General features: G+C 42.2%; 1 protein-coding gene across 3 annotated transcripts; it reads right to left on the reverse strand.

Moving 5' to 3' along the window:
• Positions 1 to 20,428: 20,428 nt before the first annotated feature.
• On the reverse strand, positions 20,429 to 110,004 carry hsd17b3 (hydroxysteroid (17-beta) dehydrogenase 3). 3 transcript variants are annotated; one of them, XM_072591786.1, is made up of 11 exons: positions 109,837 to 110,004; positions 90,439 to 90,485; positions 87,875 to 87,950; positions 81,935 to 82,042; positions 69,483 to 69,550; positions 65,238 to 65,282; positions 63,183 to 63,217; positions 42,872 to 42,953; positions 29,614 to 29,679; positions 21,174 to 21,320; positions 20,429 to 21,057 (listed from the first exon to the last, which is right to left on the reverse strand). In XM_072591786.1, the coding sequence occupies exons 1-11, from the start codon at positions 109,988 to 109,990 to the stop codon at positions 20,944 to 20,946; spliced, it is 942 nt and encodes a 313-aa protein (XP_072447887.1). In that variant the 5' UTR covers positions 109,991 to 110,004; the 3' UTR covers positions 20,429 to 20,943. The 3 variants fall into 3 exon arrangements, with proteins under 3 accessions (XP_072447887.1, XP_072447897.1, XP_072447892.1); XM_072591796.1 differs by lacking the exon at positions 21,174 to 21,320; XM_072591791.1 differs by lacking the exons at positions 87,875 to 87,950; positions 90,439 to 90,485.
• Positions 110,005 to 144,179: the final 34,175 nt, after the last annotated feature.

Below are 144,179 nucleotides of genomic sequence, written 5' to 3' on the forward strand. Positions count from 1 at the left end.
GTGAAGAAAATTGGATAGCTTCATTCAGGCCACATCCTATACAAAGGGATTCCAGATGAATCCACAGCTAAATCCCAAAGCAAAATCAAGCCTCGTTTAAATGATTAAAAATGTTTTTCAAGATCGGGGCCAACAACAAAAGAGTCCCACTAGACCTAAATTGACTAAGGCAACTCATAGGCTGATATCTGGGTGCACTGGAAGTCCCCTGACATCTGGTTTGGAAGAGTTAAATTACTTAGTAACATCTAAATCAGAAACAATCAAAATAAATGTCTGGTTAAATGGTCAGCCAGTTCTAATGGAGGTCGATATCACTGTAGCCATTTCAGAGCCAGTCTTTAACAAAATTCACTCCTGACTCCAACCCTTAAGTTTACACAAGACTTTGGTTCAACTGAGAACCTATACAGGGGAACTGTCACAGAATGAGACTACATCCTTAATTCCAGTCCACTGAACGGTGTGAAAGGCTCGGGCCCAAGCTTGATGGAGTCAAATTGGTTAAGAAAGATTCACTGAGATTGGCTCAACATTTTTTGATTAGAAAATGGCTGCCTGAGAGAAATGCTAATTAAATACCTGGATGTTTTTCAGGAAGAGAAAGTGAGGACTGCAGATGCTAGAGATCAGAGTTGAGAGTGTGGTGCTGGAAAAGCGCAGCAGGTCAGGCAGCATCTGAGGAGCAGTAGAACTGATGTTTCAGGCAAACGCCCTTCATCAGGAATGAGCTCTCCCCGGCTTATGCCCGAAATGTCGATTCTCCTGCTCCTCAGATGCTGCCTGACCTGCTGTGCTTTTCCAGCACCACACTCTCGACGATGTTTTTCAGGAAGGTCTAGGGGCAATCACAGGACCCAAGGCCACCTTCATGTTGACCAGGAAGCAATTCCACAATTCTGCAAGGCCTGACAAGTGCCATTTGCCTAATAATCAAAAGTTGAGGCAGTAATCAGAAGGCTGAAGAGAGAATGAATCATCAAATCAGTCCAGTTTACAGAATGGCCAGCACCATTCACACCAATTGCGAAGCCCAATGGGTTAGTTTGCCCTTGTGGGAATCTTAAGTAAACAGTGAACAATTACTTACAGCTGGATAAAAACCCAATCCCCCACACAGAGGATTTATATACAAATCTGGCAGGGGTGTATCCTTCAGAAAACTGGACATGAGCTATGCACACTTGCAATTGCATTTGCGATTAGATGAAGATTCTCAGAAGTATGTTACAATTAATATCCATAAGGGCTATACAAATATATGAGACTGCCATTTGGAGTATCATCAACCTGTGTGATTTTCCAGTGGATGATAGGCAACATTTTACAAGGTCTACCCCAGGTCACCATTTATCGATGATGTGCTAATAACAGGGAAATCCGTTAAAGAGCACTTAGAGAACTCGGATGTAGTCCTTAGATGTTTCTCTCAGGCGGCATAAACCTTAGAAGGAAATAATTAGAGTCAGAGAGAGTACAGCACAGAAACAGATAATTCGGTCCAGATACCCTAACTCAGTCCAGTCTCACCTGCCAGCACCTGCCCCATATCCCTCCAAACTATTCCTTTTCACATATCCATCCAGATGCCTTTTAAACATTGCAATTGTACCAGCCCCCACCACTTCCTCTGGCAGCTCATTCCATACATGTACCACCCTCTGCATGAAAAAGTTGCCCTTTAGGTGTCTTTTATATCTTTCCCCTCTCACCCTAAACCTATGCCGTCTAGTTCTGGACTCCCCCCACCCCAGGGAAAATATTTTGTCTATTTATCCTATCCATTCGTCTCATGATTTTGTAAATCTTTATAAGGTCACCGGTTCCAGGCTCCCCAAGTGACCTACTTGGGCGACAGAGTCAATGCTACTGAGTTAAACTCATTGAAAAATAGTGGGGATGATCAGAGGTGCCTCAGGCGCCATGTCAGTACTGAAGCTCAGGTCTTTCCTGATCTTGTATTGACATGTGACGCCTCCCCATACAACATCGGGATGCAATTAGCTCATAGGTGGCCCAATGGAGAGGGATTCCAATAGCATATGCATCCAGGACTTTGGCTAATGCAGCATATAAATATGCCCAAAAAAAGGTCTGGCAATCCTGTTTGGCATCAGGACGTTCCACCAATACCTTTATGGATAAAATTTGTAATAATAATGGACCATTAATCCCTGCTAGGTCAACTTTAAGTGGACAAGGTCGATAGTTTCAGGTCAAATTTGGCAGTGAGCTCTATACAAAGTGCATGTAGGAAAACTGTCTGGGAGGCCCAGCAGCAAATGTGGGTGCAACCTCCTTCGATAGATACAACAGTGGTATTGCCACTGGAAGAGTCAATAATGGTTTTATATTTTCTGGACACATTTCCATTCGCTGCTGACAATATCAGACTTTGGATCTTTCTGGACAATATCAGACTTTGGATGCAGAAAAATCCAGTTCCGGCAAAACTGAAACAGCTGGTGGTGATGAGGGAAACCCATGGGCCATCAAACCAGATTTGAAACCTTTCTGGACCCAGAGAAACCAGACCCCAGTAGAGGACCGCATAGTATTATGGGGAGCACAAGTGATTTTCCCCAGCAAAGGTTGCCACCAGATACTGGCTGAACACCACCAGGGTTGGCCAGGGGTTTCAGAAATGAAGATGTTGGTGAGAAGATGTGCCTGGTGGCCAGGATTGGATGTAGACATGGTCTCATTGGTAGGGCAGTGCCCAGAGTGGAATCCAGGAGCAAAATAACTGCCAGCAGCTCCCGCATATTTATGGAAATGGTTGGGTAAATGAGGGCTCGGTTATATGTCGACTCTGCAGGTCGTTTCATGGGCTCAATGTTCTTAGTCATTGTGGATGCCCACTCAAAATGGCTGCACATGCATAGAGTTCATTCATCAACCATACAGATGATGATAGAAAAACTGTGCACATCTTTTGCAATGCATGGACTCCCAGAAGTGTTGGCTACAGATATTGAGCCATTGTTTACCATCAGGGAATTTGAGTATTTTATAAAATCAAATGGTATTCATACTATAAGGGCAGTTCCATGCCATTCATCATCCAATGGTCTGGCAGAAAGAGCAGTCCAAATTTTGAAGGCAGGCTTAAAGTTACAGCATACAGCTTCACTGGATACCAAATTGCTGTGGTTCCTATTTGATTATGGGATCACTCCTCATGCAACTATAGGAATGTACCCAGCAGAGTTGCTAATGGGGAGAAGACTCAGGTTAAATCTGACCTTCCCGGATCTGGGAAGAAGTGTAAAACAACATCAGGAACACTATTGCCAGGCACAAGAGACAGTTTACTTCAGTGAACAAAGTTTGGTGTAGGAACCACAGGAATTGCCTTGTATGGGCAAGAGGCACGATTGACAAGAGGGCAGGTCCAGTGGCATATAAAGTTCAGGTGTGATGGTCCTGAACAAGCATGTGGACCATATAAAAGCTGCAAACTCGCAAATGGTAGGGGAGCAAAACATGCCCAACTCCTGGACTGCCTTTCTAACTGTTTCAGAACCCATGGGTTCTCCCTCTCCATCATGTGTTGAAGATATGGAGACATAGAGATGTACAGCACAGAAACAGACCTTTTGGTCCAACCCATCCATGCTGAGCAGAATCCTAAATTAATCTAGTCCCATTTGCGAGCACTTGGCCCAGATCCTTCTAAACCCTTCCTATTCATGTGCCCATCTAGATGCCTTTTAATATTGTAATTGTACTAGCCTCCACCACTTCCTCTGGCAGCTAATTCCATACATGCACCACCCACTTAGGTCCCTTTTAAATCTTTCCCCTCTTAGCTTAAACTTTTGCCCTGTAGTTCTGGACTCCGCTACCCCAGGGAAAAGACTTTAGCTAGTCACCCTATCCATTCTCCTCATGATTTAACAAACTTCTATAAGATCATTCCCCCAGCCTCCGACACTCCAGGGATAATAACCCCAGCCTACTCAGCCTCTCTTTATTGCACAAACCCTTCAACACATTTATAAATCTTTTCAGAACCCTTTCAAGTTTTACAACATCCTTCCTGTAGCAGGGAGACCAGAACTGAATGCAGTATTTGAAAAGTGCCCTAACCAATGTCCTGTATAGCCACACATGACTTCCCAACTCCTATACTTAAGGCACTGGTCAAGAAAGGCGAGCACACCTTCTTCACTATCCTGTCTACCTGGGACTCCACTTTCAAGGAAGATGCACACCCAAGATTTCTTTGTTATCTCAGAAACTGAGATAGCCACAGTGGAAATTGACACCTCGATGCCTTTACCACCTGAAGAGGGGAATGAATGTCTCCTGAGACGCTTTGTGCACAAGGGGTGAGCTACTGTGCATTACTCACTGTCCATATCATACACAGAGCTGTAGGAACCTGACCCAGTGCTAAAATACCGCAGGAGGATCTACACAAAAAAACTAACATATGTCCTGACACTCAGAGCACGCGGGGTGCAGTGATTGTAATGAGGTCAGCCAGCTGGACCTCATAGAATATGAATTCCCTGATTGGGGCTATTAATCTCATCCAATCAGGGAGCCTTGGCTGACAGACATTAATAGGAGGACCAGAGGTTATGTTCACTCTGAGAGCTGGATCAGTGTCTAGGACTCTCCATGGGTAAATAAAGGGTGACTTTGTGTTGGGATACCAACCTCTCTGGAGTTATTTCACAAGGATTTTATGCAAAATTTAAACTTGACACAAGACCAGCAGTTTCAATAGTGGCAAACACTTTTGGTGATTTATGCACATTTGCAACCAGGTCTTTCTGTTCTTGCACAACATTTAGAGTAACATCTTTTATTTTATCATGTATTTCCATGTTCTTTCTTCCAAAATGCATCACTTCACAAATTTCTACATTGAACTTCATCTGCCATATATCTGGTTTACAGAATTGTTATTACACAGAAAGAGGCATTTTGGCCCATTGTGAATGGATCTCCAATAAGCATTATAAATTAGTGCTGTTTCCCTGCTTGTTTTTCATATCCTTGCATGCAATCTCTATTGAAATAATCATCCAAGACCCTCTTGAATGTCTGTCTGAATTTACTCAGTTCTTAACACACCTTCCGTTAATGTATTGCAAACCAAACCACTCATTATTGAAAACATTTTTCTTAAAATTGCATTTGATACATCTGCAAATCACTCTGTGCTCTGTCATTCTCTATCCTTTTTATAAGTGGAAACAATTTTTCCCTATCGACTCTATCCAGCCTGCTCCTCTGTGATGTTAGCCTTCTTTGAGTCATAGAGTCATCTAGCATGGAAACGGACCATTTGGCCAAACAGTTCACACTGAACATAATTCCAAACTAAACTAATCCCAACTGCCTGCTCCTGACCCACATCACTCCAAACCTTTTCTACTCATGTACTCACCTAAATGTCTTTTAAACATTGCAACTGTGTCCACATCCACCATTTCCTCAGGAAGTTGATTCCAAACATGAACCACATTCTGTGTAAAAATGTTGCTACCTCATGCCGTTTTTAAATCACTCTCCTTTCACCTTTAAAATATGTCCCCTAGTCTTAAAATCCCCCATCCTAGGGAAATGACACCTTCATTAACCCTATCTATACCCTTCATGATTTTATAAATCTCTATAACCTCAGCTCTCAACCTCCTATGTCCAGTGAAAAAGTCCCAGACCCTCCAGCCTTTCTTTATAGCTCAAACCTTCCATACCCAGCAACATCCTGGTAAATATCTTCAGACCCTTGCTCTCCTTCCTATAAAAGGGTGACCAGAACTGGACACAGTACTCCAGAACAGGTCTCACCAATGACCTGTACAACCTCAACTCCTGTATTCATAAGACTGTGCAATGAAAGCAAGCATACTAAATGCCTTTTTAACCACCTTGTCTATTTGTGAGGGAAACTTCAAAGAATTATGTACCCTGAACTCTTAGGTCCCTCTGTTCTACGACCCTACCTAAGGCCCACCATTAATTGTATAAGCCCTACCCCTGTTTGTTGCACCAAAATGCAATACCTCACATTTATCTAAATTGAACTCCAGCTGCCATTCTTCAGCCCATTGATCCATTTGCTTAAGGTTCCTTTATAATCTTAGAAAACCTTCTTCACTGTGTGCTATGCCACCAATTTTGGCGTTGTCTGCAAACTTACTAACTATCCTTCTCTATTCTCATCAGAATCTTTTGTATAAATGACGTACAAACGAGGACCCAGAATGGAGCCCTTTGGAGCGCTCCTGGTCACAAGCCTCCAGTCTGAAAGCAATCCTCTACCATCATTGTGTGTCTCCTGCCATTAAGTCAATTATGTATTCAATTGGCAAGCTCACCCTGAATCCCATGTGACCTAGCTTTACAAATTAGTCTATTATGCAGAGCCCTGTCTAAGGCTTTACTAAAATCCAAGTAAATAATGTCCTCGGCTCTGCTTTCATCAATCTTTTTGGCAACTTCTTCAAAAAACTCAATCAAATTTCTGAGGCACGATCTTCCTCACACAAAACCATGCTGAATATCTCCAATCAATTTTTGCATCTCTAAATGTTTAAACATCCTATCGTTTAGAATCATCTCCAACAACTTCCCCACAACCAAAGTCAGATGCACACGTCTATAGTTCCCTGATTTCTCCTCACAATCCTCCTTAAATAAAGTCACAGCATTAGCCACCCTCCAGTCATCAGATACCTCTCCCATATTTATAGATGATGCAAATATTTCTGCAAGAAGCCCCAAAATTTGCTCCCTTACTTCCCACAACTTTCTGGGATACATTAGATCACTTCCTGAAGATTTATTCATCTTTATATTCTCTAATAACTTCAGAAATTCTTCTTCTGTAACATTAATTGTTTTTATTTCCCTGAGTTCTCTAGACTCTATTTCTTTCTCTACAATGAAAACTGACATAAAATATTAATCTAATATCCCTCCCATCTCCTCTCCAAGGTGAACAGTCCCAATGTTTTTAATCTATCTACTAACCTAAAAATCTTCCAATCGTTTTGTAAAACTTGTCAAAAGCATCACTCCCATCACACATTTCCATATCGATCTACATCTGGCATCTATCTGCCCCCTCTACAAACCTGTCAATGAGCTTTTAGATTTTTACGCCGTCCTCATCATAATTAACAATCAATGGTAAGCTGGGAAATTGCCACCTCCATACCAATATCTAGATCATTAACATACATCAGAAAAAGCAAGGATCCCTCCTTCCCTATCTTTGCTGAACCCTTTGTATAATCCTATCGTCCTTGAGCCAAGTCTGTGTTTTGCCACAACATTGTATTTCCACTTTGCCATTTCTGCCCGCAGCACTCCAACTTTACTTACTGTAGTTCGTGCATTTACACACAAGCACAGTAAACCTGATTTAGAATATGGCCATGCTAAATTGCTCGTAGTGTTAGGTGAAGGGATAAATGTAGGGGAATGGGTCTGGGCAGGTTGCGCTTCGGCGGGTCAGTGTAGACTTGTTGGGCCGAAGGGCCTGTTTCCACACTGTAAGTAATCTAAGTAACCTAATCTAATCTAAAAGACCCAGTACAACCCATGGACAAATCTAAGTAAGAATACATTACTTTCTCACTTACTCTGAATTCACCCATTGACTCTCTATTCTCCAGATTAAATGTCTAAAATCTATATACGTCTTTATAAATCGGATACATTTTATAGCCTTCTTATACAATGAGGATTTGTTGGTATAGCTGCTTAGACCAGCAATTATTACCCATCCCTAATTGCTAAGAAGATTGTTAAGAGTCAATCACATTACTGTGGGTCTGGAGTCACATTTCGGCCATGACAGATATCCTTCCCTAAAGGAAATTGGTGAACCAGATGAGTTTTTATGACAATTGACAGCGGTTCCATGGCAACCATTAGACAAGGCATTTTTTTAACCCAGATTTTTATTGAATTCAAATTTCACCAACTGCCATGGTGGGATTTGAACTCATATCCCCAAACATTAGACTGGGTTTCTGGATTACTATCCAGTGGCATTACTGTTGCACCACCTTGCCCCAGCCAAATTGCACAGCTATCATATTTTCTATAGCCAGCCTCTCCTGCACCCTCAGGCACACAATCATCTCCCTTATCCTGCCATTTCTGTATTCACTTATATGTGGCACTGGGGCAATCTGGAGATTACTATATTTGAGGAGCTGCTTGCTAATTTTTATCTAGCCCCCCTAAATTTTGACTGCAGGGCCACATCTTGATGGATTCCTTTACAGATTTCCTATATCAGGAAAAACAAGTATCCAAATGCTGACTCTTAGAGAACACAACTACAGACCTGCCTCTAGCCTGTAAAATATCCATTGACCATTCACCTATCCCTCAGAGACTATACTGCAACTATGCCCGAACCATCTCCTTTTTCTAGGTTGTCCATTTGTAGTTTTTCACACCAACCTTTGTTTCCAGTCGCTGTGGTTCAGCCCAGCTCTGTTCCTGCTCCATTGAACCAGCACTCCACCAATTAATTGCTCTTACTCAGGATTATTTATTGTTATTTTCTACCATCATTCTAAATCTTACAATACAATGATCGTTGTCTCCCAGATGTTCTCCCACTGACATGTGATATGCATGGCCTAATTTGTTCCCAAGATCCAGGCCTAACAGTGCCTCTTTTCTTGTTGGACTAAACATGTACCACTGTAGAAAGTTCCCATGGATACTGTCTAGGAATACTTGTCCCTCACTCCTCTTTATTGTATACTATTACTTTCCCAGTCTATGTTCAGGTAATTAAAGCCCTCTGTTATAACTATGATGTTTTATCATCTCTGTATTTACCTTGTAGATTTGTTTCTCTGTGCCCTTCCCGCTAGAAAGGGTTCTATAGATTATGCCAAACAATTTAATTGCACCTTTTTGATTCCTTGGTTCCAGCTAAATCAACCCTGTCCTTGAACCCTCTGGCCATCCTTGTTCTGCAGCATTAAATTGTTCTCTTCAACAACTATAGTTACTTCCTGCTTTTTCTCTTTTCCATCTTTTCTAAACACTTTGTAGCCAGGAATATTTAATACCCAGTCCTGTCCTCCTGTGAACTATGGTTCTGTTATAGCTGCACTATGATAATACACAAGACAATCTCCACCTGAAACTCACTTCTCTTATTAGTTATATTCTGTCCATTCTCATACATGCAATGATTTGCACTAAATTTCTTTCCCCCTTTCTGCAATTCATGACTCTCTAATGTTGTCTGACTCTCCCAGTGTTCTTCACAAACCCCCCAAGTTAGGTTAAAGCCTCCTTAACAGCACAAGCAAAACTGCCAGCATAAGCCTCAGACCCAGTTGTGTTTAGATGTAACCCATCTGCCTTGTACAAGTGGTACATCATCTAGGACCAGTCCAATGTCACAGGAACCTAAAGTCTCCCATCTTTCCCATGACTCATTTACCTCTCTTATTCTTAGAGTCTGTATCTGCATGCATTTTGAACTGAGAGTTAATTTGGAGATTACTACTTTTGAGTTTCTGCTTGCTAAATTTCTCCAACCTCCCTATGATCCCCTTGTATGGATTTATGCAGTTTTTGAGCAAAATAAAATGTAATCTGCAAATACAAATTCACCCCATAAACATATATGTGTATGCGTGCAGGAGAGACAGAGTGAGTGTGTGCATGTGGGTGCCCTGAGGCAAGGATGCCCTGAGGCATGGTACATTAGCGAGACCAAGCAGACGCTACAACAATGGATGAATGGACACCGCACAACTATCACCACACATGAGTGTTCCCTCCCAGTTGAGGAACACTTTAGCAGTCTGGGACATTTGGCTTCAGACCTTCGAGTGACCATCTCCAAAGTGGACTTCGGGGCAGGCAACAACACAAACAGGCTGAACAGAGGCTGATAGCCAAGTTTGGTACCCATGGGGATGGCCTCAACTCATGTCACACAACAGGTGACCCTACTGCACTACACACACACACACACGCACACACACACACTCCTACACACTCACACATTCATGCAGATCCTCTCTCATACACAAGCTGTCTCATACACACACACATACACCTCCTGCACTCACACCCACGCACGCACCTTCTCACAGGCTTATACCCCATCACACTCATATACGTACTTGAGCAAGCTTACACACAGACATACACATACTCTTTCACATGCACTCACACATTCACATGCACACACTCATTCTGTATCTCCTGCATGCACACACATATAAGTTTATGGGGTGAATTTGTATTTGCAGAATTACATTTTATTTTGCTCAATTCTGTAAGTCCCACTTTAGAAATAGAACCAGTCTGACTCAACACTGGGACACAGACAGACTTTAACCTCACACCTTTAATGCATTGTCTGAGCTGGGGTGGCACCTATTGTTAGGAAAGCTGAAGCTATCTTGAGAATGTAACTTAAAAGGGGTTCTGCGATTTACATATTAAAGAACCGAAACAAGCATATCCCATTCTAAAAGATGAAAGACTTGTTTAATATATCATTACAGCTCCATGACACTGTAACCCTTTTGCTATAAATTCTGTGTCTTATGGTCCTGTTCCACAACCACCTGATGAAGACACAGTGCCTCAAAAGCTATGCTTCCAAATAAACTTGTTGGACTATAACCTTGTGTTGTGTGATTTTTAACTATGTCCACCCAAGTCCAATACCGGCACCTCCAAATCTTGAGATAGTTCACAAGAGAAAAATCTGCTTGGGAATTCTATAATTATCCATGTAGTAGACTTAGCCTATCATCTATGTTGAATTTCTGGGACAGTGATGTCTGTGCTTGTAAGTCTACCTTAATGAAGGAGCTTATTGTTTGTGGTTTTGACCTGCTATCGAATTTTAATGATGGCTCTCAGCTGTCTTCAGTGGAAGTATTTCAAAGTTTGGATGTGGCAGCTTTAGTAGACCCAGAATCGTTTATCTTGTAGCTGGATAGTAAAGTCAGTGACTTGGTAAGGTTTGATTTTCACCTTCAGTTTGATACCATGCTGCTTCCATGTCTGACCACAAAATCAACTATTGTGGTTTCTGGATGTGTGCATGGATAGCTTTATCAATAATAATATCCTTAGACAGTGCTGTCAAGTTATCAGAACTTTTGTACAGCCTTGAGAGGAGAGACCAAAAAGAGACCCATAATAGTTGTGTTAAGGAGCTTCTTAAAGGCAGTGAGATCTGGAGAATCAATAAGAGGAAATTCCAGAGCTTTAGGCTTACCTGAAACCAACGTGCCAATAATGAGGTGATAAAAGTTGGAAATGCATTGGAGACCAGTGTAGCAGCAACACAGGGATATGGAAAGGTTATGAGATCTGAGGATGATATAGAGACAGCAAATGGTGGAGGTGGTGTGGCTATGGAGCAGTTTTCTTATCAATTTCTGACTTTCATAGTCTGCCATAATCACTTAATTATTTGGTACTTTCAGAGTTAAACAAAAAAACACATTTTTGGATTGGGTGGTACCATGTGTTAAATATTAACCTTCCATCTTCAAGAATTAAGTGCAAATTCAAATTGAAAGCTTTCTTGCTGTCTGCTGTAGGCTCTATGCAGAATAAAACTGCTCTTAATCTGCCACTAATTAGTAATGGTATTAATTTACTTTGAAATGGAAAAATATCACATTAATAGAATTGTATCCAAGAAAGATTATCATACCAGAAAAGTAAGAGATTTACTCTGCATATTCCTGTTCAGTGCCTGATTTAGGTGCCTGAAATAGTGTGCTCAATTTATTTTGAGTTTAAAATTACACAAAGTAACAAATCAAGAATCCCATACATTGTAAGGGGATCTCCGACTGTTACTGACTGCTTTCGCCATCTCTAAAGAGAAGGTGCAGGGAAGCTGTAAGATCTATAGAGCGGATGGACTACAGAATTCTGGAGGAGATAGCTGAGGAGATTGTGGAAGCATTGGTGGTGATCTTTCAAGGTCATTGGAATCAGGGAGGTACCAGAGGACTGGAAAATGGTTAATGGAACATCTCTGTTTAAGAAGGGTGGGAGGCAGAAGATGTGATATTATACGCTGATTAGCCAGACCAAAATGATTAGATTAGATTCCCTACAGTGTGGGAACAGGCCCTTCAACCCAACACTGACCCTCTGAAGAGTGACCCACGTCCCTCTGATTAGTGCACCTAACCTATGGGCAATTTAGCATGGCCAATTCACCAGACGTGCATATTTTTGGACTGTGGGAAGAAACCAGAGCACCCGGAGGAAACCCGCACAGACACAGGAAGAATGTGCAAACTCCACTCAGACAGTTCCCTGAAGCTGGAATCGAACCTGGGACTCGGGTGCTGTGAGACAGCAATGCTAACCACTGAGCCACCATGCCACCCTTGGTAAGATTGTGGTAAGATTGTGTTGAGAATGCAGAGTACTTGGAAGTGCATAGTTCAACAGGGCTGTGCCAACACGACTTCATCAATAGCAGGTATGCCTGACAAATCTGTTACAATTCTTTGAGGAGGTAATGAACAAGTTAGACAAAGGAGAGCCACTGGACATGACCTGTTTGGATTTCTAGAAGATCTTTGACAAGGTGCTGCACAGGAAGTTGCAAAATAAGATGAGTGTCCATGTGTTTGAGGCAAGGGGCTGGCATGGCTGGAGGATTGGCTGATTGGCAGAAGGCAGAGAGTGGGGTTGGAGGGGCTTTTTTCAGGATGGTAGCCAGTGACTAGTGCACTGGCAATGTTGGGACCACACATACTCACATTATACATTAATGATCTCAATAAAGGAACTTAGGGCATTATTGCTAAGCTTGCAAATGACACAAAGTTGGAGGAGAGACAGGCAGTGTTGAGAAGATGGAGAGGCTGCAGAAGACTTGGACAGGCGAGAAGAGTGGGCAAAGAAGTTGTAGATGGAATAGAAATGTGGAAAAATGTGAGGTTATGCACTTTTGGATGAAGCATAGAGGTGTGGACTATTTTCTAAATGAGGAAAGGCTTCATAAATCAGAAACACAAAGGGACTTAGGAGTCATAGCTCAGGATTCAGACACGTAGGTTCATTCAGGTATGGTTAGAGTGGAAATGGAGAAGATGCTTCCACAACCAGGAAAGACCTGGACCTGAGGGCACAGCCTCAGAATGAAGGCGTGACCCTTTAAAACTGAGATGAGGAGGAGTTTCTTTAGCTAGAGGATGGTGAATATCTGTAATTTATTGTCACGGAATGCTGTGGGGGACAAATTACTGAGTATCTTTAAGACAGAGATAGATAGGCTCTGGATTAGTAAGAGGATTAAAGGTTATGGAGAGAATGGTGTTGAGAAACATATCAGCCATGATCAAGTAGCAGAGCAGACTTGATGGGCCGAATGGTGTGATCCTGCTCCTATTGTTTATGTTCATTTGTCTGTATGGCAACTAGTAATTCCTCATTGATCCAGCAGCCTCCTGTGCTATTTTCCCGCCCTCTGTCAAATGAGAGTATTGCTTTTCACAGTGATAAGAGTTGTTGCTGAGAATCTTGCAGTCATCACAGCATCCTCATATGATGACCTGAAATCATCTGGAAGGTAATGAAATAGAACCTTTGACATTCATGTTTGCCTCAACAATACTTTTAGGAATTCAGTGGGTGACAAAAGATCCTTCACCCTTGTGATTCTGGTCATCTGGATTACGCCCTCTTAGAGGTTCACATTAATAGAATTGTATCCAAGAAAGATTATCATACCAGAAAAGTAAGAGATTTACTCTGCATATTCAGAACAACAGAAGTCTGACTGAGCTATGTGAATGAGCTATCTGCACAAAATCAAGAGCGGTGATATAAATTATCATTTTAATTCATTGTGCTTGCTCTCTTTCTCTCTCTCTCTTTTCTCTGGATTCTTTATCTTCCCTTAACCTTTCCCACTATATAAATGCTGCAAAATAAGACCATAACATAAGAACTAGGAGCAGAAATAGATAATTCAGCCCCTTGAGCCTGCTTCGCCATTCAATAGGATCATGGCTGATCTCATCTCGGTCTCAACTCTACTCTCCTGCCTGCTCCCCATAACCCTCCAACCCACTACTGATTAAAAATCTGTCTATCTCCTTCTTAAAATTATTCAGTGTCCCACCATTCACTGCACTCAAAGACAGTAAATTCCACAAATTCATGACCCTTTGAGAGAAATAATTCCTCCTCGTCTCTGTTTCAAACCTGTTACCCCTTCATTCTCCACGTCTTCAATCAGCCTAACCCCCTGCCAGACTGTTGTAAACCTTCTTATCAAAGTCATAAATGAAAACCTGAGAAATGAAAATGAAAGCAGTTGACCACACAATCCATCTTCAGTGCCTCTCTGCATTCAACCAGCTGAGATTTTTTTAAAATTTTCATTCACAGGATGGGGGTGTCAATGGCTAGGCCAGCTTTTACTGCTTATCCCTAATTATCCAGAGGTCAGTATGAGTCAATGACATTGCTATGGCTCTGGGGTCACATGTAGGCCAGAGCAGATGAAGATGGCAGTTTCCTTCCTGAAAGGAAATTAATTAATCCAGATGGGCTTTTCCCAAAAATCAACAATGGATTCATTGTCATAATTCAACCCTTAATTCAAGACTTTGTATTGAATTCAAATTCCCCATCTGCCAATGAGGGATTCAAACCCAGGTCCACAGAAGATTAGTTGAGTTACTGGATTAATAATCTAGCCATAATACTACTAGGTCATTGCCTTACCTCATTTGACTGTACACACCTGGTTCTATATTAACCTGTTCAGTAGTAACCAGCGAATCATCTGCAATGGCTTCTGTTCCATGCTCACCTCATTGCCTCTGGTGTTCCAAATAGATCTATCCTTGACACGTTCATATTTCTCACCTTCTTCCTGCCCTTCAGAAACAGCAGCAGTTTTTATAAATTCTACGATGATACCCAGCTCGAACTCACCTCCATCTCTCATAACACGTCCACCCTCTCGAAATTGTCAGACTACATGTCAGACCCGGATGAGCAGATCCTTGCTTTGATGAAATATTGGAAAAATTAAAACCAGTGCTTTCAATTCCCACTACAAACCAAGCTCTTTTCCCGAGGAACCGTCCCAGATGATCCAGGTCGTTCACATAGTTTGGATACTGGGTACCCTTAAAATTGTTTTTGTTTTGCAATTGCTGTGTATGGTGAGATTTAATTTAGCAGCTGTTACAACAGGAATTAATTTTGCAAAATTCATGGGAAAATAGAAGGGATGAATTACGGGAAACACAGAGGCCATAATGTGCATTGATCGAGTATCAACAGCTTATCTGGTGCCAAACACACCTTATTATCAGCCATGATTTGGAGATGCCGGTGTTGGACTGGGGTGTACAAAGTTAAAAATCACACAACACCAGGTTATAGTCCAACAGGTTTAATTGGAAGCACACTCACTTTCGGAGCGACGCTCCTTCATCAAAGACAATCACCTGATGAAGGAGCATCGCTCCGAAAGCTAGTGTACTTCCAATCAAACCTGTTGGACTATAACCTGGTGTTGTGTGATTTTTAACTTATTATCAGCATGTTGTTCCTGAAATTTAAAAGTATGTGTTCTTAGAAAGAGTGCTAAATGAACCTTCAGATGTAGGTGGGCAAGGGGATAGTGGTCATCCAACATCATGAGTAGCTATCCCACGGCCATTGATCAAAGAGTTCTGACAGAAATAGAAAAATTGAAAAAGCTCAGCAGGTCCAGCAGCATTTGTGGAGAGAAATCAGAGTTAACATTTCAGGTCAAGTGTTGCTTCCTTAGAACTGATGGTAACTGGAAAAATGTTGGTTTATATGCAATATAGGGTGGGGGAAGGGCTAAGGAGTAAACAATAGGTAGAGACAGAGGCCAAAGTGAGAAAAGAGCAGCTGGACAGACAAAGGAGTGGATAATGTTCTGGCTAAGAGGGTAACCAGCTAATAATGGGAACTGTTAGTGGCTGGCAATGGGCTATGCGTGATAGACTATGTGATGACAAAACCTGGTATGTGTGGGTTGGGGTAAGGACATGGGAGAGCTCAAGCCCTAAACTTATTAAACTCGATATTGATTCTGGAAGACTGCAGGGTCCCCAAGCGAAACTGAGGCATTATTCTTCCAGCTTACACTGAGCTTCGCTGGAGCACTGCAGCAAGCCTCAGACAGAGATATTGGCCAGGGAGCAGGTGGTGGGTTGAAATGGCATGCAACTGAAGGTTGAGGGTCTTTACTGTGGGCAGAATGCAAGTGTTCTGCAAAACAGTCACCCAATATACACTTTATTTCCCCAATGTAGAGGAGACCACATTGTGAGCAGCGAATGCATGAGACTAAATTGTGTGAAGTGCAGGTAAAGTGCTGCTTCACCTGGGTGGTGTGTTTGGGCCCTTGGATACTGAGGAGGGAGGAAGTAAACAGACAGGTGTTAGACCTTCTGCGGTAGCAAGGGGAAGTTGCTGGGGGGGGGGAGGGGGGGTGTTGTTAGGAGTGAAGGAACAGTGAACCATGGAGGGAACAGTCCTTGTGGAAGGCAGACAAGGGTCTCCCTCTTCAGTACGGATCCCAAACATACCTTCCAGGTGTGATTAGGAATAGTCAGCATGGCTTCGTGTGTGGGAGATCATGCCTCACATACTTGATAGAGTTCTTTGATGATGTGACCAGGAAGGTTGACAAAGGCAGAGTGGTAGACGTAGTCCATATGGATATCAGTAAGGCCTTTGATGAAGTTCTACATCATAGGCTGCTCTGGAAGGTTAGATCGCATGGAATCCAGGGCAAATTGACAAATTGGATACACAATTGGCTTGATGGTAGGAAACAGAGGGTAATAATGGAAAGATGATTGTGGGACTGAAGTCCTGTGACTAGTAGAGTGCATCAGGAGTCGGTGCTGAGACCAGTGCTGCTTGTTATCTATATCATTGATTTGGATGAGAATGTACAAAGCATGATAAATAAGTTTGAAAATGGCACTAGAATAGGCAGTAGTGTGGACAGTGAGGAATGTTATCGGAAATTGCAGCAGAACCTTGATCAGCTGAGGAAGTTGGCTGAGAAATGGCAAAAGGAGGTGAATATAGACAAGTGTGAGATCTTGCATTTTGGAAAGTCAAATCAAGGCAGGAGTTTCATGTTGAATGGTAGGGCCTTAAGGAGTGTAGGGGAACAGAGGGACCTTGGAGTTCAGGTGCATGGTTCTCTGAAAGTGGAGTCGAGGTAAACAGGGCAGTGAAGAAAGCTTTTGGCACACTGCCCTTTACCAGTCAGGGCATTGAGTATAGAAGTTGGGAAGTTATGTTGCAGTTGTATAGGACATTGGTGGGGCTGCACTTGGTATATTGCGCTCAGTTTTGGTCACCTTGCTGGAGGAAGGATATTATTAAACTTGAAAGACTGCAGAAGAAATTTACAAGGACATTGCCAATGGTCTGAGTTTAGGGAGAGGTTGGACAAACTAGGACTTTTCTTCAGAGCGTAGGAGACTGGGGGTGGGATCTTAGAGACATGTATAATATCATTAGAGGTATGGATAGGATGAATGCACTCAATCTTGTTCCTAGCATTGAGGAATCAAAGACTAGAGGTCATCACATTAAGGTTAGAGGGAAAAAAAAGAAGGGAACCTGAGGGGCAACTTTTTTACACAGAAGGTGATACGCAATTGGAATGAACTGCCAGTGGAAGTGGTTGAGGCGGGTACATTAACAACATTTAAAAGACATTTGGGCAAACACATAGATAGGAGAAAGTGAGGACTGCAGATGCTGGAGATCAGAGCTTAAAGATGTGTTGCTGGAAAAGTGCAGCAGGTCAGGCAGCATCAAAGGAGCAGGAGAATCACTATTTTGGGCATAAGCTCTTCTTCAGGAATGAGGAAAGTGTGTCCAGCAGGCTAAGATAAAAGGTAGGGAGGAGGGACTTGGGGGAGGGGCGTTGGGAATACGATAGGTGGAGGGAGGTCAAGGTGAGGGTGATAGGCCGGAGTGGGGATGGGGGCGGAGAGGTTGGGAAGAAGATTGCAGGTCAAGAACGCCCCTCCCCCAAGTTCCTACTCCCTACCTTTTATCTTAGCCTGCTTGGCACACCGTCCTCATTCCTGAAGAAGGGCTTATGCCCGAAACGTCAATTCCCCTGCTCCTTGGATGCTGCCTGACCTGCTGTGCTTTTCCAGCAACACATTTTTAAACACATAGATAGGAAATGTTTTGAAGGTAATGGGCCATGTGGATGGATATTTTGGTTGGCATGGACCAGTTTGGGTCAAAGGGTCTGACTCCATGCTGTGCGACTCTATGACTCTATTACTCAATTGATTGATACAGGAAACTCCCAAAGGAAATTAACCTTGGGGTAGGGCCTTGACCTGTTTTCAGCGTGATGCTTTTAAAACTAATGCAAGAGTCTGTGAAGTCTTGCAACATGCTGAACAGGATGCACTTAAAGTTCAGTGATCCTATGTGATGGCTATGCCAATATTGAGGGACTAATACTCGAAAAAGCGAAATCAAGCAGAAACTTCGGGCCAATGTCAATTAATCACTTGTGTAAATAAGTATTCCTTGAGGTCAACTTGAACTTGCCTTTAATGCAATTTTAATCTAAAGCTCCTTATCCAGCAATGACTTGCTATCATGTGCTCTGCTTAAAATGTTCTGTTCTGCCTTGTATCATTTGAAACATTGAAAGGTCATTTCTCATTCATCCACTTTTCAAGGCTGAGGAGCACACACAATTCAGTTTTCTGAGCTAACTTCAGCCTGAGCTTCCAGCAGCATGCTGACAAGATCAATTTGTTTATCCATGATACTTTCCATTAAAATTAACAGAAGGGAGACTTAGAAAGGGGGTAAAGTTGAGCAATCAATCCAATCCTAAGTGAGGCACTGCAGCTGCTGCCTCTATATCAGTAGCAGCCTTTATGTGGACAGTAAACAAATCCTGTGTAATCGCAACCTTAACATTCCCATGAGTATACAGTAACACGTGGATTCTAGTTTTTATCACTTTGTCCACAGGCCTCAGTCCAGTCAAGAAGGGCAGCCTTCATTTGGGGGATTATAAAACCCTTTTCGGAAGTCAATCTGCCATTCTTACTTGGTCTGGCCTACATGTGATGCCAAACCCACAGAAATATAGTAGATTCTAACTGTGCTCTGAACTGCACTTACAAGGCACACAGCAATTAGGAATGGCAACAGATGCTGACATTGCCAGTTATGTCATTTGCACAAAAGAATATAAAAAGAAGTTGTGACTTTTATGACTGCAGGTGTTTATCACAGCAATTTAGACCTTTTGGGAACATGATGAGGTGTTTTTAATTTGATACATTTCAGGTTTATATGGCAAGCCCTGTTTTCCTATGATTCTGGAAAGTGACCAGTGAAACTGAGCTACAGCGCATGTGGTATTAAACATCACCACCCTCAGTTATTTTGCCACGGGTTATTCCCAGTGCATAATCAACGGTCTTGCAATCTCTTGCACATAAACAGTAATGGAGGTCATGACAATAAATCAAGGACACTCAGACTCATGTCCAGCTGCACTGCCATAGCACGAAGGTGACAATCATAACACCTCCACTGCAACCCACTGTTTTACAAATCACAAGGGATATTCCCCCATCAATGCACAGCCGACTGTGCAACCAAATGAAGAGGTTCATGCAGATGTGTACTAGATTCCCCACGAGTGGTCATGATGAATTCACACTGAGACAGGGTAACACTGCAGATTTTGTCATTCCAGGAAAGTAACCATAAGGGCTAAGACAGAAGGAAAAGTGATATTTCCTCCAAATTCATGACACCATTTATAAAAATCCATTTGAGAGCCACATGACCAGCAGACAACACTAATTAAACCATCTGAATGTTGAAAATGATTCAGGTCTTTGGAAAGATCTGAAGCCGTCCTTCAGTATTCCCTCATGGGGGTGCTAAAATACCAAGGTGTGCATCCTGCATGTCAATGCACAGCTAGAAAAATACATGGGGAGGAAGATGAAGATATTCTGTTCATTCAGGACTGCTCTGAAGAAGGGTCACTAGGCCCAAAATGTTAATTCTGATTTCTCTCAACAGATGCTGCCAGACTTGCTGAGTTTTTCCAGAAATTTCTGTTATTGCATTGCTGTCTGAGATACTCTAATTGACATAACATCAATTATTTGCAGACTCACAAGAAATCATAAATCCTCCATCCTGCTGCAAACCATTACCAATTATTGAATACTTATTGACCGCACCCACTGCCAATCCCAGCAAATGGTCCTGCAACTACACACTCACCCTTAAAGTATCTGATCAAAGGGTTCCATCACTTATTAATAAACTTTATTAAAAAATGAAACAAGGCTTGGTAGGAGTAAATAAACAAATTTTATTTAATGTGATTAAGACGGCACTTCTGTCAAACTTTCATGTGCATACTCTTAGTGAATTATAATAGTGTGAAGAGCAGTAAATTTTCCAATGTCTGCTAAATTCCTCGAAGATGAGAAACCAGTCCATTATCAGGAGCCATATTTCAAAAGCCAACCATCATTATGTAGTTGAAAGCACACTGAAAATTATAATAAGTTTGTTCATATTTATTTTAATCAGGTGAAAAGACATTCACTAGGAGAAAGTGAGGACAACAGATGCTGGGGATCAGAGTCAAAAAAGCGCAGCGCTGGAAAACCACAGCCTGCCAGGCAGCATTCAAGGTGCAGGAAAGTCAAGGTTTAGAGCATAACCCCCTGACGAAGAGCTTACGCTCAAAACGTTGACCCTCCTGCTCCTCGGATGCTGCCTGACCGGCTGTGCTTTTCCAGCGCCACATATTTTGAAAAGACAATGTTCAGTAAAGCTATAATTTGAATACAATAGCAACAATATTATGGATTATGGGACACAATGAACTAAATGAAGATACTGTTCCTCCTAGTGTTGAGAATAGTTGTAACGTCTGGCGTGATTCTGCAGGTAGCCCTTTATTTTATCCAGGAACACATCATTGTAAGTAATCCAGTGTGGTATTTTGCCATTAACATAGGCCTAAAATGCAGAAATCCAAATTAATAGTGATCTGAACCATGAAATGTAATTTACTGATATGTTCTTGAAATGTTTACGGAAAACATTCCATCAACAACCTGAGAGCAAATAATTACCATTATCTCATGTGGCACACAGCCGTGGCTTTGGTCTCCAAGAAATGTGCAATCCAATGAGTTTCTTACATATTCTTTTGCTGATTTTGCAAGAATTCCAGGGTTAACTTGTGACATGGCAGAAGCAACAGCATAGGGCATTAAACACTGTAAATAAGTTTTCGAAAATCAGTTCAATGCTGAATACGATAGGAAAATAATTTTTAAAAATTGTGCCCAAAATCATGTAAATTTGCACAGAATCCAAAAACAGTGAGGGATAGATGTTGATTCTCTTCACGAAACAAGAATGTAAGGAATAATCTCTGCACTTGAATGGCTAGGCCCAAGGCATACTTAATACTTGGCCCCAGATACCGAAATGACTTCTTGACTGAAAAGTGCCTCTGAAAAGCAGGCCATTATATTGTAACCAGCAGATCTTGATCCTTTAGAATGTAGAACATAGAACATTACAGCACAATACAGACCCTTTGGCCCTCAATGCTGCGCTGACCTGTGGAACTAATGTGAATCCAATCGAACCTACACTATTCCATTTTCATCCATATGTTTATCCAATGACCATTTAAATGCCCGTAAAGTTGGCGAGTCTACAACTGTTGCCGGCAGTGCATTCCACATCCCTACTACTCTCTGAGTAAAGAAACTACTTCTGACATCTGTCCTATATCTATCACCCCTCAATTTAAAGCTATGACCCCTCATGCTAGCCATCATCAGAGGAAAAAAACTCTCACTGTCTAACACTCTGATTATCTTAAATGTCTCAATTAAGTCACCTCTCAACCTTCTTCTCACTAACAAAAACAGCCTCAAGTCCATTAGCCTTTCCTGATAGATTAGATTAGGTTACTTACAGTGTGGAAACAGGCCCTTCGGCCCAACAAGTCCACACCGCCCCGCCGAAGCGTAACCCACCCATACCCGTACATCTACATCTAGATCTACCCCTAACCTAACACTACGGGCAATTTAGCATGGCCAATTCACCTGACCTTCCCTCCATACCAGGTAACATTCTAGTAAATTGTTCTGAACTGATGTGGCCAGACCAGAGTTTTAAACAGCTGCAGCATGATCTTGTAGCTTCGAAAATCAATCCCTCTATCAATAAATGCTAACACACTGTATGCCTTCTTAACAACCCTATCAACCTGGGTGGCAACTTTTAGGGATCTTTGTACATGGACACCGAGATCTCTCTGCTCATCTACACTACCAAGAATCTTACCATTAGTCTAGTACTCTGCATTCCTGTTGCCCCTTGCAAAGCGAATCACCTCACACCTTTCTGCATTAAACTCCATTTGCCACTTTTCAGCCCAGCTCTGCAGTTTATCTATGTCCCTCTGTAACCTACGACATCCTTTAGCACTATCCACAACTCTACGGACCTTAGTATCATCTGCAAATTTACTGACCCATCCTTCTACACCCTCATCTAAGTCATTTATGAAAATGATGAACACCAGTTTCCCCAAAACAGATCCTTGAAGTACACCACAAGTAATGGAACTCCAGGATGAACATTTCCTATCAACCACCACCCTCTTCTTTCAGCTAGCCAATTTCTGCTCCAAATTGCTAAATCACCCTCAATCCTTTGCCTCCATATTTTGTGCAATAGCCTAACATGGGCATTTTATCAAATGCCTTACTGAAATCCATGTACACCACATGAACCACTTTACCCTCATCCACCTGTTTGGTCACCTTCTCAAAGAACTCAATAAGATTTGTGAGGCATGACCTATCCTTCACAAAACTCTGTTGACTATCCCTAATCAACTTATTCCTCTTCAGATGATTATAAATCCTATCTCTTTTAACCTTTTCCAACACTTTACCCACAACTGAAGAAAGGCTCACTTGTCTATAATTTCCAGGGTTGTCTCTATTCCCCTTCTTGAACAAGGGAACAACATTTGCTATTCTCCAGTCTTTTGGCACTGTTTCTGGAGACAATCATGACATAAAGATCAAAGCCAAAGGCCCTGGCTTCCCAGAGAATCCTAGGATAAATCCTATCTGGCCCAGGGGACTTATCTATTTTCAGACTTACCAGAATTGCTAGAACCTCCTTCTTGTGAACCTTAATCCTGTCTAGACCAGTAGCCTGTATCTCAGTATTCTCCTCGACAACATTGTCTCTTTCCAGTGTTAATACGGATGAAAAATGTTCATTTAGCGCTTCCCCATCTCCTTGGACTCCACGCACAACTTCCCACTATTGTCCTTGATTGGCCCTAATCTTTCTCTCATCATTCTTTTATTCCTGATATGCCTATAGAAAGCCTAAGAGTTTTCTTTGATCCTATCTGCCAACGACTTCTCATGTCTCCTCCTGGCTCTTCTTAGTTCTCTCTTTAGGTCTTTTTCAGGCTAACTTCTAATTCCCAAGCGCCCTAACTGAGCCTTCATGTCTCATCCTACATAAGTCTACTTCTTCCTCTTGACAAGAGATTCAACTTCTTTAGTAAACCACGGCTCCCTCATCCAACCATTTCCTTCCTGTCTGACAGGTACATACTTATCAAGGACATGTTCCTTGAATAAGCTCCACTTTTCAATTGTGCGCACCCCCTGCAGTTTCTTTTCCCATTCTATGCATCCTAAATCTTGCCTAATTGCATCATAAATGCCTTTCCCACAGCAATAACTCTTGCCCTGCATTATATACCTTTCCCTTAAAATCACTAAAGCAAACATAACCGAATTGTGGTCACTATCACCAAAGTGCTCACTAACTCCAAATTTAACACCTGGCCAGGGTCATTACCCAATATTAAATCCAATGTGGCCTGGCCCCTTGTTGGCTTGTCTACATACTGTGTCAGGAAACCCTCCTGCACACATTGGACAAAAACTGATCCATCTAAAGTACTTCAAGTCAATATTTGGAAAGTTAAAACCTCTATACAATATCCTATACTCTTGCTGCTATCCAGAGTTATCTTTGCTATCCTTTCCTGTACATCTCTGGAATTATTTGGAGGCCTCTAGAAAACTCCCAAAAGGGTGACCTCTCCTTTCCTGTTTCTAACCTCAGTCCATATTACCTCAGTAGATGAGTCCTCAAACATCCTTTCTGCCACTGTAATACTGTCCTTGACTAACAATGCCACATCTCCCCTTTTTTTACCACCTTCTCTGTTTTTACTGAAACATCTAAATCCCTGAACCTGCAACAACCACTACTGTCCCTGCTCTATGCCTGTCTCTGAAATGGCCACAACATTGAAGACCTTTGTGAAGGAATCAGAAGGAAACCAGGAGACAAGGGAAAATCAGGCATGTGAGGGTACTGGTGGCATTAGGGAAAGCAGCAGTGGGGCATCAGCATGCAAAAATATAGAATCAACACAGCAGCTAATGGGGCGGGGTACTTAAGGAAGTGGCACTAGAAACAGTAGGTGTACCAATGGTCATCTTCCAAAATTCTCTATACTGTGGAACAGTTCCTACAGATTGGAGTGTAGCTAATGCAACTCCACTATTTAAAAAGGGAGGCAGGAAGAAAACAACAAATTGTAGACTCATTAGCTTGATATCAAGAGCGACAAAAATACTACATTCCATTATAAAAGGTGTCACAGTAAACAACTTGGAAGAGTGACAAAATCAGGTAGAGACAGCGTGGACTCATGAAGAGGAAGTCATGCTTGACAAATGTGCTGAAATTGTTTCAGCATGTAACAAATAGAATGGTTAGTGGATGTCATTTACATGGACTTTTGGAAGGCTTTCAATAATTTCCTACGTAAGAGACTAACTTGCAAAATTAAAGTGCATGGGACTAGAGATCATGTACTGAAATGGATCGAGAACTAGTTGGCAGGCAGGAAAGAAAGAGTTAGAATAAATGGGTCTTTTTCCGAGCAGCAGGCAGTGACGAGAGGGGTACCTCAGAGGTTAGTGCTTGGACCCCAGCTATTCAAAATATCTAATACTGACGTAGATGAGGAAACTATGTGTCATATTTCTAAGTTTGCAGATGACATAAAGCTGAGTGTGAAGGCATGCAGTGAAGAGGATGCAGGAAGCTTCAATGCAATTTGGAGAAGTTAAGCAAATGGAGAAATACATGGCAGATGCAGTATAATGTGAATAAATATGAGGTTATCCACTCCAGGAGCAAAAACACAAAGGCAGATCATTATCTGAATGGCGATAGACTGGGAATCAGGGAGATGCAACAAGACCTCAGTGTCCTTGTACACCCTTTGCTGAAAATAAGCATGCAAATGCAGCAGTACATATGATATATGTTGGCCTTCATTTCAAAAGTATTTAAGCACAAACGTACAGTGCATTTTTGAAACCATACCAGGAGTATTGTATGTAGTTTTGATCTCCTTATTTGAGGAAGGGTGTTCTGATTACAGAAGCAGTTCAAAGACGTTTACCCAGTCTGACTCCTGGGATGGCAGCACTGACATCAGAGAGAGACTTAATCAGCTGGGATATATTTACTTGAGCTTTGAAGAGTGAGGGGTAATGTCATAGAAACCTATAAAACTCTAACAGCATTTGAGAGAGCAGATGCAGGAAAATTGTTCTTATTGATTGAGGAGTCCGGAAGCAGGGGTCCCAGTATAACAATAACAGGTAAACCTTTTAGGACAGAGATGAAGAGGAATTTCTTTACCCAAAGAGTTATGAGCCTGTGGAATTCTTTGCAACAGGAAACTGTTGAGGTCAAAATATTGAGACACAGACAATGCTGCACATTACTAAGGAGTGTCCTAAGTGACAAACTAATCACCTTAGACTCAGCAAATAAGGCAATTGCTTGGTTGTAATGTCTTCCAGCTGCAAAGCCTTACAGATTATTTGTTTTCCTTTAATTGTGGCCATCTCAAAGGAAAACTGCTCTGTGATCAACACTATACATTCAGGTGGTAAGGCCTAAACCCCAGAATGTCTCTCTTAGTCGATCTTTTCTTATTTAAGATGCTCATTAAAGCCTACCTCATGAACCAAGCTTTAGGTCAAATGTCCGCATATCTCTTCATATGGCTTTGTGTTAAATTTTATTTGATAATGCTCCTATGAAGGAGCATTTTATTATGTTTATTGTGCAAATATAATTTGTTGCTGCACTTCTGGTCCGAAATAAATAATTTCACGATGAAACTATGAAGTATGAAGTAGAGATACTTCAGCAAACATTTTTAGTACTATTGGCATACAAGACAATTGAAAGCAATAAGACAAGGTTTGCATACAATCAGTAGCATTTAAATCACATAGTAGAATAATTGACAAAATTCACAAAGAACAGACTTCTTTTTTAGTTTCTTTATCTTTGTTTCTGAATGAAATTGCTGCACAGAATTTTAAACACAAACAACTGAAATCTTAGACAAAATATGACGTTAAATGATAAAGAAAATTGTTTCATTCTTGACCTTTTTACCAGTATTATCTTTCTTCAGCTCTAAAACCACCAAAACAATAAATAATTTTAGACTATATCCTTGAAGATTTGAGAATTCCAGTCCAATAAGTCTGCTCTTAGAGTACATTGAAAAAGACATAATGGAGAGTGTAGCCAGTTGTACAGGATAACAGTGGCACGGTGGCACAGTGGTTAGCTGCCTCACAGCGCTAGAGACCTGGGTTCAATTCCTGCCTTTGGCGACTGACTGTGTGGAGTTTGCACGTTCTCCCCGTGTCTGCATGGGTTTCCTCTGGGTGCTCCGGTTTCCTCCCACAGTCCAAAGATGTGCAGCTCAGGTGAATTGGCTATGCTAAATTGCCCGTAGAGTTAGGTAAGGGGTAAATGTAGGGGTATGGGTGGGTTGCGCTTCAGCAAGTCGGTGTGGACTTGTTGGGCCGAACGGCCTGTTTCCACACTGTAATGTAATCTAATCTAAATTGCTCGTAGTGTTAGGTTAGGAGTATGGGTGGGTTGCGCTTCGGTGGGTCGGTATGGACTTGTTGGGCCGAAGGGCTTGTTTCCACACTGTAATGTAATCTAATCTAATCTGTAAACAGCCATGCCATAACTTTATACATTTGATTATTCAGCAGGACGTCAGCTAGGGAGGTTTTCAAAGTTTGCAGGATGTCTGCATGGGTTTGTTCTACATTGTACCACTTTGTATACTCTGCTCTATATGATGGTTAGAATATTCTTACTGCAACAGAGCCACATTGATTTACATGAATCAGTAGGGCTTGTCATTAGCAATAATTAGAAATAATATACCTCAGATGTACTTTATCAAAAACAAATAAAATGGACAGCAAATTTGTCTTTCAAAAAAACACAACTGAACAACTTAGGTCCCAAGTATCTACTGTTTCCAGAAACGGTATAACACTCAATACAGATAGAGTCATAAAGTCATAGAGATGTACAGCACAGAAATAGACCCTTTGGTCCAACCCGTCCATGCCGACCAGATATCCCAAACCAATCTAGTCCCACCTGCCAGCACCCGGTCCATATCCCTCCAAACCCTTCCTATACACATCCAGACACCTTTTAAATGTTGTAGTTGTGTGAGACTCCACCACTTTCTCTGGCAGCTCATTCCATACACGTACCACCATCTGCATGAAAAAGTTGTCCCTTAGGTCTCTATTATATCTTTTCCCTCTCACCTATGCCCTCTAGCTCTTGACTCCCCCACCTCAGGGAAAAGACTTTGTCTATTTATCCTATTCATGCCCCACATAATTTTATAAACATCTATAACCTGACCCCTCAGCCTCCGACACTCCAGGGAAAATAGCCCCAGCCTATTCAACCTCTCCCCATAGCTCAAATCCTCCAACCCTGGCAACATACTTGTAAATTTTTGCTGAACCCGTTCAAGTTTCACAACATCTTTCTGATAGGAAGGAGACCAGAATTGCACACAAAATTCCAACAGTGGCCTAACCAATGTACTGCACAGCCGCAACATGACCTCCCAACCCCTGTACTCAATACTCCGACTGATAAAAGAAAGCATACCAAACGCCTTCTTCACTGTCCTATCTACCTGCGACTCCACTTTCAAGGAGCTATGAACTGGCACTCCAAGGTCTCTTTGTTCAGCAAACAGTTATGTGGCAGTTTAATATGACTGGAGCAGAAATACTGTTCAGAAACATAAAGGAAGACTTTCCTTGAGGGTTACCCAATTAATTACTTTAAATTCAGCAGAAGAACCACAGGAAACCCTCAAAAAGCATGTTGTCAAGAATCCAATGGTGAGAAATGTTCCAAAAATAATCGTTTCGTAAGCAAATACACTTTGATGAGGTCTCCTTAAAACTTTCAAAAAGGAATTGATAAAGGTGACCCAGGCAAATAATTCTTTGCTGTAAATAGTTCAAATATGAAGAGATTAAACTTTAAAATTAGCAAGCTAGGAAAACGAAGTGAGAAAGTACATTTTCTCCCAAAGACAAGTGGGTCAAAGTTATCAGAAAAACTATGAAAAATCCAGTGCAAATGATTTAAGAGAAAGTTAGATGCATTTCTAAAGAGCAGGGTTGAAAGAATGCAGACGGGAAGAGTTTCACCATGAAAAAGAGACAAGCTTATTAGGTTGTAGTACCTTTTTTTTCTTAAAAGCTCTTGTGCTCTGAATCAGCATGTGGAGAATGTTTATACCAATAAACCATGTTTATTCATCCATCCATATCGATCATTCATCTTGAAGGGCGGCACGGTGGTTAGCACTGCTGCCTCACAGTGCTAGAGACCTGGGTTCAATTCCCGCCTCAAGCAACTGTCTGTGTGGAGTTTGCACATTCTCCCCGTGTTTGCATGGGTTTCCTCCAGGTGCTCCGGTTTCCTCCCACAGTCCAAAGATGTGCAGGTTAGGTGAATTGGCCATGATAAATTGCCCATAGTGTTAGGTGATGGGGTAAATGTAAGGGAATGGGTCTGGGTGGGTTGCTCTTCAGAGGGTCGGTGTGGACTTGCTGGGCCGAAGGGCCTGTTTCCACACTGTAAGTAATCGAATCTAATAGTACACAGTAATTCAGATAATTAGCCTTAATTTACATAATGCTGGAGAGAAAGAGATGCAGTTATACATCCAGAGGGCAGCACTCTGCATCAAGCAGAGGGCAAAGGGGGCAGCCTCCCCAGACAACTACAGCTGATGCAGTTAGTGAACCTGATCACAGGTAACATTGTGGCCAAAACACCCTCTATCTAGCCAACAGAGTAACTGACCCCACATATCATGAAACATGAACTGAATTTTAAGCCTAGCTATATATTTTACTGGAATGCACAGCTCTTTGCATTATTTATAAGTTTTACCATTCTGCTTTCAAATGTTTACCATAAAATTTATTTAAATAATGCTTTGCAAAACTAAAATGCCAAATATTACTTTTACAGTAGGAATGCAGCAGAAATATATTGCTAATGTTCCATGTTCTTCCATTTCCCATAAACATGCTCACAAAGATTATCCACCTTTACCTGTATGATGATTCCCTTTGAGCCGTATTCTGCTTGACATCCTCTGGAGAATCTTTCCATAAAGATCTAGCAAATAATTTAATAAGAATAGAGTTGATACACCTTTGAACAATGCAGAATAGAGCAAATTACCAATTGAGGGCCCTTTCCTGCTTCCACTGGTTAAGGTGGGAATGGGCCTCTCACATGTGGAAGACAACCAGGTCCAATGGCCTTCTGGTGGGTAACAGGGAAGGCCACCTTGTCTGACACTGTTGGTTCACAGGGATCTCCCAATAACTAACTGTCCCTTGTATCCTGAAGACCTCATTTATCTGATTGAGAGAGAAAATCTAACCATTGCCCCTTATGTTCAATGGCATTATCATTGCTGAATCTCCCACTATCAATATCCTGAACATAAACTGACTGGACCAGCCGTATAACCACCATAGCTATCAGAGCAGGGCAGAAACCAGGAACCCTGCAGTGAGTAACTCATCTGCCTCCCTAGTATTCACAAGGTACAAGTCAGGAGTGTGATGGAAAACTTTCCTGTTGCCTGGATGAGTGTAACTCCAACAACTCTCAAGTAGCTTGACACCATTCAGAAATCAGTCTGGTAATTTGGCATGCCAACCATTACCTTTAATATTCACCAGCTTCATCACCAAAGTGCAGTAGCAGCAGTGTCTACCACTTACAAGATGCACTGTAGAAACTTACCAAACCCTCTCCAACAGCACTTTCTATACCCATGACCTCTACCTCCTCAAAGAATAAGGGCAGCAGAACACCATCACCTGCAGGTTCCCCTCCGAGCCACACACTATCCAACTCTGAATGATATTGCCATTCCTTCTGTGTCATTGGGTCAAAATCCTGGAACTCCCTGCCTAACAATGTTATGGATCTATCTACACCCTAAAGACTACAGCAGGTCAAGAAGATGGCTCATCACTACCTTCTCTAGGATAATTAGGGAGGGCAATAGATTCTTGGCCAGGCAATGAGATACATGTGCCACAGATGAATAAGAACAAAACTAGTCTATCAATATGCCCTTCTCCTCTGGTGCAGACCCACCAGTCCCAGTGGTACTATTGAGCTGCCAGTATATGTTTGGCAGATTAGAACATAGAACTACAATGTAGCCATTACAGAAACTTGGCTGAGTGAAGGAAAGGACTGGCAATTCAATGTTCCAGTGTTGAGCTGTTTTAGGCATGTTAGAGAGGAATGCAAAAAAGGGATGGGGGAATTGTATTACTGATTAAGGAGAATGTCAAAGCTGTATAAAAAGAGGACATCTTGGAGAGCTCATTCAGCGAGGCATAATGGGTAGAACTCAGGAATAATTTGGGGGTTTTATTATAGGACTCCCAACTGCCAGTGGGAGATATGTAAGCAGATCATGGAAAAAACTTAAAACCAACAGGGTTGTCATGGGTGATTTTAACTTTCCCAACATTGACTGAGGATCCCTAAGTGCCAAGGGGTTAGATGGGACTGAATTTGTTAGGTGCATCCAAAGGGTTTCTTGAAACAATATGTAGATAGCCCAACTAGGGAAGGGCTGTACTAAACCTTCATTGGGGGATCAGCCTGGTCTGGTGATCGAAGTTTCAGTAGGGGAGCATTTTGGAACAGTAAAAATAATTCCCTAAGCTTTAAAGTATGGATAAAGATAAGACTGGTCCTTGGGTGAAAGTTCTAAACTGGGAGAAGGCTAATTACAATGGTATTACACAAGAACTAGAGAAATTAGATTTGGGACAAGTAAATCCATAGTTGACAAATGGGAGTCTTTGCAAGGTCAGTTGATCAGAGTTCAAGACCATAATGTTCCTGTGAGGATGAAAGATAAGGATACTAAGATTCAGGAATTCTGGATGACAAGTGATATTGTAAGATTAGTCAAAAAGAAAACTGAAGCACATTGAAGGTTTAGGAAACTGAAATCAGACATGACCCTTGGAAGAAAATAAATGAATTAGGAAAGTGCTTAGACAAGGAATTATAATGGGTAAAAGGAGCCATGAAATGTCCTCTGCAAGTAGGCCTAAGGCATTTTACTTATATATTAGAAGCAAAAAGGCGGCAAGGAAGAAATAGGTCCACTCATGGACAAAGGAGAGAATTTATACAGAGCCCCAGAGAAAGTGGGTGAGGTACTTAATGAGTACTTCACATTGGTATTGATCAAGGAAAAGGGCATGGATGATAGCAAGATTAGGGAGGGGTATGTTGATATTCTAGAGCATGTCAGCATTAAGAAGGAGGTGGTGTTGAAAAGCATAAGTTTGTGGACATCGATGGGATCTATCCAAGGATACTGAGGGAGGCAACAGAGGAGATTGATTGGACATTGACAGAAATCTTTTTAACCACTAGTGAGATCCCAGAAGACTGGCAAATAGCCAATGCTGTTCCTTAATTGAAAAAGGGCAACACGGATAATCCAGGAAATTATAGGCCAGTGAACCTTATGTCAGTGCCAGGGTAATTATTGGAGAAGATTCTTGGGAACAGGATTTACTCACATTTGAAAAAGAATAGATTTATTCAGGATAGTCAATATGGCTTTATGCAGGGGAGGTCTTATCTCACAAATTAGATTAAGTTTTTTGAAGAAGTGACAGAGATGATTGATGAGACAGGGGGATGGTTGTCTACATAGACTTTACTAAAGCATTTGACAAGGTCCTTCATGGTAGCCTGTTCCGCAAAATTAAGTCAAATGGGTTCCACAGCTAACTGATAAGTCGGATACAAAATTCACTTGGTCGTGGAAGACAGAGGGTAGTTATACAGGGTGTGTTCTGCATGGATCAGTGCTGGGCTTCTGTTGTTTGTAATTTATATAAATGATTTGGATGAAAATGTGGATTGTCTGATTATTAAGATTGCAGACGACATGAAAACTGGCAGAGTTGTGGATAGTGAAGAAGGTTGTCAAAGGATACAGCAAAATGTAGATCAGTTAGAAAGTTTTAGATTAGATTAGATTACTTACAGTGTGGAAACAAGCCCTTCAGCCCAACAAGTCCACACCGACCCGCCGAAGCGCAACCCACCCATACCCCTACATTGACCCCTTACCTAACACTACGGACAATTTAGCATGGCCAATTCACCTGACCTGCACATCTTTGGACTGTGGGAGGAAACTGGAGCACCCGGAGGAAACCCACGCAGACACGGGGAGAAATGGCAGATGGAGTTTAATCCAGACAAGAGTGAGATGATGCATTTTGTGAGGTTAAATGCAAGAGAAAAGTATACATTAAATAGTAAGACCTAATGAGTGTTGATATACAGAAAGATTTTGGAGTGCAAGTCTATACCTCCCTGAAATTGGCAACACAAGTGGATATGTGGCATGCTTTCATTGGACAGGACCTCAAGTATAAATGTTGACTAGTTATTTTGCAACTGTATAAAAAATACTTTGGGACATATTTAGAGTATTATGTGCAATTTTAGCAAGCACACTATAGAAAGGATATAGAGGCTTTGGACAGTGTACAAAAGAGGTTTACCAGGATGTTGCCTGGATTAGAGTGTATTAGTTATAAGGAGAGGTTGGACAAATTTAGATTGTTTTCTCTAGAGCAATGGAAACTGGAGGATGACTTAATCAAGGCATACAAATTATGAGAGCATGAATAGGGTGGATAGTTGGAGTCTTTGTCCTGGGGTGGAAATGTCAACTACTAGGGGGTGTAGGTTTAAAGTGAGAGGGGGGAAGTTTAAAGGAGATGTGCAAGGCAATGAATGTGCTGCAAGGGGAGACGGTAGAAACAGATATAATAAAAATGTTTAAGAGGCATTTAGACAGATGCATGAACAGTCAGGAAGTAGAGGGTTGTGGACATTGTGCAGGCTGATGGGATTAGTTTAGAATGGCATATTGGTCAGCCCAGACATGGTGGGCCAATGGGCTTTTTCTTGTGCTGTACTGTTCTATGTTAACACTGGGCAACATGGTGCAGGGTGGTTGCAGTGGCTATCCTTAATATACTTACAAATTACATAAAATTGATTGCTTGCCACTAACATGACATGACCTAGTCTGGACAAGTGGCCAATGCTTAAGCAACTGGGCCCAACATAAAATTGGTAAACAGTTCCTGCAAGCTAGGTCTGATAGAATTCAAAGAGGCCAAGGTTACCACAAGTCAAAAGCTAATGAGATCAGTCCAGATTTGTATTACATATTGAACAACTGTAAAATTGTTATGACCCAAAACCAATTAAGATATACTCAGCCAGATCCATAGGGACAGACTTAGTTTGTGTATTCCCCAGTTTCAGACAGACACCTTAGCACCATGGAATAACCATATCTTGAAAAGGGGATGAGTACACCTAGGACAACACGGCCTAACCTCACAGGGTAATGTGACCCTACCCTGTGACCCCATTGGCTGAAATCAGAGGGGTTCAGAAAAAGGTTAAGGAAGGGCACCTGGTGGCCATTCATTCAGTGAAGACTTGACTAGAGAAGTCTCCATGGGAGACACACTTTTGTATTAAGAAGATTCTGAGCGCCCCGTCAACAGAGCTCACTGAGTTGAAACCAGCAGCTCAATCAAGTTCACCACAGTGAGTACTATGTGCATTTTTCAAGCAGTCAGCATAGTTTGGGAAAAGTTAACTTAATTTGAGTGAGAGTTGTTTTCTTTAACTTGCGAGTGTTTTAATAAAACTAAGTTGGAATCAGTCTTTTGTTTGCCTCATACAATAAGAGGACCTGGGTAAACACTTTTATGAATAACGAACTGGCCAAAGTCTAGGATATTTCACAGGCAACACCAGGGTCCCACTGACTGTCAGAGTTGATTCAATCCCCAGCTTTTGGACCCAGTGGTGTGACAACTGCTGCCAGTACTAAATCCAGTCCATTATTTCATCCCACGTTGGGCCTCTCACCAAATATGGTCTGCTCCATTTTAAGGACCCTTATTACCAATTCAAATTTTACACTTGATGACGCATTAAGAGTGTGCTCAAATATTTCTCATCAATATATGTTCCCTTCTTCAATCTTCTGAACAGTACTATCATCTTTGACTTTACATTGTACAGTAATTAAATGAACTTGATTAGACAAAAAAAGACAATAAAGTATTTGAAGTGTAATTTTGTTAAGAAAACTACTTTCTTGCAGTGTGCTCAATTTTTGCTCAATTTGCCTTATGTGAGGTGGACATGACACTATTAGCTCTGGCTCAGTTGGCAGCACTGCTTTCTCTAAGCCACAAAGTCATTGGTTCAAAGCCCAGTAAATTAGAATTAAAGCTGGTGCTCCACAGCAGTATTGAGAAAGCAATGCATTGTAGGGAGTACCATCTTTATGGTGAGATATTAAATCAAGCCTCCATCAACTTGTGCAGATGAATGTTAAAGATACCATAGCACAATTTTGATGAATAACCCTGGAGTCCTGGCTAATATCTATCCCTCTGTTAACATCACAAAGCATCCGTTGTCTTTCAGATAAGATATTATTCTGCATCATTTAAAAGGAAAAATGCTGCAGATGCTGGAAATCTGAAACAAACACAGAATGCTAGAGAAACTCAGCAAGTCTGGCAGCATCTGTGGAGAGAGAAACAGAGTTAACGTTTCAAATTTGGTATAACTTCTTCAGAACTAAAGAATGTTGAACAAAACACAAACAAAACAAAGCTGTGGGAGGATGGGATAAGAGAATGTAAGAAAAATGGAAAACAGGCATCAGGTGATTGATTTCTGAAGTTATTGAATTCAATGTTGAGACCTTGCAGCTGTAAAATGTGGTATTAAGGCTTGCATTTCGCTTCAGTGGAAGATGACGGCAGGCCCAGGACAGAAATGTCAACATGAGAGCAAGGTGGCTCTTCGAAATGAGAGGTCAGTGTCATTCGTATGGACAGAGCGGAGGTGTTCTGCAAAGTCATCACCCAGTCTGTGTTTAGTCTCACCATTGTAAAGGAGACCTGATAGTGAGCAGGGAATGCAGAATAGAAGCACTTAAGTACTAAGAGCAGGAGTGGGCAATTCAACCCCTCAAACCTGTTCCACCATGGCTGATCTCATCTCAGCCTCAAATCTACTTACTTATCCATTCTGTACAACCTTTCAACCCATTACTACTTAAAAATCTGCATCTTCCTTAGATTTACTTAACATTCCAGCATCTACCACACTCCGGGGTAGTGAATTCCACAGATCTATGAACATTTAGAAAAGTAATTTCTCCACATCTCTGTTTTAAATATGCTTTCCCTTATCCTAAAACTATGACTTGTTATTCTAAACTGCCCCATATGAGGAAACATCCTCTCTATGTCTACTTTGTCAATCCCCTTTAGTATCTTAAATACCTCAATTAAATCTCCTTTCATTCTTCTAAACTACAGAGAGTATAGACCTAAACTGCTCAATCTCCCTTCATAAGACATACGTGTCATATCTGGAATCAATCTAGTGAACCTCCTCTGAACTGCCTCCCATACAATTACATCTCTCTGCAGTAAAGGGACCAAAATTGTACACAATACTCCAGGTGTGATCTCACAAATGCCTTGGAGAGTTGCTGCAACACTTCTCTGCTTTAATATTCTATTTATTTAACAATGATTGCCAAAAATCTTATTACTTGCTGTCCCTGCATACCAATTTACTGTAATTCATGCACAGGGCACCCAGATCCCTCTGCATCATAGCAGACTGCAGTTTCTCTCCATTGAGATAATATGCTGCCTTTGTATTCCTCTGACCAAAGTGGATGACCTCACACTTATGCCCTTTGAACTACATCTACCAAATTTTGACCCATTCACCTAACCTATTCATTGTAAATTTTTGATTTCTTCATTGCAATTTACTTTTCCAACTATTATAGTGTCATCTGCAAATTTGGCTGTATTACTTTCTATCTCACATCCAAGTCATAAGTATTGATTGTAAATAGTTAGTGCCCAAGCACCGAACCTTGTAGCACTCCATTCATTACATCTAGCAAACCAGAAAAAGGCCCATTTTGCCTTCTGGAAGTCCAGATATACTACATCTCCAGGATCCCCATTTTTCATACTGCTTGCTACATTTTCAAAGAACTCTAGCAAATCTGATAAACATTTTCTCCTTCATAAAACCAATCAGACTCTGATGGATTGTAATTTGACTTTCCAAATGTCCTGTTATTACTTCCTCAAAAATGAATTCTAACAATTTCCCAGTGACATACCTTAAACTAACTAGGCTGTCATTTCCTACTTTTTGCCTCCCTCCCTTTTTGAATAATGATATTATATTTTATTTTTCCAATCCACTTGAATGGGTCCCACATCCAAGGATATTTGGAATATTATAACCAATGGATCCACTATCTCTGCATCATCTAATGATGATGACTGTTCTAAATTTCTTCCTTTCTAGCGCATTACCTGTTACTGGGATAGTAATAATGTCTTCTACCATGAAATATAAAGCAAAATATTAAATTAGATTACTTACAGTGTAGAAACAGGCCCGTTGGCCCAAGTCCACACCGACCCACCAAAGCACACCCACCCAGACCCATTCCCCTACGTTTACACCTGCACCTAACACTACGGGCAATTTAGCATGGCCAATTCACCTAACCTGCACATTTTTAGGCTGTGGGAGGAAACCCACACAGACACAGGGAGAATGTGCAAACTCCACACAGTCAGTCGCCTGAGGCGGGAATTGAACCCAGGTCTCTGGTGCTGTGAGGCAGCAATGCCACTGTGCCACCCACCATTTCTTTGTTCCCCACTATTAACCTCACAGTCTTTACTCCAATGGATCAACATTCACTTTCGTTGCTCTCTTACCTTTTATAGAGAGAGAGAGTTTATGTTATCTATTTTTATATTTCACGCCAGTTTTCTTTCATAGTTCATCTTTACACTTTTTATGACTTTTTAGTAACCCTTCTGTAATTCAAAAATTACCCAATCTTCCAGCCTACCACTTGCATTTGCAATATGACATGCCTTAGTTTTTGTTTTGAATACTATCTTGAACTTGGTTAAAAATCACACAACACCCAGTTATAGTCCAACAGGTTTAACTGGAAGCACACTATTCAAATCATGACTATCTTGAACTTGATGAACCATAGATGTTTCTCCTCCTTCTTACAACATTTCATCCTTTCTGAATTATATTTTAGTTGTAAGCAATTGAGTGTCTCCTTAAATATCTGCCACTACTCATTAACTGTCCTTTGCTTTAGTCTTCTTGCCCAGTTCATTAAGGTCAGATCTGTCCTCATGCCTAAATAATTACCTTTGCTTAATATGAAAATGATAGCGTGGGACTCCACTTTTTCACCTTCCAATTGAATTTGAAATTCAAGCATGTTATGAATATGCTTCCTTTTACTTTGGGATCATTAACTAATCCCACTTCATTACACAATATCAAATCTGAAATTGCCTGCTGCCTGATTGTCTGTTGAAGCAATATGTTGGGGAACCAATCTCTAACATTCAATAAATTCTCCTTCAAGGAAAGCCTTGCCAATGTGATTGATCCCGTCTATAAGCAGATTAAAGCCATTCATGATTATTGCTATACCTTCCTTACAAGAGTCCTGGTATTTCTTGGTTTATCGTGTGGCCCACTGCATGACTATCCTTTGGGAACCTATATACTTCTCCCACCAGGATCTTCTCTCCCTTGTTATTTCTTATCTTTACTCTGACTGATTCTATGACTTGATCTACAACTCTCACCCTCCCTTTTTCTCTGACACACACACACACACATGCACAGTAAAAAGGGCAGACGTGAATAGTGAAGTGTTACATGTTTATCAATTGCATAACAAAGTGCCAAGGTGGAAGGTGAGGAATGTTAGAGGTGATGGTGAAGTGGACCAGGATGTTACAGTGTGACAGTGCAGGGAGGGAGGATGTGTTTCATTCTCGCATCCTGCTGAACATGTTAGAAGTGGTGGAGCATGATAATTTGAATGCAGAGACTAGTGGGGTGGTATCGTTGTTCTGAAAAGAAATGGAAGGGGTGAAGGCAGAGGAGAGCCTTCACAGATGGGTCGGTCATGGCTAAGGGCTCTGTCAACTATAGTGGGGAATATCTTCAGTTGAGATAAACAAAGGACATGTCAGATGTACCCCGATGGAAATGGGCATCATCACAACAGATGGAATGAAGACGGAGAAACTGGGAGAATGGAATTGTTGCATGAAGCAGGCTGTGAGGAAATATACTCGAGGTATGTGTGGGAGTCAGTTTGTTAGTTATTTGTGGACAGCCTATCATTGGAAATTATGTCAAGGAAGGGAAAAAAAAGTCAGAAATGGACCAGGATAAAGTGAGAAAAGAATGGAAATTGGAAGCAAAACTTTCAATTCTGTATGAGACAGGAAATAGCACCAAAGATGTGATGGACATATTGGCAAAAATGTTGTGGTTGGGGACCTGAGGAGAACTGTAACAAGGGGTACTCCACATATGCTGCAAAGAGACAGATAGTTTCAGATTGAAAGTACCTGCCAAGGTATGCATAAAAACTCCTTGGATGTCCAGCTGTAAGTGCCTGGGAAGTTTAAACTTCTGATGGGCAGTTACTCGTAATCTGGAGCCTTCTGGAAAAGTCTCCAACTCAAATTAGTGTCTGAGACTTTGGAGAATTCCAACTTAAGTAGAAAACAGGAGTAGGCCATTCAGCCTTTAAGCATACGCCACCATTCAATATGATCATGATTGATCATCCAAAACAGTACCCTGTTCCCACTTTCTCCCTATACCTTGATCCCTTTAAGAACAATATCTACCAGCTTCTTGAAAACATTCAATGCTCTGGCCTCAACTGCATTTTGTGGCAGAGAATTCTATAGGCTCATCACTCTCGAGGTGAACAAATTTCTCCTCATCACATGATGAATTTCTTACTAGGTAGTGATGGGTTACCCATTATGGTGGATTACAGTGTTAAATGTCTTACAAATGGCCAACTATCCTCATCAATATTCTATTTCATATCTTAATGAATGTGCCAAATAAGAGAACTCATCATGAAAATCATAGCGGGTATCCAGTGATGTCAGCATGCTCTAAAAGGACTCCATATTATGTAGGAGCAAGAGCATCTCAGGGCATGACAACAGGTACCAGCTGCAGTCACCGTCATCTATAGACATTGAAATCCAGCATTTGCCAATTCCTTGTAACCATCCTAGCACTTTTCTGATCCACTTGCAGCCTGCAGGAAGGACAACTTACATGCACAGACAAGGATCCAACTCACAGATTGGGCCAGGTAGCATCTCAGGGATGGTCGTTTGCTCTCTTAGTACTCACTCACTTAGCACTTACCTTCATATCCACAGCATTCATGCCTAAACTTGTATTGCCATGCCTGTTAGCACATAGGTGCTTCATCTTGAGTCAAAGCTCATTATTGCAGGCACATAGACGAAAGTGGGGAGGGCACCTTACTGCACAGCACATTAAGATGTCAGTTTAACATCCACAGAGTATGCTAGCTGTCTGCAGAGCAAATAAACTGCATGCTTTTTCAACCAAATGTCCATTTCGGAAACTGGTGGAGGCTGATCCACAGTCCAGTCAAGGGGGGAGACTCTTGTCTGTCAGAGGCCCTGGCACAGTCAGAGACAGACACAGCCACTACACAATGCAGGGACTTGGCCATCATCTAATTAGGGTGCTCATGTTTAGACGATCTGTCTGACCACGTTCTGGGAAATAGGAAACGGTGATCACTCCACCCAAAGAGCTAACTCCTGCTTTCTCTCCAAAGAGGCTGTCAGACCACCTGAGCTTTTCCAGAACTTCCTGTTTTTGATTCTGATTTCCAGCATCTGCAGTTCTTTTGTGTTCTTTTTATTTACAATATTTCTTAAGATTATACTTATGGGCTAGGTGTAGCAACAAATGTGTGTGTGCAGAAATGCAGCATCTGAGTTTGGAACCTTTCTGAAATTGGGCAGAAGTACCTGAAATTAATTAACCGAAACCATTTTTTTGCAGCAAATCTCCGACCATTGCACTTTATGTATAATGAAGCGGTTTTGAGATTTTGCAAACACAACCATAAGGTTAATCTGATAACAGAATAATTGTAAATTTATGTTATTGAAGATTATGCAAGAAAGACTGGGATGGGAAAAAATTGTATATTTTTAATTAATTCCTGGTACTGACATGGCTATCTGCATCCAGATAAATTTTCAAATCTTTGAAGGACAGGGCAGATACCCACATAGCAATAGTTTTGTTGTCAGAGCTTCTGCACCCATGTCACTGGATCACAGGGGCTATTTTTAATGATAACATTCTCACTTGGGAACACACACTTTGGTTTCTTAAATGGTGGGTGATAGGGAAGCTTTTGGTGTTTAAAGTGACCTGGGTATCCTTGTTCATGAATGACTGGAAGCTGACATGCAGATTTAACATTCAATTAGGAAAGCAAATTGTATGTTGAGTATAAAATTAAAGATGTCTGAAAGCTTTGTAAGATCATTCCTGATATACTTTGGGGTAGTGAAGTTTTCCTTATCTAAGAAAGGATATACTTGCCATAGAGGGACTGCAATGGAAGTTTACCAGAACAATCTGTGGAACGGCAGGATTATTTTATGAAGAAGGATTGACAAAATTGGGCCTGCATTCTTTCGAGTTTGAGAAGAATGAATGATTATATAATTGATACTTTAAAAATTCTTAAATGGAGCAACAGCCTTAAAGAATTGCAACGAGAAGCAATTTCTTGACTCCAAAGGGTAGGGGAGCTTTGGAATTCTCTATCCAAGAGGCCTGCGGAAGCTCAAACATTGAGCATATTCAAGACAGAATTGATATATTTCTGGAAAATATTGACGTCAGGGAATATGGAGATAATGTTGCCGGTGTCATTGAGCTTGATGTAAGCCATGATTTAATAGAATGGTCAAGCAGGTTTGATGGGCTAAATGGCTTATTCCTATGTACTTAATTAAGAGCTTATGAGATACATTGCTGACTGGTCTGGTGAGTGCTGAGTCGACTGCATACCTTCAAGAGAGATTCAAGTGTCTTAATTACATCAGAATTTGTATGATTAATAGGGAAATGAGCCTGTAATCTCCTTTAATTATTTCAACTACCCAAGAGGGTCAGAGAATAGTTATATGGAACGTTTATTCCGGATGGACCTGGATTTGTTTTGGCTTTCACAGGAAATGTGCTGAGTTGAGTCTGAGGAAGGATTGGAAAGTTGTTCTGTCCAATAGTGTTTATTTAATTTCCATAAATAAGACATCCAAAACATTGGAATTCAAAAAGGTAATACTTTTGAGAAAGAACAGATTTTCCAATTAAAACAAGTAAACAATGACTTTGATTTTGGTAATGCTTTCTGTATAATTTTCCAAACAAAAAAACCAGAAATCATAGGTTTGTGTTACAAATTTCTGCAGACCCACTTCTATTCTGCTATTGTAACTTCATAGGAAGTGCAGAAGCAATCTCTTTTAAATGCATAACTGAGATTTCAATGCAATGAAATTATAGTGATTATTCTATTTTGTCAATTGCAATCGACAATACAACATAAAAATATTCTGAAGAGAAATTATGCTCCTGGGTATTTACAGCCATAGAGATGTACAGCACGGAAACAGACCCTTCGGTCCAACCTGTCCATGCCGACCAGGTATCCCAATCCAATCTAGTCCCACCTGCCAGCACCTGGCCCATATCCCTCCAAACCCTTCCTATTCATATACCCATCCAAATGCCTCTTAAATGTTGCAATTGTACCAGCCTCCACCACTTCTTCTGGTAGCTCATTCCACACCCATACCACCCTGTGTGAAAACATTGCCCGTTAGGTCTCTTTTGTATCTTTCCCCTCTCACCCTAAACCTATGCCCTCCAGTTCTGGACTCCCTGACCCCAGGGAAAAGACTTTGTCTATTTATCCTATCCATGCCCTTCATAATTTTGTAAACCTTCTATAAGGTCACCCCTCAGCCTCCGACACTCCAGGGAAAACAGCCCCAGCCTGTTCAGCCTCTCCCTATTGCTCAAATCCTCCAAACCTTGCAACATCCTTGTTAATCTTTTCTGAATCCTTTCAAGTTTCAAAACATCTTTCCAATAGGAAGGAGACCAGAATCGCATGCAATATTCCAACAGTGGCCTAACCAATGTCCTGTACAGCTGCAACATGACCTCCCACCTCCTTTTATTTTATTTTAGAATAATAGCTTACTTATCGGAAATAACGCACCTTCGTAGAAGAGTACAAACCATACAGTGGACATGGAGCATTAGCCACACCAGATGAAATGTTCAGGATCAGGCCCTTCTGTCTGAAAGGGCAACATTGTTAATGGTTAAAACACACTCTGCAATACCTTTCAAGTACTTTCCAAACAAGAATAAAAAATCTAGATTAGATGCAGAATATTTAATTGCTTACTTTATACATTTTTCTCTTCAAGCACCTTACCTCATCCTGCCTATACCAATCCTGGCACTCCTGTTCTTTCTCCAAAATACTGAATTATGTTAAAAAAGCAGAATTAAAAACATTTTATCTGAATGCATACAGTATTTGAAACAAGGTAGGTGAATTGATAGTGTTAGTTAGAAGTAAATGGATATGTTTTAATTGTGATTACAGAGATGTGGCTGCAGGGTTACCAAGGTGGGGAACTCAATATTAAAGGTTATTCAACATTTAGAAAGGACAGGCAAAAAGTAAAAGGGGGTGAAGTAATGCTGATAATATGGGACATAATCAGAGCATCACTGAGAAGAGCTCTAACTGGAAGATGGAGAGAATCTGTTTGGGTGGAACTATGAAACAGCAAAGAGCAACAAGTATTGGTCAAATTGCTTTATAGACTATCAAACAGTCTTGGTAATGTAGGGCAATGTATAAGTCAGAAAATCTGAGCTAAGTGCCCCTAGGGGCATGCAATAATTATGGTTGTCTTCAGTTGTACAAACAGACTGGGTAAACCAAATAAATCAATGCTCTCAAGATGGTTTGCTACAGCAGTATGCTGAGGAACCAAATAAGCAATAGATTATCTTAGTTCTAGTATTATCTCATATTATGTTCTAGTATTATCTCATATTATGCACAGAAAAGGGACTAATTACAAATCTTGAAAATAACATTGAGGGAAAGCTAAATAAGTATGATAAATTTTTTATTAAGTTTGAAAAAGAAATTTTCTTGAGAGAGACAGACAGACATACAGAGAGAGACAGAGAAAGGGATAATGATAATTCAGCTTCTGATATAGCCATTTTAATCTCTCAATGGATACAGCAAAATACACTGCAAATGTTTTTTAAAAATAGAATCCCTACAGTGTGGAAACAGGCTGTTCAGCCCAACAAGTCCACACTGACCCTCCAAAGAGCATCCCACACAGACGCAGACCCATCCCCCTACCCTATAACCTTACAATTCCCATGGCTAATGCACCTAACCTACACATCCCTGAACACTATGGGTAATTTAGCATGGCAATCCACCTAATTTGCACATCTTTGGATTGTGGGAGGAACCGGAGCACTGATCAGAAACCCACGCAGACATGGGGAGAATGTGCAAACTCCACACTGTAAAATGAGGCTGCAATCAAACCCAGGCCCCTGGTGCTGCAAGACTGAGCCACTATGTCACCCCCATGTCCTTGTCCACTTGAACTCTGGGAAATCCATTTTCAGGCCATGGATTTGAAATCACAGAAGAGTCTCCAGTTTGTTATGATCCCCAACAGCATTTATAAAGATATTTGAATTTCCAGTTATTCCAGTAATTGACTGACAGGATTGTGTGACAAGATGAAATAATTCCAAGGAGGTAGATACCTAAATCACCAAGTCCATTTTTATTTACAAATGCACAGTATTATGGACTCTGATTAGCTTGCTCAGAATGAAGACAATCTCTGAGAATCCTGTTTTTTTCTATGAGAGAACCCTGTTTCTTTTTTTTCTTTTGTCCAGCTCCCACAGTGCCAGCTCTCAGAGTGAACAGGATGTCAGACACTCCTGTTCATTTTTTTAACTTACCCCCACACTACCGCCTAACTGCGGTACAGTGAGAGACACAAGGTGCACGAATCTTTATTCAAATTTCCACCACCAGGAAGCAAAGAAACACCTGAGTGGCCAGTGACAAGCACTGCCCTTCACATCAAAGGGCAATGCTGTGTGATCAAACAGTGAAGGGGAGGGTAGGGATTAAATCAAAATAGAGTTGGAGGGGGAAATAATGCACTCCACTCCCTGTAGCGCCCACCTCTCCCTGAACAACTCCAGGGTGTTGGTGGAGACCGCGTGCTCCTTCTCCAAGGACACCCAGGCTCTAACGTAACCCCGGAAGAGGGGCAGGCAGTCGGCCCTAACGACCCCCTCCACGGCCCGCTGCCTGGACCTGTTGATGGCCAGTTTGGCCAGGCCCAGGAGCAGACCCACGAGGAGGTCTTCAGACCTGCCCTCCCTCCTCCGTACCGGGTGCACGAAGATCAGGAGCGTGGGACTGAAGTGCAACCAAAAGCAGAGGAGAAGGTTTTTAAGAAAATTAAAAAGGGAGTGCAAACGCCCACACCCAATATACACGTGGTCCACGGACTCCACAGCGCCACAGAACAAGCCTCCCCCCCAGAATCCTGTTTCTTTTTCTTTTCTTTTTTTCTTCTTTTTCTTTTTTTTTTGTGCAGGTGTGAGACACAGTGAGAGACACAAGGTGCACGAATCTTTATTCAATTTCCACCACCAGGAAGATAGGAAAACACCCGAGTGGCCAGTGACAAGCACTGCCCTTCACATCAAAGGGCAATGCTGTGATCAAACAGTGAAGAGGAGGGTAGGGACTAAATCAAAATAGAGTTGGAGGGGGAAATAATGCACTCCACTCCCTGCGGAGCCCACCTCTCCCTGAACAACTCCAGGGTGTTGGTGTACACCACGTGCTCCTTCTCCAAGGACACCCAGGCCCTAACGTAACCCCGGAAGAGGGGCAGGCAGTCGGCCATAACGACCCCCTCCACGGCCCGCTGCCTGGACCTGTTTATGGCCAGTTTGGCCAGGCCCAGGAGCAGACCCACGAGGAGGTCTTCAGACCTGCCCTCCCTCCTCCGTACCGGGTGCCCGAAGATTAGGAGTGTGGGACTGAAGCGCAATCAAAAGCAGAGGAGGAGGTTTTTAAGAAAATCAAAAAGGGAGTGCAAACATCCACACCCAATATACACGTGGTCCACGGACTCCACAGTGCCACAGAACAAGCCTCCACCCCCCCCCCCCCCCCCCCAGAATCCTGTTTCTATCTGTAAGCCAGGCACCCTTGATTAGTCAAGGTTAACACCACAATTAGGAATCTTGTACTCAACATAGTCCACCTGTTCCAATCATTTCATCCATCCCCTTTCAAAATCCTGTTCTTTTTCTTCTAGCTTCTCCAGTGATATTTTCGTTCTAGATCTGGCGCCCTCTGACTCCAACTTGGATACGGACAACATGTATCAGACCATAGCCTATCTCTTGCATCTAGGGCGTCTCGGAAGAAATTCCTCTTCGACTTCAGGTAGTAATGGTATTGAGTTTGCAATGTCAGCTGCATCCATCTCAGACCCTGAGGTTTCTTTGATGCCATGTGGAAGGGGAGAACCCCCGGTTTCTGACAGCCATTCTGACTGTTCTGAGAGACAGGGTGTGTTCTGCTCCTGCCCCATTTGTGAAGTAGCAGCTTTCATGTTATCCACATGTTTGTTCAGGAACACCTTAACTACCGAACTTTGTATGTCATGGAACCTGACAACACATTCACCTCACCTCCTACCCTCGCAGGGCCATTTCCATGGTTTTAACAACCGACTTCATCCCTGAAGTAAACTGTCTCTGTTACTTAGAGGATGTATGTGACTGGCATTGTCATTCCTGCTGCCATTTCAGCCTGCCCCCACAGGTCTGGGAATATCAGCTTTAACCTGGTGCAGAGTCTTCTCCCCATCAGCAACTCTGCTCGGGCTATCGCCGTAGTTGTGTGAGGGCTGGTCCTATAATCAAACAGGAACCAGGACAGTTCTTTCCACCAGACCATTGAACAATAGATGGTATGGCGCTGGCTGAACATGCCAAATACCATTTGACTTTGGCTGACCCTTTTTCAATAACAGGTCTAAGGAGGCCTAGATGGAGGCCGATTTACAGATGAATTTTCTGTAATAATTCACTAATCCAAGGAAAGACCTAAGCTCCAGTACAAACGTGGGAGCCAGGGCTCGTTTGAACCCCGCCACTTTACCTTCCAATGGGTACAACACAGTTTTGTCCACTCTGTAACCCAAGTAGGTCACTGGGGTGCCTGGAACACACATATTTCCCTTTTAAGGCATATGCCCACCTGGGAGAAACGTTTAAGCACAATGTCCAAGTTCTCCAAGTGTTCTTTATTGGTCTCCCCTGTTATTAGTACATCATCCAAATCAATGGCAATCTGGGGTAGCCCTTGTGAAATGTTCTCCATGGTCTATTGGAAAAGGGCGCAGGCTGATGATCCCCCAAATGGCAGCCTTGTATTTTGATAAAAACCGTTAATGGTATTAATGGCATACTTAGAATCATAGAGGTTTATAGCACAGAAACAGACCATTCGGTCCAACTCGCCCATGCTGACCAGAAAACCGAGTAAATCTAGTCCCATTTGCCAATATTTGGGCCATATCCCTCTAAACCCCTCCTAGTCTTGTACCTATCCAGAGGCCTTTTAAATGTTATAATTGTACCAGCCTCCACCACTTTCTCGGGCAGCTCATTCCATACACACAGCTGTGAATTTCACTATTTGGAGATGCTGGTGTTGGACTGGGGTGTACAAAGTTAAAAATCACACAACACCAGGTTATAGTCCAACAGGTTTAATTGGAAGCACTAGCTTTCGGAGCGACGCTCCTTCATCAGGTGATTGTGGAGGGCTCGATCGTAACACAGAATTTATAGCAAAAATTTGCAGTGTGATGTAACTGAAATTATACATTGAAAAACTGATTGTCTTAAGCCTTTCATCTGTTAGAATACAGTGATAATTTCACTTCTTTCATGTGTAAGTCACAAAACCCTTTTTTTAAAAGTTGCATTCTCGGGTTAGCTGTTAATAATGGTGATAGCTAGACAATATGTTGAAGGTGTTAACCCCCTGTGTTCTCTGTCTATGATCTGATGTTTAGATTGTTATCTCACTTTTTAGATTAGAATCAGAGTTTTACATAAATTCATGCAGTTTTTGAGCTCAGAGTTCTACATGGATGTATGCAGTTTTTGAGCAAAGTGCAATGTAACTCTGCAAGTACAAATTCACCACACAAAATATATGTGTGCGTGTGGGTCTTTGTCTGTCTGTGTGCATGTGTCTGTCTGGGGTGGGGGTTGAGAGTGTGAGAAAGTGTGTATGTGTGTGTGTGTAGTGAGTGCAGAGTATCTTAAGTCTGTGAGGGGGTGCATGTGTGAGTGTGGGAGTGTGTGTGGGTGTCTGTGTGTACCTGTGTCCATGTGTATGTGAGAGTGTGTGTGTGTGTGTGTGTGTGTGTCTGTGTAATGCAATGGTGATCACCTGTAATGTGACATGAACCCAAGGTCCCAGTTAGCTAAGTTCGGTACCCATAGGGAGGGCCTCAACCAGGACCTTGGGTTCATGTCACATTACAGGTGATCACCATTGCACTACACACACACACACACACACACACATATACAGATATTCCTACAAACACACACACACACTCTCACATACACACGGACACAGGTACACACAGACGCGCACACAGACACCCACACACACCCTTATAGACACACACACTCCCACACTCTCACATGCACGTCCTCACAGACTTAAGACACTCTGCACTCACTACACACACACACATACACCCTTTCTCACACTCTCAAACCCCACCCCAGACAGACAGACACACACAGACAAAGACCCACACGCACACATATATTTTGTGTGGTGAATTTGTACTTTCAGAGTTACATTGCACTTTGCTCAAAAACTGCATACATTCATGTAGAACTCTGAGCTCAAAAACTGCATGAATTTATGTAAAACTCTGTTATCGCACATTTTAGATTAGAATCAATCTAAACATCATGGCATAGACAGAGAACACAGGGGGCTAACACCTTCAACATATTGTCTAGCTATCACCATTGTTAACAGCTAACCCGAGAATGCAACTTTAAAAAAAAAGGGTTTTGTGATTTACACATGAAAGAAGTGAAACTATCACTGTATTCTAACAGATGCAAGGCTTAACAGACAATCAATCTTTCAATGTATAATTTCAGTTACATCACACTGCAAATTTTTGCTATAAATTCTGTGTTACGATCGAGCCCTCCATAATCACCTGATGAAGGAGTGACGCTCCGAAAGCTAGTGTGCTTCCAATTAAACCTGTTGGACTATAACCTGGTGTGTGATTTTTAACTTTGTGAATTTCACTGTTTGTGTTCTGAGACTCCTCATCCATTGCAATTGCAGGTAGGTGTGGCTCATGTCGAGTTTTGTAAAGGACATCTCCCCACCCCCACCCCCCAGCCCCTGCACCACACCAACTTTGCGTACAAGTCCTCAATGCGAGTGATTGTGTATTTGTCTATCTATGAGAACAGTTTTACCATTTGCTTAAATTCCCCACGAAGGCAAACTCAGTCATCAGGCTTCACAATTGGTCCAATCTGTGCTGCTCATTCTGCATTGGTTTGATGATCCCTTTGTTTTCCAGCCTCCTAATTTTCACCTCAACTAGTGCCTGCAACACAAATGGCACTGGGCAAGCATTGTAAAATCTCAGAATTGCTTCCTGATCAACTTGTAAAGTGGCTTTGGCCCCTTTGATAGTCCCAAGCCCTTTCTGAAATATTCCAAGGTGTTTCACCAGGACTTCAATGAGGCAGCCATTTTCCAATGGAAGAATGTTAAACCAATCGCGGTAAATCTTTCTCAACCAATTCTGCCCCAATCAGCTTGGGCCCAAGCCTTTTACCAGCATCAGTGGTAACTGCATCAGCTGCCTCTCACAGGAGACTGGAACCGAAGTTGTATACTTAATATGCAACAGTTCACCAGTGTGAGCTCTCAGACTGACTGAGATCTTGTGCAAACCTAAGGCTTGGAATCTAATGTGAATCTTGTTAAAGACAGATTCTGCAACCACAGATACAGCTGCACCGGTATCGACTTCCATAGGATTTGAGTGACTATTTAACAAAACATTAACTTTAATCAAATCCAATTTGGATGTCACTGAGCATTTTAATTGCTTGAACTCACATGTAGGGGGACTTTCCAGGGTGTGCACTCTCCTGGGCACCGGCCTACCAGTTTTCTTCTTCACTCAGATCTTGTAGGACTCCTTTGCTGCCTCGAGTCTGCACACTGGCAGCAACTACAATGGCTTGCTGGCTCAGATCCTGAGGAACATTTTAGCCACATGCCTGAGGCCTTGCTTTGTTGTGGGGTTCTGCTGTGGGCTGGCCTAGGATCCTTCTGCTCAAAGTCACAAGTGTGGTGCTGGGTAAGCACAGCCGGTCAGGCAGCATCCAAGGAGCTGGAGAGTCGATGTTTTGAGCATAAGCTCTTCATCAGGAAGGTCTTCAACATTCCTGATGAAGAACTTATGCTCAAATCATCGACTCTCCTGCTCTTTGGATGCTGTCTGACCGGCTGTGCTTTTCCAGCTTTTCCACTTTTTGACTCTGATTTCCAGCATTTGCAGTCCTCCCTCTATCCGTCTGCTCAGAACATGCTCTGCGTGAGGCTCTGCAATTGCCTACACGTGAACTGTGGGACAGCTGTGCACGCAGCTTCATAGAAACCTGGCTCAACCCATCCATCCCAACTATGCACTTCAGGCTGATGATTTTTCTATCTATCGTATGGACTGCACAGCATCCTCAGGTAAGGCAAAGGGTGGAGGGGTTTGCTTCTTAACCAACAACTTGTGGTGCATGGACATTGCAGCCCTGGGCAGGCATTGCTTCTTAAACCTTGAACTCCTCACCATCAAATGCTGCCCCTTCTATCTACAATGGGAATTTACCGTTGCTACACTAACTGCTGTGTACATACCGTCTCAACGCCTTCTATGCTCGCTTTGAGCAGAATTTCGGCTGAGAGGTAACACCTATTCCAACAAGTCCTGACAAACCTATCCCAACAGTCACTGCATCAGAGGCCAGATCAGTTTTTCTTCATGTGAATCCAAGGAGAGTGATGGACCCAGACGGAGTACCAGGCCGTACACTCAGAGCATGCACAGATCAACTGGCAGAGGTCTTCTCGGACATCTTCAAACTCTTCCTGCAGCAGGCCACCGTCCCTGCCTGTTTCAAGAGCGCCAACATCATCCCTGTGCCTAAGAAGGTTCATGCAGCATGTCTCAATGACTACCGCCCAGTGGCCCTAACTTCGGTGGTCATGAAGTGCTTTTAAAGGCTGGTCATGGCGTTAGCCAACCCCAGCCTCCCCATACTCTTGACCCACTCCAATTTGCCTTTTGGACCAACAGATCCGCATCAGATGTGATATCACTTGCCCTTCACTCCTCCCTAGAACATCTTGACACCAAGAACGGCTACCTAAGAATCCTACTCACTGACTACAGTCCAACTTTCAACACTATTATTCTCTCGAGACTCATTAGTAAACTTATTGATCTCTGACTCAGCCCAACTCTCTGCAACTAGATCCTCAGTTTCCTGACCCACAGGCCACAATCAGTGAAGATTGGGGACAATATTTCATCGTCACTAACACTCAATACTGGAGCCCCCCAGGGGTGTGTACTCAGCCCCCTACTTTACTCACTGTATAACCATGACAGCATCACCAAGTACCAGACTAATGCCAAGTTCGCTGATGACCCCACCATAGTCAGTCAAATCTCAGATGGTGATGAAACAGACTACAGACGGGAGGAGGAAGACCTGGTAAAATGGTGCACTGCGAACAACCTAGCTCTCAATGCCAGAAAAACCAAGGAACTCATTATTGATGGTGGGATGTTATTCATGCCGCCCTACACATTAACAGCATAGAGGTGGAATGAGTGGAGATTGTCAAGCTCCTGGGAGTGGTCATCCACAACAAGCTTTCTTGGACTCTTCATGTGGACGCACTGGTTATAAAGGCCCAGCAATGTCTCTTCTTCCTCAGGCAGCTAAGGAAATTTGGCATGATGGTGAATACCCTTTGCCAATTTTTATAGGTGTGCCATCGAGAGCATTCTGTCTGGATGTATCACTACCTGGTAAGGCAACTATACCATTCAAGATCGGAGACGGTTAAAAGAGAGTGGTGAACTCAGCCTGGACAATCATAAAGGCTAACCTCCCACCTATAGAATCCATCTACCACGCCCTTTGTCAAGGAAAGGCCACCGCATTCTTAAAGATCCATCCCACCTTGGCAATGGTTTTCTACAACTTCTACCAACAGGGAGTAGGTACAGAAGCCTGAACACATGCACCAGCCAGTTTTGAAACAGTTTCTACCTACTGTTGTTCGAATACTGAATGGACTCACAAACTCTTAACATTCGCCTGTACCTGTGTTTTTGTTTTTGCCGCTAGATTAGATTACAGATTAGATTACATTACAGTATGGAAACAGGCCCTTCGGACCAACAAGTCCACACCGACCCGCCGAAGCGCAACCCACCCATACCCCTACATTTACCCCTTACCTAACACTACGGGCAATTTAGCATGGCCAATTCACCTAACCTGCACATCTTTGGACTATGGGAGGAAACCAGAGCACCTGGAGGAAACCCACCCAGACACGGGGAGAACGTGCAAACTCCACACACTCAGTCGCGTGAGGCGGGAATTGAACCCGGGTCTCTGGCGCTGTGAGGCAGCAGTGCTAACCACTGTGCCACCGTGCCACCCACAATGCCGCTGTTTACCTACTATTTACTTATCTATGCCACTTAACTCTGTGATCTGCCTGCATTGCTCGCAAGACAAAGTTTTTCACTGTGCCTCAGTACACGTGACAATAAGTTAAATTCAATTCACTTCAAGTGGTGTTCCCAAGCTCAGTCAAACAAGTGAGAGAATCCATTGAGATGCACTGTGGTTCCCATGCTCCAATTACAATGCCAGCTGTTGTGCAGTTAGGCTTCAGCTAGTAGGCACTTTTGCATGGTTACATCATTAATCCCACATACCAAACAGTCTCTCAGCATCTCACTCAAAATCACATGCCTCTGCTAGTCATCTTAAACTTATCATAAATCTTAATACAGATACCTTCAGTTCTCTAACAGCTGAACAAAATCAATAGCATTTCAGAATTAGAGAAGGTTTGGGTTTGTAATATTTCTTAACCAGTTCCATGAACTCTTGGAGGGTTTAGTGTCTGGTGCCTCTGGGAAAGTTAAGCCCCTTATAACTGAAAATGCTGCATGTCCACAAGCAATCAGAATATTACATGTTGCTTTTAATCTGCCCCAATGTCATTTGCCTGGAAAACGTTATCTCAACCCCATGTGATTTTACCTTGCAGACATTGAGTAGGTGTAATATGTTCACACATGCAGACAATGGCCAGCTTGCCTATGATAACTGTGAACAAATGGCCTCCAAGTATCACAGGGAGGAATTAGAAGTGCCATATTTTATGTGAACAGTTACATTTTAGACTGTCGATTTAATTCCATGGTAGAATTGATTCGGGGGAATTGAGATGACAGCTAATTAGCATTTCCACCTCGATAAAGGGCACATATCATTCACATTGTCATGGCATTGGAATTAAGGCCATACGGCCAGAGGAAATTATTGTGAAAATTGTACATTTCCTAAGATATCCCTGAATTTCACAGACAAGGCAGTCTGCAAGAGTCTGAGAAAACACAGACAAAGCAGCAGCCAGTCCTATACCTCAAGTATAGGAAAATATCACAAAGTGAAAGGTGGGTGAGAGCTAATAGTCAGGTTGAAGAGACCAAGCTCACGAGGACTTAAATGAGCGAGGAAGATCTGCCTCTCTTTGTCTAGCCACCATGCAAATCAGTCCTGGGATTTGAAGTCACCTGGTTGGGAAAGTGAAAAGGATTCAGGCCATTAGAAGTGAAAAATAACAATGGACTAGTTCAGGGCAATAAATTACACACTGAAGGAATAGAATGAAATATAAACATGGCAAATGATTTTTAAGGTTACATGTGGGAAATGTTTCAGTAGTATGGAGTATATTTGACCACAAAAAATAGTATTTATTCAACACTGTTCTTAGTTTGCTTGAGTAATGGTAAATTGTTTCTTGCAACTGGATAGATACCCAATTCCTCTCATAGAGAATTCGTGCATAATACTGGCAGGGTCTACCCTTCACAAAGCTGGGCATGAGCCTTGCCCACCTGCAATTGTGTCTAGATTTGGAGTCTCAGAAGCAAGCCACATATAATACCCATAACGGGGTATCTGAGACTACCATTTGGGTTATCATCAGGCCGCGTTCTTTCTCAGTGGACAATTGAGAACATTTTACAAAGTCTGCAAGGGTTTACAAGGATGGCATGGTGTCTCAGTGGTCAGCACTGCTGCCTCACAGTTACAGGGACCCAGGTTTGATTCCAGCCTGGTTAACTGTCTATGTGAAGTTTGCACATTCTCCCTGTTTCTGCATGGGATTCCCCTGGATAGTCCAGTTTCCTCCCACGGTCCAAGGATAGAGTCATAGAGATGCACAGCATTACAGCATTGAACGAGACCCTTTGGTCCAACCCATCCATGCCGACCAGATATCCCAACCCAATCTAGTCCCACCTGCCAGCACCCGGCCCATATCCCTCCAAATCCTTCCTATTCATATACCCATCCAAATGCCTCTTAAATGTTGCAAGTGTACCAGCCTCCATCACATCCTCTGGCAGCTCATTCCATAAAAGTACCATTCTCTGTGTGAAAAAGTTACCTCTTAGGCCTCTTTTATATCTTTCCTCTCTCACCCTAAACCTATGCCCTCTAGTTCTGGACTCCCCGACTCCAAGGAAAAGACTTTGCCTATTTACCTTATCCATGCTCCTCATAATTTTGTAAACCTCTATAAGGTCACCCCTCAGCCTCTGATCCTCCAGGGAAAACAGCCCCAGCCTGTTCAGCCTCTCCTCATTGCTCAAATCCTCCAACGCTGGCAACATCCTTGTAAATCTTTTCTGAACGCTTTCAAGTTTCACAACATCTTTCCAATAGGAAGGTGACCAGAATTGCATGCAATATTCCAACAGTGGCCTAACCAATGTCCTGTACAGCCACAACATGACCTCCCAAATCCTGTACTCAATACTCTGACCAAAAAAGGAAAGCATACCAAACGCCGCCTTCACTATCCTATCTACCTGTGACTCCACTTTCAAGGAGCTATGAACCTGCACTCCAAGGTCTATTTGTTCAGCAACACTCCCTAGGACTTTACCATTAAGTGTACATGTCCTGCTAAGATTTGCTTTCCCAAAATGTAGCACCTCGTATTTATCTGAATTAAACTCCATCTGCCACTTCTCAGCCCATTGGCCCATTTGGTGAAGATCCTGTTGTAATCTGAGGTAACCCTCTTCGCTGTCCACTACACCTCCAATTTTGGAGTCATCTGCAAACTTGCTAACTGTACCGCTTATGCTCGCATCTAAATAATTTATTTAAATGACAAAAAGTAGAGGGCCCAGACCGATCCTTGTGGCACTCCACTGGTCACAGGCCTCCAGTCTGAAAAACAACCCTCCACCACCACCCTCTGTCTTCTATCTTGGAGCCAATTCTGTATCCAAATGGCTAGTTCTCCCTGTATTCCATAAGGTCTAACCTTGCTAATCAGTCTTCCATGGGGAACCTTGTCAAATGCCTTGCTGAAGTCCATATAGATCACATCTACCGCTCTGCCCTCATCAATTCTCTTTGTTACTTCCTCAAAAAACTCAATCAAGTTTGTGAGACATGATTTCCCACACACAAAGCCATGTTGACTATCCCTAATTAGTCATTGCCTTTCCAAATACATGTACATCCTGTCCCACAGGATTCCCTCCAACAACTTGCCCGCCACCGACATCAGGCTCACTGGTCTATAGTTCCCTGGCTTGTCCTTACCACCCTTTTTAAACAGTGACACCACGTTAGTCAATCTCCAGTCTTCCAGCACCTCACTTGTGACTATCAATGATACAAATATCTCAGTAAGAGGCCCAGCAATCACTTCTCTAGCTTCCCACAGAGTTCTAGGGTACACCTGATCAGATCCTGGAGATTTATCCACCTTTACAAGTTTTAAGATATCCAGCACTTCCTCCTCTGTAATATGGACATTTTGCAAGATGTCGCCATCTATTTCCTTACAGTCTATATCTTCCATATCCTTTTCCACAGTAAATACTGATGCAAAATACTGATTTAGTATCTCCCCCATTTTCTGCGGTTCCACACAAAGGCCGCCTTGCTGATCTTTGAGGGGCCCTATTCTCTCCCTAATTACCCTTTTGTCCTTAATGTATTTGTAAAAAACCATGTGGACTCTCCTTAATTCTATTTGCCAAAGCTATCTCATGTTGCCTTTTTGCCCTCCTGATTTCCCTCTTAAGTATATTCCTACTACCTTTATACTCTCCTAAGGATTCACTCAATCTGTCCTGTCTATACCTGACATATGCTTCCTTCTTTTTCTTAACCAAACCCTCAATTTCTTTAGTCATCCAGCATTCCCTACACCTACCTGCCTTTCCTTTCACCCTAATAGGAATATACTTTCTCTGGATTCTCGTTATCTCATTTCTGAAGGCTTCCCATTTTCCATCTGTCCCTTTACCTGCGAATAGTTGCCCCCAATCAGCTTTCGAAAGTTCTTGCCTAATACCATAAAAATTGGCCTTTCTCCAATTTAGAGCTTCAACTTTTAGATCTGGTCTATCCTTTTCCATCACTATATTAAATTAATAGAATTATGGTCACTGGCGCCAAAGTGCTCCCCCAATGACACCTCAGTCACCTGCCCCGCCTTATTTCCCAAGAGTAGATCACTTTTTGCACCTTCTCTAGTAGGTACATCCACATACTGAATCAGAAAATTGTCTTGTACACACTTTACAAATTCCTCTCCATCTAAACCCTTAATGTGTCTTCAAGGCACCCCAAGTGACCTACTTGGGCTGCAGAGTCATAAGATCAAAGGTCCCCCGGCTCCCTCATCTGTACCAGAGCTTAGGTCGTTTCTTGGATGGTGAATTATTATGGGAGATTCATCCATAAACTGACCTCCATCTTGGCACCCTTACACCTGCCATTGGTAAAGAGTTTACGTTGGAAATGGTAATGTATCTAAACAGTAGCCTTTAGGGAAGCAAAACACAGCCATCATCGCCTAAACTGTTACCAAACAATGATCCCAAGTGAGATATGGTGCTGTCATGCAATGCTTCCCTGTACGGTGTCAGGTAGCATTGTCTCACCAGTGGCCCGAAGGAGAGGAACGCTCAATAGTGTATGCTTCCTAGATTTTGGCTGATACTAGACACAAATAGACTTAGATAGGGAAGAAAGATTTGGTAGTCATCTTTGGTGTGAGAAAGTTTCACTAATACCTTTATGGACATAAATTTGTAATAGTAACAGACCACAACCCCTGCTAATGCTACATAAATAAGACAAGGCCTTGCCACCCATTGTTTCTGGTAGAATTCTGTGGTTGGCTCTTATTCCGAGAACAGGTCGTTTCTGCTAAAACGCAATAGTTGTGTTCATCTGAAGTCTCGCGCTATAGAAAATCACACTGTGGAAAACTTTTATAGCAATAGCACTGTAGAATACTGCTAATAGAAAATCACTATATCCGTTCAGTAGAAAGTTTGCGTTATCCAAACAATGTCCACAATTCATCAATCGTGTTATGGCGAAGTTGCACTGATGAAACACACATTACAGCAGAACAAACTATACGTACAGTTACGAGTTGGAACTCCTTCTGCGATGCCAAATGACAAGTGTGAATGCCTTAAGCCACCTCCCACTGGTAGATACACCCCCAGTGGTGCCTCCACTAGAAGAGTTCATTCTAGTTTTAGACGTGTCACTTGATACCAAACTGTCCCGGTTCTTGTTTGATTATGGGACCATCCCGCACGCAACAGCAGGGACATCTCCAACAGAGTCGCTGATGGAGAGAAGACTCTGCACCAGGTTAAACCTGATTATTTCTAGACCTCGGGGGAGGGGGTGCAATGGTGGCAGGAATGCCAATGTGCCTCCTTGAAGCAAAAAAGACAATTTAATTCAGGGGACAAAATTTGATGCCGGAACCATGGGAATGGCCCTGTATGGTAACAAGGCGAGGTTGATGAGAGGTCAGGTCCTGTGACTTATAAAATTTGGCTTGGTGGTACAGTCCTGAACAAACACATGGATCACTTGAAAGCTGTTGGCTTGCAAACAAAGCAGAAGCAAAACATAACTGGCCAATCCTGTCAGAAACTGTAGGTTCTCCCCCTCTGTCTAGTGTTGAGGCAGATGCAGCCTCGATACTGTTACCACCGGAAGAAGAGGAGGAAACTCTCCCAAGACTCTTTAGACACAACAGATGGGCTACAGTGCAGTACACGCTGACTGTGTCAGCATCTGAGTCAGAGGAACTGAACCTAGGGTGAAACATCACAAGAGAAAGACCAGGCCTATATCCCTGTACTTGGTAGGGGGGAAAGGGATGTAGGGATCGGAACTAGCTGAATATTGGGGATATCATTGATTGAGGGCTTTAACTGGGCCAATCAGTAAAGCCCTAGCTAACCAATTAGAATCTCCTCAGTTGAGAGCTGCCTCCGAGCTTTCTGGCCGAGCTGCCTTCTTAACAACCCTATCTACTTGGATGGCAAGTTTGAGGGATCTATGGATATGGATGCCAAGATCCCTCTGTTCCTCCACACTGCCAAGAATTCTGCCTTTAATCCTGTAATCTGCATTCAAATTCAACCTTCCAAAGTAAATGACTTCATACTTTTCCAGGTTGTACTCCATCTGCCACTTATCAGCTCAGCTTTGCATCCTGTCAATGTCCCTTTGCAACCCACAACAGCCCTCCACACTATCCACTACTCCACCAATTTCCATGTCATTGACAAACTTACTAACCCACCCTTCCACTTCCTCATCCAAGTCATTTATAAAAATCACAAAGAGCAGAGTTCCCAGAACTGATCCCTGTGGAACATCACTGGTCATTGAGCTCCAGGCTGAATACCTTTCATCCACCACCACCCTCTGTGTTCTCTTGGCCAGCCATTTCTGTATCCAGACAGCCAAACGTCCCTGTATCCCATGCCTCTTTAATTTCTGAATGAGCCTACTATGGGGGAAACCTTATCAAATGCCTTGCACACCACATCCACTGCTCTACCTTCATCAATGTGTTTCATCACATCCTCAAAGAATTTAATAAGGTTTGTGAGGCATGATCTGCCCCTCACAAAGCCATATTGACTAGCTGTAATCAAACTATGATTTTCCAAATAATCATAAATTCTGTCTCTCAGAATCCTCTCCAATACTTTGCCTACCACAGACATAAGATTGACTGGTCTGTCATTGCCAAGGTTAACCCTATTCCCTTTCTTGAACAAGGGATACAGCTGCACATATAGGAGATTCACGTGACCAGGAAGCCACACTTATTAGTTACAGCAATTCTTTTACAATGCAAGGTCAATATGAATGGTTTTACTGCTGAAAAATGCATGCACCTCCTGAAAATCTCATTGCTCCTTTAAGTTATTAACAGTTAATATTTGCAATTTGTTGAGCTACTTAAAGTGCTGCCAAGCAAAGATGTTTCACAGCTAGTCGAGAATTGGATTAACATTAAACTGGCTACAGCTGGTGTAGTTTTGTAGTAAACTAAAACAAAACTAGGAGATTTAGAATCGCCTCAGTTAAGGGGACTGACTCTGAGCTGGCTGGCCACAGCTAGTGAACTGTGCATAAGCAAACAAAGGGTGACTTGGTGATGGGATACCAGCCTCTGTGCAGTTATTTCAGCCAGCATCCAAATTCAGTGTGTAATAGGAAGGCAGATGTTAGCCTTTATTTCAAAGGGAATGTAATATAAAATTAGGAAGATTTTGCTATAAGTCAGACCATGGCAGGAATACTGTGAATGGTTTTGAGTCCCTTACATAGGAGCATTTATATTCCTGCATTGGAGGCAGTGCAGAGAATGTTGACTAGGCTGATAGCAGGTATAGAGGGGTTGTCTTCTGAGAGGTTCAGTAGATTGGACCTGTACTCTTTGGAATTCAGAAGAATGAGTGGCGATTTTGGAAAACTATTTAAGATTCTTAGGGAGGATGCAAAAATGTTGCTTCCCCTTGTCGGAGAGTTAGGGTCAGAGGGTATAATCTCAGAGTAAGGGGTCATAGATACAGGGGACAGAGGTGAGGGGAATGTTCTCCCAACTCCGTAGAAGAACCTGCTACCTTTTACGGACAACTTAAAGGACAGCCTGTGGGGAGCCACTGAACTTTGTCTGTGTAAGTTATCTTTGTGAATTGGAAAGGGCGGGAGGAAAAAGTGGAGATGTTCAAAGAAATAATGATGAAGGAGGGGAGTGATGAGGATTCAAGAACATGAATCGACAGATCAAAGTGAGGATTGTTGGGTGAAAAGATGGAAGGAGTTAAGGATTATGGAGGCTGTGTCAAAGTTTTCCAATGGCCTTGTAGATGGATAATCACTTCTCCCATTCAGCGCCTGTTTTTCCTGCCTGCTGATGTTTAGAACATAGGACACAGAACAGTACAGCACCATACAGGTCCTTTGACCTTCCATGTTGGACCGACCTCTTATCCTACACTGAGATCAACCATCCTCCTTCCCCTTCATTTTACTATCATCCATGTGCCTATCCAAGAGTAATTTAAGTTTCCCAATGTATCTGACTCTACTACCATTCTATACACCCACCACTCTCTATGTAAAGAGCCTATCTCTGACATCTCCCCTAAACCTTTCTCCAATCAACTTAAAATTATGCCCCCTCATGATTTCTGTCCTGGGAGAAAGTCTCTGGCTATCCACTCTCTCTATGCCTCTCATCATCTTGTACACCTCTATCAAAGCACGTCTCATTCTTCTTTGCTCCAATGAGAAAGGCCCTAGCTCCCTCAATCTTTCTTCATAAGACATGCCCTCCAGTCCAGACAGCACTATGGTAAATCTCCCCTGTACCCTTTCTAAAGCTTCCACATCCTTCCAATAATGAGGCAACCAGAATTGAACACAATATTCCAAGTGTGGTCTAACCAGGGCTTTATAGAGCTACAGCATAACCTCGTGGCTCTACACGGAATCTCCCGTTTGCTGAGGTCAAATCCCTACCTGGAATTGAGTCAGTTGACTGCCCTGCCATGTAAGTGCATGTTGTTTCCTGACAAGTGAACAGGCCATAATCCCAGCCCTGCTGTGTTTTTCTTATTAAACTCCTCCCTGTTTGTGTGAGCCAGGTGTAAAGAATGAAAATGAAAGACTGCTTATCATCCAGGCACACTGAAGAGATTGGTTTTGACTGGAGCCAATCATGTCATGTTATTGAATTTAGAGTTGGGTTTCATTGTCACATATACTCAAGTACAAGGATACAGGAGTTCAGTGAAAAATTTGCAATGTCGCCATTCATGGCACCATCTTAGGTACAAGGTGTGATGTTAAGAGATCAAATTGGACTATCTCCCTGGACATTATTGTAATATAAAAGGGTTAAACTGCACTGTCTTCCTCGAACATTTGGAAAGTGGATGGAGACAACATTCATGCAGGAATGTGGATGACACCCACTCCATTTAGACAGTCATTTACTATTACTCTCCTGCTATAATCAAATTAAACTCTCATTCAGTCCCTTCCATTTAGAAATACTTTCATAGCCAGCCCCCAGCCAATTAGGTTCGCTTGCATGATCATCCCCAATACTGAAGCGCATCACACCTACATTGTCCAGGGAAGTAGCAGAGCCAGAACTCGTTTGCAGAGCCACCACAAAGCTAGGACATAGCACTACACCTACATTGTCTTGGGGAATCACATAATCAGGAAATCATTTGCATAACGATTCCCCAGGATTAGGGCATTTACATTTACATTATCTCCAAGAATGATCTCATCCTACCATTGTGCCTGGGGCAACATAACTGTCCTGTATAAAGGGGGATGTGTTTTCTTTGTTTGGGGCCTCATTTTGACTTGATTTCACCTTACCAGAGAAGGGTGCCAGAGGGCTCACCTAACTTGTGCAAGCTTGAATAAACTTTAACTGTTTGCACAAGTTGGTGTGTGCGAATCGCATCTTGTGTGTGAAACCTTGAAAAAGAACTTAACAAAGGTACTTAGGTACAAAATCTTTGGTAAAATGTCGAAAAATAAAGAAATAGGTTAATGCTTCAACATTGCAGTTCTTCATAGCATAAAAGTAGTAAATAAGAAATAAAGTTAAAAGTTCAAACATGGGCCTGCAGTAACTCCACACTGACCTTTCCCAGGAGGGGCTTGATCTCTTTCCCACACTGGACTCGATCTGTCCCCTGTGCTGAGCTCAATCTCTCAATCCCTGTGACTCCATGCTGCCGTATCACTACCGACCACTATCCAGGCTCACCAGCCGCCTCACCACAGGCCACTGGAGTCCTGCTCTTATGCCGCTTCAGGCCGCCAAACACTTCCACAATGCCACCAAACACTGCCCGGAAACACCTACCACCTCATGGCCAACCACCAAAGTCCTTGGCTGGGCCTCCAGTCGCCATCATTGTCACTGCTGCCTCCCCAAGCTAGCTCACTCCAGAAGGTAAGTACAGAAAAAAACTAAAACAAACTCTTAAAAAAAAAGAAATTCACAACAAAAGAAGAAAGAAAGCGGCCAGAACGGATGTGCTCCAGGCTCAGGAGCCCTACTTGGTCGCCATTTTGGAATATTGAGTTGTCAGATGAAGGGATCTCTGGACAGTGATGTCACCAGAACAGTCCTGAGTTGAGTTAAAGAGGGGTCAAAGAAGGGCAGCTAATTGATATCTATAGATTTTGAATAAAGCAAAGTGATTGTTAAATAATCTTCATGAATCAGATAGTGACAGGTGAGTAAACCGTACTGGAGAAGCATGCACATTTGAGAGACACTGAGACTAATGACGGCAATTCATTGTTAGTTCAATGTTTAGATTTGTTGATTGTGGTTTCACTGTTACGAAATAAGTTTTAAAAGTGAACTCTTGCTTATTGTCTTTCTCCATCAGGGTTATTTTGGAAATTTGGTTTAATCAAGTACTTGGTCTCCAGGAGATTATTATTAACATATGCAAAAATACTACTCATTGCAAATAAAATTTAGTCCATTTAGTGATGCCAGCTGTAATTGCCTTCTGTTGAGGTTATTTAAAGTATATGGATGGTTATTATAGTACATTGATAATAAAAACTAAATGATTTCTATTGATGATCAATTAGATATCTCAGATTGTAAAGAAGAAGCTCAGTCATACCTCTCTTTCATCTTTGGCAGGACAAGCTGGGTCATCTGCAAATGACCAAGATATACTTCATTATACATCTTCTCATAAACAAGTATCTTTTGACTGCATTCAGCAATATGTATTGAAATTCACTAAAATCAGACTACACAATTATGTTTTCCTGACATTGAATTGTCAACTTTGTTTTAATACTAGATTAGATTAGATTACTTACAGTGTGGAAACAGGCCCTTCGGCCCAACAAGTCCACACCGACTCACCGAAGCGCAACGCACCCAGACCCATTCCCCTACATTTACCCCTTCACCTAACACTATGGGCAATTTAGCATGGCCAATTCACCTAACCTGCACATTTTTGGACTGTGGGAGGAAACCGGAGCACCTGGAGGAAACCCCCGCAGACACGGGGAGAATGTGCAAATTCCACACAGTCAGTCACCTGAGATGGGAATTGAACCTGGTTCTCTGATGCTGTGAGGCAGCAGTGCTAACCACTGTGCCATCATGCCGCCCATAAAATGTTCTGCAGTACAATGTTCCCACCCAGGATGTAATATATAGGATTAGAAATATAGGATGAGAAGTATTTTACTTTATGGGAGGAAAAAACTCTACTTCACAATTTGCTTAACATTTGCTTATGAGATCTGCATGTCACGTGTAAAGTCAGCATCTATTCCTCATCCTTAATTACCCTTCGATTGATTGGATCGCTTGGCCATTTCAGAGGGCAGTTAAGAGTGAACCACATTGCTGTGGGTCTGCAGTCACATGCAGGCCAGAGCAGATGAGAGCTGTAAGGGTAAGATTTCCTTCCCTAAATGACATCAGTGAACCAGACAGGTTTTTATGACAATCAGCAATTGTTGCACAGTCATCATTAGACCAGGTTTTAATTCCAGATCTTTACTGAATTCACATTTCATCGTCTACAGTCGTAGGATTAGAATTTACTGTCCAAAAATATTAGTCTGGAATTCTAGGCAACTAATCGTGTGATTTTACCACTGTGCCACCACTTCTCCCACTATTTCAAAATGGACTGATATTTACACACTACTAGAAGACTCTTCCTGAGCCACTGGGCATCACCTATTTGTGGGTTTGGGTCTAGCCTGCCAGTTCAGGGAGACCTATATCATCTCTTGTTCGGAATGCCTGCTGAAACACAAGTCAATGAGGCTACTGCAAGGCCACAGTGGGCTGGATATCACAGAGAGAATGAATGACATCAGTAAGGTTTGGGGAAAGCTCACAGCAGGTGCCCTACTTTCCTGATGAGCAGACACTCAATCTAACAGCCATTAATTGAGGGGGCCACAGCTATCTCTGACTCCCGCTCCAAGGTGACAAATGCTCACATTGTTTATCCTGTTGTTGTGCCAAGTGACTACCATTCCACTCAATTACATGCTCTACCTGATTCCTAATTCAGCAAGGCAACATCAATGCATTCACTGCAACATGATGTCTGACATGCTCTCAAGTAACTGTATGTGTACTGGACATTCAGAAATCATCCTTCTTTGAAATGAAATCCCATAAGAACAGATTGCCAGTTTCATAAGCCAAAATAGATGGAAGCAACAGGGTTTCTCCTTCTCGTGTGCTATAACTTCATATGTGATAACCTTCTTAAAACCTCCTTTCAACTTTAGTAAGCCATCCATTTACCCTAAAAACTGAATTCAGCATATAGCTTCTTTTTCACTTCCTTTCAGTTTTGCAAGTTAATAGCATTATATTTTTTTCAATACAGCCATCTGCAATAGTTTTTTAATAGTGATGCAATTAAAACAGCGTGTAAAAATGTACATTATATCTATGTGTAAGAATGCTAATTATTGCATTTTTGTAACAAGCCATACTCAGACACCTATTTAATGAAACTCATTGTAATAGTGATTCAACATTTACAAATGTCTTTCTTTTGCAAAATTTACACATTTCATAAACAGGGAAAAAACAAAATGAAATGAAATGAGAATTGTTCCATGTCACTTTAACTAATGTCACACATTCCTGTTGAAAAGAAGAAATTTGTTTGAGCTGGCAAACATACCTTGACAACAGATATCACATTAACATTGATGATATCATCGAGAGTCTAATGTACAGAAACAGAAAGAAAATTAGCAAAAAATAGATTAAGATTAGAATCAGTGCTATTGCAAGTGATTAACAAATATTTAAATTTCCACATAGTAAATTCAAATTCAAATTTCCTCATAACATTATTGAAAATACAATTGTTTAATTAATAATGTAAAGCAGGTTGTCTTCTCCATGGCCAAAAGACACTCAAGTTTACCATTGTGCGATGGTGGAAGTTAATCCAGTCTCCTGGAGTGTTAGTACTGCAGTTGACATAAACAAAGTTAGCTGTTTTTTTAAAATTAAGCTTAGCATGCAGCTACAAGTGCAAGTAAAATTAAAAGTAATCATGTAACTAGCATAGTTGTAGAAAATACAATGAATTTGATCAAAACAAATTGCTTTTTTAGTGAATTCAATTGAACTATTTACAAAAATCCATATGGCAAACAGTAAATGAAACAAATTGTAAGCTTTCACACAGATCAAAATATTTAGTTATCCCTTACTGTCAATTCAAATCTCAATATTTGAGCAACCACAACAACTGCTCCACTTCCACATCATGTTAAATAATGTTGAATGGTCCTCCTCCATTCACCAAGCCACAAATTACAGCTAGGTTACAAGCATCCTTTCTATGTCACAACCAGTGAGTTTGAACAACTGAAAATGAATGAAAATGGAGGAGAACGAAAGGATTAAAGGATTTCCATCCTTCCAGCCTACCAGAAATATTCTTCCATCCCACCATGCCAAGGAAGTTATCAACCCAAATATCACCTGTTCTGTCACATATAAATAAATTATGGCATATTCCAAAGACCCTGTCAATTTCTCTTCCCCTCATCTCAGCTACCATTGATCCAAGAACCATGAAAAAGAAGTAAGGCAAAGAAAATCCCAAGTTCAATAGTTAGAGGAAGAGAACCTAATCATAGGCACCTCTCCCTTTATTCAGCCATTTATCATTTCCTAAAGAGCTCTCAGTTTAGAAACTGCAAGACCTTGTAGTCCCCTGTACTGGCTGCTCATTAGCCCAGCAGCAGGTATCCCATGCAACACTGGTGTATTCCTTGCTGATGGCATCTCACCAGAAGTCTAATTCTGAAAAAAGAGCTACAATCCTTGAAAATGGCTGTGGTTGCAAAGGGACGAAAACAAAAGAAGTGCCACTTTGACCTTCCTGCACAAGAAAATTTAGTCTGAAATAATACTGATGGAGAGCATCACAGTCAATCCTGATCCTGTTCACATCAGACATAAACTAACACATATTTTGAAATAAACGTTCATTACTGGACAACAATCAAACAATTGTGTTATCTGCTCTCCATGGAGACAAGGCTATTTAGAGCTTCTTTAACTGCTGCCTCTCCTGAAGTCAGCCATCTCAGCACATCAGAGACTGAAATGTAATCTTTATGATTTGCAGAGACCAATACTTCACCCATAGGGTAAACATGCTAACATCAGAGTGCATGTTAACATTCTTGACAAAGAAAATCTGCTCGGAGAAAGTGAGGACTGCAGATGCTGGAGATCGGAGTCAACAAATGTGATGCTGGAAAAGCACAGCCGGACAGGCAGCATCCGAGGAACAGGAGAATCAACATTTTGAGCATAAGCTCTTCATCATGAATGAGGCTAGTGGCCTAAGGGGGCTGATAGATATATGAAGGGGGGTTGGGGGGGTGAAGATAGCTAGGAATGCAATAGGTGGATGAGGGTGGAGGTGAAGCTAATAGGTCTGAGAGGAGGGTGGACCAGATAGGTAGGGAGGAAGATGGATAGGTAGGACAGTTCAAGAGGGCGGTGCTGACTTGGAAGGTTAAATCTGGGTTAAGATGGGGCGAGGGGAAATGAGGAACCTGGTGAAATCCACATTGATCCCGTGTGGTTGGAGAATCCCGAAGCAGAAAATGAGGCGTTCTTCCTCCAGGCGTCGTGTGGTTAGGGTTTGGCGATGGAGGAGGCCCAGGAGCTGCATGTCCTTGTTGGAGTGAGACGGGGAGTTAAAGTTTTCAGCCACAGGGCGGTGGGGTTGTTTGACTCACGTGTCCCGGAGATGTTCTCTGAAAGGATTTCCCAGACATGTTTCCCCCTCCCACATGGTCACCGATGCCCTCCAGCATATCTCCTCCACTTCCCCCACCTCTGCCCTTGAACCCTACCCCTCTAATCAAAATAAGGACAGAATCCCCCTGCTCTTCACCTTCCACCCCACCAACCTCCAGATACATCCCATCATCCTCCTTTGCCACCTACAACAGACCCCACCACCAGAGATATATTTCCCTCCCCACCCCTACCCGCATTCTGGAGAGACCATTCCCTCCGTGACTCCCTCATCAGATCCAGACCCCCCACCAACACCCCCTCCACTTCCGGCACTTTCCCCTGCCACCACAAGAAGTACAAAACCTGCACCAACACCACCTCCCTTACCTCCATCCAAGGCCCCAAAGCTTCCTTCCACATTCAACAGAGGTTCAGCTGTACTTCCATATCATCTATTGTGTCTATTGCTTCCGATATGGTCTTCTCTACAGTGGGGAGACAGGACGCCAACTTGCGGATCATTTCAGAGAACATCTCCAGGACATCCGAACCAAACAACCCCAATGCCCTATAGCTGAACATTTTAACTTCCCCTCACACTAAGCCAAGGATTTGCAAGTCCTGGGCGTCTTCTATCGCCAATCCCCAACCACACAACACTAGAGGAAGAACACCTCATCTTCTGCCTTGGGAACCTTCCAACCACACAGGATCAAATGTGGATTTCACCAGTTTCCCTATTTCCCTCCCCCCACCCACCCCCAACCTTATCCCAGATCCAACCTTCCAACTTGGCACTGTCCTACCTGTCCATCTTCCTCCCCAGTTATCTGCTCCACTCTCCTCTCTGACCTATCACCTTTACCTCCACCTTCAGCTACCTATCGCATTCCCAGCTATTTTCCCCCAGCCTTACCGCCCCCAACCGCATTTATCTCTCAGCCTCCTTAGGTCACTAGCCTCATTCCTGAGAGAAAATGCTGCATACTTGAGAAAGCTTGACAAACAATTTATGATAAAACTCATCAGAGATGTGGTTTCTAATCAACAAAGTTAATTCTTTGTTTTCAAAGTATGAACAAATGTATTAAAAAGAATTCTTTCCCCAATTCTCAGTTCTTTTATACTTCAATAAGTCTTTGATGACAACTGTTTCCCATAAATGGCTACAAACATTTCAACTTGAACAGACAGCAAACTTTCTATTAACTGGCATCTTTTGCTCAGGCAAGTCTGGAATAACGCACATTTCAGCAGTGCGATTTAGCTATAATGCTGCTGAAGGATTGGGGACGGTATTTTTGAGAACGTTTACCTCTGTTGGCAATCGTGCAATTCCAGCAGGAATCAGTTCACATGCTTTGTTCTGTGCACGCACTGATGCGTGCGCCATTCTGCACATGCACAACATCAGCTACCAACACAGTAGCTTTCTATGAAAGGTATTGTACAGAGAGCAGCTTTCTTATATTTTTTAAATGTACTGTGTTAAATTTACTTTTGTTTCATTAATACATTTGATTTCAACTCTCACTCAGGCTGTGCTATATTTTGTGCTAGATTTTTGGGTAATATTTGCATGATTGTATGTGATATTTTTTACTGGTCTGCCTGTAACCCCCACTTTTCCCATAAGCCCCATTAATTATATTAAGTGATTTTCTATTAAGTGAGGTTTCGCTGGAAGGCAACTACGGCATTGTAGGAGAACCACCTATACTGGCATTCTCGATAAACAGACAAAAATTATGTAACTGAAATATCAGAAGTTTACTGTATTATTGTGATCACCACAATGTCATAGTAGTCAACTGAGGACACAAGTGAGAAGGCTCTCTGTCAATATTATTTAAGGCAAAGTTGCATTATTATTTAAGTGATTTATACTGTAAATAAAGTATAACAGTCAAGTGTGCACCCCCTACATTATGTTTCTATTACTTAGTATGCTTTTTTACATTGAATATTTTTCACCTATTGATCGACTGGAATATTTGTTCAACCAGGATACTCCTGGTCCCCTAGGTGCCAGTTAATAAAATGTTTGCTGTAAAAAAAAACATAATGTCATGTGATAATCATGAATCTATCGAACAGTGAAGGGTTGATTCAAAGTATAGTGACAAAATTCTAGCATTAAAAAGGTCATTACCTTATCTATGTCGTACATTTCAAGAAATCTACAGGGGTTTGGTTTCTGCATCATTCCAACATTGTTCACTGTAACAAAATGAAAGCACTTATGTTTACTTTTAAATATCTAAAGGTCACGTAAATCAAGTGAAAATAGGTTTGCACATTTCCCAAATTTAATTTATGATTGCAGAAGATCACAAAATCATTCTTGCTCTCTGCAGCTCGTTATTACTTTACATCTGTTTCATTATTCTGCTTATTAAAGGTTCCTCAACAACTGTTTAATTTTTCTGTCAATTCCTGCTGAGATTTTGAAAATACCTGTTAAAGTAGAAAATGTCTCTCACTGATTTAGGAGGAATTACTGAGCTCAATGGTATGTAATAGCCTAAGAAACATACTGAAACACTGGGTGCAATACTTACATTCAATAATTTTCATTCAGTTCCATCTTGTAGCTATAATAATGATTGAAATCCAGCGCAATTCATCCAATAATGACACTTCCATTCTGAGAAACTTGTTATCTGGTTCAGGTTGGATGGGCACAGTGCCAACTACACTTAAGTAGTGTGACGATGCTGTCCTTTTAACAAGGGTATGTTGTCATTGGGTTTTTTTCAAGAGAGGTTGTAAAGTCAGTGGTGTCAAAATGGCTACTGGACCCTGCCTAAGTTAACAAACAAAAGTGGCCTTTAGGTTTTTTTAAAACACTTGCACAATGAAAGGGGAGTGGCCAGTTCTCCAGATCAGGGATTTTGTTTCCTAATTTAGTATGTTTTAGCAAGTAATCAAAAAAATTGTTGGGAACCTAGAGAAGCAGCTACAGTGAAATGAAGTCCCATGCTTGACTAACTCTTCTCTCTGAAATCTCTCCTGCCAGTAAGAATCTGTGTTTGAATTTACCTTTTGCTAAGGAGTGTGTTAATGGGACATAGCAGGGATTGGGGCAGCTCCTTAGTAAAATACGATACCGTATCAGTTGAGTTTTCAATTAGTTAAGTTACTCTAAATTCCGTTTTCTTTTGTTTGTGTTTCAAGCACAGTGGTAAATCTGTTTTGCTTTAAGCCAAATGGTTTGACCAGCAACATCACTCCTGGAATATCCATTTTACATCTGCTTTTTAATAAAAAAAAAGGTTTGGGTCTGGGCTACCTTCTTAAAATGTTTTGAGGGGTCTGGCCTGGTCCATAACAGATTGGGGGCTCTTGGCAGAGTTTATTCTAGACTTTCAATTTGGGATGAGGGTTGTTGGACTGAAAGGCAGCGAGTAGTAGGCATTAGTGTCTTTTGTTCCAAGTGTTGAATTCAGTAGGTTTAAGTGGTGCTTCATGTAGTAATTGCTGGTGGTACTTGGGCAACACCTTCCTTAGATTAGCTTGATTGAAGTCGCCAGTTATAATAAACAGGACCTCGGGGTGTTCCATCTCCAGGATGTTAATGGTGGAGTACAGCACATCCAGAGCTTCCTCAACCTTTGCTTGTGGCAGTATTTACACAGCAGTATGTACACTGTCTAATTGGTACTTAGACAGGGAAGTCAGCTTAAAAAGATAGAGGAGGTCAAAAATTCACTTCCTGAAGTGGTGAGAACGCGTATAGAAGAGCAGAGAGGTGAAACGGCAAGATTAGCAGCTGAAGTAGCTGCTGATTATAAGTTGGTTCATAAATCAAAGTTTGGCTTCCAACATCAATTTCAATTGTGAGGAATAGAAATTGGGGAAAAGAGAAATCCTCACAAGGGAAAGGTAGATCTCAGTGAAGGTCATAAGGATAACTTATAACAGGGTGAAAAGTAAACCTATAAAGGGGAAAGAGAAGCTAGAAAGCTCTGGTGTTTTCATTGCAGTACAGAAGGCCATATGAAATCATAGCATTGGTGGGTGTGGCAAAAGATCTGCCACCCTGCCCACCCACAGCATGGCCACATAAAATCACAGAAGCTGGCCTGCAAAAGACAGATCAAGCATGCCAACATACAGAACACACCCACAATGCCCCTGTTTTGGCCAACAGGCTAACAAAGAAACCAGACATGTCCAAGCTGCTCCCAGACCAGAGAATGCACTTCCCCAAGAGCCTTCACAGTAAAGCTCCCAGCACTGATTAGTACTGCGGTCCCAATACCCTAAGGACAGGATCATTTCCCATGGAAATCAATAATGCATAAACAAAGATGCAGACCGAGATACCCCAGAAGACTTCGCTTGCAGGAGGATCACAATGGACACACCTGAATGTCAGGAGAAGGGACATTTACACATATTCGCATGGATGGGAACTACAATGAAGAATCTTCTAGAAGACATTCTCATCCACTCAAGGAGCTGGCTGGAATATTCGGAAGTAGAGGGTGGAGGGGTGTGCAGGCCTGGCGGAGCGGAGACCGGGACACTAGTGTCATCCTTCACGGGTTTAGGGCGGTTAGGGCCGCTTTGTGCGCTAAAGAGTTTAAATGTGAGGCAGTTCGCGGGGTGGAGAGAGGACGTGGGTGGTTGTTTATTCGGCAGCAGTGGGGCCGTTAAGGGAGGGTGTGGTCAACTGTCATTAGGAGAGGGGGGATCATGATGGCGACGGACGAGGAGAACGGTATTGTGATTTGTTTTTGTTGTGGTGGGCGCGCAGTTAGGAATTCGGAAGTGATTGGAAAGTTCTGGAAGGCCGTTCTGTTGAGGGTGGGTGCAGAGTGGTAGGCCTTGTTTTTGTTGGCGCAGAGGTCAGCGAATAGCAGCTGGGTGAAGCCGCCATATTGAGAAGATCGGGCTGAGGCAGGGCAAGAGATTCTGGCCAGGTGAGTTCACCATCTTGAGAATTGCAAATGAATTGATACTGATTAACTTCCATTCAGTTTATTCTTGTTTTAATTGCTTTACAATTTTCACCATTGTACTGTACCTGCTTTACAATTATCACCTTTGGGTTGTACCCCTATAAAGCCTGCCTGCACCTTCTGTTTGGGGAAGAGCATTCTGGCCATCTGTGCAGAGAATCAGTTCTGTGTCAGCCTGGTCAATTTCTCTTCCACGATATCGTATTGTTTAATAAACTGCTTGTCAATTTCACCGCGATCCTAGTTTGTGGTCTCTAATTCATTGGGTTGAATTTCTTCTACGGTTTGGCATTAATTAGTAGGCCCTTTTAATCAACAGGGGAAGCGAACCTGACTTTTCAAATTGTGCCCAATTCAGACCTGGAGGCTAGCTTTGGATGTCTAGGGGGAGTAGCCACAATTCTAACCTACTGCGGCAGCATTTCAGTACAGAGCTGGTTTCCCTGCTGGAACGCAGCAGGCCAGTGAGCTCCCAAATTAGACCCAAATTGTGCCCATTTAGGCAGACGCGGAATTCGACTTGAGCCAGAGAGCAGCCATGTGCCTGATGCAGCTAGGGGAAAGACAGACCGGCAGAGATTCCTGTGAGACAGAAAGAAAGACCACCCAATAAATTCTCACTTAAAAGATGTAAAGATTGGGGAAATTGACAAAATTTTGTCATGTGGTTTGTACGGCATGTGTTGGTTTTCACGCGTTTGTTTTGCGGTTTCTAAGTGTTTGTCTGTGGTCTATCATCTCATGCCTGAGTGGTTTTATGATCATTCCTCTGTCTTGTGCATGTAGACTGTGTTAACCCAGCAGCCAAGAAGTTGTTTACATTGTGGTCAGAAATTAATTTGTCATGTACTCGATTGTTTATTTAACTCATGGTGACTGACAGCTTGGCTGTCTGGAGGCAGGTGTATTCACTGAATTTCTCGAAAATGGCATTCAAAGCCAGAATGGAAGGATGAAAGTCTACCCTCTGCCAGCAAGTGCCACCCGCAGGCACGTCGATGCCCCAGCTGCATGAGGACAATGGGTCATGGACAAAGAGATGATTAAGAGGCACAGTAAATATGTTACCTTCAAGACAAAGGGAGGAGATCCTCTTGTAACACCTGGGTCCCTGGCAGACACAGTGCACAAGGAAACAGGGGACATCCGATACGTTATCCCCTTCAATGGGGACCTGTACACCTGGTCCCACAGAAATTTGCCATATGGGGTGGTCCTTTAAATTGCGAGAGGGAATGGGGACCCCTCCTGGGCCACTGCCTACATGGTGCAGTGTCTGGGAAAATTCAGGGAAGTTGCAAAGCGACACCATCCCCCAAAGTGAAAGATCACTGCCAGAGCCCCCCTACCACCCCCAGTCGAGGCTTTGCCACCCTATGCCCTGCAGTACCCCAAACTGCCCCTACCACCTCCAGAATCAGACCTGCTGCTAGAGGAGGTGGCTGCATTCGTCACCACCCAGCCCCCGGAGGGCTTGCAGCAGGACACAGGGGCCACAAGGCGGCCTGATTCAACACTGCCACCAGACCTCACCAGAAACATCATGGTTACCAGCAGTGGAGCTGCTGCTGCCCCTAAACCAACAGGGCACAGACCATCAACTCCCTCACATCACGATGGGCTCCATTCCAATGGACAAGCCCTGGAGCCAAGCGGAGGTCTGGACATTGCCCAGACCCCTTCAAAAGGCCAATGCCATTCCACAATTGGCTACTGCAAATTTCGGCCATCTATAATTGCCTGCCCCAAGATCTACAGACCCTGCTGTATATTTCACATGGATCCCACTGGGGAACTGTTTGTCCCGCCAGAGAATTCTCTCCCCCAACCTGGGACTCCACTCAGGACCAGTAGCACTGGCTGAACAACACTGTAAAAGAAGCCATAAAAACCAGTGCTCGGCAGCATGCTGATTTTAGTGCTGTAACCCGATATCTGCAAAAGCAGATGAATCCCAACCAGACTTCATAGCCCATTTAAAGAGGTCTGGGATTGTTCAGCAGACATTCCGTTGTTAGAAACTCAACAACTTGCAGTACACAGTCTTGTAAACTGCATGTTGCTGGCCTTTGCCCAAATACATAAATCACACAACTTGACCTGGCAAACAACAGAATGGGGGGACACGTTAACAACATTGAACGACCTGGACAGAAACCAGCCAGAAAGGGATGTTCCCTCAGATTGCCCAACCAGACACACAGCATCAGGCCACCACAACGGCCCACAGGATGCCCAAGAGGGCAGCGCTGGAACTGTGGGAAAGTGGGACATTGGGCTACTGAGTGTGGGTCAGGAGCTAGGCAGGCTCACCCAGACATCCCCACACTTCTCCAGCACCCCACCCTCCGCCCCCCAACCAAGCACCGCAACAGACCACTGCCTTTCCAGTGGCAGCCTCGACAGACTGCATACATAATGTCAAACCCCTTTTCCCATAACCAGGAACCCAACTAGGGCTACCACATGAGAGAAGCTCTGAAGGCGGTTTCCACACTCCTCTCCCACTCTCTGTCTGAAAATCCCATGATGGATGCCGAGGTTGGGGGATGGCTCATTTCTTTCCTGGTGGACTCTGGGGCCACTCATTCATCTGCACCTCCCTCAGTGGAACTCACCCAGAGCTCAAAAACTGTCTGAACCATGGGGGTTTCAGGAATACCCACGGAGGACCCCCATGATCCCAGACACCGCCATCATCTCTGCCTCCTGCCCAATAGCCTGCCTGGGTCGCCAGACGCTGTGCAAGTTAAATGCCAGCATCCACTGCTCCCACAAGGACTCACACCCGAGATCCTGGAAGCCAACTATTCTATGCTGCTGGCAGCCATCTCCCACAGCCCCGAGCCCTCCGCCCTGGCTAATTTCTACTCCGCCTGGTGGTGCCCACCAGAATCTACCCACATCCTTCTTGACCCTCTCCTGGCTATCAACCACTCCTTCATTCCCCATGTTATCCTTCCTCCAGTGGATGATACTGAGAAGCCGTTTTGTCTGTCAATTTCCAGCCTGCAGGAACCAGCATCAACATTCACTACACTCATGGATTCACACCTCGAGCTCACTTCCCCGTGAATGATCACTGACAGTTACTTGGTCACACTGCAGAGTATTGCAGCAGAAGTGTAACAACCTGTAATGACCCAATGGCGGCTCCTCACATTCCCCCTATTGTTAAGAACCCGTGGCTCCCCAAAGACCTAGCAACCACGATAGCACAGCTCATGCACCACCACTACATTTCACAGCCCATGGGCGAGACATAGACCCCTTAGTAGAGGTTGCACAGATTGGACAAGACGAGTTCTGTGTGCCCCGCACTCCTGCATTACCGCAAGCTACTTTTACAAAACAGAGCCCAGGCGCTGCCCCCTGCTATGAGTGCCCCCTCTTATTAGCTAACCTCCCAAACTCACTGTGGGCACAGCACTCAAACCATACAGGTCAGGTATTGAATGCCCCACCCCTTACAGTTACACTCAGACAGGGAACCATCCTACCATCAGTATGACAATGCCCATTATCACCCGCAGCAGCAGGGGGGCTCAAACCAGTTATTGACTCACTTCTGCAACAGGGAATCCAAGTGCCCACAACCCACCCATGCAACATGCCCATCTTACTGATTCCAAAGCCTGGGTGACCAGAAAAATAGCACTTTATGGAAGATCTCAGGGCTGTCAATGCCATTGTTGTTCCCTGTTCCCCAGTAGTCCCGGACCAAATGCTATCCTGACCAGTATCCCCACCTCTGCCACCTGCTTCTCTGTAATCGACCTCTGCTCAGCCTTCTTCTCCATTAAATTGTCCTCTGAAAGCCAATACCTTTTTGCTTTTACGTACGGTGGCTGCCAATATACATGGACCTGGCTTCCCCAAGGGTATACAGAGAGCACAACAATTTATGTTGCTGCAGTACACCACACCTTGTCCACTCTCCACCTGCTGTGCTGTAGCACCCTCCTCCAGTATGTGGATGATCTGGTATTGGCTTCCAGCTCCACTGCTGCATGCATGCAGGATACAGCGGCTTTGCTCCACTGTCTGGCACAGGATGGGCACAAGGTGTCTATCAAGAAAATGCTGCTCTGTCAGCAGAAAGTCCAATATCTAGGCACTGTCCAAGGAACGGGTGGCAGCCATCATCCAACTTGCCCCAGCTGCCACAAGGACGGAACTGCTAGCCTTCCTGGGGATGGTAGACTACTGCAGGCACTGTATCCCTGATCACCGTGCACCCCTGCAGGAAACAGCTTCCCCCAAACAGCCGGCCAAAGTGAAGTGGACACCCGAAATGCAACGGGCATTCACTGAAATGAAGCAACAACTAATCTCCGCTCCTGCTCTGGGAGAACCAAATTACTCACAGCCCTTCTATCTTTATGTAACAGAGTCAGAAGGGTGCACATCCGGCATTTTAATGCAGTTTCATGGGAATCTCAGTCGCCCTGTTGCCTTTGATTCTGGACATTTCCCACCTGTTGGGAGGGGAATGCCGGCTGGTTTGTGCGCGGTGGCAGCAGCCACAGTAACAGTGGAAAAGGCCACCCTCATTGTGCTAGGTCACCAGTGTACTGTTTTGATCACACCAAAACAGTCTTCCTGCTGCTCAAATCAGCAGCAACTCAACATTTTACTACAACCCGGAAAACTGGCTACGAGGTCGCTTTGCTATCCAAGGCAAACCTCTCCCTACAGCGCACCTCAGCCTTGAACCTCACCATCCTTATCCCACTCACCCAGCACAATGCTGCGGATGACCATGACCAGGATATTACCCCACGTCCTGACCTGTCCAAGACACCACTACAAAACCCTGGCCTCATACATGACACCGATGGCTCTTCCTTCCGGCAATCAGACCAATGTACATTAACAGAATACGCCATCTGCACCCCCTTCACCACCCTCGAAGCAGCTGCATTGCCAGACAGGGCATCCACACAGGCTGCAGAGCTCTTTGCTCTCACCAGAGCCTGCATCCTGGCAAAGGGTAGCCCAGCCAACATCTACACAGACTCCAGATATGCCTTTGGAGTCAATCATGACTTTGGCACATTATGGAAGCAGAGGGGGTTCATCACCTCGGCAGGGAGACCACTCCAACATGCTGCACTCATTGTCATCCTCCTAGAAGCACTCCTAATATCCTCTGCCATAGTGATTTTAAAGTGTGCCTTCCACACCTCTGCCATTGATCCCATCACCCAAGGAAATGTTTCAGCTGATGCAGCCAGCCGGGAAGCTGCACTACACCCGGCCATTTATGTCCTGCAGACCCCCAGGGCGACAAAACCTCCAGAGTCCCCTGACCCTCTCGAAACGATCCGAGCAGCCCAACAGGCTGTCCCTCCAGAACAGAGGACCACTTGGAGCCGCATTGGGGCCGTACAGTCCCCCTCCCTATGGATTCTTATCCACCCTGATGGCCGCATCATCGGCCCGAAAGCCCACATAGACTTACTGGCACTGGTGGTACACGGAATTGGACACACAGGCAAGAGAGGCATGGTACATTCTGTCAGTCGTTCCTGGTACGCACCAGGATTCACTGCCGCTGCCCAAGCCCTGCTCTCACAGTGCCTCATCTGTCTACAGAATAATGCAGGGAAGCCCACTTACCAGCTCCTGAGGGGTCATTCACCCACATCTAGATTGATTTTGCCCACACGCCTCAGAAACAGGGATATAAATATGTTAAAGTTATTGTGGACATGTTTTCAAAATGGGTAGGCATTCCCCAACAAAAAAAGATGATGCCCTAACAGTGGTAAAGTGTCTCCTGAGGGATGTTATTCCAATATTTGGGGTCCCAGGGAATATAGAAATAGATGGGGGACCCATTTCACCTCAAAGCTTAATACTGCGATCAGTGAAGCCCTAGGGAGTACCCTGGAGACACCACATCCCCTTCCAGCCCCAGACAGCAGGAATGGTGATGCCCATGCTATTGCCAATGCCTAGTTGCCCTTCAGAAGGCGGTGGTGAGCAGGCTTCTTGAACTCCTGCAGTTCGCTTATTGTAGATTGAACCACAATGCCATAAGGGAGGGAATTCCTGATTTCAACCAAGTGATAGTGCAGGAACAGTGATATATTTCCAAGTCAGGATGGTGAGTGGCATGGAGGGGATCTTGCAAGGGGTGGTGTTCCTATGTTTCTGCTGCCCTTGTCCTTCTACATGGACATGGTCATGGGCTCGGAAGGTACTATCTAAGAATCTTCGATAAATTTCCGCAGTGCATCTTCTAGTTAGTACACACTGCTGCTACTCTGCGTTGGTGGTGAAGGGAATGGATGTTTGTGAATGTGATGGAAATCAATTAGGTTGCTTTGTCATAGATGCTGTCAGGCTACTTTAGTGTAGTTGGTACTGCACTCATCCAGGCAAATGAGGAGTATTCTCCCATATTCCTGACTTGTGCTCTGTACATGATGAATTGCCTTTGGGGAATCAAGAGTTGAGTTACTCACCATGTACTCCTAGCCTCTGATCTGCTCTTGTAGTCACTGCGTTTTATGTGGCCTGCCTAGTTGAATTTCTGGTCAATGGCAGTCCCAGGATATTGATAGTGGAGGATTCATGACGTTAACACCACTGAATATTAAGAAGTGGTAGTTAAATTGTTTCTTATTGGAGATGGTCATGGCCTAGTGTTTGTGTGGTGCGAATGTGACCAGCCACTTTCAGCCCAAGCTAGGGTATTGTCCAGATCTTATTGTATTTGAACATGGATTGTGTCAGTACCTCAGGAATTGAAAATGGTACTGAACATTGATGATTGCACAATGAACATCCCCACTTCAGAACTTATCTTAGAGGGAAGATCATTGATAAAGCAACTGAAAATGGTTCAGCCTCGGGCAGTGTTCTGAGGAACTCCTACTGAGATGTCCTGAAGTTGAGATGACTGACATCCAACAACCACAACCATGTCCTTATATAACAGGTATGACTCCAACCAGCAGAGAGTTTTCCCTCTGATACCTATTGATTCTAATTTTGCTAGAGATACTTGATGCCACACTCAATTGAATGCAGCCTTGATGTTAAGAACTCACCTCTGGATTTTAGCTTTTTTTAATCTGTGTTTGAACTCATTGACCCTTGTGGAATGCAGGCTGGGGGTTACTGAGCAGATTACTGTTGAGCAGGTGCTAATTGATAGCACTGTTGGTGACACCTTCCAACACTTTATTGATGATTGAGAATAGACTGATGGGGCAGTAATTGGCCAGGTTGGATTTGTCCTGCTGTTTGTGCACATGACATATCTGAGCAATTTTCTACATTTTCAGATAGATGCCACTGTTGTAACTGCAGTGGAAGAGCTTGGCTGGGGAATGTAGCAATTTCTAGAGCACAAGTCTTCAATGCAATTGCCAGAATATTGCCAAGGCCATAGCCTTTGCAGCATCCACTGCCTCCAACAGTTTCTTGAGATCATGTGGCGTGAATTAAATTGGCTGCAGACTGTTATCTCTAATGCTGGGAACTACTGGAGGAGGCCAAAGTAGATTATTCACTTTGCGCGATGTCAGTGGTAGGGAAGCTGCTGGAGAAGATACTGAGCATTAGGATTCATTCCCATTTGAAAGAAAATGGGCTTATCAGAGATAAGCAACATGGTTTTGTGCAGGGAAGGTCAAGTTTTAGCAACTTAATAGAATTCTTTGAGGAAATGACAAAGTTGATTGATGGGGGAAGGGCTGTCGATGCCATATGCATAGACTTCAGTAAAGCATTTCATAAAGGTTTGCCATCGTAGACTGATGGAGAAAGTGAAGTCACATCGTGTCCATGATGTACTAGCCATTTGGATAGAGAACTGGCTGGGCAGCAGGAGACAGAGAGTAGCAGTGGAACAGAGTTTCTCAAAATGGAGAACTGTGACCAGTGGTGTTCCATAGGGATCTGGGCTGGAGCCACTGCTGTTTGTGATATAAAAAAATGATCTGGAAGAAGGTATGGGTGGTCTGAATAGCAAGTTTGCAGATGACACTAAGATTGGTGGAGTAGCAGACAGTGAAGAGGACAGTCAGAGGATACAGCAGAATATAGATAGATTGGAGGGTTGGCAGTGAAATGGCAGATGGAGTTCAATCCCTGGGCAAATGCTAGATGATGCATTTTGGACGATTCAATTCAAGGTCAAACTACACAGTAAATGGAAAAGCCCTGGGAAAAACTGATGTACAGAGAGATCTGGGTGTTCAGGTCCATTGTACCCTGAAAGTGGCAACGCAGATCAATAGAGTGAGTGATCAAGAAGGCATATGGCATGCTTTCCTTAATCGGAAGGGGTATCAAGTACAAGAGTTGGCAGGTCATGTTACACTTGTATAAGACTTTGGTTCGGCCACATTTGGAATACCACGTACAGTCCTGGTCACCATATTACCAAAAGATATGGATGCTTTGGAGAGGGTGCAGAGGAGGTCCACAAGGAGGTTGCCTGGTAGGGAGGGCACTAGCTATGAAGAGAGGTTGAGTAGATTTGGATTATTTTCATTAGAAAGGCGGAGGTTGAGGGGGGACTTGATTGAGGCCTACAAAATCATGAGGTATAGACAGGTGGGTAGCAGAGTGGGGAACTCAGTTACTAGAGGTCAAATATTCAAGTTGAAAGGGGAAAAGTTTAAGGTAGATAGGAGTGGAAAGTTCTTTACGCAGAGGGTGGGGTTATCTGGAACACATTGCCAGCAGAGGCAGTAGAGGCAGGCACAATAGCTTCATTTAAGATGTATCTAGACAGATACATGAATAGGCAGAGACCAGAGGGATACAGACCCTTAGAAAATAGACGACAGGTTTGGAGAGAGGATCTGGATCAGTGCAGGCTGGGAGAGCCAAAGGGCCAGTTCCTATGCTATAATTTTCTTTGTTCTTTGTTCGCACATCTGGTTGAGGATTGTGGTAAATGCTTGAACCTTATCTTTTGCACTTTGGGTTTGGGTTCTTTCATTGTTCAGGATGGAGTTATTTGTGGAGCTTCTTCCTCCAGTGAATTGATTAACTGTCCATTACCATTCACAATTGGATGCGACAGGACTGCAGAACTTAGATCTGATCCATTGATTGTAGATTGTTTTATTTATGTTGACTTCCTGAAATTGAAACTTGCCAAACTCTAATGCAGTGCACAGGTCTCTGGGCTCTTTACAAATAACAAGGTCATTTTTATTTGATACTTCAGCTGTAACAACAGTTTGTGTCAGAATTTCATAATCTAGGAACCTTTTAAAGATACTTATTAAACTCCTCTTTAGGTTTTATGTCATTTTCTTAAATATGTGCACTTGCATTGCTACTCCAGAGTATCATAAATTTCACTATTAATTCTATCATATTGCTTCATAGTTTTAAGGCGCCCATTTAATCACTTCTTCATATTCTCAACTTGACGAGAGAAAACTCAAAACCTCTCAGGTGTTTCTTTTATCTGTGGTAACACACCAGGTTCAGTACATGATGAAAATATGAAGCCAATTTGACAATGCTATGTCGAGGCAGAATTTGATTATTCCAGATATATTTTCATATGCTAAAATAGCTGCAATTAGAACCAGCCCCAATAATCAAGTAAGGATTTATGTAATCAAACTTCCAAATCTGATCAAAAAATTAATTTACTTACCCAGGACCCCAATTTCAAGTCCTCTCAGATTTTCCTTGATGTGCTGGTAAATATCCCTTTTAATAAAGTTAACCTGAATTGTCTTCACTTTTCTTCCAGATGCTTGTTCTGTCAATACATAAAAAAGGCATTCAATTCAATTAACTTTTACAAAAAATGTCTTAGAAAAGTAACGTACTTACTTAGATATAACTAATTGAAACATTTCAGGATTATACATGTTGATATTTTTAACTTTTATTTTAAATCTTGTCAACTAATCATAGACAAGCAAGTGGAATTCAGACCTGGCAGCTGAAGACATAGTAGTAACATTTTAAAATACCTCATGCCAGGGAGGCAGGAAATGGATTGAAAACATGTGGCAGTCATAGTCATTAATATATATTGATCTTTATGTAAGTTCCTATTGAATACATTGAGTATTGAATATGCATCCATATTCTGGAAAATCAGTCCAAAATATTTATTCATATTTGTGGCAATCATTGTCTAACAATACTTCCATTCTTACAAAAATAACATACCATCACTTTCATAGATTCATACAGTGCAGACAAAGCCCTTCAACCCATTGAGCCTGTGCAGACATAACTGCCACTAATGGTGCACTAATCCCAATTTCCTGCACTTGGTCCATATCTTTGAAAGTTATGATGTTTCAAATACTCATCCAAAATCTTTTTTTTAAGATTGTAAGGTTTCCAGCTTCTGCTACCTTCCCAGATAGTGGATGCCAGGTTCCCACCACCCAATGAGTAAAGATATTTTTTCCCAAATCCCCTCTGAGTCTTACCCTTAAACTGTGCCCTCTCATGATTAACCCTTCAACCACGAGGAACAGCTGCTGTCTCTCTTCACCCTCACCATATCCCTCAATTTTATACACCACAATCATGTCCCTCCTCAGTCTTCTCTGCTCTGGAGAAAATAATCCAAATCTATCTGGTCTCTCCTTATAGCTTAATTTCTCCATGCCGGCAACATCCTGGTGAACCTCCTCTGTACCCTCTCTAGTGCTATCACATCCTTCCTGTAGTGAGGTGACCAGAACTGCACACAGAATTCAGCTGAGGCCTCACCAATGCTCTGTACAACTCCAATATAACTTCCTTGATTATACACTATGCCACAAGTGATGAAATCAAGTGTCCCATATGCTTTTTTAACTATCCTATTTACATGCTCTACCATCTCAGGAATCTATACATAATTACTGCAAGATTCCTCTGTTTCTCTAAGCTACCCAGTGTCCTGTTATTCGTTAAGTACTCTCTCATCTTGTTTCTTCTTCCAAAGTGCATCACCTCACACTTATCAGGATTAAATGCCATCTGCCACTGGTCTGCCCATCTGACCAATTCATTTACATCTTCTTGTAATGCACAACCATCTTCTTGGGGGTTAACCACTCTACCAATCTTGGTGTCATCTGCAAATTTGTTTCCCACTCCCCCCATTTTTTCATCTATATAATTTATGTATATAACAAACAATGAGGGTCGCAGTACTGATGTATGGTATGATAATATTAGAGCTTCTATCTACCAAAATTCTTTCTTAATGTTGGCCGATTTATTTTCTCATTATATCCACCTTATTTCAGTCACTCCAATACTTTGCTTCTCTCACATAAAAATATAAAATACAACTCGATATCAACTTAAAACATCCATTGATATTATTTTGTGACTTGTAACTTTGAATCTGACATGAGTGTCTGAATTCATATGCATGTTATCATTAAGACCACATGTTTCCACTGTAGTAACATCACCCAAAATGATGATAGCTGCCAATGGATTGTGCATGCAAGAAACTTGAATTTCATGCAATTGCCACTCTACAACTATTCTACCTGTTGTTTCTTTACATTCCCAGTACTGATCTCGCCATTTAACTATTACTAAAACAGTACTGTATTAATCCATCCATCCAATTTTATTTACATCCAGATTAGTGAACAGTCGATTTAGATAATATTTCACACTGGCAGCTCACTGACCAGCTTTTAAGGACCCTAATCAGGCTGACTAGACTCCTACAGGTATGTGTTACTTTTGGCACATCTGCACAATACATGCAACAGAGAAACAAATATATCCCTTATACAGAAGCATTAAAGTGGAACAGAGAAACAAATTTTAGATGTTCCTATTACAGGCAAAAAAAGATTTACAAAGCCTAAACAAAAGGAACATTACAATTTCTTCCTGTACTGTATGATCTCACCTCTAACTATGTTGTATGGCAGATTAGAAAGGTCATTAAAACAAGGCAACACAGGCACTAGCTTGTACTTGTAGAGGGATAGAATAAAAAGGTAGGATCATTATGCAAAATATTTATAGAACTTTGATTTGGCCAACTTAGAATTATGCATGTGATTTTGGTTTCTCTATTATGAAATAGGTGCAGAAGGATTAGATTAGATTACTTACAGTATGGAAACAGGCCCTTCGGCCCAACAAGTCCACACCAACCCGCCGAAGCACAACCCACCCATACATTTACAAGGACTAAAATGGATGCAGAGAAGATTTGTAAGAATTATTCCAGAAATGTGTGTCTATACATATTAAAAAAAGGTGAAGCCACATTGGATTTGGTACTGGGTGCTGAACCAGGCCAGGTGTTAAATTTGATGGTAGGTGAGCACTTTGGTGATAGTGACCACAATTTGGTTATGTTTACTTTAGTGATGGAAAGGGACAGGTGTATACTGCAGAGCAAGAGTTATAGCTGGGGGAAAGATAATTATGATGCAATTAGGTAAGATTTAAAATGCATAGGATGGGGAAGGAAACAGCAGGGATGGGCACAACTGAAATGTGGAGCTTGTTCAAGGAACAGTTACTGTGTGTCCTTAATAAGTATGTACCTATCAGACAGGGAGGAAGTGGTTGAGTGAGGGAACTGTGTTTTAATAAAGAAGTTGAATCATTGTCAAGAGGAAGAAGAAAGCTTATGTTAGGATGATTTGGAGATGCCGGGGTTGGACTGGGGTGTACAAAGTTAAAAATAGTGATCCACTATCACCTGATGAAGGAGCGTCGCACCGAAAGCTAGTGTGCTTCCAATTAAACCTGTTGGACCATAACCTGGTGTTGTGTGATTTTTAACTATGTTAGGATGAGACGTGAAGGCTCAGCTAGGGTGCTTGAAAGACACAAGTTAGCCAGGAAGGACCTAAAGAGAAAGTTAAGAAGAGCCAGGAGGGGACATGAGAAGTTTTTGGCAGGTAGGATCAAGGAAAACCCTAAAGCTTTCTATAGGTATGTCAGGAATAAAAGAATGACTAGAGTAAGATTAGGGCCAGTCAAGGATAGTAGTGGGAAGCTATGTGTGGAGTTTGAAGAGGTAGAGATATTTTTCATCAGTGTTCACCCAGGAAAAAGACAATGCTGTTGAGGAGAATACTGAGATACAGGCTATTAGACATAGATGGAATTGAGGTTCATAAGGAGGAAGTGTTATCTATTTTCACACTTGCCAAAATTGCTAAGTCCCTGGGCTGGATGGAATTTATCCTAGGGTTTTCTGGGACACTAGGGAGGAAATTGCAGAGCCTTTGGCTTTGATCTTTGTGTTGTCATTGTCTACAGGAATAGTGCCAGAAGACTGGAGGATAGCAAATGTTGTATCCTTGTTCAAGAGGGGAGTAAAGGCAACCCTGGTAATTATAGACTTGTAAGCCTTACTTAGTTTGTGGATAAAGTTTTGGAAAAGATTATAAAGGATAGGATTTATAATCACCTAGAGAAGAATAGGTTGACTAGGGATAGTCAACACCATTTTGTGAAGGGTAGGTTGTGCCTCACAAACCTAATTGCGTTCTTTGAGAAGGTGACCAAATAAGTAGATGAGGGTAAAGTGGTTAATGTGGTATATATGGATTTCAGTAAAGCATTTGATAAGGTTTCCCATAGGAGGCTATTGCAGAAAATACAGAGGTATAGGGTTGAGGGTGATTTAACAGTTTGAATCAGAATTTGGCTAGCTGTAAGAAGATCGAGGGTGATGATTGATGGGAAATGTTTATCCTGTAGTTCAGTTACTAGCGGGGTATCGCAAGGATCTGTTTTTGGCCATTACTGCTAGTCATTTTTATAAATGACCTGGATGAGGGCATTTAAGGATGGGTTAGTAAATTTGCGGATGACACTCAAGTCGGTGAAGTTGTGGACAGTGCGGAAGGATGTTTCGGGTTACAGAGGGACTTAGATAAGCTGCAGAGCTGGGCTGAGAGGTGGCAAATGGAGGTTAATGTGGAAAAGTGTGAGGAAACGAAGGAGTAACAGAAATACACTGGGCTAATGTTAAGATTCTTAGTAGTGTGAATGAGCAGAGAGACATCGGTGTCTATGTGCATAGATCCCTGAAAGTTGCCACCCAGCTTGATAGGATTGTTAAGAAGATGTATGGTGTGTTAGCTTTTATTGGTAGAGAAATTGAGTTTCGGAGCCATGAGGTCAGATTGCAACTCTGGTGCAGCCGCACTTGGAGTATTGCATACAGTTCTAGTCACCACATTATTAGGAAGGACGTGGAAGCATCGGAAAGGGTGCAGCCGAGATTTACCAGGATGTTGCCTGGTATGGAGGGAAGGTCTTATAAGGAAAGGCTAAGGGATTTGAAGCTGTTTTCATTAGAGAGAAGATGGTTCAGAGGCAACTTAATAGAGATATACAAGATAATCAGAGGATTAGAAAGGGTGGACAGTGAGAGCTTTTTTCCTTGGATAGTGATGGCTAGCAAGAGGGGACACAGCTTTAAATTAAGGGGTGATAGATATTGGACAGATATCAGAGGTAGGGTCTTTAATCAGAGAATAGTAGGGGCATGGAATGCACTGCCTGCAACAGTAGCAGACTCGCCAAATTAACAGACATTTAAATGGTCATTGGCGAAATGTATGGATGATAATACAATAGTATAGGTTAGATGGGCTTCAGATTGGTTTCACAGGTGAGCGCAACATCAAGGGCCAAAGAGCCTGTACTACATAAGTTCTATGTTCTATGTAAAAACATAGGACTTATGCAGTAAGTTGGGTCTCTTTTCTCTTAAAAGGGCTAGAGGGTGACCTATTTGAGGTCTTTAAGTTTGTGACAGATACAGACAATGTCAGATTCAAAGGGAATGTTCCCACTTGTGGGGATTAAGAAATAGAGAGCCCATTAATATAATACAGTCATGAAGAAATCCAGCAGGGAATTCATGCAAAACTTCTGCTTCCAAAGATTAGTAAAAATTTGAAACTCAGTACCAGAGGGAGTAATTGAAGAAAGCTGTATAAATATGATTAAGAAAAGGTAGACAAGCGTTTGAAGAAGAATGAATCGTAGAATCCCTACAATGTGGAAACAGGCCGTTTGGTCCAACAAGTCCACACCAATTCTCTTAAGTGCATCCCACCCAGATCCATCCTCCCACCATTTCCTTGTAACCCTGGCTAATCTGTCAAACCTACACATCCCTGGACACTTTGGGCAATTTAGCATAGCTAATCCATTTAACTTGCACATCTTTGGGCTGTGGGAGGAAACCAGAAAACCTGGAGGAAACCCACGCAGACACAGGGCAAATGTGCAAATTCCACACAGACAGTTGCCCGAAGCTGGAGGTGAATCTGAGTACCTGGTGCTGTGAGGTAGCAGTGTTAACCAATGGAACAGAGATTTTTGATGCGAGATTTAGCTGAGGAAACATGGGAGGAGGGTCTAGCAGAGAATAAACACTGACAAGGACTGACTGGGTTAAATGGGCAGTTTCATTGCCAAAAGTTCAACGTAATCTGCTATTTTCACCTTTTTGATTTATTCAGAGTCTCTGGTAATCTTCCAAAGTCATGATGAAAATGTACTAAAGAAATTCCCAACTGTGATATGTAGCTACAAAAAGCAAACAATAATTAGTAATAGGAAATAACTATCTTACCAATTTCATTTGCAACTTTTATTAGCTTTTCCTTAGTTCTGCTAATAAGTACAATACTTAGACCACGCTTGGCAAACTGTAAAGAAACAGTGGACAGCATTAGCACTTTGAAAGACAATAAGTTTGAGTTTTGCCTGCCAAACTGTTCTATAAGCTTACAAACAAATGCATACCCTTCCAAGTCACTGCTGCTTGTGCTCGGTTCAGACGTAAATTGAATTATTACAGGATGGGCCTAAGTGTAAATTTGTGCTGAGATGGGAATATTGCAAGCTGGTGAAACCTAAAGAGAAGGAACCAATAAAATTGGAGTGTCACAATAGTGGAACAAAAATGAAAACATTTTTTGAGCCTGAAAAGTCACGTTTAGCATTTGAAGCTCTAGCCTAGGCCAAGTGCAAGAGACTGAGAACTGATAGACCAAAATGAAGCAGGAAGAAATTCTACACACACATTGGCTCAGCATCAGCCCTCAAACTTGATGACTGCTTTAATCCAATGATGATGCAAAAGGAGCTCATGAACATCACTGCCATGACATTTCCAATAGGATAACATTGAATCTTGCCTGCAAGGAGATGTAGACAAGTTTCATCCATCAACAAATTGTAATAATGTTTCCATGCATCAGCATTCTGCTATATGTTAGATGCAGTAATATTGCACAGCCCTGAAACTGCTTTTGGTTTTGTTGACTGAGATTCTTCCAGAAATATGATCTGAAAAATCTTGGCAAAAGTGATGGTGATTGTCAACTCCTTGATGCACTTATTCTTTCATGATGTAACATACAAGAACACACATGCATTGGCGCAATCAGCATAGTGGTTAGTTAGGCTTAGTGCTCTAGGAAAAGAAATTTCACTTCTATTCCAAATGTTGGTGTTCACAGTAAGGTGCCAAGTACCCACTACATCTTACCATAGGGATTTACAAAATACAAAACAAATCAATTTAAATTAGGCAGAGGAAAAAAAATAGAAGTCAGCAATGTATTCACTTCATGATATGTTCAAGTAGGTATGATCTCAAAACCAGAGTTCAAGTTTTCAGTATCGGTGTTTTAGTTTTGACACAAATACAGACAGATCAGAACGTGCATGTAGAGGTTGTTGGGCAAGAATGATAAATTTAAAATATGACACCACCAGTCTAAAATAATCTTGTGTGCCTAACTTCAAGGCATTTAGTCTATTACTAATCTATCTAGTCTCTTTCTCGTGATACTTTCCAAACTCAAAAACAAGACCAGTCTTTCAACCATAAGGTGAGATGAGAGTGGCTTCCCTTAATAGCAAGGCCTTATTTGACTGAGGATAGCATCAAGGAGCCCTAGCAAAATTGGAATCAATGGGAAGCATTGAACTACTCAAGTCATTAAAGTTATTCCTAGAAAGAAGGACAATGGTTATTGGATGTCAACCACCTCAGCTCCAGGACACCTCTGCGGGAGTTCCTCAGGAGAGAATCCTAGGCCCAACCATCTTCAGCTGCTTCATCAATGACCTTCCCTTCACCATAAGATCAGAAATGGGAATGATCGCACAATGTTCAATTTCATAGGCGATACCTCAGATACTGAAACAATTCATGCCCAAATTCAACAAGACCTGTATAACATTTCAGGTTTGGGCTGGTAAGTGGCAAGTAACATTTGGGCCAGAGAAGTGACAGGCAATGGTCATCTTCAACGAGAGAGAATCTAACTATCATTCCTTGATATATAATGACACTACCAACCCTGAATTCCTCCACTAGCAACACACCAAGAGTTACCACTGGTGAGAAACTAAACTGCAACCAAGCCATATAAATACTGTGTCGATAAGAGCAAGTCAGAGCATAGGAATTTTGCAGTAATAACTCACCTCTTGTCTCCCTAACAACTTCATACCATCTACAAGGCACAAGACAGAAGTGTGATAGAATATACTCCACTTAGCTCAAACAGCACTCAAGAAGTTTGACCCGATTCAGTCCCCCGACTAGCATCCTATTCACCACCTTAAATAATCATTCTCTTCACCATCAATTCAGAGACGCAGAGCATGTACCAACTACTAGATGCTGCAGTAACTCAACAAGGCACTTTCAATACTATCTACTAAACACATGACCACTGCCATCTAGAAGGCAACAGCAGCAGATGCATGAGAGCATCACCATTCATAAGGCCGCCTGCAAGCCACAAACCATTATACTAACTTGGAAATACATCATCATTCTTTCAGTATCACTGGGTCAAACTTCTGGAACCCCTCCCTAATATTCCTGGGAATGCAGAAATTCAAAAAGACAGCTCACTATGACCTTCTCCAGGGTAATTAGGACAGACAATAATGGCTGGCCTAGCCAGTGAACCTTACATACCACGCTTGATTTCAAGAAAAGTGGTACTGAGTATCAGAGAAAGAATTTTCTTGAGGGCATATACCAAGGATTGAAACATTTCAATACATGTCTATAATTTTGATGCAAATAAAATTAGAAAACAACAAATTTCCAAAATAAGCAACTAAGGCTTGTAATTTATCCAATAAGAAAAGATAATGGCGACAACTCACCTCATGTGCATATGCTTTTCCAATGCCATCTGTTCCACCGGTGATGACTAAAAACAAATATAATTCTGTGATAATTTACTGTAAAGTGAATTTAAACTCAATTTTTCTAAAAGATTGAAATTTAAATTCATGCATCTCCAATGCCAGAAGAAACATATTGTAAGCATACTTTGGAAACTCAAATATACCTTTGTTCAGGGCTTAATAGGCACTAAAATTATCACGAGTTGATGGATTTAGCAAAAAATCCTTTATCCTTTACATGTAAGAAATGTTGAATTTTATAACTTTATATGAAATCTGAATGATTATCTACGGTCATCAGTAACTATCTTTTCTGCAGGTAAGAAACAGTGCTGCTTGCATGAAACTGGTTTCCATAGCTGCTTGTGTGACACAGCAGCTTACAGTAAATGCACTTAGCTGGGACAGAAAGACTTTTAATTTCACTTTTGACTTGGAATGGGTTAGTACCATGAAGACCTTGGAATACGATGGCTGTGCTAAAATGTGCTCCTGCGAAGGGGATATCATAAGTTAGGTCGTTAGAGTAATGTGTTAGTGTTAAAACCAGATAAAACCAGAAGTGGTTATCATTGAAACTCCTCACCTGAGAGTCATGATTAGGATACCCTTTCTGGAACGCCGAGGATCAAATGTCATCTTCAGGTCCAGTTTAAAAGTTGAACACACGTGTGAATATTATATAAGTAGTGTCCTGAGTACCGTATTAGAAGTGGTCTTTTGGGAATTGCACCAACAGTGTAGTGGATACAGTACTTTACAAAACCTGTTTTACTTCTTTTCAATTTATAAAATTGCGTTTAGAGATTAGTGACATTATATTTGCACTCAGGAACGGCATTTGCAATGGAGACAAAAAATTTATAGTGTCAGTCATCCCAAAATTTAGTTGAGGAAATATCTTTCCAGCATGCTTCGGGTGTCAGACAAACAGGTTGTTAGGTTTAGGACAATTGAGGGATGATACAGGTGGCAGGGTGAAATAATGAGTTTGTCACTACATATGGGGAAACTACCATGCATTTTTAGTTGTTGCCGCTAGGGACAACTAGTCAATGCAAAACAGGAGAAGAGCTAGGGATGGGAGCAGGTTCCAGAAGGAACATAGCAACACAGAAGATAGAAGCAGGAGAAAGCCATTCAGCCCTTTGAATCTGCTTCACCATTCAACATAACTCAGTTCCCTGTTCCTGCTTTCTCCTCAATACCCTTTGATCCCTTTAGTCCTAACAACGATATATAACTCCTTCTTGAAAACATTCAATATTTTGACTACTTTATGTGGCAGAGAATTCCATAGATGCACTAGTCTCTAGGTGAAGAAATTTCTCCTCAGCTCAGCCAGTGTTTGGAGTGAGTGCACAATCCTCAACTCTAACAGGATACAAACAATCAGCTAAATGAACCACCAAAATTGGTTGAGAGAGGGACAAGACTGGCTCCTTTGGTTGAGAGAGGGACAGGACTGGTTGCTCAATGTTTCAGCATTTTGTTGCTTTAGACGAAGTAGGAAGATAAAAGAAGTGGGGGAGTTGCATTTCTAATCAGGGTGCATGTCACATCTGCACTCAGGGAGGACATACTGAAGAGGTCATCCACTGTGGCAATATAGATAGAGCTCAAAAATAAGTTAGGTGCAATCACACGGTTAGGATTATTCTATAGGCCCCCCAGAATCAACTGAGACATTGAGAAACAAATATATAGGCAGATTATAGAAAAATGCAATGACAACAAGGTTATCATTGTGGATGATTTTAAATTCCCCAGTATTGACTGGGACTCCCTTAATTCAAGAGACTTAGATGGGGCAGAAATTGTTAAGTGCTTCCAAGATGGTTTCTTGAAACAAAATGTGGATAGTCCAACTACAGGAGAGACCATACTGCACCTTGTAATGACTAATGGGCCTGGCCAGATGACTGACCTTTCAGTAGGAGAGCTTTTTTGAAATAGTGATCACAACACTTTAAAAGTTGGGATAGCTATGAATAAGGATAAGTACTTACGGAAGGTATTAAACTGGGGGAAGACAAATTATGTCAGTTTTAGGCAGGAGCTAGGGAAGGTTCATTGTGAGAAGCTGTTATCAGGCAAGTCCATATCTGATGTGTGGGAGTTGTTTGAAGACCTGCTGATCAGACTTCAGGACCTGCATGTTCCAGTAAGGAGGAAGGAGAAGTATGGTAAGGTAAAGGGTTGTGAATTTCGTTAAAAGGAAAAAAGAAGCATATGTAAGGTTTAGGAAGCTAAAATCAGACAGGGCCGATGGTGAATATACAGAAAGCAGTAAAGATCTCAAGCAGGAAATTAGGAGAGCAAGAAAGGGCCTTGAAATGACCTTGGCTAGTAGGATTAAAGATGATTCCAAGGCATTTGATACATGCGTTAAAAATAAGAGAATAACTTGGAAAAAGGGAGGAGCACTCAAGGATAAAGGAGGGAATTGTGCTTGGAGGCAGAGGATAAGGACAAGATCCTAAATGAGCAATTAATATCAGTATTCACCCAGGAGAAGGATATGGAGGATAGTGAGACTTGTGTGGAGCATACTAATATGCTGGAGCAATTTGAGATCAAGCAAAAAGTGGTGTTGGACCTCTTGAAGAGCATTAAGGTGGATAAGTCTGCAGGGCCTGATGCTAACCACCCCAAGGTATTGGAAGAGGCAAGAGAGGAGATTTCTGGGGTGTTAACCAAGATGTTTGTAGTCTCGCTAGCTGCTGGAGAGGTCCTGGAGCACTGGTGAGTAGCTAATGTTTTCCTCTGTTCGAGAAAGAAATAGGGATGATCTAGGAAACTAGACTGGTGAGTCTCACATCAGTGGATGGAAAGATAGTGGAGAGAATTCTTAGGGATGAGATTTAAATGCATTTGGAAAAGCATGTCCTAATTAGGGACAGTCAACATAGCTTTGTGTCTTACTAACTTGATTGAATTTTCAATGATGTGACGAAGGTGATCGATGAGGGTAGAGCAGTGGATGTTATCTACATGGACTTTAGTAAGGCTTTCCACGAGGTCTCGCATTATAGGCTCAACCAGAAAATTAAGATGCATGGGACTTGGCTGCGTGGATTCAGAATTGGCTTTCTCATAGAAGATAGAGATGAAAGATTGGTTTTCTACCTGAAGGTCCCTGACTAAGATGTTCTGTAGGGATCCGTACTGGTACCTCTACTGTTTATGATAATTATAAATGACGAAATTTACTGTGGAAAAGGATATGGAAGATATAGACTGGAGGGAAATAGATGGTGACATCTTGCAAAATGTCCAGATTACAGAGGAGGAAGTGCTGGATGTCTTGAAATGGTTAAAGGTGGATAAATCCCCAGGACCTGATCAGGTGTACCCGAGAACTCTGTGGGAAGCTAGAGAAGTGATTGCTGGGCCTCTTGCTGAGATATTTGTATCATCGATAGTCACAGGTGAGGTACCAGAAGACTGGAGGTTGGCAAACGTGGTACCACTGTTTAAGAAGGGTGGTAAAGACAAGCCAGGGAACTATAAACCGGTGAGCCTGACCTCGGTGGTGGGCAAGTTGTCAGAGGGAATCCTGAGGGACAGGATGTACATGTATTTGGAAAGGCAAGGACTGATTCGGGATAGTCAACATGGCTTTGTGTGTGGGAAATCATATCTCACAAACTTGATTGAGTTTTTTAGACCATAAGACCATAAGACCATAAGACATAGGAGCGGAAAGCCATTCGGCCCATTAAGTCCACTCCACCATTCAATCATGGATCATAGGCATTTCAACTCCACTTACCCGTATTCTCCCCGTAGCCCTTCATTCTTTGTGACATCAAGAATTTATCAATTTTTGCCTTGAAGACATTTAGCGTCCCAGCCTCCACTGCACTCTGCGGCAATGAATTCCACAGGCCCACCACTCTCTGGCTGAAGAAATGTCTCCGCATTTCTGTTCTGAATTGACCCCCTCTAATTCTAAGGCTGTGTCCACGGGTCCTAGTCTCCTCGCCTAGCGGAAACAATTTCCTAGCGTCCACCCTCTCCAAGCCATGTATTATCTTGTAAGTTTCTATTAGATCTCCCCCTAATCTTCTAAACTCCAATGAATACAATCCCAGGATCCTCAGCCGTTTCTCATATATTAGATCTACCATTCCAGGGATCATCCGTGTGAATCTCCGCTGGACACACTCCAGTGCCAGTATGTCCTTCCTGAGGTGTGGGGACCAAAACTGGACACAGTACTCCAAATGGGGCCTAACCAGAACTTTATAAAGTCTCAATAGCACAACGGTGCTTTTATATTCCAACCCTCTTGAGATAATTGACAACATTGCATTCGCTTTCTTAATCACGGACTCAACCTGCGTGCAATTCTGGTCTCCTTCCTATCGGAAAGATGTTGTGAAACTTGAAAGGGTTCAGAAAAGATTTACAAGGATGTTGCCAGGGTTGGAGGATCTGAGCTACAGGGAGAGGCTGAACAGGCTGGAGCTGTTTTCCCTGGAGCGTCGGAGGCTGAGGGGTGACCTTATAGAGGTTTACAAAATTATGAGGGGCATGGATAGGATTAATATACAATGTCTTTTCCCTGGGGTGGGGGAGTCCAGAACTAGAGGGCATAGGTTTAGAGTGAGAGGGGAAAGACATAAAAGAGACCTAAGGGGCAACATTTTCACGCAGAGGGAGGTACGTGTATGGAATGAGCTGCCAGAGGATGTGGTGGAGGCTGGTACAGTTGCAACATTTAAGAGGCATTTGGATGGGTATATGAATAAGAAGGGTTTGGAGGGATATGGGCTGGGTGCTGGCAGGTGGGACTTGATTGGGTTGGGATATCTAGTTGGGTTGGACCGAAGGGTCTGTATCCATGCTGTACATCTCTATGACTCTATGACTTGGATGAAAATGAAGATAAGTGGGTTAGTAAGTTTGCAGAAGTTTGGGGTTGTGGACAGAGTAGTAGATTGTCAAAGGATGTAGTGAGATATATATCAGTTGCAGATATGGGCAGAGAAATGGCAGATGGACTTTAATCTGGGTAAGTGTGAGGTGCTGCATTTTGGGAGATCAATTGTTAAAGAAAACCATACAATTAATGGCAGGATTATGTACAGAGGGATCTTGGGATTTAAATCCATAGCTCCCTGAGGGTGGCCATGCAAGTAGATAGGGTGGGAAAGAAGACATATGGCATGTTTGCCTTTATTTGTCGGGGAATTCAGTATAAGTGTCAGGATATCATGTTGCAGATTTATAAGACTTGGGTTAGGCCACATTTAGAGTATTGCGTTCAGTTCTGATTGCAATATTACAGAAAGGATGTGGAGGCTTTGGAGAGGGTGCAGAAGAGGTTTACCAGGATTCTGCCTGGGATAGAGGGTATAAGTTATAAGGAGAAACTAGAAGACCTTGGGTTGTTTTCTCTGGAGCAGTGGAGGCTGAGGGGAGATTTGAAAGAAGTTTATAAAATTATGAGGTGTATAGCTGGGATAGATGGTCAGAGTATTTTTCCCAGAGTTGAAATGTCTAACACTAAGGGACATTCATTTAGGGTGAGAAGGTAAAAGTTCAATGGAGACACAAGGAGCAAGGTTTTTTTACACAGTGAGTGGTACAAGTCTGGAATGCTCTGTCAGGGGTGGTGGTGGAGGCAGATACGATAGGGGTATTTAAGGGATGTCTGTATAATCACATAAATATGCAAGGAATGGAAGGATATGAACTAATGGCAGACAGAAGAGATTAGTTTAATTTGGCGTCATGTTTGGCACAACATGTGGGCTGAAGGGCCCACTCCTGTGCGGTACAGTTCACTGTTCTCACCAGACAGTAACAAATAAAAACACCTGCAGGCAATGAAATAGATCTATATGCAGTCAGAGGGAGTATTGCATTGTCAGAGATGCAGTCTTTCAGAAAAGCCACTGCAGTTTCAACTGGATAGACAAGAATACAACCAATGAGTACAGGCTGATCCAGTTGGATGGTAATGGAAAAGTGTTGGAGTAGGAAGGCAAAATGTTGGAATAGGAAGATGTGTGGCCAATCATATGAAAGGCAGTAAGCAGTTCCATGAGGAAAGAAAATCTTCTATCCTTACCTGATCGGGCCTGTATGTGACTCAAGACACAGAGCAATGTAGTTGACTGCTAACTGACATTTGAAATAGTCTAAGAGCTTATCTGTTCATATGCAAAGACAGATGAGCAACAAACGCTGGCCTTGACAGCAATTCCCAGATTCTACCCAATTTATTTTTAGAAAAAACAGATTGATGTGAGAATATTTACTTTTCTCAGTTACATAGGACATTGTTATGACTCTGATAAAAGTGGCTTTTCTATTGTTACAAGGATGGAAACCTGATTGGAGAGATGCTGGGAAAAATGTTTTTGTATTAAGAGCAAAGAAATATTGGACAGCAGGCATTTATTTGTAGGAGTGGGGCAATACCTGAGAAGGGCGAGATCATCTTCAAATAACAGAAGAACCAAGAAGTGAGACGCTCAGTTGTTTTATGGGAATAGGAACAAGGGAATAGGTGGTGGGTCCCAAGAGCAATTTGAGATCAGAGAAGTGATGAAGGGAGATAGGAGAGAAACTAGCAAAGGTGGGGTTTCAGGGCTAAGGAAAGCTTGAACCTTTGGAAAAATTTGGCCCCTGGTGCTCAGAGAAGGAGGATAGGTAGCAGAGTGAGCGAAAGCAATCCACGATTCTTGCATCTGTTGGAGGTAACAGCAGTAGAAGACAAGTGATAGCAGTTTAACAATATGGATTTTAGATCAGCACAGAAACCTGCGGTTATTTTTACATTCTAGGGTGATCTCAGAATAGAGAGCAGGAATTTATAATGCATTATTGTCTAATCAGATAGTGATGAATGATGATTAAACCAATTATCCATTACATGCGTCGGATGTAGTGAGCGGATATGTGGGTCCTATCAAGGTGAGATTGAGTAACAGTGAAAACGAAGGTATAGTCGAGTTAATTAATAACTGTAGAAATGTTGGTCAAGACAGGGCTGAACTGCTGGACAGTCAAGATTTGAAAGCACAATTGTGGGTGAAATAGAGGAGATTTTAGATGAAATGGAATTAAGAAGGACTGAAAGTGGGAAGGAGGATATTTGTGATGAAAATTGCAAGTGATTGAGTTTAGACGGCCTTATCTGTGATTGACAGAATATGAGTAGTGACGCCATGCAAAATGGTTGGTTACACCATGGACTGAGAAGAGAAAAATTAAAGAAGGACAGGAGGGCAGTCCATTCAGGAAAATGAGCATCATGAATTGGGACAGAGGTTGAAATCACAAGGATTGGTTGCTATAATTGCTGATAGAGATGTTTTTAAAGGTATGGGAAATACAGAACAAGGTATCAGGAGAGGAAGAGCAAGACAAGACCTGCGAAATGAGGAGGGAGTGAAGGGACAGAAGGAAAATGAGAAGAATCTTCCTGTACGCCTCAGTTCACCAGATTTCTGTTCAACAAGTGGTTGTTCAGCCAAAGTTCTACGGTACATACTCCACTTACTTATCATGCTTTAACTGTTCACATGTTTCAGCTCTCATATTTTCATTCCTGCAGTTATGCCATCTCATGCTTCATAATAATACTTCTGTAATTTAACTGTCATGTCCATCTAACCACATTACAAGCTTTTCTTCAGGATGTAGTATTTTCCCATCTGCCTTTACTTTGCTCTGTTGTCACCCATCTCCCACTGTTGTTGTTACCAGATGTATTTATGGTTTTCCTAGTCCCACTGGTGGGTTCTTAATTGGAAAGACAAGGGAATGTTTCTGTTATCAATTACCTCAAAATTATGTTTCTGTATATCAACCTTTTTGAGACTGGAAACAGTTTCTCTGTATTTACCCTCTCAAAAGTTGGATGGTATAGATCATCTCTATCCAACCTCCTCAAAGCCTTCCCCTTTTTAGCTGGCACTAACCAGTATCATAGAGTCATAAAGTCATAGACTCCTACAGCATGGAGACAGCCCCTTTGGCCCAAACAGATCCATGACAACCAAAATGTCCATCCACACTAACCCCATTTCCCTGCACTTGGCCCATATCCTTCTAAACTTTTCCTATCCATATATTTGTCCAAATGCCTTTTAAATGTTGTTAGTGTAACCATCTCAACCACTTCCACAGGCAGCTGCATTCCATATGCATGCCACTCTCAGGTTCCCTTATATTCTTTCCCCTCTAACCTTAAACTGATGTCTGTAGCCCTCAATTCCCCAACCCTGGGAAAAAGACCGAGTGCGTTCACCCTGTCCATGCTTCTCATGATCTTACACACTTCTATAAATCACCCCTCAGGCTCTTATGCTTGAAAGAAAAAAAGTCCTAGCCTAGAACATAGAACAGTTCAGCACAGTACAGGCTCTTCAGCCCACAATGTTGTGCCGAGCATTGATCTTAGTCTAAGATCAACCTAACTTACACACTCCTCAATTTACTGCTGTCCATGTGCTTGTCCAGCAGTCACTTAACTGTCTCTAATGTCTTTGACTCTACTACCACACTGGCAATGCATCCCACGCACCCACCACTCACTGTATAAAGAACCTACCTCTGACATCTTCCCTATACCTTCCTCCAATCACCTTAAAATTATGATCCCTCATGACAGCCATTTCTACTCTGCGGAATCGTCTCTGGCTAACTACTCTATCCATGCCTCTCATTACCTTGTACGTCTCTATCAAATCACCTCTCTTCCTTCTTCTCTCTAGTGTGAAAAGCCCTAGCTCACTCAATCTCTCCTCATAAGACGAGCCCTCCAATCCAGGCAGCATCCTGGTAAATCTCTTCTGCACCCTTTCTAAAGCAACTACATCCTTCCAATAATGAGGTGACCAGAACTGGACACAATAGTCCAAGTGTGATCTAACCAGGGTATGATAGAACTGCAGCAAAACCGCACAGCTCTTAAACTCAATCCCCCTGTTAAAAACCTAAAACACCATATGACCTCTTAACAACCCTATCAACTTGGGTGGCAACTTTGTGGAATCTATGTACGTGGACACCAAGATCCCACTGTTCCTCCACACTGCCAAGAATCCTGTCTTTAATCCTGTATTCAGCATTCAAATTTGTCCTTTCAAAATGAATCACTTCACATTTATCCAGGTTGAGCTCCATATGCCATTTCTCAACCCAGCTCTGCATCCTGTCAGCATCTTCTTCTAGCCTGAACAGCCCTCGACACTATCTACAATGCCACCGACCTTTGTATCAACAGCAAACTTACTAACCCGCCCTTCTACTTCTTCATCCAAGTCATTTATAAAAATGACAAAAAGCAGACACCCAAGAACAGATCCCTGTGGGACAACGCTGGTCACCAACCTCAAGGAGGAATACTTTCAATCCAATACCACTCACTGTCTTCTTTCGGCCAGCCAACTCTGTATCCAGGCAGTCAAATTTCCTTGTATCCAATACTTCCTAACTTTCTGAATGAGCCTACCATGGGGAAACTTACCAAATGCCTTACTGAAATCCATATAAACCACATCCACTGCTCAATCTTCATTAACTTGTCTTGTCACATTCTCAAAGGAGCTCAATAAGGCTTGTGGGGCATGATCTGCCCCTCACAAAGCCATGCTGACTATCTTTAATCAAGCTATGTTTTTCCAAATAGTCATAAATCCTATCTTTCAGAATCCTTTTCAGTATCTTGCTTACTACAGACGTAAGACTGACTGGTCTATAATTCCCAGGGATTTCCCTATTCCCTCTCTTGAACAGAGGAACAACATTCGCCTCCCTCCAATCATCCAGTACTACCACCAGAGAGAGTGAAAATGCAAAGATCATTGGCAGAGGCCCAGCAATCTCATTCCTCACGTCCCATAGTAATCTTGGGTATATCTGATCCAGACCTGGGGACCTATCTATTTTGATGCTTCCAGAATTTCGAGCACATTCACTATTTTAATATCAATCTGTTCAAGCCTATTAACCTGGTCCACGTGTTCTCACTATCAACAAGTAGCCTCTCTCTAGTGAATACTGAAGCAAAAAGCTCATTAGAGCCTCCCATACCTCTTCAGACTCCAAGCACAAGTTCCCTTCACTATCCCTGATCGACCCTACCCTCTCTCTAATCATTCTCTTATTCCTTATTTACATGTAAAATGCCTTTGGTTTTTCTCTAATCCTTCCCACCAAGGCTTGTTAATGCCTCCTCCTAGCCCTCCACAGTCCATTTTTGAGTTATTTCCTAGCTACCTTGTAATCCTCTAAAGCTGTATCAGATCATTGCTTCCTCAACCTTAAGTACACTTTTTTCTTGCTGTTGACTAGAAGCCCCTCTTCTCCTGTCATCCAAGGCTCCTTCACCTTACCAATCCTTGCCTGTCTCAGTGGGACAAAGTTATCCAGCACTTGCAACAACTGCTCCTTAAACAGCCCCCACATTTCTGTTGTGCATTTCTCGTAGAACAATTTTTCCCAATTTATACTCCACAGCACCAGTCCAAGAGCAGTATAATTTCCTTTCCCTCAATTAAATACCTTCCCATACTGTTTGTTCCTATCCCTCTCCAAGGCAATGTGAAAATGAGGCAGTTGTTGTCACTGTCATCAAAAGGCTCTCTCTCCAAGAGATCTGACACCTGGCCTGGCTAGTTGCCTAGCACCAATTCAAATATGGCCTCCCCCCAATCGACCTATCTACATTTTGAGTCAGGAATCCTTCCTGGACACACCTGACAAAATCAGCTTCATCCAGACCATCTGAATTATGGAGGTTCCAATCAATATTGAGGAAGTTGAAGCCACCCATAACAACCAACTCTGTTACATCTGCACCTTTCCAAGATCTGCTGCCCAATCTGTTCTTCCATTGCTCTTCTGCTATAAAAAACACCCAATAAAGTGACTGCTCCTTTCCTGTCACTGACTTCCACCCATACTGACTCAGTAGACAAACCCTCCTCAACAACCTCCTTTTCCGCAGCTGTACTGGACTCTCTAATTAACAATGCTACTCTCCCTCCTCTTTTAGCTCCAGCCCTCCACCTTTAGGTTAAAAAATCTAAACCCTGGAACACCCAGCAATCATTCCTGCCTCTGTGAAATCCATGTCTCCGTTATGGCCACAACATCGTAATTCCAAGTACTGATCCATGCTCCAAGCTCATCAGTCTTATTCCTGACACTCCTTGCATTGAAACAGACACTTTAACTCACCCCTTTGCCCTATCAATTGTGTATCCTTCCTGACACACTCTCTGCATTTTGAATCTGTCCATTCAACAACTACCCTCTCCTCTGATCTGTAGTTCTGATTCCAAACCGTCTGTCAAACTAGTTTCAACCTTCCCTAAGTGTTCTAGCAAATCTCCCGGCAGGACATTTGTGCCCTCCAGTTAAAGTGCAACCCATCCTTCATGTACAGGTCCCAACTTCCCCAAAAGGTACCCAGTGATTGACATATCTGAAGCCCTCCCTGCTGCAGCAGCCTTGTAGCCTGGTGTTTAGCTGCACTCACTCTCTGTTCCTCACCTCATTAGCAAATGTCACCAGTAGTAATCCTGAGATTATTACGCTTTTCGTCCTGCTTAGTAGCTTCCAAGCTAATTCCCTGAATTCTCCTTAGATCCCCTCCCTATATCTCAGACCCTTGAGACCTGGCAACATTGTTGTAAATTTATTTTGCACTCTTTCCAGTTTAGTAACATCGCTCATATAGCAAGGTGTCATCCAAGGCTCCTTCATCTTATCAATCCTTGCCTGTCTCAGTGGGACAAAGTTATCCAACATTTGCAACAATTGCGGCCTCACCAACATCCTGTACAAGTGCAATACAACTTCTCAAGTTCTATACTCAGTGCCTGACTGATGAAGGCCAGTGTGCCAAAAGCCTTCTTCACTGCCCTGTCTACCTGTGACTTCACTTTCAGAGAACTGTGCACCTGAACTCCAAGATCCCTCTGTTCCATTACATTCCTTAAGGCCCTACCATTCATCATGAAACTCCTACCTTGACTTGACTTTCCAAAGTGCAAGACCTCACACCCTATATTGAACTCCATTTTCCATTTCTCAGCTCAACGTCCTACTCCAATTTCTGATAACCTTCCTCACCATCCATGATATCGTCTATTTTAGTGTCATTTGCAAAGTTAATAATCATGCCTTGCACATTCTCATCCAAATCACTGATATAGATGGCAAACAGTAATGGGACCAGCACTGACCCCTGAGGCACTCGAGTCACAGGCCTCCAGTCTGACAATCATCCTTCCACTATTACCCTCTGCTTCCTACCATCAAACCAACAGTGTATCCAATTTGCTAGCTCCCCCTGGATTCCATGCAATCTAACATTGCAGAGCAGGCTGCCATGTGGAACCTTATCAAAGGCCTTACTGAAATCCATATAGACTAGGTCTGCTGCCCTGTCTGGTCACTTCACCAAAGAACTCTGACAAATTTGTGAGGCATGATCTCCCACGCACAAAGCCACGCTGATTATTCTAATCCAACCTTGTCTTTCAAAATGCATGTGTATCTTATCTCTCAGAATCTTCTATAGTAGCTTACCCACCACAGATGTTAAGCTTACTGGTCTATAGTTCCCAGGCTTTTCTTTGCTGCCCTTCTTGAATAAGGTGTAATCCAAGATGGAGGTTGAGAAAAAATTGTGGCTGTAAGAGCTGCTCTTTTTCTTTTGAGGTATTTTAGGTGTTGGAGGTGATTTCCTTGAATATCAGGAGCAGCAATTACTGTTTTATATGCTGTTGCATTGTTTTGGAACTTTTGGGGGGAAAAGGGATTTTTAAAAGGGAGAAAGTCAGACAAAAGGCAGCAACCACATGCTAAGTGGAGGAGAGAGAGAAAGAAACCTACACTGTTAACTGACACAGCAGTGATTCTTCATAGTTTCTTCCTTTGCTGCTTGGATTCATGTATCTCTGGACATTGGAGTACATCTGGGAAAAATTAACACACAGCAAAATTCACAGCTGACCTTGGAGGAACTTGTATGGGAGAACTCACAGCATAGGACTAGATAAGTGCATAGTTTTTTAATGTGTAACCTTGCTGTACAGTAGTGAGTAGAGTGAGTTCTTTCTTGATCATACATTTTATTGAAATCTGTCTTTTGATTAGATTTTATAAATATAAACCATAAGTACTAAGATGGCCTGGAGCAGTGATTTGTTTTAGAGCAAAAAGATGGTGCTATTTTCTAGAGCTGTTGATCGTGAAGGAGCAAAGATGGCCTCTAGTGGAGTGATATTCTCTTCTTGTCAGTAGTGGGAGTTTAGGAAGAGTTTCCATGTTACTGATTATTATGTCTGCAGGAAGTGTCTTTGGTTGTGAATCCTATCACATTGCATGGATGAGTTAGAGTGACAGTTAGAAGCAATGGATGACAGCGGAAGGGACAAAAGCCACAGATACAATCAGATAGATGGGTTATCTCCAGGAAAGATAGGAGGGATAGGCAGGTAGTGCAGGAGTCCTATGTGACTATCCCCATTTCAAACAAATATGCTGTTTTGGAAAATATAAGGGGTGATGGACTCTCAGAGGAAAGTAGCACAAACAGCCAAGTTTCTGGTATCAAGGCTGGCTCTAATATAACAAGGGGTTCGCTGGGTTCCAAGGGATGGATTGGGATAGGGGACTCTCTAGTAAGAGGCACTGACAGATGTTTCTGTGGCCAGCAATGAAAAGTCAGAATGGTGTGTTGCCTTCCTGGTGCCAGGATCAAGGATATCTCAGAGAGGGTGCAGAAATTTCTCAAAGGGGAGACAGATCAGCAGGAGGTCATTGTATACATTGGAACCAATAACAAAAGGAAGGGAAAAGAATGAGATTCAGAAGGGGGAATATAGAATGTTAGGCAGGAATTTAAAAAGAAGGTCCTCGAGGGTAGTGATATCTGGATTACTCCCAGTGCTACGAGCTAGTGAGGGCAGGAATAGAAGGATAGAGCAGATGAATGCATGGCTCAAGAGCTGGTGCAGGGGAGGAGGGTTCATTGAATCATTGGAATCTCTTCTGGGGTAGAAGTGATATGTTTAAGATGGACAGATTGTATTTGAATTGGAAGGAGACTAATAAACTGGCAGGGAGATTTGCCAGAGCCTCTTGGGAGGATTTAAACTAGTAAGGTGGGGGCATGGGAACCAGGGAGATAGTGAGGAAAGAGATCAATCTGAGACTGATGCATTTGGAAAGGGAGTGAGTCAAACAGTCAGGGCAAACAGGAACAAAGCAGAGAACAACATACGACTGACAAATTAAACTGCATTTACGTCAATGCAAGAGGCCGAACAGGGCATGGTTAGGAACATGGGACTGGGATATCATATTAATTACAGAAACATGGCCCAGGGATGGACAGGGCTGGCAACGTAATGTTCCAGGATACAAGTGCTACAGGAAAGACAGAAAGGAGGTCAGGAGAGGAGGGGGAGTGCCATTTTTGATAAGGGACAGTAGTACTGCAGTGCTTAAAGTGGATAATCCTGGGAATACATTCAGGGAAGCTACTTGGGTGGAACTGAGAAATAAGAAAGTGATGATCACCTAATTGGGATTGTATTATAGACCCCCTAATAGTCAGCTGGAAATTGATAAACAAATTTGTAAGGAGATTTCAGTTATCTGTAAGAATAATAGGGTGGTTATGGTAGGGGGTTTTAACTTGCCAAACATAGACTAGCACTGTCATAATGGGAAGGGTTTAGATGGAGAGGATTTTTAAAACTGCATACAAGAAAAATTTCTGATTCAATATGTGGATGTACCTACGAGAGAAGGTGCAAAACTTGAACTACTCTTGGGAAATAAGGCAGGGCAGGTGACTGAGGCATCTTTGCCGCCAGCGATTATAATTCTATTAGTTTTAAAATAATGATGGAAAGGGATAGACTGGATCTAAAAGTTCAAGTTCTAAATTGGAGGGAGGCTAATTTTGACAGTATTAGGCAAGAACTTTCAAAAGCTGATGTTTGCAGGTAAAGGGACGGCTGGAAATTGAGAAGCCTCAAATATGAACTTGATTGAGTTTTTTGAAGAAGTAACAAAGTGGATTGATGAGAGCAGAGTGGTGGACATGATCTATATGTAATTTAGTAAGGCGTTCGACATGGTTCCCCATGGGAGACTGATAAGCAAGGTTAGATCTCATGGAATACAGGGAGAGCTAGCCATTTGGATACAGAACTGGCTCAAAGATAGAAGACGGAGGTGGTAGTGGAGGGTTACTTTTCAGACTGGAGGCCTGTGACCAGTGGTATGTCACAAGGATTGGTGCTGCATCCACTGCTCTTCACCATTTATACAAATGATCTGGATGTAAACGTAGTAGGTCTAATTAGTAAGTTTGCAGATGACACCAAAATTGGAGGTGCAGTGCACAGTGAAGAAGGTTACCTCAGTACAATGGGATCTTGATCAGATGGGCCAATGGGCTGAGCGGCAAATGGAGTTTAATTTAGATAAATGCTGTATTTTGGAAAAGCAAATCTTCGCAGCACTTATATACTTAATGGTAAGGTCCTAGGGAGTGTTGGTGAACAAAAAGACCTAGGAGTGTAGGTGCATAGTTCCCTGAAAGTAGAGTCGCAGTTAGATAGTATAGTGAAGAAGGCGTTTAGAATGCTTTCCTTTATTGGTCAGAGTATTGAGTATAGGAGTTGGGAGGTCATGTTGAGGCTGTACAGGACATTAGTTAGGCCACTGTGGGAATACTGCATGCAATTCTGGTCTCTTTCCTTTTGGAAGGATGTTGTGAAACTTGAAAGGGCTCAGCAAAGATTTACAAGGATGTTGCAGGAGAGGCTGAATAGACTGGTGCTGTTTTCTCTAGATTGTCGAAGGCTGAATGGTAACCTTAGAGAGGTTTATGAAATCATGAAGGGCATGGGATAGGATAAATAGCCAAGGTCTTTTATCTGGGGTGGGGGAGTCCATAACTAGAGGGCATTGGTTTAGGGTGAAAGGGGAAAAGATATAAAAGGGACCGAAGGGGCAACTTTTTCACGCAAAGATTGGTGCGTGTATGGAATAAGCTACCAGAGAAAGTGGTGGTGGCTAGTACAATTATAGCATTTAAAAGGCATCAGGATGGGTATATGAACAGGAAGGGTTTAGAGGGATATGGGCCAAGTGCTGGCAAATGGGACTTGATTAGGTTAGGATATCTTGTTGGCATGAATGAGTTGGATCAACGGGTTTATTTCCATGTTGTGCATCTCTATGACTCTATTTGCTACCCTCCAGTCTTCCAGTACCTTACCCATGACTAACGATAATGCAAAATATCAACCAGTGCTTTCTGTCAGTTTGGGGTGGGAGGGGTGAGGAGAAGACATTTTAATATGTAGTGCCACTTCTACCCAGTCCTTCACCATTCCTTCAGACAGTATGCAGCATTTTTGGCATTCTTCATCAACGTACTGTATCTTGAACATCAATATCATACTTGGAAGGTGTGCCAGATGATCAACTTCTACACCCCCCATGTTTACATTCATGCAACTGAAAATCTTGTATACCTTTGATATATTTTGGAATTATGGTCAAGTTCAGGGTGTCATGCAATTTGAAATTTAGTAATGGCTAGGAATATAGTCATCTTCAGGAGGAGAAAGTCAAACCAAAATGCAGCACCTTGCATTTATCTAAATTAAACTCCATCTGCCACTCAGCCCATTGGCCTGCCTGATCAAGGTCCCATTGTACTCTAAGGTAACCTTCTTCACTGTGCACTGCACCTCCAATTTTGGCGTCATCTGCAAACTTACTAATTAGACCTCCTCCGTTCATATCCAAATGGGCAGATTCCTAGCATTTTAAATTTAATGCAGAGAAGCATGAAGAATGATAAAGGTGGTAATATAAATAATTTAGAACAATTTTAAAAATGGATGCAGGAACAGAAAAATTATGGCAGTCTTAAGTGGCCTCAAAGGACAAGTTAATGAAGTTAGTGCAGAATAATGTTATCAACCCTCCTGTTTTGTGTATGAGTCAAAGAGGATGGGTGATCTGCTTGCTGAGCACTGCTTTCGCAACTATAACGAATACATCATTGTGCATGGGGGTGAACAATAGCAAATCCTGTGGCACAGAGGTGGTTCAACAGCATCACCATCTCAAACGCTAACTTGCCTAATATCGGGACATTAATCATTGAAAATAAGAATACTGAATAGGATATGTTGTCCATGTGCACGCCAGGCACCAGATTCCAGAAACAACTGCTCTAATTGGAACTCAGTTGCATCAGGAAACACATGGAAGGATCGCAAAAATGCTTGAGAGATGTTATGTAAAGATGCTTGAATATATCAAATATTTTTGCCAACTTGTGGGAGCCTTTGACTCATGAGTGACCAAAATGGAAAAGGCTCATTAAATAAAGCACTTAACATATCAAGAGGCCTCATTAAGAAATTACACAGGTTCAATGTGGAGCATACACACCTTCAAGAAACCCATCTTGCCAAGCCTTAGGTACCACCTGCCCCACAGAATCTATATATCCCACATTAGACTTCCCATCAGTTCAGAATCCATCAAACAGATATGAAGCAAATCGTCACTGATCCTGAAAGATTATATAATAGCAGTGCTTTGACTATTATGGTTTGCTACCAACTATGAAGTCCTTTCTAGACTGAACCCCCTCCCCCCCTCTCCCCCCCCACCAATGCTTCATTGCTGATTGTGAGGAGGACAATAGTGGGGCCAATAATAGAAAGTCCTTGAAATTGTCAAGAGTACCACTGGCAAACGAGGAAATGAGACAGAGAGAAAGAGAGAGAGAGAGTGAGAGATAGAGAGAAGACACAACTTAGCAAACTCTTAATTTTAGGTGATGCATTTTGGTACAGCCAGTCAGGGTATGACTTATACATGTAATGGTAAAGTCTTGGGGTGTGTTATCATACAAAGGGACCTTGGGGTGCAGGTTCATAGGTACTTGAAAGTCGAGTTACAGGTAGACAAGATAGTGAAAAAGGCATTTGGTATGTTTGCCTTTATTGGTTAGAAACTTGATTTTTATTGGTCAGTGCATTGAGTATAGGAATTTGGAGGTCATGTTGTGGATGTACAGGACATTGGTTAAGCCACTTTTGGAATACTGCATTCTATTCTGGTCTCCCTGCTATAGAATGAACGTTGTGAAACTTGAAAGGGTTCAGAAAAGATTTCCAAGGCCATTGCCAGGATTGGAGTGTTTGAGTTAGAGTTAAAGGCTGAATAGGCTGAGGCTGTTTTCGCTGGGGCATAGGAGACTGTGGGGTGGCCTGATCAAAGTTTATAAAATCATGAGGGGCATGGATAGGGTGAATAGGTAAGGGAGTTCAAAACTAGAGGTCATAGATTTAAGGTGAGACAGGAAAGATTTAGAAGGGACCTAAGTGGAAATACTTTCATGCAGAGGATGGTATGTGTATGGAAAGAGCAGGCTGGAAGAGATACGTTATTTTAAAAGGATTGGGATGGGTTTAGAGGGATACGGGCCAAATGCTGGCAAATGGAACAAAATTAATTTAGAATATCTGGTTGGTATGGTTGAGTTGGATGGAATGGTCTGCTACTGTGCTGGACATTTCTGTGACCCTATGGGGGGAGGAACAAATTTGGAGAAACAGATTCATAGAAGCCTGGGATATGCGCCTGCTGTATTTTATTCCAGAAGTCAGGCAGCTTTCATTGAGGACTGAGTATGATGTCTTTGAGGCATGGCAGTCTCTGAATTGAATTAGGTTTATTTTAGTTTATCATTTTCAGAGCTTGTTGTATATTATGAAACGTCAAAGAATTGTACGAAAATTTTAGTTGCGAGTTATTTATACCAATTGTGCATTCACTGAATCAGAAAAGAATAAAGCTGCAGACCACTTTCCACAACATCAGGATGTCCGGCAATCTTCCACAAACAACAATTATTATAATAACCAGAACATCGGCTTTCAGCTGTTCAAGGAAGAAATTCAAATCAGACCCCGCCCCATCCCCAAAAAAAGACCCTGTTCCTTCAATGAAGCCTTTAGGAATCATTCTTCCCTCAGGGGAAGGGATATTGCTACCAGATCGACGAGAATCTAATGTGTAGTTCGAAGTAGCACTCGGACATAATCTCAAAAGTTTCTATTCAGTGGTGCTCCACTTCCCTCACAACACCCGGTCCCAGTGAAATGCAGATATTTAACAGAGAAAAGTTTGCAAATTTTATAACAAATTGATCCTTTCAATGGTGATTCGTTCTTGTGTTTCGAAAGTTTCACCTTCAAAGATATGTGCAAGTTTTAAAACTTTGTAGGGCAGTCCTTTCTGCGTTATATTAGCGCAACTGTGTTAGAACGCCGTGTAATCTTAAAAAGTTACCTGCCCATTCGCCCAAAGATCGGAAGAAGGAATTCGGCACTCCAACCCACTTCGTCAGTATCAAATACTTCAGGCACTTCGTTATTTGTAGAAAAATTTTACAGATAGTAAATATGCCAAACAAAATAAATGCGTTCTCCAAGATTGTTTCCATCGCTGCAGTGCATACAGTCACAGTAACCTGTGATGATGAGACTGGTTGGGCTGTCAGCTTTCAAATATCCCAAGCTACTTGTCAATCACAAACCGTTGCCATAGGAACCGCAAAACACTACCAAATCAAGATTGACTTGGAGATGCCGGTGTTGGACTGGGGTGTACAAAGTTAAAAATCACACAACACCAGGTTATAGTCCAACAGGTTTAATTGGAAGCACACTAGCTAGTGTACTTCCAATTAAACCTGTTGGACTATAACCTGGTGTTGTGTGATGTTTAATCAAGATTGAGTCCTGGTTACTGGGCCTGCATTTTAACCAGCGGAGACTTTACTGTTAGGGAGCAATTGTGGTGATAATTTCAGAGTTCTCTTTTATAGTGTCACAGAAAACAGATCCTTTGGTTGAACTAGTCCACGAGGAGAAAGTGAGGACTGCAGATGCTGGAGATCAGAGCTGAAAATGTGTTGCAGGAAAAGCGCAGCAGGTCAGGCAGCATCCAAGGAACAGGAGAATCGACGTTTCGGGCATCAGCCCTTCTTCAGGAATGAGGAAAGTGTGTCCAGTAGGCTAGGATAAAAGGTAGGGAGGAGGGACTTGGGGGAGGGGCGTTGGAAATGCGATAGGTGGAAGGAGGTCAAGGTGAGGGTGATAGGCTGGAGTGGGGTGGGGGCGGAGAGGTGAACTAGTCCACTGCTAACCATGTTCCCAAACTAAATTAGTTCAACTTGCCTGTGCTTAGCCAATATACCTCCAAAACTTTCCTATTAATGAACGTATCCAAATGTCTTTTAAATGTTGTAACTGTACCTGCATCCATCACTTTCTCAGGCAGTTCGTTCCACATGGGAACCATTCTGTATAAAAAAAGTTGCCCTTCATGTCCTTTTTAAATCTTTCTGCTCTCACCTTAAAAAATATGCCCCCTAGTTTTGAACTCAGCAGCCTAGGGAAAGTCTGTAGTCATTCACTTTATCTAAGAGCTTTACAGTCCAAGGCATGTTACATTGAAACCCTCAAGCTACCGGAACCAAGGGAAAATTTTCAGGTTATTCCCTGTTATAATTCCTCACTGCATATTGTACAAACTTGCAAATTGGCAAAAGACTGCTACACTCAAGTGAATATTTTCCAATCTAACTTCAATTACACTGCAAAGACAAAGTCATGTTGTCAATCTGCCAACCAATCTGCTTCTTCCCCTGCATTATATTTTGTCATCATTTGAAATGGATCATTGTTGCATTTAGAGCTGAAAATGTGTTGCTGGAAAAGCGCAGCAGATGAGGCAGCATCCAAGAAGCAGGAGAATCGATGTTTCGGGCATGAGCCCTTCTTCAGGAATGAGGAAAGTGTGCCAAGCAGGCTAAGATAAAAGGTAGGGAGGAGAGACTGGGGGAGGGGCATTGGAACTGCGATAGGTGGAAGGAGGTTAAGGTGAGGGTGATAGGCCAGAGTGGGGGTGGGGGCGGAGAGGTCAGGAAGAAAATTGCAGGTTAGGAAGGTGGTGCTGAGTTCGAGGGTTGGGACTGAGACAAGGTGGGGGAGGGGAAATGAGGAAACTGGAGAAATCTGAGTTCATCCCTTGTGGTTGGAGGGTTCCTAGGCAGAAGTTAAGGCACTCTTCCTCCAGCCGTCATGTTGCTATGGTCTGGCGATGGAGGAGTCCAAGGACCTGCATGTCCTTTGTGGAGTGGGAGGGGGAGTTGAAGTGTTGAGCCACGGGGTGATTGGGTTGGTTGGTCCGGGTGTCCCAGAGGTGTTCTCTGAAAAGTTCCGCAAGTAGGAATGTCTTCCAGCAACACATTTTCAGCAAATGAACTCAGATTTCTCCAGTTTCCTCATTTCCCCTCCCCCCACCTTGTCTCAGTCCCAACCCTCGAACTCAGCACCACCTTCCTAACCTGCAATCTTCTTCCTGACCTCTCCGCCCCCACCCCACTCCGGCCTATCACCCTCACCTTAACCTCCTTCCACCTATTGCATTTCCAACACCCCTCCCCCAAGTCCCTCCTCCCTACCTTTTATCTTAGCCTGCTTGGCACACTTTCCTCATTCCTGAAGAAGGGCTGATGCCCGAAACGTCGATTCTCCTGCTCGTCGATGCTGCCTGACCTTCTGCGCTTTTCCAGCAACACATTTTCAGCTCTGATCTCCAGCATCTGCAGTCCTCACTTTCTCCCCATTGTTGCATTTAGCCTGTTGTCTAGTTCCTTCTTAAAACAAGTTAAACAATTCCAACCAGAATGTTTGGCATGAATTCTCTAAGGTGTCCCACAATACCAAAATGCTCAACCACTATGAACATAAGGTGTCCCAACTTTATTAGGAAATAAGCTACAATAACCATTAATGCTAAACATATTATCTCTAATCCTATTACATCCCTTGAGCTTACAATACTTCCCAAGTCTCTTGTGGATATATGCTGTTGCTCTCTCTCTGGCATTGTTTCTTCCTCTGTGAACTGCAAAGCTAGTTCCTCTCCTTCCTCTCTCTCTCGCTCTCTCTCTCTTGTGTTATGCCAATATCATTAGCATCTGGATGCAATATTTGCATAATGTCAAGTGTCTATTGTGATGTCAGAGTCTTTTCTTGGCCAAGAACACAGCATCCCTTGCTGTTTGGCCAGGTTAGCAATCTATCTGTGTTTTAACTGATCTATGGCTTAAGTCCACATACCTGCCTTTAGTCCATATTCCCTGAATACTTTTGCTTAATAAAATGGATCTTTCAAATTTAAAATTAACAACTGATCTCGCCATTGTGGGAGAGAGTTCCAAACCTGTACTACCTTTTCTGTGTAGAAGTGCCTGCTAACATCTCTCGTGAACATCTCTCTTGATAATTTTCAGACTATGCCCCTTGAATCTGCAACCAATGGAAATAGGTTATCTTTAGCTGCCCTGTCCTTTGAAGTTAATATTCAATACACTAGTACAATATAATAATTAATGGTGTAGTGGCCAACCAAGGTTACTTTAGAGAACAATGGGACCTTGATCAGATGTACCAATGGGCCGAGGATGGCAAATGGAGTTTAATCTAGATAAATGTGAAGTGTTGCATTTGAGAAAGGCAAATTAGGGCAGGACTTATGCACTTAATGATAAGGTCCTGAGGAGTGTTGTTGAACAAAGAGACTTTGGAGTGCAGGTTCATAGTTCCTTGTTAGTGGAGTTGCCTGTGAACAGGATAGTGAAGAAGGTGTTTGATATGCTTGTCTTTATTGGTCAGTGCATTGAGTACAGGAGCTGGGGAGATCATTTTGCAGCTGTACAGGATGTTGGTTAGCACACTTTTGGAATACTGCATTCAATTCTGATCTCCCTGCTATAGGAAGGAGTTGTGAAACTTGAAAAGGTTCAGAAAAGATTTACAAGGATGTTTCCAGGGTTAGAGGGTTTGAGCTACAGAGAGAGGCTGAATAAGCTGGGGCTGTTTTCCCTGGAGCGTTGGAGGCTGAGGAGTGACCTTATAGACGTTGATAAAATCATGAGGGGCATGGATATGGTGAACAAAGTCTATTCCCCAGGGTGGGGGAATCTAAAATTAGAGGGCATAGGTTTAAGGTGAGAGGGGAAAGATTTTAAAGGAACCTAAGTGACAACTTTTTCATGCAGAGTGTCGTGCATTTATGGAATGAACTGCCACAGGAAGTGGTGGAGGCTGGTACAATTATAATATTTAAAAGATGTCAGGACAGTTATGAATAGAAAGGGTTGAGTGGGATATGGGCCAAATGCTGGCAAATGGGAATAGATTAATTTATGATATCTTGCTGGGTATGGACAGGTTGGACTAAAGGATTTCCGTGTTTCCATGATGTACAGCTTTATGACTCTCTGACTCTAAGAGGCCTCACCAATGTCCTATACAAGCTCAACATAACATCCCAACTCCTATACTCAAAGCTCTAAGCTAACTACTTGTGACAAAAATCTTAAAGAATTATGTACCTGAACCTCAGGTCTTCTCTGTTCTACAACACTACCCAGTGCCTTTCCATGAATTAAGTTGTACCTTGTTTGTTTACCAAAATGCAACACCACATATTTATCCAAATTAAACTCCATCTGCCACTCTTTAGCCTATAGACATAATTGATCAAGATCTGTGCAAGTCAATGCTGTCCTTGTCCTTCTAGATGAAAATGAATGCGGGTTTGGAAGGTGCTGTCTAAGGAACTTTGTAGATAGCAGATGACGCAGCTACCGTGTGTCCACTACTTTTCATCATTTATATAAATGATTTGGATGTGAGCATAAGTATAATTAGTAAGTTTGCAGATGACACCAAAATTGGAGGTGTAGTGGACAGCCAAGAAAGTTATCTCATAATACAATGGGATCTTGGTCAGATGGGCCAATAGGTTGAGAAGTAGCAGATGGGCGTTTAATTCAGATAAATGCGAGGTGCTGCATTTTGGGAAAGCAAATCTTAGCTGGGCTTATTGAGTACAGGAGTTGGGAAGTCATGTTGTGGCTGTACAGGACATTGGTTGGGCCACTTTTGGAATATTATATGCAATTCTGGTCTCCTTCCTATCAGGAGGATGTTGTCAAACTTGAAAGGGTTCAGAAAAGATTTACAAGGGTGTTACCAGGGTTGGAGGATTTGAGCTATAGGGAGAGGTTGAATAGTTTGGGGCTGTTTTCCCTCGAGCGTAGGAGGCTGAGGGGTAACCTTGTAGAGGTTTATAAAATCATGAGGGGCATGGATAGGATAAATAGACAAAGTGAGGGAGTCCACAACTAGAGGGCATAGATTGAGGGTGAGAGAGGAAAGATATAAAAGAGACTTAAGGGGGAGATCCAAGATGGTGGTAACCTAGTAGGTCTGAGTCTGCAGAGCTCTGCCCAAGACCCAGGCAAAGTAGGGCACCCACCCTCACCTCACGTGCTAAATTATTTTATATAGTTTCTTCCCAGCAGCTTTGGTCATTCTGCATCAAACTTTAGCAATTTGATGCTTTTTAAAATGACCAAAGGCAAAGGTTCACAAAGTTCACAACAGACAGGGACCCCCCCCCCCAAGCAACAGACCTTTGGATTCTTATCTATAACATGCGCGGTTTATTTGATTATTAGGGGATGTTTCTGAGGTTTATTTTGTTGCTTACTACTTGCTGGAATTGTAATTTTATATATTTTCATCTTATGTTGTTTTGCTAGGTGTATTTAGGTAATAATGTAGGAGGGAATGGGTTGGTTTCCCATTTTTAACAAGGTAAAAACAATGACTGCAGATGCTGAAAACTAAGATACTGGCATTTATTTACTCTACTTTGTAATGTCTGGGCCGAGAGCATGGCTCTAGCTGGGAGATGTTATGGCGGGAGTACTGGAAGGTAACAGTGCCTCCTGTGAACAAGGGGGAAAGTCTCCTTTTAAATATGTTTCATGTTTTTTTTAGGAGTAGTTCTTAGCTGTTTTGATTTAAAGGGTGTTCTTACGTGTGAATTGTTTTTGGTATTTATTCAATGTCTTTTGGGTGGGATTCTTCCTCCTGGGAGGGGGGTCTCAGGCTTGCTTGAACGATCATGGCTAGTCATTCGTTTAGGTGGTGCACCTGGAATGTCAAGCGGTGCCACTCACCAATCAAAAGGAAAAAGATATTATCAAGTCTTAAAAAAGAAAGGGTTATTGTAGCCCTTCTACAGGAGACACATCTACTTGATAAGGAACTTTCAAAGCTGCAACAGGGTGGATTTGGCCAGGTGTTCTTTTCATCTTTCAGCTCAAAAAGTCGTGGAGTGGCCATTCTTATTTGGAAGAATCATTTATGCTAAGCCAGATAAAAGATGAGTCTGGGTGGTATATATTAATTAAAGCCCTAATATATGGAGAGGAATACGGGATTTTGAATCTTTACTGCTCCCGGCACACCCTTTTATATTTGTAATGGAAGCGTTCTCTAAGTTGATGGCTTTCGGGTGCGCCACACAATTATAGGGTGAGATTTTAATTGTATCATCGATCCAGAGGTGGACAGGATACCTAGGAGTTCCACGGGCATATCTTTGAGATCTAGGCAGTTGGCTGATCTGAATAGGGATGTGGGGCTGGTAGATGTGTGGATGTGTCTTCACCCTAAGGGTAGAGACTTTACTTTTTATTCTAATCCACACAAGTGCCATACCAGAATCAATTTTTTTTGTCCCTTCGATCTTTTTGAACTCGATGTTGTTTTGTAAAATAGATAATATAACTATTTCCAACCATACTGCGGTATATATGGTAGTTAAGACTAGTGATGGCGAGATAGGTTTCCGATGTTGGCATATGGACCCTTTCTTATTGAAGGATAGTAAGTTCATAAAATATTTCTAGCAGGAATTTAAAACCTTCTGGGATATCAATTCAGGCGTGGCCAGTAACCCGTCGGGGAAGTGGAAGACTGTCAAGGCATACACGCAAGACTTGATTATCTTATATTCTGCGACCTGGAAAAAACAAAAGGGAGAACAACAGCGTCTGCTCGAGGCTCACCTGAAGGCGGCTGAGACAGCGTATGTTGATAGGCCCTCCATTACTAAACTACAGCGGATCACAGCCCTCAGGGCAACTTTCAATACTGCACTTAATCAAACAGCAAAGAGAGAGATATTATTTGCGAAGCAGAGATTATTTGAATACGGCGACAAGCCTGACAGGTACCTAGCATACCTTGCCAGAAAGAAAAAGGCTCCCCAATCCATTACGTCCATTAGAGAGAGTGCTGTAATCCTGAATTGTGATCATATAAAGATCAATGCAGCCTTTAGAAAGTTCTATTTCGAATTGTATAAGTCGCAGGACAGATCAAGGAAGATGGAGTATTTTTTTAAAAATCTGGCCCTCCCAGGCCTAACCTCGGAGCAGGTGTCTCTCTTGAATGCCCCCTTGGCAACCCAGAAAGTCCAGGAGGCAGTGAGGCAGCTCCAGAGTGGCAAAGCATCCGAACCAGATGGATTCCAGGCTAAGTTCTAAAAAGAATTTGTAGGGGAATTAGTTGGGCCACTTATAAATATGTATAATTATTCACACAGTCAGGGGTGCCTCCAGCCTTCTCTGAGAGAAGCAAATACTTCTCTCATTCTTAAGAAAGGAAAGGCCCCAGATAACTGCGCTTCGTACAGACCCATATCCTTGTTGAATGTGAATTTTAAAATTCTCTCAACAATGTTGGCATTTAGACTGGAGAGGGTTTTACCATCCATTATCAAAGAGGATCAGACGGGGTTTATAAAGGGTCGCAGATCAACTATTAACATTAGAAGAGTCTTAACTATGGTACAAGCCTGCCAGCAGGGAGCGATACCAGGATTAGTCTTCTCCCGAGATGCAGAGAAGGCATTCGATCGGGTAGAATGGCCATATCTATTTTATACTCTGGAATGGTTTGGTGTTGGAGAGGTCTTTACTAAATGGGTTACAGTATTATATAATGATCCCAAAGCAGCGGTGATTACCAATGGTGTACGTTCGGATAGCTTTAATGTTGGCAGAGGGTGTCATCAGGGATGCCCTTTCTCACCATTATTATTTACATGAGTGATTGAACTGCTGACGAAAGCTATAAGAACTGACCCTAACATGACGATTCTGGAGGTTGGATCAGGTAAGCACAAAATTACTCTCTATGTGGACGACATCCTCCTTTTCTTAAATGATCCATTGACATCTGTGCCCTGTGTAATTCAAGTGGTTAACTTATTTGGTATGTTTTCAAATTACAAAAGCAATTTTATGAAATTGGAGGCCATGCCTCTGGGAGGTCTTGCCAGTATATCCAATTTACCGGATGGATCCTGTTTCCCGTTTCGATGGTCACTGGGAGGTTTTCTTTACTTAGGTATTTTTCAGCTCCAGGGAAATACTGAACAACGAAGGGTACCCTGTCGGTTGCAGCATACGTCTGTCCCCTGAGCAGGTCATTACGGTTCCTTGCTATGGCATGGATATGGAAAGGAGAGTGCTTCGACCGATGGGTTCGCCCTCGGTCAGTACTCTCTCCCACTTACTACTTAATAAGGTATCAAAGCATTTAGTCAGCTATACAAAACTAATTATACACACTTATTACAGAAAATAAGACAGGACCTTCAATGCTGGGAAGATCTCCTGATATCCTGGCTAGGAAGAATAGCTTTGGTTATTATACCCTATGAAAATGCTCCCGTTGATGCTGCCGAGACAGGTGCTACGTCAGCTCTATGGTGGCTCGGCTCCTTTATTTGGAATCATAGACGGCCACAGCTTCAGGAGGTACCAGTTGAGTTCACTGTTAACTTACGTAGCTGATTAGGTCTCTTGTGACCCACAATCAATCTGGTTAGATATTGAGGCCTCCCAAGCAAAATGTTCCCTCATCAATCTACTATTTATGGATAAGGGGAAAGTTATTACAGATCATTACATATTATTGCATTAAATATAATCAAAGCTTGGAGGTTAATGTGACAAAATGAAGGTAATCTACAAAAAAAACCTCCCCTTGTACTCCCATAGTGGGAACATTGGGATTCCAGCCAGGCCTGACTGATGCTGTATTCAAAATCTGGGAGTTCAGAGGTATTTCCTGTTTAGGAAATCTGTTCGATGGGGAGGTCATGATGTCCTTCGAACAGTTGTGTCAGAAGTTTAGGCTGCCTCGCAAGGACATTTTTTGATATTTTCAAATATGAGACTTCGTACAAAAGAAGACCACATTGACAATTAATCCTAATAAATCGGATATGGATTTTATGGCATGTCCACAGACAATGCGTAATGGTACCAACTTCTATTTTGCATTTAGGGCACATTGGTGATGCTCCTGCCTTGAACTTTGCAAGTTGTTCTGATGCCATGTGAGCCCTATGAAGTATCTTCAATTGAATAGCCTGAGTTCTATTACAGATCTTCCTAGCTTTTTCCCAGACATCCTCCCACATCTCTAAGGAGACTTTCATTCCCAATTCTTGACTCCAGGTTTTATATAACTGCTCCATGTCCTTTGATACCTTATTAAGTAGTAAGTGGGAGAGAGTACTGACCGAGGGCGAACCCATCGGTCGAAGCACTCTCCTTTCCATATCCGTGCCATAGCAAGGAACCATAATGACCTGCTCAGGGGACAGACACATGCTGCAACCGACAGGGTACCCTTCGTTGTTCAGTATTTCCCTGGAGCTGAAAAATTATGCCATGTTCTTCATGACCTGCAACACATTATCAATGAGGATGAGCACCTCACCAAGACCGTCCCCACACCTCCACTACTTGCCTTTAAACAACCGCCAAACCTCAAACAGAACGTTGTTTGTAGCAAGCTGCCCGGCTCTCAGGACAACACCATACAATCCTGTCACAGTAGGCGCTGCAAGACGTGTCAGATTGTGGACATAGATACCACCATTACGCGTGGGAACACCTCCCACCTTGTACATGGCAGGTATTCATGTGACTCAGCCAACGTTGTCTATCTTACCTGGAGGCATGGTACATTGGGTAAACTGAGCAAAGGATATGACAATGGATGAATGGGCACCGTACAATAATCAACAGACAGCAGCATTCCCTCCCAGTTGGGGAACACTTCAGTGGTCCAGGACATTCAACCTCGGACCTTCAAGTGACCATCCTCCAAGGTGGACTTCGGAACAGGCAGCAGAGAAAAGTGGCCGAGCAGAGGCTGATAGCTAAGTTCGGTACCCATTGGTAGGGCCTCAACCGGGACCTTGGGTTCATGTCACATTACAGATGATCACCATTGCACTATACACACACACACAGATACTCCTACACACACACACTCTCACACAAACACAGGCACTCCTATACACACATACACACGGACACACATATACACAGACACGCACGTAGACATCCACACACACCCTTATAGATCCACACACTCACACATGCACCCCCTCACAGACTTAAGACACTCTGCACTCACTACACACACACATACACTTTCTCACACTCACAACCCCCAATCCAGACAGACACATACAGACAGACAAAGACCCACATTAAACAGACCCTTTGGTCCAACTCATCCATGCCGACCAAATATCCCAACCCAATCTAGTCCCACCTGCAGCACCCAGCCCATATCTCTCCTAACCCTTCCTATTCATTAACACATCCAGGTGCCTTTTAAATGTTGCAATTGTAGAGACAAAAGTAGAGACACTGGGTCCAACCCGATCTCCGCACCCAAAATCTTTGCCAAGGCATTCGCTACGCTATCCCAGTATCCCACCACTTTCTCTGGCAGCTTATTCCATACACGTACCACCTTCTGTGTGAAAAGATTTCCCCTTAGGTCTCTTTTTTTATAAATATTTTTCTTGAAAAAAAAGATTTTTGAGATTTTTTACAAAAATAGTACAAAATAGTGTATTCCACTTTACAATATAATAACAATGCCAATATAAAATTAAGAAAACTAGCTACTAATCTATTCTACAAACTACCAAAACACAAAATAGGATATCATACGTTACTAACAATAAAAAAGGAGAAAAGAACATTTATCAGTAAACAAATAACTAGATATACATTCAAAATAAATTTATGTCAAGTCATGACAAAACCCATATTTATACGGGATTCGTCCTTCCGGGATCCCCCGAACCAGCCAGAACCATCCTCACAACTAAGCAAAGACCCTGGACAATATGGCCGATATATTTGTGACAATGTAGTCATAAAATCCACAGATACTGGGATAGCGTAGCGAATGCCTTGGCAAAGATTTTGGGTACGGAGATCGGGTTGGACCCAGTGTCTCTACTTTTGAGCTCCCCAAATTTCCCTTCTCAGGATGCATTTGGGAGGAAATTATTCACTATCCTTTCCTTTTGTGTGAGGAAAAGCATCTTAGTGAATTGGGTATCCAAAGGTCCCCATGACTTTCAAATTGGCGTAGGATAGTCATGAAATATATTCCCTTTGACTTCCTTACGAATATGGTGCACCAAAAAATGGTGTTGTGTGATTTTTAACTTTGTACACCCCAGTCCAACACCGGCATCTCCAATTCTTGAGTATTGTTGGAGTTGCACTGTTCCAGGCAAGTGAGGAGTATTCCTTCATACTCCTAACTTGTGCCTACAAGCTGGTGGACAGGCTTTGGGGAGTCAAGAGATGAGTTACTTGCTATGGTATTCCTAACCTCTGATCTGCTCTTGTATCCGCTGTGTTTCTGTGGCTAGCTTGGCTGAGTATCTGGTCAATGGTACCATTCAGGATGTTGATAGTAGGATATTCAGTGATGGTAATATCATTGAATATCAAGAGGAGTGGTTAGGCTGTCTCTTATTGGACATGGCCACTGCCTAGTGTTTCTGTGGCATGCATGTTACTTGCCACTTTTCAGCAAAAGTCTTGATATTGTCCAGATATTGTTGAATTTAATAATGGATTGCTTCCCTATCTGACGAACTGCGAATGTTGCTGAACATGTGCAATTATCAGTGAACTTCCCCACTTCTGACCTTATAATGAAGCAGCTGATGAAGTAGCCGAAGATCATTGGGCCTAGGACACAACACTAAGGAACTCCTGCAGATTTGCCCTGGAACTGAGATGACTGACCTCTAATGACCACAACCATCTTCCTATGTGCTAGGTATAACTCCAAGCAGCAAAAACCTTTCTCCCTGATTCCTGTTGAATCTTGTTTAGTGATTTACCTTTCAATAGAACCTTTCCACTTGCCTGGGCACAGTGTAGTTGTCTATGATGTTTTCAACCCAATAAACAACAAAGGTATACTGGATTCAGTTCCAAGGATTAAAGTGAGATGAGTTGAGCACGTAAAGGACAAAGAAAAATAAAATGTGTAATTACAGAATAGGAGGAGGGTTAATTTCAGTGAGTTGAAAAAGAGTCTGGTCCACATTTGGTAGAGTGTTAGGACAAAATATATGTATTGTTCAAGACTGAATACAAAGGTAAAGATAGGCTAAAGCTTCAGTAAACCTGTCTCCTTCCTAGCCAAAATATTGTGGAATTTTGTAGAGGCCTGGGAAAAGAGCACAGGGTGGGAATAATTCAATAGCTCTTTCCCAGGTAAGTGTCCTCCTTATCTGCTTTGGAATCATACGCCAAGTGCAGACAGGATGGATCGAATGAATCCTTAGAAGCGTATAAAGACAGTAGGAGTATACTTTAGAGGGAAATCAGGAGGGCAAAAAGGGGACACGAGATAGTTTTGGTAAATAGAGTTAAGGAGATTCCAAAGGGTTTTAACAAATACATTAAGGACAAAAGGGTAACTAGGGAGAGAATAGGGCCCCTCAAAGATCTGCAAGGCGGCCTTTGTATGGAGCCACAGGAAATGGGTAGATACTAAACAAATATTTTGCAGCAGTATTTACTGTGGAAAAGGACTTGGAACATATAGAATATAGGGAAATAGATGGTGACATCTTGAAAGATGTCCAAATTAGAGAGGAGGAAGTGCTGGATGTCTTGAAACACATAAAAGTGGATAAATCCACAGGACCTGATCAGATAAACCCTAAAACTCTGTGGGAAGCTAGGGAAGTAATTGCTGGGCCTCTTGCTGAGATATTTGGATCATCAGTAGTCACAGGTGAGGTCCCAGAAGACTGGAGGTTGGCTAACGTGGTGCCACTGTTTAAGAAAGGTGGTGAGGACAAGCCAGGGAACTATAGACCAGTGAGCCTGACGGTGGTGGTGGGCAGGTTGTTGGAGGGAATCCTGAGGGACAGGATATACATGTATTTGGAAAGGCAAGGACTGATTAGGGATAGTCAACATTGCTTTATGTATGGGAAATCATGTCTCACAAATTTGGTTGAGTTTTTTGAAGAAGTAACAAAGAGGATTGATGAGGGCAGAGTGGTAGATGTGATCTATATGGTCTTCAGTAAGGCATTTGACATTGTCCCCCATGGGAGACTGGTTAGCAAGGTTAGATCTCACGGAATGCAGGGAAAACTCGCCATTTGGATACAGAACTGGCTCAAAGGTAGAAGATAGAGGGTGGTGGTGTAGGGTTGTTTTTCACACTAGAGGCTTGTGTCCAGTGGAGTACCACAAGGATCGGTGCTGGGTCTATTACTTTTCATCATTTATATAAATGATTTGGATGTATGCATAAGAGGTATAGTTAGTAAGTTTGCAAATGATACCAAAATTGGAGGTGTAGTGGACAGCGAAGAAGGTTACTTCAGATTATAATGGGATCTTGATCAGATGGGCCAATGGGCTGAGAGGTGGCAGATGGAGTTTAATCTAGATAAATATGAAGTGCTGCATTTTGGGAAAGCAAATCTTAGTAGGACTTATATACTTAATGGTAAGGTCCTAGGGAGTGTTGCTGAACAAAGAGACCTTGGAGTGCACATTCATAACTCCTTGAAAGTGGAGTCGCAGGTAGATAGGATAGTGAAGAAGGTGTTTGATATGCTTTCCTTAATTGGTCAGAGTATTGAGTACAGAAGTTGGGAGGTCATGTTATGGCTGTACAGGACATTGGTTAGGCCAGTGTTGGAATATTGCATGCAATTCTGGTCTCCTTCCCTTCGGAAAGACGTTGTGAAACTTGAAAGGGTTCAGAAAAGATTCACAATGATGTTGCCAGGGTTGGAGAATTTGAGCTATAAGAGGAGGTTGTTTTCCCTGGAGCGTCAGAGGCTGAGGGGTGACCTTATAGAGGTTTACAAGATTATGAGGGGCAAGGGACCGCCACCTGATGAAGGACCAGCCTCTGAAAGCTAGTGTGCTTCCAATTAAATCTATTGGACTACAACCTGGTGTTGAGTGATTTTTAATTTTATACACCCCAGTCCAACACCAGCATCTCCAAATCAAGGATAAGATGACTATACAAAGACTCTTCCCTGAGTTGGGGGGAGTCCAGAACTAGAGGTCACAGGTTTAGGATGAGAGAGGAAAGATATAAAAGAGACCTAAGAGGCAACGTTTTCACGCAGAGAGCGGTACGTGTATGGAACGAGCTGCCTGAGGAGGTTGTGGAGGCTGGTACATTTAAAAGACATCTGGATGGGATAGGAAGGGTTTGGAGAGATATTGGCCAGGTGCTGGCAAGTGGGACTAGATTGGGTTAGGATATCTGCTCGGCATGGACGAGTTGGACCAGGGGGTCTATTTCCGTGCTGTACACCTCTATGACTCTATGACACTAATTCTATGATTAAACATGGGGCTAAATACTGAGAACTGAAGGCTGAAGCCTGGTGTCAAAAACAAGACCTTATTTTTGCTATTTTCCAAAGGGAAAATAAGGGAGATAGCATTTAGGACTGAGATGAGGAGAATTTCTTTGACTCAGACTGTGGTGAATCTTTGGAATTCTTTACTGCAAAGGGCTATGGAAGATCTGTCACTGAGTATATTTGAAATAGAGGTTTATAACTATTGATCATCAATGGAATAAAGAGTTATTGTAATAATATGGTTAAAAAGCATCGAAGTGTTCAATCAGCCATGATCATATTTTATCAGCAGCAGATGGGCCCTGCATGGATTTAAACATTGTTTTGGCCGTAAGTTGGAATGCCAGTTTCTGATTCTGAGAGGGAAACCGGAAAGTGATGTCACAGGAAGACTGTGATTTGATTGGCTAGGAGGGAGTCTGCTAAGTTTGAATCTGTGTTACATTGAAGCTTGTGAGATTTTTGGTTGCAACTTGCATTTAGATTGAGATACTACGCAGATATACAAAAACAGTTTAAAAAAAAAATTCTAAACTCATTAAATAAAGTAAGGATGGAGGGTCAGGTGACATGTTTTTTCTGCAGGATGTGGGAGATTGTGATCCCCATCATGGTTCCCAATGATCATGTCTCTAGTAAATGTTGGTTGCTCAAGGAATTCTGGCTTGGTGTTGATGAGCTGGTGTCTGAGCTTCCAATATTGCGACCCATCAGAAAGTGGGAGAGTTATCTGGACGCTGTGTTTCAGGAGACAGTCACACACTAAGACAAACTAACTCAAATTCTGCTCATGGTCAGGGACAGGATGGTGTGGCTGTGAGTGGGGCAGGTAGAGAGATCCAAGGAGTAGAGCTGCAGGAGCCTTAGCCCTTGTCCTTGTACTTGGGGACAGGAATGGGACTGCTGAGAGGATAAGCTGACCAACCACAGCACTGTGGTGCAGGGAGCCATTGAAGTGGGGGGACAAAAGAGAAATGTTGTTGTAATTGGAGATAGTATAGTTAGGGGCCTAGACACCATTCTCTGTGACCAGGATCGAGTGTCCCAAAGGTTCTGTTGTCTGCCTGGTGCTTGGGTTTGGGATATCGCATCTGGGCTGCGGAGGAATTTGGAGTTGGGGGCGAGGTAAAAACCCAGTGGTCATGACCCACATAGGTACCAATGACATAGATAAAACTAAGCAGGGGCTCTGCCAAGGGTATATGAAGAGCTAGGAGCTAAATTATAAAGCAGAAACAAAAAGGTAATAATCTCTGGATTACGAGCTACAAGCTAATTGGCACAGGGTCAATAAGATTAAATGAGAAAGTGCATAGCTCAAAGATCGGTGTAGCAGAAATAGGTTTGAATTCATGGGACATTGGCACCAGTACTGGGGAAGAAGGGACCTGTTCTGATGGGACAATCTTCATCTCAATTGTGCTGGGACCAGAGTACCAGCAAATTATGTAACCAGGACTGTAGACAAGACTTGGATCTAAATAGTGGGGGAGAGTTCAGTTATAGGGGAAATTAGAAAACTCAACTTAAAGGAGGAGGTAAGAATGCAGGTTAGTGATGTGGTAGATGGTTACCAGACAATAAAATTGAGGATCAGAACAGGTGAATATCTTTATGCACCAAGGAATTACAAAAAAGTAGGGAAATTTAAAAGTAGAACATGTTTAAAAACTCTGTATATAAATACACGAAGCATTCAAAACAAAATTAATGAGTTTAAAGTGCAAATAGAAACAAAAGGGTACGACTTGGAAGTGATTACTGAGACATGGTTACAGGAGACCAGGTCTGGGAATTGTACAGAGGAACTCAGCATTTTGGAAAGATGGACTGAAAGGAAATGGAAGTGGTGCAGCTTTGCTGTTGAAGGAAGGGATCGGTGCTGTAATGAGAAGTGAATAAACACGGGAGCTCAAGATGTGGAATCAGTCTGGGTAGAAATAAGAAATAGCAAAGAGAAGAAGTAGGAGTGATCGATAGGTCCCCAAACAGTGGTTCTGCAGTGAGGCACACAATAAACCAGGAAATATTAGACGCTTGCAAGAAAGGTAAGGAAATAGTCATGAGTGATTTCATTATACACAGAGATTGGAAGAATCAAATTGGCAAGGGTAGCCTGGAGGCAGAGTTCATTGAATGCATTAAAGTTTGTCTCTTGGAGCAGTATGTTGTGGAACCAGTCAGGAATCAGGCACTCTGGATTTGGTATATGTAATTGGGAGAGGTTAATTGATGACACCATAGTTAAGGATCTTCTAGGAAGTAGTGACCATAGTATGACAGAATTCAAAATTTAGTTTGAGACGAGAAAGTGGAGTTTCACAGTAGTGTTCTGGAATTAAACAAAGAAAATTATGCAGGTATGAGGACAGAAGTTTGGAGGCAGAGTGGAGGCTGACGGGGTTGAGGGTGGGTGGGGTCATGGGCAGGTTTTGTGGGTAGGCAGGGGGTGGGGGCAGTGATGGGCAGGGGCTTGCATGCATTGTGCTGCTGCCTAGTCTCCTGAACAGGGAGCCAACTTCAGAGAAAACTCCGAGCCCCAGAGGAAATCAATTAACCGAAAAATCAATTATCTGAACGAAATAGTGCCCGCCCATTTCATTCAGATAATCAAAGTTCCTCTGTATTAGGATTGAGGGCAGACAAGTCCCCTGGATATCCTAGGGTATTAACGGAAGTGGCAACGGAAATAGTAGATTCATTGGTCATGATATTCCAAAATTCCCTGGACATGGGAAAGGTTCCAGTAGATTGCAAAGAAGCTAATATAATGCCTTTATTCAAAAAAGGAGGGAGACTAAATGTGATAAATTACAGACCAGTTAGTTTAACAACGGTTGTTAGGAAAGTGTTAGAATCAATTATCAAGGAAGCAATATCAGGGCATTTGGAAAGCCAAAATGCTGTCCATCAGAGTGGCTTTATGAAGGTCAAATCATGTTTGACTAATTTGCTAGAGGTCTTTGAAAAAGTAACAAGCAAAGTGGATAATGGGGATACTGCAGATGTAATTGATCTAAACTTCTGGAAGGTATTTGATATGGTGCTAAAAGGTTAATTCATAAGGCTGGACTATATGGGATTAGGGATACTGTATTAGCCTGGATAGATGACTGGCTGATGGATAGAAGACAGAAAGTTGGGACAAATTCATTTTTTCAGGATGACAAGATTTAACCACAGGGTTCGTTCCTTGGACCCCAGATGTCTACAATCTATATTAACAACTTGGATGTAGAGATAGAAAGGTCTATAGCCAAATTCGAAGATGACATAAAAATAGGCAGGACAAAAATAATGAGGATATAAGAACCTTACAAGTGGATATAGATAGGTTAGGAGAGTGGGCCAAAATGTGGCAGGCAGAGTTTAATGTGTATAAGTGTGAGGTCATGCACTTGGGTCGAGAAAATGGGAAGGCGACCTATTATCTTAATGGGGAGACACTTCAGGGTGCTCCAGTGCAGAGGGACTTAGGTGTACTCATTCATGAGTCATAGAAAACTAGCCTACAGGTACAGCAGATAATAAAGACAGCGAATGGAATGTTAGCTTCTATAGTGAAGAAAATAGCATGTAAAGGTAAGGAGGTATTGTTGCAATTATACAAGGTAGTGTTGAGACAAAGTATTGTGCAGTTTTGATCCTTATTTGAGGAAAGATGTAATAGTATTTCAGGCAATTCAGAGGACGTTCACTAGACTGATCCCACTGGGGCGTCATGGTGGCTCAGTGGTTAGCACTGCTGCCTCACAGCACTAGGGTCCCGGGTTTGATCCCAGCCTTTGGCAACTGTCTGGGTGGAGTTTGCACATTCTCCCAGTGTCTGCTTGGGTTTCCACTGGGTGCTCCAGTTTCCTCCCACAATCCAAAAATGTACAGCTTAGGTGAATTGTCCATGCTAAATTGCCCATAGAGTTCAGGGATGTGTAGGTTAGGTGCATTAGGCAGGAGTAAATGTAGAGTAATGGGGAAAGGGTTTGGGCTGGATATTCTTCGGAAGGTCGGTATGAACTTGTTGGGCCGAAGGGCCAAGGGATTCTATAATTCTATTCTGCGAGATGAGGGGTTTGTCGTATGAAGAGAGATTGAACAGTTTAGGCCTACACTGTCTGGAATATACGAGAATGAGGGGAGATCAAATTATCATAATCAAGATGATAAAAGGTGTGGATAAAATAGACATGAAGCGGCTGCTTCCTCTTGTGGCTTCCTCTAAGGTGAGAGGTCAAAATCTTAGGATAAGGGATCGCAAATTTAAACAGAGTTGAGGAGAAATTACTTCTCTGAAAGAGATGTGCATGTGTGGAATTCACTAGCCCAAAGTGTGGTGGATACTGTAGGATAGTAAGTAAATTTAAGGAGGAATTAGACAGATCTTTAATTGGAAATGAGTTGAAGGGATATGGAGAGAAGGCAGAAAAATGGGGCTGTGGAGCTTATCAGCCAGAGCAGATTCGATTGGCCGACTCGCCTAGTTCTGCTCCAAAATCTTATGAACTTATGAACTGCATTAAATGGTGGAGCAGACTGAATTTTCTGAATAGTCTCTTCCTGTTCCTAAATCTTGTTAATGTTCTCTTGACCAATGTGAGTATGTTCGAAAATTTCAGCTCTTATCATGTCCATCAGCCACATACAGCCATTTTGGTTGATGATTATGTCTAAATCCAGGAATCACTGGTACAAAGGTTGTGTCATTTAGGTCTTTGCTCATAGTGCGTATGCAGATAGACTCTTCTTCCTTTGGTTTCAGTCCATTGTGTTGCATTGTTTGAACTTCTGCAAAAAATTATGAAGTGCGTTAGTGAATCTTTAAGAAAATTGTAGAATATAATTGTCATGGTGGAATGGATGATTGTGTCTGAAAGATGTAAAGTAAAGGTCAGTAAATATGTGATCAGTCTGAGCTGTTCTTTAGTTCATTCATAATTTTAATCTTTGTTATGGCTTAATCCTAAGTACCTTGTCTATATTGACATTGGTTTATCTCATTTTGCTGATTAGTTTCCCAAGGATGTTTCTTTCCTTTCCACCAGATCTATAGCTTGAATATATTGTAACTATTTAGAGACCTTAGAGTGATCCTAAAGATTAAGATCAGAGAAGTTGAAGAGAAAATTTAACAGGCATTTAAAATCACAAAAAGAAGCTGTTTCCAGCATATTTATCAATTTCTTATATCTGCCTAATTGCATGCCATCCTTCTCTTATTCAAAAATTAGGAATGCAGTAAAGCAGTTTCGCTGCTCAACAAATTTCAAAACATTTTCAAATCCTTTAGCAGCAATCCACCAGGAAGCTCTTTCAACTTGTTCTCCCTCATTACCACTTCATTCTTCATGAACGTGTCACAATTCAAAATGCTGTATATAGTATTTTTTCTGAATTTAATGCCATTGTAACAGGAACATCCATCATGTTTATCTCTGCAAATGTTTTTCTCTGGATTTACAGCGAGAAGACTTTCATTTTTCTGTTCCAACTTCTGAAGTTCAAAAGTTCCATGTTTACCCCTTTCTTCTGCTTTCAAATACAACTGTTTAATTTTCTGTTCAAGCTGTTTTATTTGCAATCAAATTTTAGTCATTTTCAATGATTCTGGTAGCATTTCTGGCCATTGTAAATGCTGAGGTATCATTGCAATTAACTCCCCCCTTCTTCATGGTAGAGGTGAAAGATGCTAGTAGTCATGAGGACAGTGTTGAAGAGCAAACTTAATATAGTGAAAGGCCAGTTGGGGATCTGTTTAAATATGTCCAAGCACTACCTAGGTTCAACATGAAGGATACAGAAGCCTCTTTCATTTCGTTTGAGAAAATAGCTTAACAAATGAAATGGCCACCAGCCATGTGGGTATTGTTGATCCAAGCAAAATTAGACAGATGTGTGCATCACTACCAGAGCAGGCCTATGGGGAGTATGATGAGGTGAGAAAAGTCATCTAAAGTGCATACGAGCTAGTGCCAGAAGAAAGTTTTAGGAATCTAAGGAAGAAACCGAGTCAAATGTACATAGCATTTGAAAGGATCACACAAAGTAACATTGATAGATTGATAAGGGCAATAAAAATAAATTAAACAGATGTTGGTCTTATAGACACTGTTACCTTAGAGGAGTTCAAAAATCACGTCCTGAAGTAGTGAAAACTTATGTGGAAGAGCAGAGAGGTAAAAATGGCAAGATTAACAGCTGAAATGACAGATGGTCTGTAAATCAAAGTTTGGCTTCCGACATCAATTTCAATCTGTGAGGGATAGAAATTGGGGAGAAGGGAAATCCTTATGTCATATGGGAAAAGGAGATCTGAATGAAAATATGAAAAATAGTTTCCCACAGGTTAAAAATGAAACCCATGAGGAGGAAAAAGAAGTTAAAAAAAAAAGCTTAGGTGTTTTCACGGAAATAAAATAGTTGCAATATTGATAGTTTAAAAGAAGTGCTGGGAAAACGGATGGGGGAAAACAGGATAAACCAGTCGGTGTTGCTAATGTGATCAAGGAAAGCACAAGGGAAGCCAAAACGCTGCAAAATAACATACAACCTGGTCAGAGGTTAGTTGACAAGAAAGTGCTAGATCTCTTTCAAGAATGTATTTGCAATAGTCAGGTTTACTCATGTGTATCAGAATGAGTAGTTAAAAAAATAAGATTTTAAGAGATACAGTAGTAAGTCAATCTTTGATGGTGAAATTTGAGGAGATATGTAATTCAGAAGGAGCATTGCCAGACAAGGTGGTAGAATATGGAATTCAGGCTGAGGAACTGTGGTGTCCACTGTGTAAGGTGAGGTTGGAGAGTTGGGTGAAAAGTGGTGAAGTGTTGGGAGGAGTAATAGAGAAATTCTCAGTTCCAGAAATACCGTTGATAAAGTATAAGGGGAATCAACAATTAAAAGCATCCATTTTAAATCTCTATCTTGCAATTTAAATTTCCATCTTTCAATAATAATGTTCTTATAAGTTTAAAATGGCTACTGCAGTCACAGTGACCATGAGAATGAATTAGGAATGTAAGAATCTTGGCATAACCTTGCAGATGTTCTTTTTCATAGAACTTAAAATGAATACAATAGAGATTGTATAGCTTTATTCAATATGATGCAAGAGAAAGGCGCCAGATGTAGAAACATTTTAAATCTACAGCTATATTTGATCTATGAGACAAAAATGTATTGCCAATTATGAGAACTTAATTAGAGAAAGAAACAATATACGGTGTGGGAAAGGGAACATGCGAGATTGTTACACAAATAAGGGCTATAAAATATGCTGCTCTCTTGCTAAAAATCAGAGATCTCTCAGTAGTCCATCCAGAGACAAGGCATCTTGATTGATATTCTGGACAATAGAGTATTAATCTCTCAGCCGGATTGATAACAATAAAAGAGTGTTATTTTGCAACCTACGAGTGGTCTGAGAATTTCTAAGTTTACATCGTTTGTCCTCGGTAATGATATTGCTGGATCACACCATTGTGGTTGAAAGGCTAGGGGAAAAATCAAGGTAAAAAGGTGGATGCTGCCTGAACTGCTGTGCTCTTCCAACACCACTAATCCAGTATAGGGGAAAAATCAGACAACTGAGGTGTTCTGGGAAATATATCCTGGGGTTTTCATAGAACATAGAACAATACAGCACAGAACAGGCCCTTCGGCCCTTGATGTTGCGCTGACCTGTGAACTATTTTCAGCTCGTACCCCTACACTATCCCATCATCATTCTTTTGCTTATCCAAGGATTGTTTATAAAGACATTTAATGTGGCTGAGTCGGCTATATTGGCATTTAGGGCATTCCACGCCCTTACCACTCTCGGAGTAAAGAACCTGCCTCTGACATCTGTCTTAAATCTGTCACCCCTCAATTTGTAGTTATGCCTCCTCGTATAAGTTGATGTCATCATCCTAGGAAAAAAGATTTTCACTGTCTACCCTATCTAATCCTCTGATCATCTTGTATGTCTCTATCAAATCCCCTTTTAGCCATCTTCTTTCCAATGAGAACAGACCCAAGTCTCTCAGCCTTTCCTCATCAGACTTTCCCTCCAGACCAGGCAATATCCTAGTAAATTTCCTCTGCACCTTTTCTAATGCTTCCACAACCTTTCCGAAATCTGGCGACCAGAACTGTACACAATATTCCAAGTGTGGCCGCACTAGCGTTTTGTATAGTTGCAGCATGATATTGCGGCTCTGGAACTCAATCCCTCTATGAATGAAACCTAACACACCATATGCCTTCTTGACAGCACTATCCACCTGGGTGGCAACATTCAGGGATCTATGTACATGGAGTCCAAAATCCCTCTTCACAGCCACACCACTAAGAATCTTTCCATTGATCCAGTGCTCTGCTTTCCTGTTATTCTTCCCAAAGTGCTTCACCTCGCATTTATTTGCATTGAACTCCATTTGTCACCTCTCAGCCCAATTCTACAGTTTATCCAAGTGCCCCTGTAACCTGTAACATTCTTCTAAACTATCCACTACTCCACCGACTTTAGTGTCATCTGTAAAGGTACTAATCCATCCACCTATGCCTGCGTCTAAATCATTTATAAAAATGACAAACAACAGTGGTCCCAAAACACCACTAGTAACCAGGCTCCAGGCTGAATATTTTCCATCAGCCACCACTTGCTGCTTTCTTTCAGAAAGCCAGTTTCTAATCCAAACTGCTAAATCACGCTCAATTCCATGCCTCTGCATTTTCTCCAACAACTTACTATGTGGAACCTTATCAAAGGCTTTACTGAAGTCCAGGTATACCACATCAACTGCCCTACCCTCGTCTACATTGGCAGGCAGGGCACTCCACGCCCTTACCACTCTCTGAGTAAAGAACCTGCCCCTGACATCTGTCTTAAATCTATAACCCCTCAATTTGTAGCTATGCACCCTCGTACAAGCTGACGTCATCATCCTAGGAAAAAGACTTTCTCTGTCCCCCGTAATGGGGCAACCAGAACTGTACACAATATTCCAATTGCGGCTGCACTAACATTTTGTATATTTGTAGCATGATATTATGGCTCCGGAACTCAATCCCTCTACCAATAAAACCTAACACACCATATGCCTTTTTAACTTCTCTATCAACCTGTGTGACAACTTTCAGGGATCTATGTACATTTACACAAAGATCCCTCTGCACATCCACACTACCAAGAATCTTTCCATTGACCCAGTACTCTGCCTTTCCTGTTATTCTTCCCAAAGTGAATCACACCACATTTACCTGCATTGAACTCCATTTGCCACCTCTCAGCCCAATTCTACAGTTTATCCAAGTCTTCCTGCAACCTGCAACATTCTTCCACATTGTCCACTATTCCACCAACTTCAGAGTCATCTGCACACTTACTAACCTATCCACCTATGCCTGCGTATAAGTCATTTATAAAAATGACAAACAGCAATGGTCCAAAACAGATTCTTGTGGCACACCATTAGTAACTGGACTCCAGGCTGAATATTTTCCATCAACCACCACTCACTGTCTTCTTAAAGAAAGCCAATTTCTAATCCAAACTGCTAACTCACCCTCAATCCCATGCCTCTGCATTTTCTTCAACAGCTGACCATGTGGATCGTTATCAAACACCATGTATATTACGAGAACTGCCCTACCCTCATCCACATGCTTGGTCACCTTTTCAAAAAAAAACTCAGTGTTGCTTGTGAGACATGACCTGCCCTTGACGAATCCATGTTGACTATCTGCAATGAAATTGTTGTTTGCTAGATGATTATAAATCCTTTCTCTCATAATCCTTTCCAAAACTTTTCGTACAACAGACGTAAGTCTCACTGGTCTATAATTACCTGGGTCATCTGTACTGCCCTTCTTGAACAAGGGTACAACATTTGCAATCCTCTGTCCTCTGGTACTGAACCTGTAGACAATGACAACTGAAAGGTCAAAGCTAAAGGCTCCAACACCTCCTCCTGAGCTTCCCAGAGAATCCTCAGATAAATCCCATCTGGCCCAGGGGACTTAAATACTTTCATACCTTCTAGAATTGATATCCACTCTTCCTTACTAACCTCGATCCTTTCTCATCTTATATCTCATATCTCATTCTTCTCCTCTACAATATTCTCCTATTCCTGAGTGAAAACTGATGAGAAATATTCATTTAGCACCTCTCCAATCTCCACAGGATTCACACACAACTTCCCACTTCTGTCTTTGACTGGGCCTATTCCTACCCTAGTCATCCTTTCCTACAATAGAAGTAAGGCTTACTGGTCTATAATGACCTGGGTCATCTCTGCTGCCCTTCTTGAACAAGGGCACAACATTTACAATCCTCCAGTCCTCTGGTCCTAAACCTGTAGATAATGATGACTCAGATATCAAAGCCAAAGGCTCTGCTATCTCCTCCCTAGCTTCCCAGAGAATCCTCGGATAAATCCCATCCGGCCCAGGGGACTTATCTACTTTCACTCTAGAATTGATAACACCTGTTTGTAACTAACCTCGCTCCTTTCTAGTCTAATATCTCGTACCTCATTCTTCTCCTCTACAATATTCTCCTTTTTGTGAGTCAAAACCGATGAGAAATGTTTGTTTAGCACCTCTCCGATCTCTACAGGGTCCACACTCAACTTCCCACTTCTGCCTTTGACTGGCCCTATTCCTACCCTAATCATCCTTTTATTCCTCACATACCGATAGAAAGCTTTAGGGTTCTCCTTTATTCCATTTGCTAAAGACTGCTCGTGTCCTCTCTTTGCTCTTCTTAACTCTCTCTTTAAATCCTTCCTCGCTGATCTGTAACTGTCCATCATCTCATCTGTACCATCTCGCTTCATCAACACATAAGCCTCCTTCTAATGCTTAACAAGAGATGCAATTTCTGTAGTAAACCATGGTTCCCTTACCTTACCATTCCTCCCTGCCTCACAGGGACATACCTATCAAGGACACGCAACATCTGTTCCTTAAATCAGCTCCACATTTCCATTGTCTGCATCCCCTGCATTTTGCTACCCCATTCTATGCATCCTAATTCTTGCCTTATCGCATTATAATTGCCCTTGCCCCATCGATAACTCTTTACCTGTGGCATGTACCTCTCCCTTTTCATCACTAAACTAAACGTAACTGAATTATGGTCACTCTCTCCAAAGTGCTCACCTACAACTAAATCAAACACCTGGCCTGGTTCATTACCAAGCACCAGATCCAGTGAGGCCTCCCCCCTTGTCAGCCCTTCCACATACTGCGTCAGGAAACCATCCTGCACACATTGGACAAAAACTGATCCATCCGATGTACTAGAGTTATAGCATTTCCAGTCAATGTTGAGGAAGTTAAAGTCCCCCATTATGACTATCCTGTTCCTTTCACTCTTACCCAGAATAATTTTGCCAATCCTCTCTTCCACCTCCCTGGAACTCTGCGGAGGCTTATAAAAAAACTCCAAGCAGTGTGACATCTCCTCTTCTGTTTCTAACCTCAGCTCACACTACCTCAGTAGACGAGTTCTCCTCAAAAGTTCTTTCAGCAATTGTTATACTATCCTTGACTAACAAGGCCACACCTTCCCCCCCTTTTACCGTCTTGCCTGTTCTTAATGAAAGATCTAAACCCTGGAACTTGCTACATCCATTCCTCATCCTGCTCTATCCATGTCTCCGAAATGGCCACGTCGAAGTCCCAGGTACCTATCCATGCTGCAAGCTCACCTACCTTATTTCGGATACTTCTGAAGTTGAAGTAAATACAGTTTGCTGTTTGCCAGCACATTCCTGTGACCCTGAAATCCTGTCCCTGTCCCCCCTACTCTCATCCTCCTATGCACTGCAACAACACCTCAAGTTCCCATTCCCCCTGCTGAGCTAGTTTAAACCCATCCGAATAGCACCAGCAAATTTCCCACCCAGGATATTAGTACCCCTCTGGTTCAAGTGAAGACCATCCTGTTTGTACAGGTCTCACCTTTCCCAGAATGAGCCCCAATTATCAAAGTACGTGGAACCCTCCTTCCTGCACCATCCTTGCAGCCACGTGTTCAGCTGATATCTCTCCCTATTCCTTGCCTTGCTATCATGCGATACGGGTAACAAACCAGAGATAACAACTCTGTTTGTTCTAGCTCTCAGCTTCCACCCTACTCCCTGAAATTCTGTCTTACATCCCTATCCCTCTTTTTACCTATGTTGTTGGTGCCTACATGGACCATGATTTGAGGCTGGTCGGCCTCTCTCTTCAAGACCCCAAAGATACGATCCGAGACATCACGGACCCTTGCACCTGGGAGGCAACACATCAACCGTGAATCTCGTTCATTCCCTCTATCTGACCCTCTAACTATTGAGTCCCCAATGACTAACATACTCCTCCTTTCCCTCCTTACCTTCTGTACGACAGGGACAGGCTCTGTGCCAGAGACCTGGGCCCCATAACATACCCCTGGTAAGTTGTCCCCCTCAACAGTATCCAAAACGGTATACATGTTTTTCAGGGGAATGGCCACAGGGGATCCCTCCACTGATTGTTTCCTTGGTAACAAGGTCACAATGCCACAGGTTGAAGGAGGAGGAGAAATCAAAGAAAAAAAGTTAAGGAAATTGAAGTTCATTTTTCAGAGGCTATGTTTGATCAAACGATTGAAAATAAGCAAGATCCAGAGGAGGACAAAGTGGATATTTTTAGTTCAGAGAAATGAACAGAATTACCTCAGAAATCTGGGAAGATAAAGTAATTGTATCATAAAGCAGACACAGAAGAAGAATCTGAGTGTATGGGTGTATCCCAAAATGTTATTATCTTAAGAATGAAGTCTTGATGAGGAAATGGAGACCATCACCTATTCAGACAGGTGAAAATGGGCAGAGGTGCACCAAGTTGTATTACCAGGAGTTATAGAAAAGAGATATTGTGGGTAGCACATGAGTTACCAGTAGGAGATCATTTGGGATTAAAGAAAATGCAAGGCAAACCACAAAAACATTTTGATGGGCCTGAACCGCATAATGATGAGATTGAATTTTGCCAGATATGTCACATGTGTCAGGCAATAGGAAAAGCTCAGGTCGTGGTAAAACCACTACGTTTAAAATGCAATCTAGCATTTGAAGAAGCTTTTACAAGAATCATAATTGATTGCATAAGAGCCCTCCCAAAACCAAAAAGTGGGAATCAGCATTTGTCAATCATACTGAGTGTGTCTACGAGATTTCTGAAGGCTATTCTATTATGCAGTATCATGACTAAAAGAATTGTCGAAGAGTCACTCTATTTTTTCTACTAGATACGGACTACCAACAGAGATACAGACAGATCAAGGATAAAATTTTACATCAAAATTATTCAATCAACTTATGGATAGTTTAGGAATAAAATGATTCAAATCAACAGCATACCTACCAAATTCACAGGAAGCATTAGAATGGTTGCATCAAACTTTAAAGACCATGTTGAGGATCTACAATCAAGACTATCCAGAGGATTGGGATAAATTAATTAGAGATAGTGTCATAGAGATGTGCAATATGGAAACAGATTCCTTTGGTCCAACTTATCCATTCCGATGAGATATCCTGAATTAATCTAGTCCCATTTGCCGGCATTTGACTCATACTTCTTTAAACCCTTGCTATTCATACATCCATCCAGATCCTTATAAATGGTTTAATTGTACCAGCCTCAACCATTTCCTTTGGTAGCATTCCATACAGGTACCACCCTGTGCATGAAAAAGTTGCTCCTTTGTTCCCTTTTAAATCTTTCCCCTCTACCATAAACCAATGTCATTTAGTTCTGGTCTCCTGCACACCAGGGAAAGATCTAGGCAATTTACCCTATCCATTCCCCTCGTGATCTTGTAAAATTCTATAAGGTTAGCCCTAGCCTCTGATGCACCAGGAACCCAGCCTCATCCTACAGCTCAAACCCTCAAACCCTGGCAATATCCTTATAAATCTTTTCTGAACCCTTTAAAGTTTCATAACATCCATTTGTATTTTTTGCAATTAGGGATGCAATTGTGATGATGCTGCCCCTTTAACAAGGTAACATTATCCATGGTATTTTTCAGGAGGGGTTGCAAAGTCAGTGGGGCCGAAATGGCTAACAGACACTGTCTAAGTCAACAACAGAGGAAGCTTTTAGATGTTTTTTAAATACAGTTTTACAGTGAAAGGGAAGTGGTCAGTTCTACCAGTTCAGGTTTGTTTTTCAAGTTTAGTTTGATGGTAGCAGGAGTCAGAAAGCTACAGGTAGCAGAGACGTTGTTACAATGAAAAGAGGCTTCAGGTTTCAACAGAGGTCTTGCCTGAACTTTCTGACTGAAATCTCTCCTCCCTTTAAGAACCCTGTGTTTGAATTTACCATTTGCCAAGGGGTGTGTTTATGGGATGTTGCAGGACTTTGTTGAGTTGCAATTTCAAGTCAGTTGGGTTTTCAAATCGTTAAGTTATTCTAAATCTTGTTTTCTTTTGTTCATGTTTCAACCATAGTGTGTAAATCAATTCTGTTTTGCTTCAAGCTAAATGGTTTGAAAAGCTGCATCACCCCTGGATCATCCACTATACATCTGCCTAAATAAATAAAAAGCTAGGGTCAGGGCTACATCCTTAAAATGTTTTGAGGGGGTCTGACCTGGTCCATAACAGACTGGGGGCTCTTGGCGGGATTTATTCTATAGTTCCAATTTGGAATTTAGTTGTTGGACTCAAAGGCAACGAGTGGTAGGTGCTAGTAACTTTTGTTCTGGGTGTTGAATTCAGTTGGTTCAACGGTGCTTTCAGTCACCAAGAGTTTCCTGGTGTGGAAGAAGTGAGTTTTGGGGTTTTACAAAAGGTGAATAAGACAAAGCTGCTGGAATTGGCAGACCAGTTGGAGTTGGGTTTGCCTTCAACTGTGTGGAAAGAAAAGATAACTATAGCATTACCTCACATTTAAATCTGCTGGAAACACCATCAGAATCTTTCGAAATGGCTAAAATTCAATTGAAAGTAAAGCAACTTGAGTTCGAGGCAAGAGAAAGTGAAAGCGAAAATGAAATGAAACTGTTTGAATTAAGAGTAAAAGCAGAGCAAAATGAAAAAGGGCAGAATCACTTTAGCAGAACAAGAAGAAATGGAGAGAGAAGAAAGGGAGAAAGAGAGAGAGGAAATGAAGAAAGAGAGAGAGTTTGAGCTTCAGAAATTGGTACTTAGGAAAATTGGCTTAAAAGGATGGAGGTGAAGACAGACGGTGAGCTTATTGAGGAAGATAGTGAGGGTGAGCAAAGGCCTGGTTGGGATCTGTTTAAATATATCTAAGCATTGTCTAAATTTGATGAGAAAAATCAAGAAGCCTTTTCCAAAAGAGAAAATGCTGAAAAATCTCAACAGGTCTGGCAGCATCTGTAAGGAGAGTAAAGAGATGATGTTACGAGTCTAACTGACCCTTTGTCAGCTTTGACAAAAGGTTAGTTAGACTCGAAACGTCAGCTCTTTTCTCTCCTTACAGATGCTGCCAGACCTGCTGAGATTTTCCAGCATTTTCTCTTTTGATTTCAGATTCCAGCATCTGCAGTAATTTGCTTTTATTTTTAGGAAGCCTTTTCCATCTCATTTGAAAAAGTGGCTAAAGAAATGAAATGGCCAGTGACCATCTGGGTTTTATTGATCCAAACTAAGCTGGTTGGTAGAGTTAGTAAGGTAATTGCATCACTATCAGAAAAGGTACCTGGGGCATGTGAGGAGGTGAAGAATGCCATCTTAAGTGCATATGAGCTTGTGCCAGAAGCTTATAGACAATGTTTCAGGAATCTAAAGAGGGACCCTTGTCAACAATCATTGAGTTTGAAAGTATCGAACAAAGTAACTGATTGGGCATTAATAATAGAGCAAAAATATGATGCTCTTCGAGAAACAGTTACGTTGGAGGAATTCAAAAATTCACTTCTCGAAGAAGTGAGAACTCATGTGGAAAAGCAGAGAGGTAAAACAGTAAGATTAACAGCTGAAATAGCTGATTATTATGAGTTTGTTCATAAATCAAAGTTTGGCTCCAACATCAATTTCAATCTGCGAGGGATAGAAATTGGGGAAAAGAGAAATCTTCACATGATAAGGGAAATAGATAGATCTCGGTCAAAATCATAAAAAATAACTTACCACAGGGTAAAAAAGAAATGCATGAAGGAGAAAGAGAAGTTATAAAGCTCAGGCGCTTTCCCTGCAATAAAGTAAGCCACATGAAATCACAATGTTGGTGTGCTAGAAAAAGCACAGGGGAGATGAATGTAGGAAAACAGGTAAGCCAGTGAAATTAGTTGGTGGTAAAAGAAAGCACAGTGCATGCTGAAAAGCTGTATCAGAATGTACAACCTGGTTGGAAGTTGGTTTAGGAGGAAGTACAATTCTAATCCACTGCATACTATCCACAATTGCAGGGACTGCTAGAAAGGTGGCATCAGACGTTAAAGACCACGTTGAGGGCTATTAGTCAAGACTATCCAGTTGATTGGGATGAAGGAATCCCATTTGTACTTTTTGCCATTAGAGGTGTATCAAATGAATCAACCAAATTCAGTCTATTTGAATTTGTTTTGGGGCATGAAGTGAGAGGACCACTAAAATTAATTAAGGAGAAATTAGTGAGTCAGAATTCAGAGACTACATACTTGGACTATGTGTTCAATTTTAGGGAATGTTTCAATAGAGTGGGGGAGTTGGTTGGACAGCATTTAAAAATATCACAGCATACGGATGGCAGACAAGAAACCAAAACCCCACAATTTTGGTAATGGAGACAAACTGTTGGTGTTACTTCCAGTGATAGGTGAACCTTTAAAAGCAAGGTTAGTGGACTTTATCAAGTTGGAAGGAGATTGAGTGAGGTGAACTATTTGATAAGGACTTCAGAGAGAAAAAAAATCTCAGAGTGTGTTATGTGAATATGCTCATATTTTCATAGGGAAGGAACGCAAAAGGAGAATGTATTACTGGTTACAACACAGAGTGAAGAACCAAGTTCAGAGGATTCTGAATTAGACATTCCTCAAATTAAATTGGACAATGAGGAAGTTGTCAAAAATTAGGATAAACTATGGAGTTACCTCAAATGACCTAAAAACATTATTGCAATTGCATGGGGAGATATATGGAAATAAGCTGGGAAGTACTAACCTAATTATGCATGATGTAGATATAGGAAATGCTGTTCCAATTAAACAACATCCATATAGACTTAACCCTCTAAAGTGGGCACAGGTTCAAAAAGAGATTGAACACATACTCCAAGATGACATAATCAAAGTGAGTTACAGTGACTGGAGCTGACCCATAGTATTGGTGCCAAAACTAGATGGTACCCAATGGTTGTGTGTGGACAATCACAAAGTGTTGGCGAAAAATTCTTTTTGGAATGAATCACGCACACAAGCCTTGAGTATTGACACATTTATTTGTGATATATCGAGGGAGAGAAAAGGATACTAGCTCAATCAGATGGTCTTGAATCACTCCAACAAGTTACAGAGATTCGCAAGACTTTATAGTATACAATTAGCTAGCCATTAACTACGGAGTAATGGGCAGGCATAGGGCAACTTGCCCAGCGTCAGCTCCAGTCACATAGTTTCTGGACTGAGATGGTTTGTAGCTGATAAGTAGGTGTTAGCATACAATAGCTTCAAGCAAAGAGAAGAATTTGTTTATCACTGGTTAAGTACAGCTGTTCGGCCAACCATTTCCCAAGGCAGACGGAGGTCAGGCACTGAGTTATGTGACAACATGGTTTCCACATATTTAATATGTGACAAAATGGCTTTCACACAAAGTCATTGCAGTTATAATGTATGATTCATATCTGATTCCACATTTGAAAGACTGTATTGAAAAGGTGGGACAAGCAACATATACGTCTAAGTTGGACTTACTCAGAGGATACTGGCAGCTATCTTTATTCGAAAGAGTGAAGACAATTTCAGCTTTTGCAACACCAGATGGACTGTATCAATTTAAAGTCATGCCATTTGGTATGAAAAATCCGCCAGCCACATTTCAAAGACTAACCAATAAAATCATTTCTGGATTACCCAATTTTGTGGTATATTTCGATGACCTAGTGATTTTTAGTCACACATGAAAAGAACATTTGCAGCTTTATCAAAATTATTCAATTGATTTTAGAAAGCAGGTTTGATGATAAACCTGGCTAAGGGTGAATTTGCCAAAGCCCAAGTCACCTTCCTGGCCATGTTCTTGGACACGAACTAATGGCCCCAAGGGATGTAAAAACTAAGGTAATTGGGGTTTTTCTCCCCCTTACCATCAATGAAAAGCACAGTACTACAATTCCTGGGATTGAGTGGGTTTTAATGGAAATTCATAACAAATTTTAGCAATGAGGCTGCTCCACTCACTGAATTACAAAAGAAATGCACGATGTTTCAGTGGACAGCAGACTGTCTGAAAGCTGTGTTAGCCACTGACCAAGTATTGGCCATACCTGATTGCACAAAGACATTCATGGTGGCTATCGATGCAAGTGATGTGGTAGTTGGTGCTGTGCTTCTTACAAGAAGGCACCGAGAAGATAGAGTGACTTATCGGGCATTTCTCCAGGAAACTGAATATTCACAAACAGAAATATTTGGCAACTGTGAAGGAGACTTTGAGCTTTGTGCTGGCGTTACAGCATGCCAACATTTATGTCTGAAGTAATATGTCTGAGACAATCAGACATGCTGATCATAACCTATTAACATTTTTGGAGTAATTTAAGGACAAACATTCAAGACTGTTTAGTTAGTTCTTATTATTACAGCCATTCAATTTGGAAATTGCACATATAACAGACAAGAAAACATGATTGCTGCCGTGTTGTCAAGATAGGAGGTGGAAGTGTTTGTTGGCAGAAGTAAACAGACTGAAATAGAACGTAGTAGTCCATGTTTGCAAAGTTATAGTCAATGTAATGTATATGTGTTGTAGTGTACTAAGAGCGTACATCGATGAGGTTTTAAAATGAAGCCATCTTTGTACATTGATTTTTTTTTTAAACAGGGGAGGTGTGACAATGCTGCCCCTTTAACAAGGTTATGTTGTCCTTGGTTTTTTTTCAGGAGGGATTTATAATGGCTACCAGGCACTGCTCAAATTAAGAATCAGTGGAGGCCTTTAGATTTTATTTTAACACCATTGTACACTGAAAGGGGAGTGGCCAGTTCTCCCAACTTTTTTTCTTGTTTGGTTTTGGTTTAGCAGGAGTCAGAAATCTACTTGTAGCAGAGAAGATGTTATAGTGAAAAGAGATTCCATGCTTCAACAAAGATTGTGCCTGAATTTCCTCTCTAAAATCTCTTCTTCCTGCAAGGACCTGTGTTTGACTTTACTATTTGCAGATGGGTGTGCTTATGGGATGTTGCAGGAGTGGAACAGCTTCAGTAATTTGCGATTTCAAATCTGCTGAGTTTTCAAATAATTAAGTTATTTCAAATTCTGTTTTCTTTTGTTTGTGTTTCAACTGTGGTGTTTAAATAAATTCTGTTTTGCTTCAAGCCAAGTGGTTTGACCAGCTGCATCACTCCTGGATTATTTACTTGACATTTACTTGCCTGAACAAATAAAAAGTTAAGATCTGGGCTACCTTCTTAAAATGTTCTGGCCTGGTCTATAATACAATCATGTGGAAAGATATGAGGGAATAAGCTGAAAAGTACTAAACTGATGATACATAGTGTGGACATAGGAAATGCTGTTCCAATTAAGCAACACCTTTATAAGCTTAATCCTCTAAAATTGCCACAGATTCAAAATGAAATTGAAAGCATGCTTAGAGGTGGCATAATCAAAGTGAGTTGCTGCAAATGGAGCTCACCCATAGTCATGGTGCCAAAGCCAGATGGTACCCAAGGATTATGTATAATTAATTGCAAAGTCAATGCAGTTACAAAATCTGGAAGTTAGACTTACTCAGAAGGTATTGGCAGGTACCCTTAGCTGAAAGAGTGAAAGAAATTTCAGCTTTTGTGACACAGAATGGACTATACCAGTTTA

The sequence above is a fragment of the Chiloscyllium punctatum genome, chromosome 2, assembly GCF_047496795.1.
Source record: "Chiloscyllium punctatum isolate Juve2018m chromosome 2, sChiPun1.3, whole genome shotgun sequence".
NCBI lineage: Eukaryota > Metazoa > Chordata > Chondrichthyes > Orectolobiformes > Hemiscylliidae > Chiloscyllium > Chiloscyllium punctatum.

Coding starts and splice junctions, on each gene's coding strand:
- hsd17b3 (XM_072591786.1), bottom strand. CDS start 109,990: ATGGAAACAATCTTGGAGAACGCATTTATTTTGTTTGGCATATTTACT. Junction 29,680..42,871: donor GTTTGTACTCTTCTACGAAG/GTGCGTTATTTC, acceptor ATTATTTGCTAG/ATCTTTATGGAAAGATTCTC. Junction 21,321..29,613: donor CAAAGGGAATCATCATACAG/GTAAAGGTGGAT, acceptor ACTTATTTACAG/TGTTTAATGCCCTATGCTGT.